This window comes from Propithecus coquereli, unplaced genomic scaffold (genome assembly GCF_000956105.1).
Source record: "Propithecus coquereli isolate 6110/MARCELLA unplaced genomic scaffold, Pcoq_1.0 Scaffold43, whole genome shotgun sequence".
NCBI classification, from domain to species: Eukaryota; Metazoa; Chordata; class Mammalia; order Primates; family Indriidae; genus Propithecus; species Propithecus coquereli.
Window position 1 is genome coordinate 6947553 of NW_012150063.1, and position 144179 is coordinate 7091731.

At 40.7% G+C, this 144179-nt stretch overlaps 1 protein-coding gene and 1 pseudogene across 2 annotated transcripts; one reads left to right on the plus strand and one right to left on the minus strand.

Annotated features, from left to right (window-relative positions):
• Positions 1 to 10144: 10144 nt before the first annotated feature.
• Positions 10145 to 67586, minus strand: TMEM178A (transmembrane protein 178A). Of its 2 annotated transcripts, none has more exons than XM_012653812.1 (4): positions 67015 to 67586; positions 25496 to 25609; positions 22174 to 22311; positions 10145 to 11108 (listed from the first exon to the last, which is right to left on the minus strand). In XM_012653812.1, the coding sequence occupies exons 1-4, from the start codon at positions 67412 to 67414 to the stop codon at positions 10867 to 10869; spliced, it is 894 nt and encodes a 297-aa protein (XP_012509266.1). In that variant the 5' UTR covers positions 67415 to 67586; the 3' UTR covers positions 10145 to 10866. The 2 variants fall into 2 exon arrangements, with proteins under 2 accessions (XP_012509266.1, XP_012509267.1); XM_012653813.1 differs by lacking the exon at positions 67015 to 67586 and adding an exon at positions 32102 to 32267.
• LOC105817938 lies at positions 30666 to 31171 on the plus strand (annotated as a pseudogene).
• Positions 67587 to 144179: the final 76593 nt, after the last annotated feature.

A 144179-nucleotide genomic window follows, 5' to 3' on the forward strand; every position in this document is an offset into this window, starting at 1 on the left:
CCTCCCAGATCAATTTTCTGGTCCCCGTGAGCATCCTAATGTATTTTTCAAACAAACTCTTTTTCTGATGAACTACCTAGAGTAGGTTCTGTGGATTGCAGCCGGGAGCCCTGTGCCCACACCCAGGCCGCTGCAGCACACCCCCACCCTGCAGGCAGCGCGGGTCTCACTCTCAGTGCGGCGCCGCCCCATGCTCTGCGTTTTTTCTTCTACCATATTTTCCAAGTGTCAATGTTATCACCCTTTGCTCCCCCACTCCCCAAAGTCGCTTTTAATGTTTCAGCCTCTCAAAGATTTCGAATAATACCGTCTTTTTCATTGTGTGCCTAAGCTTTACTTGCATTTTTAGGAGAAAAGAAAAAAACTGTGTGGGGGTGGACCATGTGACCGAAATGCAGCAAATGAATGGCAGGTAGAAAAATGCCTTTCTTCATTGACTTGCGTGACAATGGTCTAGATCCTAAGAGGCGGTGGCTCTAACGATCTGGGTGTACTTGGCAGAATTCGATTGTGATTTTAGCTTCTGCTAAAATATCTTTAATATCAAATGCACATGATTACAAAGCTTTTTTGAGAATTTTTGAAAATTCGAGGATATCTTCTAGTTGGAGTACTATTTTATAATATCTTTGTTTCTCCTCCAGCACAGGACGCAGGGTGTGGCACACGTGAACAATTAATATTTTTTTGAACTAAATTGAACTAGCTCCAGGTAGGAGGAAACTAATAAATGCCTGCAGATCTGAGAGTGGTGAGTCAAAAGGACACTCAGAAAACATTCAGGAGACAGACACCTGTCAGGGGAGACACCGACTTCCTGTGTAACCTAGAAAGCTAAGTCTCATTAGGGATTCAAAATAAATTGAAGTTCAAGAGGAACTGCTCACTTAGCTATTAAGTAAATACGACTGTTAAGGGAGCCATGCAAGAAAGCCTTTGGACTAAAATTAGGTAAGATGCAAAGTCTTAACAGAGAAATCCTGCTAATTAAGAAATCTCAAGTGAGTGTTTTTTATGTATGCTTATAATTTCCCATCATGTCTGTATCTTTTTCAAAGCTCCTATTCATTCACTCATTCATTTGGTCCTTCATTCATTCAGCTATCAGGCATTTACTGAGTACTTGCTACCCATCAGGTTCCTCCTTGGTAACCTGGCCCTGCCTGAATGGCTGCTGTGACAGCTCTCTGAAAGAGGTCTGTCCCCCAGATGGGCAGGGGCGGGAGGACGCCAGCCAGAAGCCCCCACTTCTGAGAGATAGGAATGTCCTTGACCTTGGGAAATGGAGGGATGAAACCACTTTCTGGAAAATCTTGACAGAGAGAGAAAGACGAACAGAGTCCAAGAAAACATTTTAGAGTAAAGTTATGGAGTGTTGGGAATTTAAAGAAACAACTAAAAACGTGTCTCAGCACATGGAGAGCTCAGGTTTTTATTTTAGTTAAATTCCATGGATTTATTGCGCTCAAGAGAATCAGGGGATTTGAAGTGTAATTGTGACATCTTAATGCCACAGTCATTTAACACTGTCAGTTTTCATGAAGTTCCGTGGTGAGTACCTGCCTTCTCCAGGATGAAACAAACAGGAGTAGTTATTCCAAGTCCCCCCCATACACCCCCCTCTCACTCACACATTATTTCTACCATTGTTTGGTCGCCCTCTAGCTTCCCTTTTGTGACTCCTGCCCCTGGTATCCCTACCCTTTTGGGGTTGCTTTCACCTTGGAGGAGTGGGTGTCTTTACCACACGCTTTGCCAGGGAGCCCCAAATGCCCAGTACTGGCCTCCAGTATTAACATGGGAACCAAGGAAGACTGGTTCACTAGGCCAAAGGTTTTTCAACTGTTTTTACGTAAGTCAGATTATATCACTCTACTGCTCAAAATCCTCTGATGACTTTCTATTTTACTCAGAATAAAACCCAGAATCTTGATCCAGCCCCTGACACCCCTCTTACTTTATCTGCAACTCTCTCCCTTTCATGCCACCTTCTGCTGACCCTGGAACGTGCCAAGTCCATTCCCATCTCCGGCCTCTGTGCTTGCTGTCCCCTCTCCCTGGACATTTCCCCTGGGTACCTGCAGTGCTCAGGCTCTCTGCGCAAATGTCCCCTTCTCAGAGAGGCCATCCCTGGCCTCGCTCTCCAAACGGGCCACCACCTCACACTTGTCCTTTGTTCTCCGTAGCCCGCATCACCACCACCTATTACATAAGACATGTTTGATTACCGTCTGTCTCTCTACCATTGCAGTGGCCCACTGGAGGGCAGAGGCTTTGATTTGTTCGCTGTTTATCCCCTGCACTTAAATCAGTACTAGGCACCCAATATAGATTTGACACTTGAGTGAGCATGTGAATGAGCAAGTGAACAGAGCTGGTCATTCATTCTATGACCACATGTGTCTTTGTTCCACAGTATTGAGATGTCCCTGTTTTTGCTGAGGCCCCAGAACGATTTTGCTACCGTGGGCCTGCTCTTAAAGAGACCACAAATAGCTCAGCTCTAAAATCCTAAGTGGAGCTTTTGGACAGCCAAAGAAAAGTAACTTTGAGAAATGGAAGCTGGGAGGCAGCACGTCTCCTCTACACAGCAGGGACCATCATCCCGGTGGCACTTCATTCGTTCGCCCCCTCATTCCTTCAGCACACATTTGTTGGCAATTACTCCACACCCCAGTGACCCCCAAACAAGTTCCCTTCCATGGTCATTTGCCAACCAAGTGAACAGAGCCAGAAAGGTCCCGGATGCTAAGCCACCTTTCCCCTCGCATTGGCCAAATCCAAGCCTTCCCATGTCACAGAGGAAAAAAGAAAAAGATGTCTTTCCCTGAAGGAAAGTTTTTTTCTTTTTTTCCTCTGTGACATTGGAATGTATGGAATCGTGCAGCACAGAACCAGCTGCTCAATCGTTACTAGGTAAAAGCTTGACATTTTCCGACACCCTTCATGATTATGTAGGCGTATCACAGACCCACAGGCTGATTGCTTTGAAAAAATAATGAAATTGTACTGAATTTCATTTTAACCCGTTGCATTCCTACTCATCTGGCTCACACGGCAACTGGTATTTCTTCTCTTCTGTTTTTTGGACAGGCTTGTGAGAAGAGGGCTGCTCCCGTGTGGCACCGCGTGTGGCTCCACGTGCCTCTCCCTCCAGCTCCCCCTCGTTCTTTCCTCGCCTTCATGTCATTCCTCTTGCAAACCATCCCCCCACCCCTGTGAACACCATGTAAACCATTCCTTTACGTGGCGAATTCTCTGCTTAAGAACTGGCTCATCCTCTGAGTCAATACTGCGTTAATCACTGGTGTTATCTCCCCAGATTACCTTTCACAGTTGGTTTAGTTTCAATTCCCGAGTCCATTTTATTTGAGAAACGTGTTGGCATGATGGTTATTTACCGTGGTCACAGCAGAGGCCTATACAGCAGAGGCTGATGCTCCATCAACATGTTTGCAGGAATATAGACACCTACTCAGATATGTCAACCCCAGAATCGAGCTAGCTTCTGTCCTAGGGACCTCAGCCTTCCGCCAGGGACTGGCTGAGAGATGTTGGGTTCCTGCTCAGGGTCCTAGTTCCTCCACTATCGGCAAGATGACAACCACAGCTTCACTGTACCTCCAAGGCTGTCTCGGGGTTTGTTTTGTTTTTTGGGTTTTTCCTAAGTTCCTGCACAGCAATCAATCTCTCAAAGAGAAAATATAAAATAAAATACTATACTCTGCTTGATACGTATTAAAAAAAAAAAAAAAACTTGGAAGGTATCCTTATATCTATTTGGCATCAGATGGCTTTATTTTATTGTTTGTGTAATTTAATATGTTATGTTTTTAAAATTAGTTCACATTCAATTTGAATAAAGAAAATAAAAGTTTATAGAGGTATTGAAAGTGTCTTTTGAGTTTCTTAAATATGTGGTTATTGTCAACATCCCTGGAAAATATCAGCTCATCGATGTCTCCAGAGAGGTTCAGAGAGATGACGATTGACTTTCAGGGCCATCCATCAAGACAGCCAGGAAGCAAGGACTAGAATTCACGAGTCTCTCAGTTGCTATCCTGCCTCTAACCACAAGGCTATATAGCCTCCTTTTTTTTTTTGAATAATTGCTTTCATTTAATAATTTAAAAAACACCATCAGGGATGCTTTCACAGGACAAAGTAAGAAGGACCTACCCACTTAAATATTAATCTTTGAGCAGCCCTAGTGACATGGGAATTTCTCATAATGTTTCGTGAGGGAAGTGCCAAGAAGGTAATTAAAATTGCTGTCATACCTTTAGGCTACTGCAGACTACAAGGTCTCTTGAAGGTCAGTCATGTAAGGAGAGGTTCTTATGAAAATAGGTCTGGCATTCTTTACGGAGTTGCAAAGGGCAGTGTGTGCTGTGGTTTAGAAATACAGCGGCTTGATTAAAATCTACAGAGCAGTAACTTCCAAAGGGAAGCACAAAAAAGCAGGGGAATGTGAACCTATCTAGATGTATAAAATTTTGAAGATTGGCTCAGATATGGTTAGAGACGCATTGTGGGTGTGCTGCTGGAGCTTGGACTTTGGTGTGAACAGGCTGGAAAACAAATCTTGGCTCTACCCCTGAATACCTTAGGGAAGGAGGGAAGGTTACTTAACCTCTGAGCCTTAGCTTCCCCACCATGAAGTAAGGGCAGTAACAACAAGATAAGGTGTGTAAAGGGCATGGCCTGAAATAGCCACAAAAGAGATGCTAAATTAGGGACTCAGTATCATCAATGCCAAGAGACAGAACTGGAGGGGACTTTGCAAATCAGAGCTTTCTTTTCCACTTTTCATGCATATCTAACATTTACAAGAATGAAAGAGACCTATGAGTTGACAAGAATGTGACACCAGTGCCATCTTCTTAGAATCAAATTCCTTAAAACAGTGGGTTTTTTTGTTTTTGACTTTTTTTTTTTTTAATGAGCACCCAGCAGAGTCCAGAACTACAAACGGCAAACCTAGGCTTAGGGGGAAAATGAGAAAACCTCAGCAATTTATTCAGATCTTTGGGTTCATTTTAAACTCTTATGATTGACCGATGCAACCAGTGCGATGATGAGAGTAATGTATTTCCTGTGTGGGGAATGAATTTGAAGCCCACCGAAGCCACAGCTGAGTGAAGTTTAGTTCAGGCATGGCCAGGTTTCTAAAGCAAGTATTCACGTGTTCATCACAGTCAGCTTGATTGACATGCAAAGTTGTGAGGATGGAAATGAAAAGTGTTTTATGATTTGAGAATGAATCACCCTGAGCTGTGATTGTGCGAGGTCTATTGTGTTCTGGGAGCGTAGTCAAGGGAGCCTGGGACCTTCCTGTAGGATCCGACAGAGCCTCCCTGAAGCCTTGCCATAGCAAGCCTTGCCCTTTCCGGAACTCCCAGAGGATGCCACTCCACATATATGCAGATATTGAGGGACTTTACCTTTAAGGTCCTGACTTGGATTCAGAACACTTCCTGAAAAGCCTGTCGGTAGAGTTCATCCATCCTCACAAACCACCCTCAAAGGAGTGGTGTGGTCAGTCTTGGCCATCCAAGATGAGCTGATCATGGGGACAATAGTCTGTGTATTTTGTATACGTCAGGAATGTCAGCCCTGATATTCTGGGGGCCTATTCTCCAAATTTCACAGTGAGCTCCAGAAAAGGAAAATGCTTAATTACAGCAGACCAAAATCAAATGGGATTTCAGCTGGGGGTGGTGCTTGCTTCAGCAGCACATATACAAAAAATAAGCTGGGGGTGGCCAGTGTGTGACATCTGCCTTTCCCGTTAGCTCGCAATCACTACATCTTTGTGCCTTGACTGAAATCTTCCCAATCACCCTTAATTGAGCAAGTTCACAATCAAAATGAATCCTAGTTCCAACCCTGGTATAGACAACCTCTGGAGAACAACTAGAAATCAAAGAGGAATCAGCTGGCAGTTGGATCAAGTAGAGAGAGGGAGCACTGGGGCTTTGAACCATATTCTCAATCACAATTTTCAATCCCAGCCTCTATTATATAAATACCAAATAGGTATTTACATAATGGACACTAAGTTTATTATGAAACTTAGCATTGTTTTCTTTTTCCCTTTTTTCCCAAATAATTTTATCCCCTTTTTGGTATAAGAAGTGTAGTTTCCCCAGTAAATAATCTAACTCTAAAAACTCCTTAGGTGTCACCCTTGACGATGTCCCTTCCCTTACCCCCGCATCCAGTTTATCAGCAAATCAATGCTTTCTCTAAAACATGTCCACCAACTACTCTCCAACTTCATTGCCACCTGTTGGCTCAGGCTACCATCTTCTCTCCTGGATTCCTGCAACATCCTCCTTCTTGACTGGCTTCTCCACCTCCAGCCTTGGTCTCCTCCAATCCATTCTCCATCCAGCAGTGACATCGATATTCTTAAAATGGAAGTCAGTTCACATCACTGTCCTTCTTTAAACCCTTTAATTGCTTTCTCTTGCCAAAATAAAACCAGCCTCCTCATAGCAGCCAGCAAGGCTCTGCCTATCTCACCTGCACCGTGGTCTTCTCTGGTTCCTTCTACAAAACATTCAATTAGAGACCCAAGAGAGATCCAGCATAGCCTACAGCCTTACATATAGCAGGCAATATTTTACAGTGAATACCACAGGGGAGAAAAAAATAGGAAATAAAGCCAAAAAAGTATTATCATTTTATAGCCAACCAATTTGTTTTCCTCTTATGGGGGTTCTGGGCAGACATATTGTAATCAGTTTTAGAACAATTAGAAATCTTGCTTTGAAGGCTGGGAAAATATAAGTTGCATATTGAGAAGACATATATTGGATAACCACATGCCCGGTACGCAATTAGGTGCCCTGAGCATCTTCAAACATTTGCAGTTGTCCTGCATGTGGCACAGAGAACTTCCTCTCCTTTCAGTTAAAGAACAAGGCCCCTGAGAAATTCAAATGCAATTTTAAAAGACTTCTTGGCCAGTGTAGCTATTTGCATTCAAAGGTAGTCATTTTTGAAGCATTCCTTTCAGAATTCCAATTAGGATTTAAGACATACCCACACATAAATGGAAAAGCTTTAAATTGAGGTGTAGAACCATATTGAGATTACTAACTTAATAATGTTTGAGCCATCAAATAAATGTTCCATAATACGTAGTTCATAACACATTTCAAGTTATGTCTGGGTTAGTTTGGGTTAATAGTCCCTTTAATTATTCTAATGAGGCTTACTTGCTTGCCAAGCTATCTTCTCTCTCTATTCAGCCTCATCACACTACTGTATATTTTTTATGGGCTCCCTAAAATCGGTGCTAAGTTCTGTCCAGGGAGGAAGAGAGTTTACCTGTGACTCTGAATTCCTTCACTGGGTGGGCTAACCACTGGAGACAAAACACAAACAAGGCACAGTTTCCACCTTGCTAGATGAGCCTATGGTCTGGTTATGGGTTAGCAGGTAATTACCATGTGAAGTGTAAACGGTTAGGAAAGGGTTTAAGGCAGTGTACCATGTTTGTGGGAGGCGCCCGGGAATGCTGTGTTGAAGCTGAGACACAAGAAAGAGTCAGAATAAGCCAGGTAGAGGAGTGGGTTTCCTCAGCAGAGGAAACAACCCGAGCAAAGACCTGGAGGTGGTGACCACACAATGTGAGCATCCCAGATGTACGAGCCTCCACGGAGTGGTTGGTTAGTCTCCAGCTCCTGGGCTTCCATTTACCTGAGTTCCAGGATCCCAGGTTCCTCTTATCCCCTTTAGCTCACCTGTGTAGCACACTTTTATCATTTTGAGATTCAAGTTTTGAATGGGAAATCTTCAAGAGGCAACCCCCCCAAATACTAATAATCTATTTTTTATTTTGCTGAGGATAAATTTAAATAATGAGAATGTTGTGAAGTGAAATGCACAGCTGATGGGAATGCAATTTTAAAGAAGTTTATTTTAATAACTGTCTGAATTACTTTAATCCTGGATTTATAAAACCCTTTAGGCCCAGAAAGGGGGACTTTAATTTTTTATTTGTACTTTACTGCATTTTACTAGAATGTAAGCTTCACAAGGGCAAGAACCTTTGTTTTGCTTCGCTGAAGTTTTCCAAGTGCCTAGAATGGTACTGGGCACACAGGAGGCATTCAATAAATATTTATTGAAAGATATAATAAAGTTTATGGGAAATATTACATCCTATGCAGGTTTCCCACATCCAGAAATATCTTGACTATCAAGAGCCCATGGGGGTCCAAAGAAGGCAGGGATAGGGTTCCTTCAGAGTGGGTGGCAGTGGCTCTAACATTGCAAATAAACCAAGGGCAAAGCTATTAAAAAGAGGAGTGTGTGGGACAGAGACACAACAGAAGGAGAAAAATAAAAGATCTCAATAAATTATTCTGTCCCACACAGTACAGCGCAGCCATTTCAATCATCCTCCATTCACAAGCCAGTTAAGAAAACACGCCTAAGAGAAGCCCAAGGACTGGGGCCCAACATTTGCTCACATTCTGTGACAGTAAATAGAAAGCGAGGAAGCCTGGCTGGGCACATTGCTGCGTGTCCCAAGGCTGCTGCTTGCTCCCAGCTCACTTTGGCTGGAAAGCGTGGAGGCTCAGTCCTCGCCAGCACTCATTTGAATCCTAAGCGAACTCCCCTGGCTTCTGGGCAAATCTTTCTGGTGCGTGAACCCTTCAACCTCCTGCTGCCATGAGGCTTTCTTCCATTCTCACCTCAAACCCCTAGGAAGCTTTCTGAAACTTCAAAAGTTACTCACTCAGACACCGCTTTGGTGGTTGGAATATAAATGTCCAAGAGTCTTGACATCATCTATGGGGATCTTTAAAGAAGACTTCAAAGAAAGAGCTCTCCTGCTTTGAGAATTTCCCATATAAGAAATAAGTGAAAATAATTGCCCCTGTCTGCATGTCTCTGATCTCATCCAGAGGGACCGGTTTATTAAACAGGCCTGCGAGACTGCCAGTGAATCCTGTCCCAGGCCTCCGCTGCACCTGGAACCGCGGGTGACAGCTGGTGTGGTCACTAGCATCACTTAACCTCATCCAAACAGCTTAGGTGATAGCATGTGGACACTGTCACGTGGAAATCTGATTTTATTCCTTGGAGGTGGATTATCATTTTCCTTTTATGAGTACTAAATCAGTTGGTATAAAGAAGAAAGAAAAGTACCTTTTATGAAATTAAAATCTGAAGCAATGTCTTACTTCTGGATATGGCACCTCCCCCCGTTTTACAGAGTGTCTTTATCCTGTGCTGTGTGTAGATTAGGGGATAACAGTGGAGTTAAAAAGAAAAGCTTAGAAGTTGGCCAGCACCTGCCCCAGCCACTGAAGGATAAGGAAACACAATAGAAGGATTTTAACTTTTGTCCTGTACCCACACATAGGAAAAGGATTGAGGGAAAAAAATGAAGCAAAGGCTCTGGGTCTCATCCTCAGCTTCCTTATCAGGAAAATGGGGGTAACAGCACGCACTCACAGAGCCTTGGGAGGATTAAGTGAGTAACACCTGGAGAAAAACATAGCCCAATTCCTGGCATATAGTAAGTGCTAAATAAGGTAGTTAGTTAAGGAGGTAACCACGGCTCTGGCCCAAATAAGTGGCTCTCAATCCATGGCAGCTGCACATCAAAATTATCTGGGATGTTTTTTCAAAAATACTTAAGCCTAGGCCCAGCTGTGGACATTCGGAGTTAATTGGTCTGAGATGGGACCCAATTTAGGTACAGTTGGAAGAATTCACAGAGAGAGAAGAAAATTTTAAATATTATACTAAGGTTTAAAAAGAAGCTTAAAAATGACATCTTGGCCAGGCACAGAGGCGCATGCCTGTAATCCTGCACTTTGGGAGGATTGCTTGAGCCCAGGAGTTCCAGGTTACAGTGAGCTATGATCAGCCACTGCACTCCAGCCTGGGCAAAAGAGCAAGACCCTGTCTTAAAAAAATAAAAAAATAAATAACATCTTTTGTCAAAAGCAAGTGTGTGGTTGCTACAAAAGATAAATAATAATGACCAGCCTAATAGAAATGAAGCAATTAGTGAGTCTCAATAAGAGTCTTATGAAAACAACAGAGTTCCCATCTGTCCGGTATGGCCAGGGAGACTTGTTGACACAGCCAAAAGACATAGGAAAACACACCGAGATTAACAAGGGGGCAGTCATTTAATGCAGAAATCCAGTTAACATAAAGAGATGGAGGTTGAACAACAGATAGGACTTCAAACACTACTGCATAGTGTCACGGATTAGCTCTTAAACATGGTTGATCCGGTTTTCTTATGATTTTGAGTCCAGTACAAAGACAGAGAAGAGACTTCAATTAAAAAAAATAATAATAAGGCAACAGAAGAATCTTCCTGTGACAAGGAACATCCACAAATAATGCACGAATATTTGGTGCTGACACAACAAGACACCGTTAGGACAAGTTCTGAAGATGTCGCATTGAAATTGAACAAGCATGGTACAATGACAAGAAAATTATACTCGCTTTGTTACGAATCCTTTTGCAAATAGAAATGACTCTCGGGTAATTGTTATATACAAACCTTCTGAAATAAATGGAAATCATACAAATTTTTCCATTGCAGTTTCCTCTTTTTCTACACCTAGAAATGTTCCATGGCACTGCTCTCTATTTCTCACAGTCAAAGCATAAATAGTCATTAAAGCACTTGAATCCACAGTAGTCTTGTCCTTAGAAAGGTTGGGAGGTTTTGCATGACTTTCTATCAGTCATCCAGAAAGGGCTGGCAGGCAACAGGTTGGAATGTAAAAGACCGCTTTGTGCTTCGAATCCTGACGTGAACTCGGCGCCGCTCCCCTCAGGGGTCGCCGCACTGTGGACGGGCCCGAGCGGGGACAGTCATACCGTGGAGTCTCTGCCAGACTTTAGATGTGCGATCTTGGTCCGGCTAATAAACGGATAAGCGATGCAGAGACCTCCAGCTGTCACAATAAAGCCTAAACTGCACCAGGCGCAAAAGATGGACCAGCTGTAGCCATGTTCCACATCAGCAGGCAGGCTATAAATTAGCTTCGGGAGCCGGTTCAAATCATAAGAGACACTGGCGGCGTAAGTACAGAGGGAAATGGTGCAAAATATCCCTATAAATAATACAAAGAGAACAGAATGATTAGTTACAGTTTGGTCTGCTACAAGGCAAATGCCAGACAGGCCTTTATGAAAAGCAGATCAACCAGTGAGGCAATCACTCCAAATTCATAAAGGCTCTATAATTCTTTTACTTCAATTAATTCACTCACCAAACACTGACGAAACTTCTGTGTGCCAGACCCTACGCTGGGCATTGGAGATACAGGAATAAAAAGACAGGCAGGCGAATTCTGATAACTTGAAGTATTCAGAATTACCTAGTTTGAATGGTTATGTATATTTGAAATTAGTTTTGCTTTTTAGTCTTAAAAACAATTTAATAAAATTCTAAATATTCTTAAGAAAAAAATCTTCTAGAATCACTCAAATCTAATACAAAATAGTTTTCATTTCCCTTTGTTCTATACCTGATTTGACACATTTTTAGATAGCTGCAATCATTAGACAAAGTCTGCTTTTTCAGTTATTATCATAAATATTTATCATGTTGCCTGTAAATAAAATTTTAAATTAATTCATATAAGTGGCTAAACCTTTTTTTTTAAGGTCTGGCATATACTAGGGCCTCAACAAATGGGTTTTTTTTTTTTTTGAATGAATGAATGCTTTTAAATATTATAAAATAAGACCAGCAATTTGGAATTGATGTAAAATAGCTAAGGAGGTTATATATTTCAACCATTCAAAATGTAGGCTATTGGAGTGACATAAGGAAAATGGACAGACCTCAAATTTTACTTTTTTATACCAATACATGTATGTATAATTGTCCTTCTAGAATATTAAAATCAGGACTCTGATACAAATGCTTCATAAGCCCAAAACACAGGATATTTAGTACTCAAGTGACGCTCTAAAGATGTAGATGCTTCTATTTCCCCACAAGGGACCTCCAAAGATGCTTCTTTCGGACGGGCCTGGGATCAGAATGAGGCAGTTGCTAAGTCAAAAGCAGGTAATCAACACAGAAGCTGGCACCCAAGCAAGGGTCAGGATGTCCAGTTCTGTTCTGAACCCTACACATCTCTTCCTGTGTACAAGGCAGACAGTATCTATTTGCTAGAAAATTGCTTTGGTATCTTTAGGGATATACGCAGCATCTCCACTGGAAACAGAGACAGATTTTGGAACTGAAAAGAGACAGCTAAAAGTAGCAAATTCCCCCCTCTTTTTAACCTAAAGCTTTGGAGATCAGAAATGCTAGCAGAAAAACAAATTCACAGCAGGCAGCAATTTGGAGGAAATAAAGATCACCTTAATGCCGTTTTTAAAGTGTGAGAATTCTGCCTCCATTCAAGTCACGCAAGGGCACATTGCCTGAATCCTTTTCTAAATGTGAGTTTAGAAAATAAATGTTCTAAATTAAAAGGACACTTGATCTGAGATAATTTGATATTTCCCACTCTTTGCCTAATTCTGTTTTTCTAAAAAGGATAAAATCTTATTCCCACTGTTTGCCTAATTCTGTAATTCTGTTTTTCTAAAAAGGATAAAATATTATCTTCTGACTTCTTGCTTCAATTCACTACAACAAACATATCACTCTGAGTTCTCCAAAAAAAAAAGATCAAGATGAAAATAATTCCTTCCTAAAGGAATAGACTATTCAAAAAAGAATACTCCACTGCTTTTTTCAAACCTTGTGAAAAGCAAATGTTCTTACATCTACATGAATGTTTTCACTAGAACTAAAACAAAAATGGTGTTTATGTATAACAAGGCCCTTTTAATGAATGCTGGTAATAGAACAATATTAGGCATTTAAAAAAAACTGATCATTCTGGAGTATCAGCAGGTGAAATATAACAGTAGAACAAGGACCTATTCACAGGAAAAACAACTCTTCTGCATTTAGCTTTCTGCATACAGCTGAATGCCTAAAAGCAAGCATTTTTACAAGTAACATAGTTTCAATGACCTCTGAAAGCTTGAGTTCAAACTTAGACTTTTAAGCATCCTTTGATGTCTAAATGCATTGGGTTGGGAAGCAAAAAATAGGTATTCTAGTTTCCAGCTCTACTAATCACTGTACAACCTTGAAATTATTATACCTAACCTTTCTGAGCCTTAGTTTCTTTAGCTAGAAAAAAAAATGGGAGACTTGGTTACTAAAGTCCCTAAAAGTGTCAAATTTCTGTGATTTTGTAATCCCAAAGTAAGACATGGAACAAGAATACTGCCTAAAACTTCCTAGTGAATCTAGTACTCAGTATTATGCAATCAAATAAAAATGGAATGTCCTATGTATTAATATTTATCTTTATGCATACACTCCCTCTGATTTTATATGAAACATTGATTTTATTAGCACCTCTCCCCTGCCAACCCCACAAAATCACTTTTGGTGAAATGAATTTTAGCATTACACCACTGGTTCATGCTGAATAGGAAAGGATCATAAGAAACGATTTAATCTGAGAATTTAACCAAGATGAAGATTTCCCTCTGTCCTCAATGTCATAGACGGTTGTGCTTTATCTGGGTAACTGGTTTTTGCTTACCTCATGGACACTGTGAATGATGTCACTAATAGAATTTCTTTCTTTATCCAAGCTGCCGGAGAACTGTAGTTCCCTAAAGCTAGATCTGCAGCCCACCATGAGCAAAAGTATGGGATTTCATGGCATGCTTTTTGTGTCTAATCTTACTCTTGGATCCATCTTGCCTCACAAACCTGATTGTCCCTTTGTCTTACTTTCATTATTTATTTGTATCTATCTTACTGTGAAATTTTATATGCATCCTGTATCAATGAAGTCCTTCTTGGAATAGGGTACTCATCATTTCGTTTAATGAAAACTTGCTTAATTTCCTGTTTCCTTTATTCACTTACCTGAGAGTGGGGGAGAGCAGGCCCATTGGCCCCCAAAGACATCCCCTCTCTGCCCTTCCCCCTTCCCACAAATGCCCCCACAGTCTGTCCTTCTGAAACATCTTTTCTCTTTCCAAGATGCTCTGGAAGTTGTTCTTAGTAAGAGGAAAGAAGAGAAGGAGAGATTAACAAGAAAAGCATATCTAAGAGCTCCTCCTTTTCAGACTCTCACATCTCTAAGAAAGTTTGCAAATAGATAGCTGCCATGCCACAGCTGTTATCTGTGGGATGGGCAGGAGCGTTTGTGATGATTACAAGGAAATGTACTGACAGGAGACAAAGCATTGTCCTAACTTTTCCAACTAGCTTTTGAAAAAGAAGCCTAACTCGTTCAAGAAATTTTAAAAAGGAAAAAATCCTTCTAAATTTGAAGACATCAAGAAAAGGTATTGCTTTAAGTGATGAAAGCACACTTAATTGTAGCTGGATCAATAGTTTTAGGTCAGTTTTGAGACTGTGGAATTATATTTTAGGTTCCACATGCACATCTTACAGTACTCCTGTGTATGAGTTTGCTAGGCCTGCCGTAACAAACCACCACAGACTGGGTGGCTTAAACAACACAAATTTATTTTCTCACAATTCCGGAGACCACGGTCTGAGATCAAGGGGTCAGCAGGACTGGTTCCTTCTAAGAGGCCCCTCTCTTTGGCTTATAGATGGTCGTCTTCTCCTTGTGTCTTCACACAATCTTTCCTCTGTAACTGTGTCCAAATTTCCTCTTGTTATGACAACACTGGTCATATTGGGTTAGGGCCCCCCATAATCACTTCATTTTATTAATGACTTCATTTTCTCTTTAAAGACCCTATTTCCAAATATGGTCACGTTCTGAGATACTGGGGGTTAAGATTTCAACAAATGAATCTAGATGGAGACAGAACTCAGCCCATAACATCATGTGCATTTATGTGTGTGCAAGTGTGTGTAGTCATGAATAAAGTATATTTCTATGTCTTTTTTTGATAATTCTTACTTTATTGGATTGTTGTATTAGAGATAATACATGAGAAAATCCCAGGTACATAGTAATCACATCATAAATATTGGCTATCACCATTATTATTTTGTAGTTTTTACAGTTCTTTTACACACACTTGTTTCTTTAAATCTTCACAACATCCTGTTAGGTAACTGTGATAGATTTTATTATCTTTGTTTTATGGATGAGAAACTTGGACTTAGGAGGCGTTGCCCAAAGCCTAAAGCATGGTGTTCTTCCAAATCCCATACTCTTCCTTCTGTGGAGTACAGCCTGTCACTACAATATCATCAGTTTGGGGAAAAAAACAAGAAACAATGCTTGCGACAAAATTCTCTTTGTATAGGTCTTAGCAAGACCGTACTATTTTCATTGTTATTTAATCAGTTATTCAACAATTCTGTATGAAGTATGCCCCAGACCTAGTTCTGATTATATTAGGAGTAGTTTAGTTTCACATGTTCTTGTGGGTCACAGCCAAACTCGGTTTGACATTGCTGCGGTCAGGAACCTGACGTGTTCTTTCCACTCCACTTTCCAGAATGCATCTCAGGGAAAGGTATTAATAGTAGGGACCCCTTAGACTCCCTGTAAGTTCCGCACAGAGTCTGACAGAGCTGGGCACATGGAGTCAAGAAGACCTGCTGAGCAAAACTGAATTCTGCAATACACTGAGTTCTACCAACCTAAGAGCCAGCTCATCCCAAATGACCCCAAGTAGGACTTACTACCTATGTAGCAAGTTATTTCAGATAATGCTGCATTTTCATCAGTAGCAATCTAATCAATGCGAGGTATGTGAAGCAAGTGTAGAAAGATTAATAAGGTACCACCCCTGCATTGAAAAAGTTCAAAATCCAACAGTGCTTCCTGGAGATCCCTGAAGAGAAAGGCTGCTTCTCCTCCATTCTTCTCCGAAGCTCCCCAGTCCCATCCACTTCTCCCCTAACTGATGCTCTCCAGCCCAGCTGGAGGCCCCAGGAGACAGAGAGATTTCTAAGGTCCAAGTTTGGTCCTGGCTACTGCTGGTAGCATCTTCAAAAGACTGAATAATTACTGGCTCCCTGACAAACCCTGTATGCAACTACTTTTCTCATAAAATATTAAAAGGTTTCCTGCCAATATTCTTAATTAGAAGATACCATGATATCACAGAATTACAGGGCTGGAAGGGATATTTTCAGATCAGGACAGAAATAAATTTATGCTACTGTCCCACGACATCAACCTAATTTCCTACCCTAAAATCTTTGTGGTGCCTGTGGCCAGCTGGTGAGATATAATTCTTTTGACCACCCTTTTTTTGATGTGCTTAAAAGGCTGAAAGGAGTGGACGTTGCTTCGCCCTGGTTAGCTTGCTTGATAAATAACATAACAACATCACCCAAAGGCATAAACATTGATTTTTCCTCACTCCTTGAAAAGATGACCTGCCCATCATTCTTCCCTCTCTGCTGTCCCATCCAAAATGCCTCACGCTACTTTTCATACATATTACTCAAAAAGCCATTCCTATGCTGTCTTAATTAAATGAACTGGGAGGACTAATTGAGACAGACAAAACCTCAAACCACACAAACAAGAGAACCACAATATGCAATTCCTAAATCCAATCATTTTTTGAAAGATTGCAGCAACCTCATTTAGTGGCAAAGCCTGGCCTGATCTGACACAGGCTATTATAGTCTCTGCTGATACTGCTTAGTGTGAATATTCATATGTTTCACTGCAGAAATGTTAATGTATTTGATTTCAAGATGCTACCCCAGACCTTGCTGAAGCTGTTAAATAATGTAGCATATATGCACCATATTACTTTTCTAAAATAAAATTTTAAAAGCCTGAATTCCAAAACATATCTGGCTCTAAGAGTTTTAGTTAAGGTTATTATTGAGCTGTAGTTTTAGGTCATAATCAATGGATATCCTAGACAGTTCAATATACCTACCACGGTGGAGTCTTTTTTCATTTGGATGCATTGAAACAAAGGAATGAATAACCCAGTGTGGGTGTTAACTGTCCCTGAAGCTTTGCTAGGGCTGCCTGGGCTCTGTCTCCTCTTTCTCTGCTGTCAGGACCAGAATGTTACGTGCTGTATGTGATCTTCCAAAATGGAAATAGCTGCTCAGGGCACAGCCTGTGAGGGAGAATGAATCCAGTAGGCAGTGAGAATCCACCAGGGCAGGCCCCAAGCTTTATCCAATTTTTGAGACTTTTTGTATTAAAAGATAATCAAAATCCCACAACTGTAAAAATTGTATTTAAAAATGTTTGCATTGAATAATTAACCCTTTAAAATACTTACATTAATAATTTAAATTATAATAATTATAATTATATTACTATAGCAATCTAATAGAATGCATCACTTAATGTTGACGGAAATATTCACTCACAGTGCACTGATAGCAGTATGGTCTGGTAATGGGCAGAAGCGTACAGCTGCAAGATGAGAGTCTTATTCCCTCAATCCTCTGTGTATGCCTCAGAGCCTGTGTGTGTGTAACCTCAGAGGACATGATGTCAAGAGTCTGAATTTGAGGGTCCTGGGGGATGTGCGGCCTGCCGCTGGCCCTGCGGGAGGACCCCTTGCATGGCTCCAGGAAAGAGGAAAGGGGGTGAGATCTGCCTCCCAGATGTGCATCGACATGTGTGGGTAATCAAGACCTGTCTGTGTGCAATAAGGCAGAAGGAGAAAGATTGTTCCAAAGTTTCCATTTGAACACTCAAACTGGCACATCACTGATGTTCTTCATTGAAGATCTGGCTAATAAGTTCAGGCAGAGAATGAAGATGGCAGCGCATCAGAAGGGGCTAAGTTTAGCATCAAAAGTCTGCGGGAAGGATGCTGCCTTGAGCTGCTGAAGACATTCTGCTTAATTAAAATCAATTCTTTTAACCCTTTTTTGCTCCCATTTCCAGCTACTGCATGTCAACGTTCTATGGATGATTTGTCTCATGCTATGGATTGATGTGGTTATCTTGGTGTTTACGAAGGAAATTTCAAGGCATTAATTGTAGTAACAAAAACAAAACAAACCTCCCTAAATCTCACAGCAAGAGAACAGATGAATCCAGAACAGCATTCCATGGAAGACCATGCAACTATTTAAAAACTGTGAAGTCTGGTAAATTGATGCCCCCCAATTTGTTCTTTTTGATTAAGATTGCTTTTGCCATATGGGGTCTTCTCTGGTTCCATACGAAATGTAGAATTATTTTTTCTATGTCTGTGAAAAATGATGTTGGTATTTTAATAGGGATTATATTGAATCTGTAGATCACTTTGGGTAGTATAGACATTTTAACAGTGTTGATTCTGCCGACCCATGAGCATGGTATGGTTTTCCACCTGTTTACGTCCTCTACTATTTCCTTCCTCAGTGTTTCATAGTTCTCCCTGTAGAGGTCATTTACCTCCTTAGTTAAATATATTCCTAGGTACTTTATTTTCTTTGTTGCTGTTGTGAAGGGTATTGAGTCTTCGATTTGGTTCTTGGTTTGACTGTTGTTGGCATATAGGAATGCTATTTATTTGTGTATATTGATTTTGTAACCTGAGACTTTGCTGAATTTGTTGGCATGGATGCGGAGAGATAGAAACACTCATACACTGCTGGTGGGACTGCAAACTAGTACAATCTTTGTGGAAAGTAATATGGAGATACCTCAAAGAGCTACAAGTAGAACTGCCATTTGATCCAGCAATTCCATTACTGGGCATCTACCCAAAGGAAAAAAAGACATTCTGTAAAAAAGACATCTGCACTCGAATGCTTATAGCAGCACAATTCACAATTGCAAAGATGTGGAAACAACCCAAGTGCCCATCAACACATGAATGGATTAATAAAATGTGGTTATGTATACCATGGAGTTCTACTCAGCCACAAAAAACAATGGTGATCTAGTACCTCTTGTATTATCCTGGATAGAGCTCAAGCCCAATCACTAAGTGAAGTATCGCAAGAATGGAAAAACAAGCACCACATGTACTCACCATCAAGTTGGTATTAACTGATCAACACTTATGTGCACATATAGTAACATTCATCAGGCGTTGGGAAGGTGGGAGGGGAAGGAGGTGATGGGTAAATGCACACCTAATGGGTGTGGTGCGCACCGTCTGGGGGATGGACATGCTTGAAGCTCTGACTCGGGTGGGGCAAAGGCAATATATGTAACCTAAACATCTGTACCACGATAAAATAATAAAAAATAGTAAAGTTTACTTAGAGAGGTGGAAAAAAATAAAATAAAACAGGAAGCAAGCTGGATTTAGCCACAGCTGTTGTTTGTTGACCCCGGTCTTGAGGATTCAATGTTATATTCATAATGTCCCATTTACAGAAAGAAGTAATGGTCTGTTGTAAGTGTGTGTCATGGATTTTATAAATAGAAAATGATGCAAAAGAAAAAAAAAAACGTGAGTACAACAACAATGTAGCAGCACGGGGAATGCTTATAGTATAATGTTAAGTGGACACAGAAGATTAAATAGTTCCCATTGGCGGATCTGCGGTCCCAAACATATTTTTTTCCTTTTCCTCTTCTTTCTTTCTTTTTTCTTTTTGAAGCAAATGTATGGTAAGAGTTGGTCCAGACTAAGGAAGATATTTAAACAAGGTCATTTTATTTTTAGGTGGTGGTTCTGTAAGTAGATTTTCCCTTTATTCCAACAATGTTTGTGCAACCAGAACAAACCAAAAGAGAACAATGTTAACAATGTTAGGTTGTGTCTGTTAGTCCTTCAGGACTGGTCATCAAACTTCAAGTTTATAAGTTTGGGGATTTTGTGTTTTTTTTTGATTTAGTTGTTGTGGGTTGGCTGTGGGTTTTGGTTGTTGTGGCTATTGTTTCCCTTGTTTGTTTTTATTTAACAATTACATAAAAGCTTTCGATGATCAATCCTGAGCACTGCTGAGCCAGTCTGTCCTGAGGTACAGTCCACATATGGATCAGAAATAAGGGCCGAGAGCAGGGAGAGGCGGAACTGCCCTGGGAAACTCCTGGCTCTCCTCTGTGCGCCTCCATACTGAACTTCCACCTTCCTTTCATTTAAAACCAGACCAGCCCCTGGGCCTCCCAAGGAGCACTCACTGGGCTTTCATGGTCTTGTGATTTATTTTAACGCTAACAATTGTTTTATATGCTGAGAGTATCCTAAATTATTCATGCACTGCCTATATTAAAAGTGTCCTTTAAAAACTACTCCTACTGAGGCTTTTGTCCAATACAGAGCTTCTCTCATTTTCCTGACAAGGAGGTGTGATGTAGGGCCTTTCCAGGGTTGGAAGACAATGAACCTGCATTTCTTTGAGGTATATGGGGATACGAGTCAGGGAAATGGGGACTCAACTAATACAGGGAGGGAAGAAAATGGGGGAGATTTTTCATGACCATTAGATTAAAGGAAGCCTCTAGGCAACTCAGTCCTCTCCGAGTCCTGCTGCCCTGGCCTGCTTACTCTATAATTTGGATGTTAAGTGCATCCCTTGGGCAGAGACCCAGTAGCTGGTTTTGAGAGCCTAAATCTTCCTCCAAAACCCCGGAAACTAGAATTTTAGCCTCGATGTGTTACAGTCCTGGTAGCCACCGCGTATGTACAAAAATCTAGAAAACCTAAATTGGTTTTCTGCTTAGAACTATGCGGGATCCACATGACTTCTGGATGTTCTGTGAGGATGCCTGTGGTGATGGCCCATATTCCGGATGGCTCCGTGTTACAGTGTCACTTCATGGAGCGGGAAAGGGGACCCTGCTTGTGCGGTGGGTCCCCTAAGGCCCCTGGGCGGTTGACCACACCAGAGAGCAGAGCACCCCCTACCTGCCGGCCCGAGAGACAGCCAGACAGAAAATGGCATCGGCCCTAGAGGGGTGCTGCTGCCTCCTGCTGCTGTTCACACAGGCTCGACTAAGTGGCCCGTGCGGTGACAAGAGCTGGCGAGTCTGGCCATGGGCGCTTGAGCAACAGAACTCCAGGCAAGTGGAAATAAGCTTATGAAAAATGGCCAGCTAGGGTAGTATTAGTTCTGATGCTGGATAGACTTTGTGAAACTGTTCATTTGGCATTCGCTAATCATTCATACAGTAATTTTTTTGTGAAGGGGGAAAAGGAAGGAAAGATTTCTTCCCCAGGACATCAGACATAGACTCAGTTCCTGACTCCTTTTTTAGACAAAAATATCCTTCACCTGCTAATCAAAGAAGTCCTAGCCATGTCTCGACACTCCTGTCCTAGTCTCTTGCTTTAAGATCAAGTCACTCCTCTGCTTAAAAATCTTCTAGTGGCTTCCGTCATCCTTAGCTTCAAATCCAAGCTCTCTACCATGGCCAGGAAAGCCCCGAAGATTTGGCCATTGCCTGCTTCTCCCACGTCATGTAGTGCTGTCCTTTCCTTCACTGCCCTCCAGCCACACTGGTCTTTCTGTGGCTCTAACACACATGGACCCCGCCTGGGGTTTGGCGCTGGCGGCCCTGTCAGCCTGCAGCGCACTGCCGTCCACCCGCTGCTTCTCCCCACTTAGCTCAGAAGTCGCCGCCTCAGCAAGGCCTTTCCGGAGTCTCTATTTCACCCTGTTTAGTTTCTTCACAGCTTTTACCACTATTGCAAAACACTTATATGTCTCCACACAAGAAAAATGGACAAGGACTTTGCCTGCCTTATTCGCTGTGTGTCTTTAGTACCTGTAGCAGTGCCTGGTATGTGGTAAGTCCTCAAAAAATATCTGTGGAGTGAAATGAATGAATGTTTTGTGCGTAAAAGTGACACCAATGACACCATCACTAAGGCATGAACTCTGAGTTGACTTTGCAGGGGGATGGGTTGCTCTGATCCATCACCATCTCTCTCTCCTTCAGGGCTCCTGATAAGCAAATGGCCCACGTTTACCGAGAGTCCATGCCAGGATTTGGGGCACAGTAGGAAAGAATGGGACAGAAAAAGACAGACCCGCCTCCTATGGAAATTAAACCCAAGACACTTCCATCTAACCTACTAACAGGCCACAGGGGGACATCGGGCTGCATTTGTAACACTGTCGTTTTCCTTAAATTCTGTATTCCCCACCAAAGCCAAATGACCTTCTGGTTGCTTTTCTCACAGTGAAAACAAAATTGACAAGCAGATAAAATGAAGCTAGCTGCACGCAGAGCAGCATTCACCTTGGCCCGGCGAGGAGGCCTGGGGTGCACAGCATACCTGTCATGAGGAACAGGAGCCCCGCCACGTGCTGGGTCAGGCTTTCCTCCCAGAAGAAACTGACGGTGGCCACAATGCAGCCGCACAGAAGGACAGCTACAGCCATGCCCAGGAAGCCGGCAGTGATTCTTCTTAAATCTGATCTCAAATAGAAACAGACATTCAAAATCAGAAGAAGAGGCAGGAGGGTTATTGAAAATTTGAGAATGAAGAGCTTTGAATACATTGTGAAAATTAAGAAGTTGGAATTCTTTTCCCAGGTATTCCATGAGGGGCAAATGGGGTGTGAGTAGTGGAGGAGTCAGAGGCTACCCTCTCTGAGTCCACGAAGAGAAGTCCATGCCAAGTGGAGAACAAACTAGAGGGCAACCTCAGGGTAAATCTGAATAACAGATGGCAAGTTATTTAGTAAACAGAGACTGAGGAAGGTTTGAGAAATATCTTTGATAGCCTTAAGAGAGCAATGAAAATGTAGGTGACTACCACAGTGGCTGTAATTAATCTGGCTTTGGAGAAAGAGCCTAAAAAGTGAGCTCTAGTGAAACAGGGTTTTATCTGAGCACTATGGATGCCAATTATGTTATCTTTCATTTACATCTACTCCTGTCTATTTTCAAAAAGGATTTGAGAAACTGTAGGCAACTGTGGTGACTGAAATAGCAGGCCAAAGTGCACACGTGAGACATCCGCTCATAAACACCCTCTCCTCTAAAACATCTGCTGCTAAAGGCCCTCTCCCCTAAAGCACAGGTCCCACAACCCGAGCACCCATTTACCCAGGTTAAGGAGGGACTGTTCCCATGGCACAAGTCTCCACTGTATGCCCAAATGTCAAGTTTCATCTATTGCAAAAACACAATTGTGATCACCGAGGCAGGAATCTAGCTCTTTCCCCATCTCCTTGGGAAAACCAAGAGTTGGATGGGCTACATGTACCTGCATATGCTTTGCCTCCAACTGCTAACGCAGCACTCTCATTGCCCACCTTCTGGCTATTTTACCTTTTCTTTCCATTTCCTTCCTTCCTTTTTGTTGTTTTGGACCAAAGCTAACTTTAAAAATTAATAACTAAGGCTGGGCATGGTGGCTCATGCCTGTAATCCCAGCACTTTGGGAAGCCATGGTGAGAGAATCACTTGAGGCCAGGAGTTTAAGACGAGTCTGGGCAACATGGCAAGACCCCCATCTCTACAAAAATGAAAAAACTTAGTCAGGGGTGCTGGCACATGCCTATAGTCCCAGCTACTCAGGAGGCTAAGGCAGGTGGATTGCTTGAGCCGAAGAGTTTAGGGTTGCAGTGATGATACATACCACTGCACTCTAGCCTGGGCAACAGAGCAAGACCCTGTCCAAAAAAAAAAAAAACAACAAAAAAAACATGGTTAGCTAAATTTCTGTGATCCTTCTTAAAACAACAGATCCCAAACATACATCTGCTTCCTCTGAGGCCAGGCAACAGGTCTCGAAAAATGCACATGGATTACACATAGCCACGCACATATGGAGCCAAGCAAGGTGCACACTGCACTGTTTGGAGTGTGGGCTGCTCTGCTAAGGTGGCAGTACCCAGGCAGCGGCCACCTCGTTGTATGTTTGTGCAGCCCCTAGGCATCTTAGGGGTGCTGCATGGAGGATGGATTATGGTAGCTTCCAGTCTTGCTTTTAGTATCTTAGCCACATAGAGCCCACCCCCTTTTTTAAAAGAGGATTTCTCATTTCCTGCTCAGAGAAACCAAATTAAAACAGGGCATTTCTGCCTAGAAGAGGAAGTATAGACAGCACAAAGCAAGGGGAGGGGAAGCAATAATTTAAAGATGCTGAGTTTAAAGTTAAGTGTGTAAGTAGTTTGGAGACATCCATATCTGAGCAGGGGAAATGTAATAATAGTTCAGCTACCATTATCTTACAGCCTCCCAAATTCCCTGTGGTTTGAGTGATGGTCTATTTTCGATGGCTATGAAAATGCACAAGGTTCAGTTATAATCCACACAGAATGTGCATTAGTATCATACATATTCAGCTCATCCAGGAAACGTGGTACAGATCACCAACTGTGACTTTCTTGGAAAGCGCCATGCATGAGACTGCTAAAAGCATCTTTCCATGAGAATCCCAAAAATGGATTAAGAGGAGAATGCTCAAATATTGCCTTGCTGGACAGGAACAGGGTACAAACTCTTAGAGTAAAGAGCTAAGGTTCTTTTTCAGGATCTTGTGATGACGTTTTCTCACCTGACCAAACCACGGTAACTACATGGTAACTCTGGACAGATGACTAAGGCAAAGAACTCCAAACATGCTCATAAAGAATTAAGACATAAGGACACTTAGATAAGACTTGAATTTGGATCTGCTGAGAAATGACTGTTAAAATCTGCCAGCAAGAAAAAACTTTCAGGAAATCATACTATTAAGAAATAAACTACATTTTATCCAGTGGCTTTCAAGACCTAAAGTTACCAATCATATTTATTATATTAGACCACTGCTGTGGCAATATCATAAAAGTGTCCATTTATGTGTTTGAGAGTCAAAACAGAGCCTTTACTATTCAGAGGGATTTACTTAGAGAATGAGACTTTACTTAGTTTCCTGCAGTGACTTTGGTCACCAAACAAGGTCCTGAAGTCCTTGTTGCTTATTTCCCTAGAAAACAACAATGTCAATCTCTAACGAGGGTAAACACCAAAAAGAATTCACTGTAGTTCTTTGGTTTGATGAGCTATCTATTGGGGGGGGGGCTTGAATCAACAGTTTTCAGATACATATCAGCCCTCTTTAGTTTTACACTGGATGATCCTTTGTAGAGTTTCACATTTTCCTGACAGTGAAAAAGAGTAGTTCCTTCCATTGAGATGTAGACACCCTCTGAGAAAATTATGACATATACTCATAAAGATATTTTAGCAGAAATACTAAGATCTGAGATAAACATAGTAGCCAAAGTACATATTGTATAAACAAAACAAAAAATAAGAGCACCTAAGGGATAATCTCCTTAGTTTACTAAGACAAGGGGTAGAGCAAGTCCTTATACCCAACAGATCAAAGAAAAGATTCAGTAGGCTGCTATGTACAGATGCCACCAGGGCAGACAGGCACACTGCATTATCTCACAAAGACTCAGACCTGGTTTTCACACATTTTATTTGTAATCAAGCTGTGTCCACAGCATAGTGAAATGATCTTCCAAGTCTCTGAGCAAGCCCGATACAGAGCATAAGGACAACATCTTTTGGTCCAAATCTGAGAGGAGTGGTGGGAATACTTTGTGTTCAGAAAGATACCATTTCCTCTCTGAATCTTTCCCAGAAATACTTACGAAGCAGGTGCCATTCATCTTGCTGTATCGTCTTGGTTAAATTGAAAGGAATGTTTCGTAAGCGGATTGGCTGAGAAAAGTGGTACTTGATAGCTGTGCATCGCTGCGCAATACCTTGAAGGAAATAAGAAATGCGATTTACGAGTCTGCTCATTTGTAACAGAATTTGGAGACCTGAGGCAGAATGATGTATCCTAAGCTGGGTTGAACGGAAGAGAGGATAGGACTCTCTTGATTACTCTCATTGACAGGCCAGTCAGAGCAGTAAAAACCTAAAACATGAAATCATCTTAAAATCATGTTTCATTTTTCAATGCATTACATTTTATAAGGATCTATACTCCCCTAATTGTTTTTTAATGCTGAGTTTGTTTTACCTAAACACAAAACTCCTTAAAGAGAAATGGCCTAAAATTATACAGATGGTTGGGAGAAATCAGCTTAAAATTTTAAATTAACACAGATAAATTACACATCTGAATCTGATACAGTCTCAAACTCTCAAATGGGTAGCATCAAAAGGTTCATTGGGAAGTACATTATTTGCAAACCAGCAGACATTTTTCTTCCATAAAGAGAAACTTCCACATGGTTTAGGTGATGATTATGTCTCTAGATGACCCACAAAAGCCTATTTAACTCTAGGGCAGCTGATGCCATTCCTTAATGACCTTATTGACCTGAATTCTGGATCTGGAGAAAAAAGATAATATAGAAAGTAGAATGGAGAAAGGAAAAAATATTTCCTCTCCTTACCTGGTTGTATTGCCAGCTTTAAGCACAATATTTTGATATGGACAAGTGTACCCACTGGTTTATCTAGTACATTCTGCCCCTCCCACACTCCCAACCCATGCTTTTATTGCATAAATTAACACAGGCCTATTCTTCTCTTCTTCTAAAGACTTCTGAATCCCATTAAAAGTACCTACCCTCTCTTAAAATTAAAAAACATACAAAACTTTCTTCTCTCAGTGTAAATCATCTTGGCCAATTGTTTGGATAAATGTAATCTGATTAAACTGATTTTTAAAAAGATGTGAGCAAATATTAGTCCCTTAATCCTGATAGCTGTTTTTAAAAAATCCTCATCAATGCAAATAAATCTCCAATCGGTAAAAATCTGAGTAAATATAAAAGTAAAGTGAAATTTTTAAAAAATCAGACAGTAAAGGGAGGAGATTAATATTTGAGCACAGTTTGCATCATAAGTGAGTCAGTCTGTCCTGTGAAAATACCTATAGGATCATCTTCCCTAAGGAGTTTCTCAAATATTAGTGTACATAAAAATCACCTGGGTGGGGTGTGTTAAAATGTAAACTCTAGGACCCTACCCCAGATATTCTCAATCAAAAGTTTTGGGATGGAACCAGGAACCTGAATTTTAACATCCTAAGTAATTCTGATGCAGGTCCCTGAATCTCACTTTGAGAGACACTACCCAAACTATCTCTGATTTTTGGAAGCTTTTTTAAAAAATGAAACCACAAATTCTAGCTGTTTACATATAAATTAGATGTTTATAAATCAAGAAATGCCTGTGCTTGCAAATGTCAAACAATCTGGTAGAAGAACAATGACAGATAAAGGACCACAAATGTAGTAATAGCTTACATTTGTATTTTTCAAAACTATCATTCCACTTGATATGCATCCTAAGACCGACCTTGAAGTTCTGTGTAAGCAGGAAGTAAGGGCTACAACCGAGTTGAAGGCATGCCCCAACATAAACACGGAGCCTATTGGCAAAGACTGGAACACTTACTGGTTCCAAGAGGTTAAGGACATTTCTGTGTAATCATTAGTTTACCACCAAGCTGACCAAGCAGAGATTCAGGGACCTCACATAGCAAAGAATACAGATTTTATAGAATTAGTTCAGGAAAGTCATCAAATAAGCAAACAGCAACAATCACAAAAACACTAACAAAGTCTGAGAAGGGGGAAGAATCTAACTTCAGAGTTCCATGTTATTGTATTTAAAATGCGCCCATTTTCAACAAAAAAAGTATAAAACAAGCAAAGAAATAAGAAAAAAAAAGTAGTCACTAGAAACTATCACTGAGGAATGCCAGATATTGAACCAGCCTGACAAAGACTTTAAACAAGCTGGTTTAAATATGATACAAGAAAAGGAAACCATATCCAAAGAACTAAAAGAAATTATGAGAGTGGATGTCTCACCAAATAGAGAATTCAGTAAAATGACAGAACTATTAGAAAAAAAGAAAGAAAAACCAAATAGGAATTTTGGAGTTGAAAAGTACAATAACTGGAAAGAAAAATTCACTAGAAAGGCTCAAAAGAAGTTTTGAGCAGGTAGGAAAAGAAAACAGGAAATTTGAAGATGGGTCAATTGAGATTATTCTATTTGAGAAAAATAAAGGAAAAAAGTGATAAAAATTGAACAAAGTCTCAGTCACCTGTGAGGCACCATCAATCATACCAACACTAGCATAATCAGAGTTCCAGAAAAGAAGAGAGAACAAAAAAAGAATATTTGAAGACATAATTGTTCAAAACTTCCCAAATTTGATGAAAAACATGAATCTGCATAACTAAGAAGTTCAAGGAACTACAAATAGCACAAATCCAAAGATACCCACACCCAGACACATCAGAATCAAACTGTTGAAAGCCAAAGGCAGAGAGAGCATCTTGAAAGCAGGAAGAAAAAAGCAACTTATCACATAAGAGAAATCTTCAAAAGATCAGCAGCTGATTTCTCATCAGAAACCAGGGAGGCCAGAAGGGAGTGGGATGACTTACTGAAAGCACAGAAAGAAAAAGATTGTCAACCAAAAATCCTATATGCATCAAAGTTATCCTTCAGAAATGAAGAAAAATTAAGATCTTTCTGGATAAACAAAAACTGGGGGAATTTGTCACTAGCAGACCTGCCCTATAAAAAATATTAAAGGGAGTCCTTCAGGCTGAAATGAAAAGACAGTAACTGAATCCACATGAAGAATTAAAGAATACATGTAAAGGTCACGACATAGGTAAACATAAAAGACAATATAAATGTATTTTTGTTTATAACTCTTTTTTTCTCCTCTCTGATTTAAAATACTTAAAGCATAAAGCAATAATTATAAATCTCTGCTGATGGACATACAAAGTATAAGGACGTAATTTGTATGACAATAACAATACAAAGGAGAAGGAACAGGATGGGGCTATAAAGGAGCAAAGTTTTTATATACTATTGAAATCCAGTTGGTATTAATCCAAACTAGATGGTTATAAATTAAGATGTCAGTTGTAATCCACAGGGTGATCACTAAGAAAATAACAAAAAAAATTATATAGTAAATGAAACAAAAAGAGAATTAAAAAGCTACATTGAAAAACATCTATTTAACACAAAAGAAGACATAATGGAGGAAGAGAGGAACAAAAAGGCATATGGCATATAGAAAACAAATAGCAAAATAGGAGCTGTAAATCTTACCTTATCAGGAATTATATTAACTATAAATAGATTATACACTCCAATAGAAATACAGAGATTGGCATTGTAGATAAAATAACATGATCCAACTATATAATGTTCACAAGAAACACACCTTAGATTCAAAGACACAAATAAGTTGAAATTAAAAGGATGGGAGAAAATATATCATGAAAACAGTAACCAAAAGAGAGGTGGAATGGCTATACTAATAGCAGACAAAACAGACTTTAAGACAAAAATTGTTACTAGAGACAAAAATATTTTATAATGATAAAAAGGTAAATCCATTAAGAAGATATAACAATTATAAATATATATGCACCTACCAATAAAGCCCCCAAATATATGAAAATATAGCAAAAACAGACAGAATTAAAGGGAGAAATAGACAATTCAACAATAATAGTTGAAAATGTCAATACCCAACTTTCAAAAATAGTAAAACAACTAGACATAAGATCAATAAGGAAACAGAGGACTTGAACAACATTATAAACCAATTAGACACAAGAAACATCTATAGAACACTCTATCCAACAACAGCAGAATACACATTCTTCTCAAATGCACATAGACTATTCTCTAGGATAGGCCATAGGCAAGCAAACAAGTGTTAATAAATTAAAAGTATTAAAGTCACACAAAGTAAGTTCTCTTACCATAATGCAATAAAATTAGAAAGTAATAATAGAAGAAAATTTGGGAAATTCACAAATTTGTGGAAATTAGGCAATATACTCCTAAGTAACCAATGGGTCAAGGAAGAAATCACAAAAATAAATTAGAAAACACTTGAGATTAATGAAAACAAAATCACAACATACCAAAATTTTGGGGATGCAGCTAAAGCAATCTTTACAGGGAAATTTATAGCTGTAAATGCCTACATTTAAAAAAAAAAGATCTTAAATCAGTAACTTAACTTTCTACCTTAAGAAACTAGGGGAAAAAAAGAGCACACTAAACTCAGAGTATAAGGAAAGAAATTGTAAAATTAGAGCGGAATTATATGAAATAGAGAATAGAAAAAAAATAAACAAAACCAAAAACTGGTTATTTGAAAAGATTAACAAAACTGACAAATCTTTAGCTAGACTTTCCAAGATAAAAAGACAGAAGATTCAAGTTACTAAAAGCAGGAATGAAACAGAGGCTATTACTAATGATCTTGGAGAAATAAAAAAAAAAATAAGTGAAAACATGTGAAAAGTTACATGCCAACAAATTAGATAATACAGATAAAATGGGAAATTCTTAGAAATATACAAACTCCAAGATTGACTCAAGAAGAAACAGAAAATCTGAACGCATGTATAACAAGTACAGAGATTGAGTTAGTAATTAACTTAGCAAAAAACGTCCCACAAAGAAAAGTCCAGGACCAGATGGCTTTGCTGGTAAATTTTACCAAATGTTTGAAGAAGAATTAACAATCATGGATAGATTCTTCCAGAAAAAAAATAAAATAGAAGAGGAGGAAGAAACACTTCCTAACTCACTCTATGAAGCCAGTATTATTACCCTGATACAAAAACCAAAGATATCACAAAAAAAGGAAATTATATAATATTCCTTACACATATATACGCAAAAATCCTCAACAAAATATTAGAAAACTGAATTTAACAACATTTGAAAAGGGTTATACAGGTTACAAGAGGTTCTGAGAGTGAGAGGCACCCAGACTGAGCTGTTCATGCCCTGGTCAGCGCGATGCCCAAGGCCAAGTGCCAGACTCGGAGGCAGAAATTGGGTTACAAAGTCAACCGAAAGCGTCTGAACCAGAAAGCTCGACGACAACGGAAGGTGGCGCCGCAGATCTAGGGCTCACACCTACGACATTCCTGGGACCGCGCCAAATCCGTGTGGCAGCACCTGGCCGAGATGGGGTTGGCTATGGACCTCAACAAGGCGGTGCCCCTCTGAAAGAGAAAGGTGAAGGCCATGGAGGGGGATGTAGAGGAGAGGCCAAGGAAGCTTGTGCTGAAGCCCTCTGTGCTGAATGACCTGGAGTCAGAAGCCAGATTTCCAGAAAAGAAAGGAAATGCCCTGTCTGGGGACCGCACTGACTATAAACCCATGTACCAGGATGAAAAGAAGTACTGCCAAGATACCCCGAAACAGATTCAGAATAAGATCAAAGTCTACAAACGTTTTACCCAGTGGAAAGGCAAGCCTTCACCGATTCTTTGCAGAGGAGTAAGATGGAGAACAAGTGACTGGTTTACATCACACCTGCCCCAGGCAGAGCCTCCTGCCGGACCAGTGAAGCTGAAGCCAGGGTTTAAAGCAAGGAGGAGTGTGTAGCTTCAGAGGGGCTGGCCAAATCCCATGGAATCAGGTCTCTCTCTCTCTCTCTCTCTCTCTCTCTCTCTCTCTCTCTCTAACACACACACACACACACACACACACACACACACACACACACACACACATTTATTTCCCCCGCCCAGGGAAGGAAGTGTCTCTCAGAGGCTCCAATTTATATTCTTCTGGGAGCTCATGGAAAAGCCAGAATCTGCTGTTTTCAGATTGGGTAGTTTATTTGAATATAGTCTGTACATAATAAAACAAAGATATTTAAAAAAAAAAAAAAAGAAAGAAAAGGGTATACATCAAGATCAAGTGGGATTTATTGCCAGAATGCAAAATTTGTTCAATATATGAAAATCAATTAATGCAATATACCATATCAATAGAATAAAGGGCTGAAACCACCTGATCATCTCAAAGACTCAAAAAAAAAAAAGCATTTGACAAAGTGTATTTGATATTCGTCAACAACCCTATGAGCCAGATATAAAAGATATTACTAACTCCACTAAATAGGCAGAAAAATCTGAAGCTTGGGGAGGTTAAGTTACTAGCCTGAGGCCACGGTGCAAGGTTGTAACGGAGCTTCAACGTATACACTGTTACTCAAACTCTGTACACTACTTACTCAGGAAAATTAGAAATTCTTAGACTTTCAGAAATGCATCTTAATTCTGTGGGTAGTTCAAGCTGTAGCTATTACATGTACTGTCAGTTTGAAGTAAAAAACAATTTTTCTAATTTAGCGCCGGCATATGTTCTTTTGGAAGCAAAGCTGACTCCTAATCGAGGGAGATTGGGTTGGCTATGTGGCTGACTCCGTGGCTTCATCCTACCTGCATCTCAGGGCTGGAGGTGGGGTGTGGACTGGGGAGAAACCGTTCTCTCAGACTCAAAGCAGCTGGCCTTGGAACAGCATCTGTGCTAGGGAAATACGTGGTCGCTTTTAAATCACTGCAAACATTTCCAGGGCCCATCTCCTCCTCTGCCCCTTGCTGGTAACGGGCAGGATCCCAGCGGGCAGGGAGAGTAACAGGAAGGAGGTGGGCAGCTGGCCCAGCGCTCTCCTCCTTCCCCAGGGGAGTCTGCATGTGCCAGGAATGAGGTAAGTAGTGCACACATCACCAAATTGCCTGTCCTTCCCCACTGAGCTCTCAGGCTAAATTTAAAGTGCCAAGAATTCTGAAATGAGAAGAGAAAGGAGGTAGGGAGAATGATCAGGTCTGGATTGACAATAACAAGCAGTACTCAAGGATCCCAAAGATTGGGAGTCTTTGGGATGTGGTGAGCCCAGAGCTCCTTAGCTGAGTTCATAAGAAAATGTTCCATGGTCCTGATGCTCCACTCCCTCGGAGGATGATTAGAGACTTCAGGCAGAATTGGAAGAGAGAGTGGGAATGAAAGACAGATCAGCAGCAGTGTCAGAGACCTGCTATTAGCTGTTTTATGTCCTTCTTATCAAACCCTTGTTCCTCTGTCATAGCAGAAAGTCAAATAGATTCGAAGAATAAAGCTTGTTATTAAGATTTGGCTCCCTACAGCACACACATTAAACTGACAACATGAAACTTGACAAAATCATACAGGAAAAGACCTGTGGTTGATTGATGGCTTTCCAAAGACAAATTAGGTCCTTTAAAAACAAAAAGATAAGCATACACACACACACGCGCGCGCACACACACACACACACACACATACACACACACACACATATATACACGCCCACATAGATGGTGGTAGACAGAAGTTACATGCAATGTTCTGTTAAGGAATGATTCTGTGAAAATCCACAAGGAGGCATTAGATTCCAATTTTTTCAAAGCCATGCATGCAAACTTTGAAATTAACTGGCTTTCCAGGTTTAGAGAGCAATGAATCTGGCTCTCTGAAAAGGAACACAAAAAGCATGAGCTCATAGCACCAGATGGCATCACACAATGGGGGGAAGAAACATGCAGAGGATTGAAAAGAACAAGTTGTGGTCTATATTTAGTGATTAATTAGCTTCTTAAAGGGCCAAGTAGAGCCACTTTAATGATGACATAAACCATAAAAGAAGATATATAAATATGTTGTACGGCGATTAGAAATGGAGCTTTTGGTCTGATGAATTGCTGTTGTATCCAATGCTAAGAGAGATGATATAGTTCCAAGCTAAGTCATAGAAACCCACATTCAAGGTTAAATGAGGGAGAAACATGAGAAGCAGCAAAAAAAATGCTATAAAAAGTCATTATTATCAATCAATGATGAGGCCATTTATATGATAGCTCAAGGCCTTGAAGTCAGACAGACTTGGGTTTGAATCCAAGCTGTGTGACTTTCGGCAAATTACTAAACCCCTGTGAGGCTGGATTCCCTCATCTATAAAAGGGAGACTATGGCGGATACCTCATGAGGTTATTGTGAAGGAAGAAAGAGGTAATTCAGGACTTAGCATAGGATATGGCTCCTTACAAGTACTGCATAACATCCAGTGAGCACTGGATGTTGAGTTATCTCTTGGCACCTGCCCAATTCACCACACAGAACCACGGCCACACACCAGAGTCTGCACCCTAAAAGGGCATCACAGTTTAACCCAAGTGTCCGGAGAGACAGATGCATGCAACCACTGCCTGAACAATGGCCCAGCCACTGGCTCTCATGTTTCCTCTCCATTCTCGCAAGTCTCCCATCACTCACTCCTGAAGAATCTGCTAACTGATCTCCTTGCCACTATTCACTCAACCTTCAACCCACCCTGCATGCCACTGCTAGAGAAGTCTGCTGTGTGGATTTTGGGGGCCTCTGGAGCCTCATCTGCCCATCAGTAAATGAAATATGGAAACCTTTAAGATTTTTGTGGCATCTACCTGCCTTTTACAGTATCATTAACTTAATTGTTGCTTTAAACTGATTACTGTGAGAAATGGTTTTACTTGCCATGATATAATTATGTATTTATTTTTAATTATGTATTTATTTAAAAATAAAGTGGCTATGAGTACTATATCATTGTTTATTTAAAAGCTTCAGTGCTTTGCTGATGTGCCAGTTGCTACACTTTGACAAACAGAAGATGAGAAAATCTCTTGCAGTCCCTCAGAACGTAAGACTAGGGTTTTCACTGCCTGGCTCTGTCATGCCCCGTTCAAGAACAGACAGTTGGCTTCCCCCTGAATCAAGCCCACACTCTAGACCCCTATCATCTCTACCCACTCCCCACCTCACTTACACTTACCTGTGAGTGATCCCCAGGGGCTACCTCTGCCCCTCCCAGAAGTGTCCCCTGGCAATGTCATGCCCATTCCTGTGACCTTCCTACACCTACAGCTCTCACCTTAAAACAAACCAAAACCTACGAAGCCCTCCAGACCCACTGCCTTCCAAAAGCCTTCCCCAAACACTGCAGCCCATACAGCTCACCCTCTTCTCTGGCTTTATGTTCAAGTTCAGAGCCGAGCCTCACAATCTGGCTCTTGATTACTCAGTCCCTGTCATTTCCTAATAGATCAGAAAGTCTGCTTCCCTATCAACATCCCAAGTTCCTTATGAGTGGAGGCTATGACTTCTTTCTGGGCATAGAACATCTAAGATATGTCTGAAATAGTTGACGGCAAAGCAGTACAAGTGACGCCACTCGAGGTTCCCTAGTAGAAAGGGTCAGTGACAGTCTGTACTGTTTCCTGAAACATTTCAGAGGCAACTCGTAATTCTATAACTGGCCCATGGGCAGAAAGATAAATAACTATTTTTCCCAGCACACATCCCAGTTTGAAAGGAAAGATCAGTCCCAGGGTCACAGGACAGGGTAGCAGCCATGTTCTTGTGAGAGAGATTTAATTTCAGAGCAAATCAGGTGCTAAACAGACAAAAGAAAATGTTTTCCTTATCACCTCCTGTACTGGGTATGAATAACCCTCACTTACATAAATAAACAAAGTACAAAAAGTTTAGCAGCTGAACTTTTAGAGAGAGTCTCAAATGGCCAAAAACCAGTCCCTAAGTTAAAGCTCTAGAGGGCAAACCCATCGTCGAGTTTGCAGAATTGAAAGGAGAGAGATAACAAAATTTGTAAATCTAAGCAGCCACCGTCCAGCAGAAATACAATGTGAGTCATATAGAATTTTAAATTTTCTAATAATCACATTAAAAAATAAATAGGTGAGATTAATGTTCATACTTTCTAATCTAACATGCAATAAATACTTTGAAAATTGCCAATGAGATATTTCATATACTTTTTTTCATACTAAGTCTTCAAAATCTGCATCTGGTGTGTTTTCTAATTACAGCGCATCTCTTTTTGGACAAGCCTCATTTCGATACTAGTTTCACGTGGCTGGTGACTACCATCCTGGAGAGAGGAGATTTCTAGATGAAGATGAATAAGACTCCAATGAAAGTAACACAACTGAAAGCAAAAATGCTTGATGTAGGAAGTGCCTGAAAGGTGTGAAGGTTATTCTTTGTTGATGTCCTCTCTCTACAGCATACTATCTTGTTCTGCCATAAGTGTTTCTTATTATTAATGGAGAGTCAACTTCTTAGTGGTTATGGAATTATGTCTGTGTTCATTCTTTGGAGCAGGACAGCCTGGATTTCACCATCCACTCTCTGTGTGCCCTTGGGCAGTTACTTAATCTCTCTGAGCAGGTTTCCGTGGCTGGAATATGTAGACGATGATAGTCCTTCTATCTCATAGGATGATTAAATGAAATAATTAGGATCCAAGTCACAGCATCAAAAATAAATAAACAAAATAATCATATAATGGTATTCGTGTTAGCTTCCATTGTTGTTATTATCACTACTGCTACTTTATTTATCTGAACAAACCCAACATCTGTACTATTTCTTAAAGGCAAGACTCAGGTAAGTTCCTTGACCTGCAAACACAGGATCTCTAGGGACCAAAGAGGGAGGGTTCAATGACAAGACAGCTTCAACCCATTTCAGAGACAGTAAATATCATCACAGTAAGTTTAAAAAAAAAAAAAAAAAACAGTGCCAGTGGGGCAAACCAGAAATCACAGTGTTCAAATAGGCCTGGTCCTATACAAAAGTGGGAAGTGTCATTGGTTTAGGGTAGTGGATGACCACTGGTTTGCTGCATTAATTTTTAAATCTCCTTTAATGTAATTATTATATTGTATCGATAATAAAAAGTAAAGCGATACATAACATTTTAAAACCAGGATTCTCAGCTTCTCAGAAGCATCATGGCATACATTTGGTGACTTAACTGGTGGGGTAGGAACAGTATTTATGACTTGAGGCTAACAGAAGATATGACTTTATGTGGCTTTGGAGGATATCCACCCCAGGTGAGCACTCTCTGCTTCTCTCTCCCTCCCTGTTCTCTTCTCCTTTCCTTTGTCTTCCCTCACTAGCAGGAGACCAGAGACCACAGTGTGGAGACAGTTCCTATTCTTTCTTCTCCATCTCAGAGTTACCAAGGTGTGGAAAAGGGACATGATTGTGCCATTGGAGAGAAGATAGACCCAGGTAAGATCTAACACCCCATCCCATACCTTGTTCCCTGAGCCAATGTCTCATGCGAAACTGAATACAGCCATCAACTCAGCGGATATTCAAGCGGAACACACTGTGGTATTTTCCTTTCCACAGGGGATACCATGTTACAGAAACAGGCCAACAGTCATTGCTGGTTACTCTTGCTCTGGTCACAACATACCGACCCCAGAGAGATCAATACAGTCAGAACAAAAGCTATCTTAATAGTATACAGGTCTAACGCTGTTGTTAATATGCCCTGAACTTAAAATCTCCTGGATTCAGGAAAGCATCCAGTGTGGGAAGCAAACCTAGGCTTTCTTCCCTCTCCAGTATGACTTTTTGAATTAGTATAAACATCAGCAAATATAATTTTTTTAAATCATAAGGTTAAGCCTGTGTGCTCCCAAATATTGGGAGAAACTTCAGAATGTATTTTTGTCTGCATTTAATATGTGTGTGTAAGAAGCAGTATGCAAAAGTGTAAACTAGAATATTGGCTTCGGAACCAGTTGTGTGACTTAGAGCAACAAACTCGACCTCTCTGAGCCTGTATTTCTTCATTTGTAAAATAAGTGATCACAGAGTCTTAGAAATGTCATAAGGATTAAATGAGATTCTTATGACACATAAATACACATAAACTGTCCTAACACAGTGCCTAGCACATAGTTGATGCTTAGTAAAAGTTAGTGTCCATCCACTCCCACTCTTCTCCCTCTTTATAAGCATATAATAAAGTGTGACCTAGGGACTGTAGTACTTGTAATTTCATCCTCATCTCCAGCAGTTAGGGGGAAGTAAGTGGCCAACTATCAATCACTGCCTTCTCTCCCCCAACTCCAATGTTTCTTATTGTGGTAAAACACACATAACATAAAAGTCATTATCTTAATCATTTCTTCTTGTATATATTTAAAGTGTACAACTTAATGATTTGCTATAAATATACATTGTGAAATAATCCCCACAATCAAGCTAATTAACATATCCATCACCTCACATAGTTACCTTTTGTGTGTGTGTGTGTGTGTGCGTGTGCGTGTGTGTGTGTGTGGTGAGAACACTTAGGATCTATCTTCCTAGCAAATTTCAAGTATACAATACAGTATTGTTACCTACCAATAGTCACCACGCTGTACACAAATCTCCAGAATCTATTCATCTTGCATATCTGAAACTTTGTACCCTTGACCAACGTCTATCTGCCTGTTCCTCCTGCCCCTGGTAACACCATTCTACTCTCTACTTCTATAAGTTTCACTGTTTTAGAATCCACATATACATGAGATCATGCAGTATTTGTCTTTCTATATCTGGCTATTTCACTTAAGCATAATGTCCTCCCAGTCCTTTTTTGTTGTCACAAATGGCAGAATTTGTACTCTTTTAAGGCTGAATAATATTCCATTTTATGTATATCTGATGTTTTCTCTATCAATTCACCTGTAGATGGACATTTAGGTTTTTCCATCCATTGGCTATTGTGAATAATGCTACAGAGAACATGGAGGTGTAGATATTTCTTTCAATTCCTTTGGATAAATACCCAGATGTGAGATTGCTACCATACAGTAGTTTTCTTTTTACTATTTTAAGGAATTTCCATATTGTTTTCTATAATGTTTGTACCAATTTACATCCCACCAACAGGTGATATGGTTTGGATGTTTGGCCCGTCCAAATCTCATGTGTAAATTTGATCCCCAGTGTTGGAGGTGGAGGTGTTTGGGTCATGGGGGTAGATCCCTCATGAATGGCTTGGTGCCCTCCCTGAGACAATGAGTGAGTTCTCGCTTTATCAGTTCACACAAGAGCTGGTTGTTTAAAGGAGCCTGGCACCTCCTCTTTCTCTTGCTCCTTCTCTTGCTGTGTGACACACCTGCTCTTCCTTTGCCTTCCGATTTGATTGGAAGCTCCCCGAAGCCCTCAGCAGGAACAGATACTGGTGTGATGCTTCTTATACAGGTTACAAAACCATGAGCCAAATAAACCTCTTTTCTTTATAAATTGCCCAACCTCAGGTATTTTCTTTATAACAATGCAAAATGGCTAACATGAATGGTGTACCAGGGTTTCCTTTCTTCACATTCTTGTCAACACTTATCTTGTTTTTTTAATAATGTCACCCTGACAGGTATGAGGTGATACCTCATTGTATTATAGTTTTGATTTGCATTTCCCTGATGATTAGTGATGTTGAACACCTTTTCAAATACGTTTGCATTTCTATACCTTGTTTGGAAAAATGTTTGTTCAGGTTCTTTCTTACTTTTTATTCAGTTATTTGTTTTATTTTGTTTTGTTTTGCTATTGAATTGTATGAGTTCCTTATTTATTTTGGATATTAATCCCTTATCAGATATATGGTTTGCAAACATTTTCTACCATTTCACAGATTGCCTTTTCATTTTGTTGATTGTTTCCTTTGCTTTTCAGAAGTATTTTAGTTTGATGTAGGCAGACTCTTATTATTTTTGCTTTTGTCATTCATGCTTTTGGTATCATATCCAAAAAACACATTGCAAAGACCAATATCAAGAAGCTTTTCTCTCATGTTTCCTTCTAAAGTTTTACAGCTTCAGGTCTTACCTTTAAGTCTTTAATCTATTTAGAGTTGATTTTTGTGTATGGTAGAATTGTTCAATTTCATTCTTTTGCATGTAGATATCCAGTTTTCCCAGTATCATTTTTTGAAAAGACTGTCCTTTCCCCATTATGTGTTCCTGGCATCTTTGTCAAAAATCAATTGACTATAAATGTGTGGATTTATTCCTGGGCTCTCTCTTCTGTTCCATTGGTCTATGTGAATGTTTTTATGCCAGTACCATACTGTTTTGGTTACTATAGATTTGCAATATAATTTGAAATCAAGGAATTGTGATGCCTCCACCTTTGTTCTTCTTTCTCAGGATTGCCGTGGCTTTTCAGGGTCTTTTGTGGTTTTATAAGAATTTTAGAATTGCTTTTTCTATTTCTGTGAAAAATGCTATTGTAATTTTGATAGGGATTACATTGAATATGCAAATTGCTTTGGGTAAAATGGATATTTTAACAATATTAATTCTTCCAATCCATGAACATGGGATATCTTCCCATTTATTTGTGTCTCCTTTAATTTCTTTCATCATTGTTTATAGTTTTCAGTGTACAGATCTTTCATCTCTTTAGTTAAATTTATTCCTAAGTACTTTATTCTTTTTGATGCTATTATTTAATATAAATGGGATTGTTTTCTTAATTTCTGTTTTGAGTAGTTTATTATTAGTATATAGAAATGCAACTGATTTTTGTATGTTGATTTTGTATCCTGAAACTTTTTTGGTGAAATTTCCAATTTTCCTCATGTTATTGATTTCTAGTTTCATTTCTAATTTCATACTATTGTAGTCAAAAAAGATACTTGATATTATTTCAATCTTCTTAAATTTGTTAAGACTCATTTGGGGCCCTAACATATGATATGTCCTGGAGAATGTTCTGTGAGCACTTGAAAAGAATGTGTATTCTGCTACCATTGGATGGAATGTTATTTAGATGTTTGTTAGAGCCATTTGCTCTATAGTGTCCATTGTTTTCTGTCTGGATGATCTATTCAATGTTAAAAGTGGGGTATTGAAGTTCCCTACTATTATTGTATTGCTGTTAATTTTTCCCTTCAGTTCTATTAATATTTGCTTTATATATTTAGGTATTCTGATGTTAGGTGCATATATATTTACAACTGTTGTATCCTCTTGATGAAGTGATCTCTCTATCATTCTATAGAAGAGACCTTCTTTGTCTCTTGTGACAGTTTTTGACTTGAAGTCTATTTTGTCTGATATAAGTACAGCCACACTTGCTCTGTTTTTGTTACCATTTGCATAGACTATCTTTTTCCATCTCTTCACTTTCAGCCTGTGTGGACCCTTAAGCTAAAGTGAGTCTCTTGTAGGTAGCATATAATTGGACCTTGTATGTTGGGCATGGTGGCTCATGCCTGTAATCCTAACACTCTGGGAGGCCAAGGCAAGAGGATTCCTTGAAGTCAAGAGTTTGAGACCAGCCTAAGCAAAAGCAAGACCCTGTCTCTACAAAAAAAAATAGAAAAATTAGCTGGGCATGGTGATGCATGCCTGTAATCCCAGCTACTCAGGAGGCTGAGGTAGGAGGATCACTTGATCCCGTAAGTTGGAGAATGCAGTGAGCTATGATCACAACACTGCACTCTAGCCAGGACAACAGAGTGAGACTCTGTCTCAAAAAATTAATTAATTAATTTAAAAAATTTGATCTTGTTTTCTGACTATTTTATAGTTCTTTAGTTCCTTTCTCTCTTATGGTCTTCCTTTGTGATTCGATGACTTCTTGTGGTGTTATGCTTTGATTCCTTTCTCAGTATCTTTTGTACCTCTACTACAGATTTTCTCTTTCTAATTGCCATGAGGCTTACATAAAACATCTTATAGAAATAGCAGACTATTTTAAGCTTATAACAACCTGACCTTGGATACAAAACTTTTATTTCTCCCTCCCACATACATATTATGTTATCGATGTCAGAATTTACAATTTTTATAATATATATCCACTAACAAATTATTATAGCTATGGTTATTTTTAGTATTTTGTCTTTCAGCTTTTATTCTAGTGTTGTAAGTGATGTGATTTACACACTGCCATTTCAGAATTCTGAATTTGACTAAAGACTTACCTTTACTAGTCAGTTTTCTACTTTGGATATGTTTCCATATCCAAAGTTGCTATTTAGCATCTTTTCATTTAAATTTTGTGAACTCTTTTTAGCATATTGTGTAAGGCAGTTCTAGTGGCGATGAAGTCCCTCAGTTAGTTTTTTTTTTTTTTTTTTTTTTTGGTCTGGGAAAGCCTTTATCTCCCTTTCATTGTGAAAGATAGTTTTGCCAAGTAAAGTATTCTTGGTTTTTCTTTCAGCACTTCAAATATATCATCCCACTCTTGCCTGGTCTGTAAGATTCTGCTGAGAAATCAGCTGATAGTCTTACAAGGTTTCCCTTATATGTGAGGAGTTGCTTTCCTCTGGCTGCTTTCAAAATGCTCTCTGTCTTTGACTATCAACAATTTGATTATAATGTGTCTCAGTTAAGATCTCTTGATGTTCAGCCTATTTGGGGTTCTTTGAGCATTGTGGATCTGGATGTTCATTTGCCTCCCCAGATTTGGGGAGTTTTCTGTCATTATTTCTTTTAAAAATCTTTCCATGCATTTCTTTCTTTGCTCCTTCTGGAATTTCCACAATGCATATATTGTTTTGTTTGATGGTGCCCTTTAAGTTATACAAGTATTCTTCACTCTTTTTCATTCTTTTGTTTGTTTGTTCCTCTGACTGGAAAATTTCAAATGATCTGTTTTTCTAGTTCACTGATTTTTTTCTTCTGCTTGATTGAATCTGCTGTTGAAGCTCTTGAATTTTTCATTTCAGTCATTATATTTTTCAGCTCCAGATTTCTGTTTGGTTCTTTTTTATGATTTCTCTTTGTTGAACTTATAATTTTGTTCAGTATTGTATTCCTGGTTTCATTTAGTTGTCTGTGTTCTCTTATAGTTCACTGAGCTTCTTTAAGACAATTATTTTGAATTATTTGTCAGGCAATTCATGGATCTCCATTTCTTTGGGGTCCGCCACTGGAACATTATTTTGTTCTTTTGGTGGTGTTATGTTTCTTTCATTTTTCATGTTCTTTGAAGCTTTGCATTGCTATATTTGCATTTAAAGAAGAAGTCCCTCCCCTAGTATTTACTAACTGGCTTCAGGAGTTAATGACCCTTGCCAGTCAGCCCAGCTAGAAATTTTGAAGGTCTCTCAGGCTTTTTCTATAGATTCACCTGCCCTACTCCTCTCATTCCCTTTTGGAGGTGGGAGTCTTAGGATTCTTGGCCCTCTCTCAATCCCACAAAGTCAGGCAAGGTGCTGAGAGGTGCTGAGTCAGGCAAGGTGCTGAGAGACCCATCATCAGCAATGCTGATCCCCTCAGTGATCTGGGTGGGGCAAGGCAGAAGTGGGATTCTTAGGCAACATCCTAGGAAGTTGTGGAAGCCAAATACTCACTACATTCTCCCTTTTCCCCATGGGAAAATTGGGAGAAATTGCAGGCCAAGGTGGTCTCTCTTTGCATGGAGCTGTGCCTCCTGGGAAAGAAGTGACTTCACAGGTAAAGTGAAACTGTTCTTACTACCCTCTTCAAGGCACCTATTTTCAGATTTTTGGCTCAAATGGGGTGCTGGAATCTCTTCACTGGATTCCTGAGTTCCCAGAGTAGTATTCCCATCCATGGATGATTGTCAAAATCAATGTTTTTGTGGGGATATGAGGGCTGGAATCTCCTATCCTGCCATTTGTTGACATCACTCTCTCTTCACCATTTTTAAGTGCACAGTACAATGGTGTTGAGCACATTTATATTGTTGTGGAACCACTATCCATCTCCAGAGCTCTTTTCATTTTGCAAAACTGAAACTCTGTACCCATTAAATAAAAACTCCTTATTTGCTCCTCTCCCCAGCTCCTGGAAACCACCATTCTGTCTCCATGTCAATCGTTACATTTTGCATTCAAAAGTCAACTATCTTATTTATTTTTTCTTTCACTCATTCATTGAACAAACATTTAGCAAGTACCTTTTAGACTGAGGACCTACTACTTTCTGAATCTAGAATATGGTACCATGAAAAAACTAACAAAGTGAAACTGAACTAGAACTCTGAAATGGGGAAGGAGAGAGGCAGGAAGAGAGAGAGATTGATCTCTCACTTGCCGCAATATGATCCAGAAACACTGACGGCTTTAGCAATTTCCCAAATACTCAGAGAACAGAGACTTACTGGAGAAACTCTGCACATTTTAGAATGGGTTGGCAGTGTTCCAGGGTAATTTATCCTTAAAAACAATGTATTGTTGGTCCCTTCCAGGTGTCTTGATAGAATCCTTCTAATTACACTACACTTTCAAAAGTTTGTTTCCTTTATGAAAATGAATGATGGATCAAGCTGAATTGACTAATTAACACTGTATAAGATGATTAGGAAAGCAATGTTTGGTACAGCTAATTTATGAAAATATAGACAAGGGCAATAGCTCTGCTCAGAGTGTGACAAAAATTTAAACATATTTGCTACCATGAACAATGTTCTTGTGTCCTCTACACCAGATGGGCTGCTGGATTTATGATGGGATATGTCATAAATACATATCAAGATAAATCGAAACTAGGAGTCCCTTTAAAGCCAAACTTCAGGATCTAAAGAGAGAGTCTTTTCTATAACTGGCTTGATAATTGATAGAGTTGTACTCCTGAGCTTTTATGGATTATTGAAATCAATCTCAAAAAGCAATATGAACTGATTAGAAACAATATTTTCAACTTTTTCTAAGCAATAATCAAGGCAATGATTATGAGCAATCTAAGTAATGATCAAGCAAAACTACCATGTCTGAATTTTATTTCCTTTTACTTCTTTAGCCTATCCTTTCACAGTTAAATGTCCTGGTAGGCGCCAGATTCAAAGCAGTGAAGGGGCAATGAAATCTACAAATTGGATGCATTGTCAAGGATGTACTTTAACAAGAGCTGAGGGTGGTACTCACTACTTTGCAGTGGCAAGAGCCTATGGTAGGAAGAAGCCAAATCCCAAAGCCATTAGTGGCAGCAGCAGGAAGTGACAGCCAGGGTAGGGTCCTCTGTCTTTGGCTTCCTTTATCACTATTTCCCATGTGTTCTGGTTCCTCCAACAGCTCCACAGGCATCTCTAAATCACTACATAAATCTGCAGCCAGATAAGCATACTTTTGAGACCACCAGAATTGCTTTAGTGTGGTAACAGGAAAATGATAATCATGCTTTTATTTACTATATAGCATGTTACGCTTTGTTCAAAGTGCCTTCTCACACATGCCTCTTAGTTACATAAGGCAGACATCTCCTTTTGCAAATAAAGAGAACAAGACACAGAGCACTTAAGTGGCCTGCCCAAGGCCACATAACTAAACAGTGATGACGCTAATTTACTATGGGTTTACTATATGCCAGGCTCTATGCCGAGAGCTCTACTCATATTTCTCTCATGTGATAGGTTCTATCATTACCTCTCTTTTCTAGGGGGAAACTGAGGCTCAGAGAAGTTAAATAATCTGTCTGCAGTCCCACAGCTAACAAGTGGCATAGCTGGGATTAAATTTATATCTATCTCCAAAACCAGCTCTTAGACATCTAAACAGATGTTGTGAGGTAAGAATCACTGTGGCTACATCTGATCATACCCAGTTAATCCTTTTAAGAGGACAAGGACAGAGCAGACAGGCCTGCCTTGACACATAGCATTGCGTTTATCATAATATTAATCTGAATATTTCCATCTCCTTTGCTTTTACACTCACACCTTGAGGCTGCCCTCTACCCACACTGAAGCAGAAACAGAGACTCAAGGAAACTGCTGTCCAATGTTCTGCATAGAAAGACTTCTTTCCCTGCTTGCCAAGCAGGTTTCCAGGTGCCTAAACACCTGGCAGGGACAGAGGAAAAACAAGGGAAGGGGCACACAATTGATTAGGAAATGAGAAGGTGTGGGAACAGGGGGAGGGGGTAAGCTGGAAAGGGGTTCCACCTCTGTGAAACCCCAGAGCCCCAGATACACATGAGCCCCAGATCAGGGGTGGGAGTGAGATGTCCAACATCCAATGTGATGATGGAAGGGAAAACCTCTCCTTGACCAAGTAGAGCTGACATCTTCAGATGGGACTCTATGTGTGGGGACAGGGGGCCCTACCCCCACAGCTGTACCCTCTAAACTGAATTCCCCATTCTTCCTCCTACCAGAACTTACCCACCTACCCCACATAGTTCAAACAGTCCAAATAACCATCAGGTACTTGAGCCTGAAATATAAATGGACTTCTGGCCCAGTTCCAACGACAGTGGGAAGGGTAGCTATCGTTCTCTTTCTGCTTACCACCTGTCCTTGTCACATCTAGTCCTAACAGGGCACACAGACTGCCTAGTTGAAGGACAAGGAGAGGACAGGATAACTTGCAAATAGTCCAGACCTGTACCTTACTATCCCTCTCATTGCATTTCGTAACACACATATGGCCACGTTTTGGCTGACATCTCATCAGAATATGCCCACAGAATGTTTCCAGCCCTGATTTTACGTCAAGCAGCATGGGTGACATAGCCAACCAGGCAGGGGGAAAAAATAGTGCCAACAGGCAGTTTTATTATGTATCCCTTAAATCAGCCACTTGCGGATTCATTGCAGTGAGGAGGCAGAGTTGACAGGATCACAAACATTAAAGGTTAGCACCCGCCCACCCTCACCAGTCTTCAGCAGCTCCGTCCCCTCATCCACTCCACACCCTGTCCCCAGGTGCTGCTGTGCTCACTTAGGCTTCCCTTCCGCCACCACCTCAGCCCAGAGCTGCAGCACATCAGCATTCTTATCACTCCCCTCAACCCAAGGGGAAAAATTTCCAGCTGCCTTGTACTTAAGCATCACCCCCGGCACCATAAGCCTGCGCCTGTGCATAATTGACAAGGAATATGTTGATAAGGAATGGGACTGTTCCAAGTTTCTGAAGGATAAGTAGGTAATTAAAAGAAAAACCTAATTTAAGAAAATTCTGAAGACATTTTTTAAAACTCTCTGGCAACATCCTTTATGGATTATTCTCTTTTACCAGAAGATTTCCATAGTGCCTTTGTTTGGTTTCCAAAGTCTCAGGCTAGAGACTCAATGTTCTAGGGCCTCCCAGAGTCCTCAGGGTTCCTTTGGGGTAACTTAAGAGCCCTGGGCTGGGAGCAGAAAGCCTGTCTCTGTTTTCCCATAGGGCTCTGAAGCACCTGAGTCTGAGTTTTCTGAGCACTTGGTGACTTCCTGCTGGGGCTCTGCACAGCGCTCCCAGAGGACTCTGGCACCCTGGCTAGCAGCTGCCCCCACTTGTGTAGGGCAATCCAAAGGTCTGAGAGAGCACCATTAATCGTCACCAGCTCACAAGCCCACAGAGGTGAGGTCGGCCTCTGCAGCAGTCCCTGCTTCTGGCTGTACCACTCCCCTGCCTGGCTGGTTTAAGAGCCCTGGTGAACCAGCCAGCTGCCAAAACACTTCCTGAGATACCTGAACAAACACAAGCTCTACAAACTGCACGCCAGGAGGTCTGTCACTTCCCAAGCCTAGCATGTTGTTCATTCCACATTGCCTCCCCATCCTGGAGGTTGGCTTAACATGGAATTATTACCCGCTAGATTTATGACCTTCAGCAAAATAATTCTCTCAGTCTTGGTTATCTGTAAAATGGGGCTGATAATATTTATCTCACAGGGTATTGCAAGGACTATAAGAGACCAGACACTTCTAATGCATGATCACCGTTAATCCATGCTTCCTGCCTTACCTCACTCAGCCACATCTAGCTTAACTAGTCTCATCCAGCCCAGTTTGTTAAAGAGCTCCTCTAATCTCAGCTAGTGGACCCTGTGATTTTCCCTCCATCCAATTCTGCCTGTAAACTGAATAAGAACAAATACAAGCCCTACCCTCCCAGAGCTCAGAGTCTTGTGAAGGACACAGGCATTATTGAAATAATAGCACAAAGAAATATAAAATGACAACTCTGACATAAAGGAGAAGTACAGTGTTCTGAGATCATAGAACAGGGTGCCTGAGCCATAAGGGAAGAAGGAGGCAGGAGGAGAAGGCTGAGGTCCCCAGATGAGCAGAAGGAAGAGGGTGTCCGGGGCACTATGGTGAGAGTCTAGCTCATTCTGGGGACAGGAGGGCTGCAGCCCCAGGGTGCAGAGAAGAAGGGCACGTAGTGGAAGAGATTGCTTAGAAAGGAAGGTGGGGGCTAGACCACAGAGGTCTGAAGGCCAGGTTGAGACTATCGGGAACCTCAGTAGAAGCTTCCACAGATTATACACTAGAAGAAGACACGCTCAGAATTGATGTTTTAAAACAAACATACAAAAAACATTTCACTCTGATCCGGGTGTGAATAGAGGGTGGAGCTTGTAGTAATTTAAGTGATGGAGACACAAACAGGCCATTACAGAACTGCCAAGAGAAGCCCAGTAGTGGGATTGCTGGATCAAATGGTAGTTCTACTTTTAGCTCTTTGGGGCATCTCATATTACTTTCCACAGAGGTTGTACTAGTTTGCAGTCCCATCAGCAGTGCATGAGTGTTCCTATCTCTCTGCATCCACGCCAACACTTATTGTTTTGGGACTTTTTGATAAAGGCCATTCTCACTGAAGTTATGTGATATCTCATCGTGGACATTCTATAAAAAAGATATCTGCACTCAAATGTTTATAGCAGCACAATTCACAATTCCAAAGATGTGGAAACAACCCAAGTGCGCAACAATACATGAGTAGATTAATAAAATGTGGTATATGAATACCATGGAGTACTACTCAGCCACAAAAAACAATGGAGATCTAGCACCTCTTGTATTATCCTGGATAGAGCTCAAGCCCAATCTACTAAATGAAGTATCACAAGAATGGAAAAACAAGCACCACATGTACTCACCATCAAATTGGTATTAATTGATCAACACTATGTGCACATATAGTAGTAACATACATTGGGTATCGGGCAGGTGGGAGGAGGGGATGGGTATACTCACACCTAATGGATGCGGTGCGCACCATCTGGGGGATGGACACACTTGAAGCTCTGACTTGGGCAGGGCAAAGGCAATATATGTAACCTAAACATTTGTACCCCCATAATATGCTGAAACAAAAAAAAAAGAACTGCCAAGAGAAAAGGGTCAGTGAATGGAGGTCAGAGAAGCCCTCCTGAGTCAGAGTCAGCCAGGGGTCCAGGTAGGGTTGGGAGAAGGAATGAGCATTTTAGACAGAGGTCCAGCAAAAGCAGAGGTGTGGAGGAAAGGTGTGTTTACAGGAACCAAGAGAGGTTCCACACTGCTGTAGCAAAGAGTGTGAGAGGGAGAGTGATGAGAAATAAAGAGCTAAGAGGGAAGGTTGGCAGAGACCCGACAGGAAGAGCTCCCTCCCCCACACAACAAGGCCCTCTCCAGTAAGTTATCAGGAGCTGCAGAAGGATTTAAGCAGGGAAGTGATATGATCAAGTTTATTTTAGATAGATGGCTCTGTCGGTTGGATAAATAAGGGATATGAGAAGATATGGGAATCAGAAAGATTAGTTAACTAGATGGCTATGCATCCACATGTTAAAATAGTACACAGATATTAAAATTAATTAAAATTAGAAAATTATTGCACCTTGATGCTAGATACAAAGCAGTATCCTTCTTTACAGTTTTCTGCATTTACCACAGGAGCATGTATTTATGAAAGTTCATAATCAGAAAAAAATTAAGATTTAAACCACGTAAAGTCAGCATGGATGGCCCTATCAAACTGATAGCAACAATTTATATTTTGATAGCACCTGATATTTAGTGACCCTAAATCTTAAGCCACAAGATAACTATCATTCTCTCCCTGTTCACAGAGGAGAAAATGAAAAACAGGGAAGCAAAATGATTCATTTAACATGACACAAAGGGCTAGAGGCAGAAGCAAACAGAAACGAGGTAGCTGGATGCACTCCTCAGCTGCTTTGATTCTTTTTGCTGAGAAGTTATTTGGACAGAACAGATCATGCACAATCCAATAATTAAGATAACCAAAATAATTAGAAACAGCCCAACAGACTGCATGATTATCAGCCCAAATCAATAAAGAAGAAGTCGATCCAAAGCCATGAGTAAATAAGGCAGGCTACACTGCCATAGGGACTGTAATTCCAGAATCCTGAACTCAAGTGTGTCAGTATTTTTCTAGCAGTGAGGAAGGGGCCAGTATTAGAAGAGAAGAAAGCAGAAGTTGCTTCCACACTGGGCCCACCCTCGTCCATACTGATTGTGTTAAAAGAAAGGAAAAGCTAACGTAAATGGTACACAATTGTGGCATCCACAATTCCCATGCCGAAATGGGTGGTATATACGGTCCTATTTCTCAACTGCTGACCACCTCGTGGCTTTTTCCCACGCTTCCCCATCACCCTCAGGAGCTACAAAAACACAATCCCAGATAAAACTACAGCTGCAGATAGTAGACCCTCCAGGCTCTCCCCTGCCCAGAAGGAGCTCCCGCCCACCTCCTGGACAGGGAAGCTGTGGCCCCAGAACAGCACCAGGTCTGACTGCAGGGCACGTGGCTTCTCTTCCACAGATGCCCAGAAAATGCAGCAAAGGAGATCCTCGTGTGAGACTGGCCTTATTTTTATTTAATCCTTTTAAAACTTCAGAAAAAGCTTAAAGAAACCCAGTGGTATTTTTAATATGGCTTCCATAGCCTAAAATAACATTCCTGGCTTTGTTGGATGAGTGAGGTGAGACTACGGGGAGGGAAGATGGAGAAGGTAGGAGGCTTCCCAAAATTGCCAGGCTTGCAGATTAAACAAGTGCAAATTAGTCAGTGTCCAAATTTATGCTGAAATGGACGATACCTATTTTGCAAGCTAATAAAGCAGCATTTAACTGTAAATGCAGAGAAAATGAATAACCAGTTTAAATTTTCTTAATCTACTGTAAGTAGCCCTGAAGATCAATAGAATTATAATTAACTAGAAGTTCTGCATCCACAGGTCCTAATTCAACCTTTGCCACTATAATCCCCCGTATCTGCTTTATCTTAAGTAGGTGGTAATGGGCTGTCACGGTAGAGAATGGCTGGCAAACCAAGGCTGTGAACAGGATGATTGTGTGGGATGGCCCACAAATGAGATCTGCCCATGCCTGTCAATCATCTGGACACTCTCACAGACCCTGCCGATCTGCCCTCTCCGTGACCCCTATATTTCTGAGCCTTCCTGAGGTCCCGTGGGCTCTGTCATTCTTGCCCTGCTCTCATCCTCATATTCTCCTCTAGGAAGGATATCCCCAAAATTTACATCACTCTATAAATAGGAAGTGCCATATACTTTGATCCTGCACATATTAAGGGCCACTTATTACAACATAGAAAAACATCTTAAGGGCCTCAGGCAGTGGCAATAAAGTCCCAAAGTATTCGCTGGCAGGAGCACCTCCTGAAACCTCACTTAGGGACTATTTGTCCTAACTTCAGACCGATATATCAAGCTAACATTAACTTGCTTCATCTATGGCCCCCTATTCCTAGCCCATTAGAAACAGCAAAGTGTGATATATTTAATACAAAAGGACAGCTACAGGCAGACAACAGAAGCAGAAAGAAATGATATTTAGCAAAGCAACAAGTATAAAAACAACCAGAACAAGCACAATAGTTTTTTAAAAGGATAGTAAACAGTGTCATTTAGTTTTAAGGCAAATAGTTCTACACACCTCTGCATTCCCTAAGGGTGCCTAGATATTCCATCATAGTTCATATTGATACCTTTGAGTCATTAAGAAGTTAAATTTGGTGCTGTTTCAAAAGGCAGAGATGTGCACAATTAACTGGAAATAAAAACAAGTTTTGACACACAGAAAGGTCGGTTTTAGCTATTTGGAAAACTCACCCTTTACTTCCTGATGTTCTAAATAAATCATAAAATGTAATAATCTGATAAAGGCTTAGCATGAAGTCTGACCCTTCACTTTAAAAATGAGAAACTGAGGTCTAGAGAGGTTTAAATGACTTGCCAATGTCCCACAGGGAGCAGGAAGAGCCATGACCAGGCCTATAGCTCCTGGTTCCCAGGGTTCCTGATCTCCTCCACCCCCACCCTCCCACATGGACACAGTCTCTCCTATATATGAATGATAATGACCAGCAGTTCCAATGTCATTCTCTCGATTACACATGCTTAGTCAAGGAACATGTCTCCTCTCTTCGTAAAAACTACTTTGAGTTATGTGAAAGAAAGTTGCTGTGTAAGTTTAAGGTGTTTTTCTTACATTCCATGAGTCCTATGGCTACTACACAGTAATTCCAGTTTCCTAATTCAGAATCTCCCGTGGATTTTGTAAGACTCTTCCCTAGTGTTACTGTTTGTAAAAGGTAACAAACAAATGAACAAAAATCCTAACAGAATGAAATAAAATCCAAAGAAACATATTTTCAAGTCAAGAGAGCAAAGTGAAGACCAAGACATGATGGCTCTCCTCATCACCCTTCCACGGAGGTGCCTCTCTCCCTCCCATCTTCCCCATCACTGTCCAGTAGAGTTTCGTTAACCTGTTTTGAACAGGTTTACTTTTCTCCTCTTAGATCATCTTCTAAATAAGTCTTCCAAATGACCCAGATGCTTACGACAGGGCAGAGGTGAGGCAGTATGCTCAATATATTAGATCATATACACTCTGTCTTCTGGGAGTCACACTCTGGCTGTCTCAATAAGAACCAGCCTAACCCTGATAGAGATGACGGAGACGATTGGCGTGTCTACCGAATGTCTGCTTTGTGTGGAAAGATTTAAGTAAAAACAGGGCCTATCAAACGTCAGAGGTTAAGCAGCAGATCTGCCATTATAATCATTGCCCTGTATGACTAAAGAGGTCTACCTAGGTATGTCCTTTTGTCTGCATAAAAGAGGAAATTTGGGGTCAAAGAAAGTCACATCATGTTCAAAGTTTTGAATAAGGCTTTCAATGAAATTAACTATTATGCCAATTACGATATGTGGCAAACTACCCAGAAATATCATTCGAGGAAAAAAAGGAAGACGCTAAAATGAATAATTAAGATTTATAATATAAAGTGATCAAATACAATTTCCAGGTATTTAACACAGAGGACTATTAAATTCAGAAAGCACATCTCTAAAACTTTTGAACAAAATGAAGCATAATTTAGACTTCTCTGACTTCACATGGATTATGAGTATTAAATATTCTCATGAAGTAAAGAAGGAATAAACCTAGGCTTTTTTCCTGTAGTAACAAAAAAAGTACATGAATTTTTTCTTTCATCAAAATCTTTTCAAAACTTCTCCAAAGAAAGTTAAAATGGGCAAGTAAGGCACCACTTAAATTATACTATGCAGTTTTCTAAAGAGTATCTCCTTTCTTGCTCTCCACTATCAACTCTAATTCCATTTCTTAAAATCAGGTATAACTTATTACCAACTCCCTATGAAATCATCTAAGAAGAAAAAAATTATACAGTTGAGTCTTTCCAACCAAATAGCAAATCTTCACACAGAACAGAATTCCTGGAACAAAATAAAAGTTCTGACTTCTCCTTTGAAACCCTCAGGAAATGGAAAACAAAATTAGCAATAAGAAAGCATGCCACATTCAAAAAAGCAAAGGAAAGCTATGTGAGTGACCAATTTGAAAACAGGAAAAGACCCTTACATTTGGGTTGTCCTAATGCTTACCTACTTCTAGAAAGAACTGACCTTTTCCCATCCTGACACTTTGCTGAGTTAATTAAGCTGCTATTTTCTAAGCATTCTATAATTGCAGCCAGCTAAAACAGCAAGAAACCCAGCAGGTTACACTAATCCAACCTCTCAGGAAAGAGAAAATCAAGATCCAGAGAGGTGAGGTGACTTGCCTAAGGTCACAGTTAAAAGCAGAGTGAGGAAGATACCCCAATCTCCCAACTCCTGTCACCTCAACAAACTGCAAAATAAACTTGCCAGGAAGAAGATCACTTCAGGACACCAGTAAAGCCACTGGTCTCTTGAAGAGCCTGAAGAGCCCTCGTGCCCCCCAACGTGAGCCTCCCCACTCTAACGAGGCTCACACAGCAGCACAAGAGTTCGGTGAAGAGCCTGGTGAGGGCAGGAACCAAGAGTCTCTCTTGCAGCAAAGCATCCAGACATTCTGCTTTCCGGTCAAGGGAAGTATATAACTAGAGTTGCGACAATTTTACTGAACTAAGAATACTTAATAAACCGAAACTACCAAAGGACATACATAGAATGAACTTGGCAAAGCACTACCAATATAGTGAGTACTAGGTCCTGTGAGGAAACAGTGAAAAAGGGAAAGTTCCTCAAAGGTAGGGACTTCCTATGAAGATAAGCAGAAAGACAACAATACTAATAATGATAATAATAATAATAATAATGATATAATCCTTCAGTTAAGGATTAAGAACATTGTATGCGGAAAATCCCCATAAAGGAGCACTCTTTGTTAATTTTACACTGATTTTTTTAAATACTCCAAAATAAAAGCATACCATAAATGTTGGCTGCTTTTTTCTACATCTACTACTATTATATATTTTTTAATGCCAAGCACTTTATCTTCTCTGAATTAATAAGTAGTGTCTTAGTCTTTGAAAGCGGAGAGTAAGTCTCACTTCTTCTTGTCCTTGAATTGAACAAAAAACCCTGGAGTTAGTGAGGAGAGAATGGATCAGATATGACTGTGATTTGCATCAATACAAGGCAAATTTTTCATTAACCATTTTATGGAAAGATCGCCATATGCCCAATTCTGAGCTGGGTGGCATCTGTCTCTGGCCTTAAGGGAAGGAGTAAAAGGAAAAAGGAAACAACTTCAGTGTAATGTAGAAAGTACTGTCATAGAGGTATGTACAATGCATACGGGAGTCCCAGTCAATAAAGCAATTAATTCTGCAGGGAATGAGGGAGGGGCTGAGGGCAGAGGCAAGGGAAGCTAGAGAGGAAATAACACCGGCACTAAGCTTTCAAGGAAAAGAAGACACTGCCCAGATGGACGAGAGAGGATGTTATTTCAGGCAGAGTAAACAGGATATGCAATGACACAGAGATGTGGAAGCGCGTGTGTATTGAGGCACCAGCAAATGGTCTCATGTAGCCTGATCCCTGATTTCATGGAGAAGTGGCTGGTTACACAACCAGAGAGGTAGCTGGAACCACAGGACAAAGCTTTTTTGTGACCTTCTAAGAAGTTTAGACATATAGCTGTGGGCAGTAGGAAACCATCAGAGATTTTGTCATATTTTGTTTTGTTTACCATTTTAACCATTTTAAAGTATACAATTCAGTGGCATTTAGTACATTGTGCAATCACTACCACTATTTCCAGAACATTTTCGTTAACCCAGAAGAAAATACCCATACCTAAGCAGTCACTCCCCCATTTCCCTCTCCCTGTTTTCTGTCTCTGTGCATTTGCCTATTCTGGATATTTCATATAAATGGAATCATACAATATGTGGCCTTTTGTGTCTGGCTTCTTTCACTGATTATAATGTTTTCAAGGTTAATTTATGCCGTAGCATGTATCAGTACTGCATTCCTTTTTATGGCTGAATAATGTTCCATTGTATCGACATACGACATTTTCTTAATCAGTTCATCAGTTGATGGACATTTGGGTTGTTTCCACCTTTTGGCTATTGTGAATAGCACTGCTGTGAACATTTATGTACGGTATAAGTTTATGAGTACCTGTTTTCAATTTTGGAGGGTATAGGCCTCCCAGTGGAATTGCTGGGTTATTTGGTAATTCTACGTTTAACTTATTGAGGAATCCATCAGATATTTATAGTCAAAGGAAAGACATAAAATTGCATTTTAGAAAGTTAAATGTACCTAATGGATATTTAAGGAAACAAGATCCTATAGGGATGGTTCCCCAAAGATCTACCAAATAGTTGTTCATCTGCTTCTTCCTGCCTTCCTTCCTGGCCTTCCTACCTCCTTTCCTTTCTTTCCTGCCTGCTCTCTTCCTTTTTTTTTTCTTTTTGAACCTACAAGTTGGCATGCAATCTGGTAGTCCAAATATATGCCCACCCACATACCTTGTGGCTTTACACCATCTTCTGAGGCTTCTGTGCTAAAATCCTGCTAGCTCAGCCCATCTGCAATAGTTCAGATTGTTTGCTTGCTTCACAACTCCTGCTCTGAGGAAGTATCAAGCTTTAATAAATAGGCCTCTTGGTGTTGAATGAGAGGTCCAAGAGGGGTACAGCAGTTCCATCAGGAAACATGAGGTTCACTGGAGTGTGCTGACTTCAACATTCCTGCCTTCGTATACTCCTCCTCCAACCACCTCCTCCAAGCACAAAAACCTACACTGCTAAACAACTGCTTCTCCAGTGGGCCTTCCAGGTTTGTAATTTCTAAAGCAAACAATTCTTCACAGGACTTCCAAGGATTATGAAAGCCCAATGCAGACACCAGTAAAGTGGCTTTCCTTGGAATTAAAATGGGTTAGTTTCTCAAATTTTGAACATGTGCCACCATCAACACACCAGGTCACAAGCAATAGCAAAGAGTGATTTACTAATTTTCTTTCTCAAAGTTATGAGATAGTTATGGATGTACTCAGAAGTTGTAATGATGGTCACTCAGTTACCAGTCAAAGGATGGGAATGAAATATGTTGTTGTTGTTTTGTTGTTGTTGTTTTCCTCCCAGAAATCAAGAAATTAAAACAAGTCATATCATGGCTTGAACAGATTTTATAAATGAAACTGGTTTGAGGGGCTGCAGTGGGGTGGCATGTCCATGAAGCTCTTCTCTGGAGGGCACTGAACTTCTGTTTGCGGGGAGGGGGTGGGTGGGGACAAAGGCTGTGCATCTAAGCAGTGCTGAAGCACTGACCTCACCAATCCAGTGTGTATTAAATTTACAGCAACTGTACCATCTAATCTTAGAGTACATTAATATCCCCTAAAATGCACAAATGTGAACATTTTAACATTCCATTTTAAAAGTGCAATTATAAATAAAACTCCTTAGCAACAACCATGCAATCTCTGGGTCACTGGGGATTAAAGAGACTTAAACAGCTCTTCAAAAAGAAAAGTATCGGGCTTTCAGGGCACTTCCATGTGCCCACCAGAAAGTAGTAAATCCCAGAGCTAAAAGGAAATTGGGGTTCTCCTCTCAGTTTTGTCCTACTATGGAATGATCATAGGAAGGATGGGACAGCCATTTCCATGTCCCTGCTGCAGTAGGCGCTATGGTTGTGTTGCGCACTCTGCAGCCGCTCTTCCTTGGTTACGGAAGCCAGATTTTGTTCAGGTGTCAGGCAGCCCTTCCCCAGCCCCTAAAGACGAAGCTTGACTGGTCTAACAGAATCATGGCAATTCCATTCCACTTGCCAGGGGTTGGGTTAGAAATTATCACGTCACATAATTCTGACCGAGACCTTGGGAAGTCTTCTAGAAGACTTCTGGGAAGTTACATTTATTGTAAAAAAGGGATCAAAATGGGGCACGTGCTCTCCTATTTTCTAGCCTTTGAACTGTGCTGTGTGAGGAAGTGACTCACAAAACTCCAATGACCAGGAAGAGACAAGGCTCAAGGCAAAATTGCCTGTGTTGGGTCTGCTAAGCCACAAAGCATTGAATCTCTTTAATTAACTAGCCTGGGTGCAGGTTTTCTCCAGACTTCTTGTTATGCAGATAATACATTTTCCTTGTTGGTTAACCCATTTTTATTTGGCTATTCTGTTATTCAGCATTAAAAGATCCTAACTACTAAACCCACCTAAGTGAGTGGATAAATGTTTATCAAGTACTTTATTAGTTACATTTCTAAAAATTATACTTGCAACCCAAATTATAATGTTTTATACCTAATTAGAAATGCTGCTGTATCTGACCTTTTTAGAAATAAAAACAACTCCAGGAAACTACACATATGGGAGAATACTTGACCAGGAAAAAAAAAATCGGTCTGCCATGTTAACCTGCAAACAGCACTGGAACAGTGTGAAAACAAGAACTGTGTGATAATTTAGAGATAAAAACATGCTCTAAAAAACACTCATGCCACAAATTTCCAAAAGGAAAATCTGGAACCTATTAGTAAGAAGCACTCAATTTCCCCCACGGCATAATCAAAATACTGCTGCAGAATCATCTGTATAGGTGGTTAAGAGAATAGGGAACTACTCTGTTTAACACCTCTCAGTGGCCCTCAAACCTATGTATTTCAATAACTCTGTCACAAGGCCGGGTGCGGTGGCTCACACCTGTAATCCTAGCTATCTGGGAGGTCGAGGCGAGCGGATTGTTTGAGCTCAGGAGTTCGAAACCAGCCTGAGCAAGAGCGAGACCTCGTCTCTACTAAAAATTAGAAAGAAATTAATTGGACAACTAAAAATATATAAAAAAAATTAGCCGGGCATGGTGGCGCATGCCTGTAGTCCCAGCTACTCGGCCCAGGAGTTTGAGGTTGCTGTGAGCTAGGATGACGCCACGGCACTCTAGCCCGGGCAACACAGTGAGACTCTGTCTCAAAAAAAAAAATAAAAATAAAAAAAATAACTGTCACATTTGGAGGGCATACAAAACTGTGCCCTTTTAAGATTTCTCCTGTCATTTTTTTTTAACTTCCCCAAATCAGGTGTGTTGGGACCTGTTCAGAAGACTAACAGGTAATGAGTTATATAGCCACCAACTTTCCGAATCAGTGGTGGTGCGAGGGATGACTTTAGGGACTGAAGCACCCATGCCCAAAATATCCATCAGCTCCCTGCACAACCCCCACCCCTAAAAAAATGCACAATCTGGATAAAGCCCCCACCTTCACCTCTTCTATCCAAAAGTCAAAGGACTTTCCCCCTCCAAACAATATACTCTGTTTTATAAATTAAAACCCATTACTGATAATAACATCCCCCTTACTCACAGGCATTCTGATAACAGGCTTTCAGAGAGAAATGGAAGCAGCGCTAATATGCTAGGACTGGCAAGTAATTGACAAAAGTTTGTATCACAAGTGCAAATTACCTATCAGAGGCATTATAGTGTAAAACTCAGGTGAGGATCACTGCTTGAAGCTCCTTTCAACTCTATGCCTCCGATTCTACATGTGCTTACCCATTTTCTCCCTACCAATTCGCGTTTCTTTCAGAAAGAAAGGTGACCCTTGAGAAAGAAAGGAAGGAAATACATGACTTTGATGCTTCTTCAGCGGACATCTTCTGGCTGGATTTTATCTTTTACTGCTGAATAGTAAACAGTCTCCTTGTGTCTTTTGTTTTGTTTGTTTCAAACACCTGAGGGAAAAGACAGTATTTTTCAGAACCATTCATGTTGGCAGTCACCGTTGCTTTTCCTGCCACTCTTTAGTTCGGCCTATCTCTTTATTTTTCCAATACTTGGGAGTTTTATCTTCCTTCAACCAACACTTCCATTGTCTGAAAACCAAGCAAAGTTTTCCTAGAATATGTTAGATGTTAAGGACTAAATCACCTGGAATAAATTACTTAAGTGTAAGTGGCATAAAACAAACACTGAGTTCCAAATGTCAGAGGCTCAATTATTCCAATTGGCCATTATAATTTTTGTTTTCCCCCATTCAGTTTATCTTCTGTTATGTCAAATTGTTGTTCTGATGATCTGTTTCATAATTTTTCAGTCACATGACAAGTGATCAATTTTGTTGTTTTTGCTGGATAACCTCATTGAGTAGTATTTAACAGGATGCACATACTTAAAATTCCATGACAATTGCAAACATTACTGTAAGCAGTTTTCAAATTGCAAAAGAGTAAAAAAGGCATTCAAACTCAACTTAACCAACAGCCCACTCCCAAGACTCAGACCCCCTTCCTCACTAGTCTGGGGTCGGTTAGGGAAAGCACAGTCCCATGGAACCTAGAGGATTTAACACTTGGGTTTTTCACTAAGCAGCCTCCTATTTAAAAAAAAAAAACATTTCTTTTCTAACACTTAGTAACATTTGTTGACTGATTTTTGAGTGAAGCAAATGTTCACACCCCCCACACCAAATAAAAATTCCTTGAAACACACACAAAAAAGTTCCAAGCCTAATACAGCCTCCCACCCACCACTGCCCCCATCCAGCTTGTTCTGCTGTTACAGACCCTAAGTATGCAAGTTAATGCTTATTTGCATGGCAGATGGAGGCATCGGTGTTGATTTGCAGTTGAGTGACCTGTCATAAAGAGACAATTAAGCCTTCTAGAATTATCTGTACACTCAGAAATTTCTTACTTGTATTTCTGGAGTCTCTTCCCTGTCTACATATATAATGTCAAATAACTTGGTGAAACCAAAAGGGAACATATTACATCCTTTAGGTTCTTAGGGAAGAAATGAGTTGATTGATTTTTACCTATGAACAAAATATTAAAAAGTCTGAACACTTGGGGACATGAAGCAAGTTATAGAAAATAATTCAGTGTGTCTCAGTAATTCAAGATAACAGAAACTAAAATACAGTGTGTATTTTTCGCCTTTTTTCACTTGCTAATGCATTCCCTGATGGGTGTCCCCACGACATTATTGTTTGGTCTGCAATCAGCTATCTGGCTGAGTTACAAGAAAGATGGAGTGCAGCATGTAGTTTCCCCATTACTCTGCAGCAAACAAAGGCTGTCAGCTTCATGACGGTGGATGCTGACTCTCTTATGCTCCAAGAAGTTCAGTTACATCCTTTTAGTTAAAACTTGCAATAAAACAGATTAATCACTGCAACCACTTTTAACCAGAGGGAAACACTATGAGAGAGCAAAAAATAAACTATCATAAATTTTGCCTCATTGGGAAGATAAGGTCCATTTTCTATTTACAAATGCCTTTGTTTTGATTAACATCTTTACAATCAGCTATGCAAAGCTTTCGACAATATCAATAGTGTTTTTTAAAAATAGGAACTATGGAAAAAACAAAAATTCTAAAACCTAAAGCAGTGATCTTATCTGAATTAACCCAGAATACTGAGTTGTATTATGCCAAAGGAAACATATTTGCTATTTGTATTATTGACCAATCCTCCAGTTTGGTTGTTTTCAACTTTTTCCTTCATTCCACCATTGCTATCAGGGGAGGAGGAGAGGGACTGAAGAGGATGATCAGACAAAATCTGATTATTTTTATTCTTTTAACCAGCAAATAACACAGAAAAAGGACCCCAGTTGTTCACACAATTGAAAATCGAAGGAAAGTGGAATTTCCCTGAAAGATAAGGTGGACACAAGAAAGGTGTGCTCAGGGAATGAGGAGATAGCTAATCTAAGGTCATGGTTCGCTTGGTATTCATAATCTATGATTATAATATGATCATCTGTAATTATATAATCTGTGATTATAATCTGATAGCCTGGCATACATAGCACTGAGGTGTCCACAGACATGAAAGGAGAGTTCATTCTTGGTAACTGTTCGGGAAACCCTGTGACCTGCCTAAATTCCTTCAATGTTCCCACTCCCCAGGATCTCACACTTCGCACTGACATCCCCTCAATGGAATGGAATGTCCAGATGCTCCCCCAACAAAAGCTTATCTTTCATGGCAATCAAGAACCCTTGCAATTATGAGCAGTCTGCCTGATGGGATTTGAGGGCTTTTTTTGAGCTCTGAAGAAGAAAAATCAGTGGCTAAGGAAAAAAATCACAGCGACTGGGGTATAATTGGATGTGAACTTTCTATGACATAGCAAAAACTTCCTTTTTTTCCCCTCAAGACCACTGCTAAATGTTATCCATGAGATATGGTAAATGAAAATGGCATTGATTCTGGCAATTTTGATCACGGACCTCGTAAACACCATTTATTTTTGTGTTTATAAATTACTTTTAAAAGATAGTTCCTGTGTGCAGATGGTAAAAATGGAAGCAAGTATCTTCTATTGATGGCAGAGTGGCAAGAATTTAATGTCTGTTCAAGATAACCCGCATGAGTGTTAGCAAAAGAATGTGTAGAAACATAGAATATCACACTTGGGGATGTTCAGCCTTGACACACTGTGAGACAAGCCAAAACTACAAATCTAGTCATTAAGAGTTGTGTAGAATTAGCTAGCAGTTGTTTAATCAAAAAGGGCTCATTTAATACTGTGCCTTATGTCAGAATTGATACAGAAATAAAATGCATCTTCTTTTCCCTGTGGAAGATAAATGTGTGTGATGTAACAGTGCACTGGGATACCCACCATAAATTTTAGCCATGATAGAAAAAAGCCCTCCTTCCTTTGCCCAGATGAGACTTGGCTCTGCTAATGAACAGTGAGAGAAGCATTCTTGAGAGGGGGGTGTGTGCAGCCAGGGTGCACAAGCAATTCTTTGGAAGGTAGGATGAAAAACTTCTAATTATGTCTGTTTACTACCACATCCCTTCAAAATTTGCTCTGGTCTACATTGTATGATGTATATGTTAGTACAGTCCTTGCACATAATATAAATGAATAAACATAAATCGTATAGAGGGATGCTCCAAAGAATTTCAGAGACCACTTGCCTTGAGAAATAAAGAAAGAAAGACAAAGGAAGTCTTAATCACATGCCCAGCACCCCCAAAATTGAGGAATCCCTTTGCCAGCAGCATCTCCTAGCCCAGGAGGCGGTCTGAGAACAATCTGTGAACTACTACTGGGTCAAGGAGGATAAACAGTGCTGGCTTCTTGGCTTCCCTAGATATATCTGCTCCTGGGAGATAATTATTCAAACACAAGTGATACTCTGGTCTACAAATGAGCTGAAGAAAATCATCAATCTATTTCTGTGTCAGGTAGAACTTGGTGGGTCCTGTGCTGACTATTAATTTCGTGGGAAATAAGCAACAGGGGAAGCAGATAAATCATTAGCAGAGTGAAGAACAGATCCAATGAATTCCTACCAAATCTCTTACTTTCCTTTCTTACAGAGAGCAAAATGACAAAGTATTTATGTCCCACTGTCTTTGATATCTGTTTATCCCATTAGAGGAAAAATGCCTCTGAAACCACAAGGACATGTTTTATTTCAAGTTTCAAGAATTCAATCCCCAATGATTTATACAAGTCTACATTATGTGTACAGTATTGTAATCTTCACATTTCTGAAATCCTATCATTTTTAATTTCATCAAAACAAAACACTACAGTTAATTTTCCTTTTGTTTATTGCAGGCAATATATAATAATTTGATTTACATGCACAAAGTACATATATTTGAAAAGTAATGTTAATTGTTAGTGATAAATTTTTAATTAAAAATTTTAAAAATTAAAGTTAAGGCTAAAAGAACAGTTAGAACTTCTAGTATAATTTCAATGACAATGGTTTCTATTCAAAATTGATTTTGCCAAAGTTCTACATAATGTATTCACAAGTCTCATCAATGTTTATTTATTAAAGTCAGTGTTTTCAGTAACTGAAAGAAGCATTATCTGTTTCCAACTGAGTCTCCTTCCATCTGTCTTCCTATCTTACTATTCACCCAGTTGTTGAAACATATGTACTGCGCTTGGGACAGAATGGCTGGGAGTCCCCCAAAGGGCACAGCACTCCATCACTCAGCGCTGTATTTCCTGTCATTTACTCACTAGAGCTATCGGCCTTCCCAAATTGCTCTCAGGTAATCTTCCCATAACCTACTAAGAGTAGTTGCAATGTAATCCACTAGAAAATACAAACTCCACTACTTGAAATAACCTCTATGAAGGCAGAGACTTTTATCCATTTTGTTCACTCCAGTATTTTCTACACCTAGAACAATACCTGACACTCCAATACCTATTTGTTGAGTAAATAAATGGATGAAGGAAGGAAGAACCTATCTTTAGGGCACTCCTTCTCATTTCCTGGGATCCTTATATAATCCATGCTACACTCACTTGCCTTACAGACTTTTACACATAAAGGCTTCTTTCTAACTCCCAAATTCCCAGTGACCTGAAGCCCTCAGTTTTAAATCCATTCTGTTCAACTGCTCCAGCATCCAGGTTGTTGGGTGGAGGATGACTTTATCTGCATACTTCCCAGAGCAAGTCCTTACTTTGACCAGCAAGTTTTCTTGGCATCAAAAGTTAGCCAGTGCTGCAAGAAGGGCACACGTGGAAGAATAACTCAGAGTCAATGTTCAACTCCAACACAAAAGAACCCCCATGTGTGTTGCCAAAATCTTCCTAGTATTACCTAGCACATAATAGGATTTCAATGAGCATTTATTGAATTGGATACTAAACTAAGGAAATACAGTGTTAACCTAATACCTCTAAAGCATTTGATAAGTTCTCATGCTATCCTGGTGAGCAAGATAGCAAAATGTGGATTGGTCAATATAGTCCTATTAAGAAAACCTGTGGCTGGAAATGCAACTGTGTTCAAACTATGCTGGTGAATGCTTCTTGTCAGCCTGGTAGAAGAGTATAGGTTTCTAGTGTCAGTTCTTAATGGGCTTATCAACAAATTTACCTCCATTTTTTTGAAGGTCCAGTTGGAGGTCCAATCAAGACCCTTCCAGGGTCTGGGCTACATAGAGGTGAACTAGAATCATAATGAGAGGGTGAAAATCAGAATTTGATGACCCTCCCAAATATTTGTTCCATTGACATCAATGCTTTTCTGGTTCATGTGATTTCTCTTAAGTAGATTGATACTATGGAATCTATACATACTTCTAAACTAACCTGTCTTTGCCTGCCTTGTATGTTTCTATCTCCTCTACATCTCTCAGAAATACTTGCTTTTCCTCCAGTGATAGAAAATATAAACAATTCTGATTGTGAGCATGTTTTCCATATTATCAAGTCTACATTTTTGTCTCTACAACCTTCATCCACCTCTAGGTCCACAGGAGAAAAAGGCTGACCTCTTTTCCTCTCAAAAGCTCACTAAACATGCCAGGCCACTCTTGTGCCTTTCTCACCCCTCTCCACTCTCCCATCTGAATCCACTTTTCTCCAACTCCTATAATTAAAATTTCCAAATGATGTTAGGACTCATGAACAAGGTAATTCAGAGAAGAAAGTAAGAATAGGACTTGGGACTCTAGTTGCACACATTTTAAAATCAGATGTAATGTCAATTTCTAGTTTTATATGGCTCATTTAAGAAATTCATACCATTAATGTCATACCACATAGCCACTAATGTCAGATGCCAAAACAAAGGTAATGTTTACCTAATATGGTGCCAAAATCATCTGATACAAGAAAATGTTGGTGACATTTTTCTTTCTCAAATTATTCATAGAATCAGAATTTTAAAGCTATTCATGTCATCCATTCATTTCACAGATGATGAAACTGAGATCCAGAACCGTTATGTAACTAGCCCAAGGTAGGTTAGTAGCAATGTTGAAAGGCACTTCTAGCTATCTCCCAAACAACAAATTATGACCCTATAATGTACCGGTGCTCATCTTTTCCTCCAAACTCTTCATTTCTTAATAGTGTCAGCTCATTAACTTCCCAGGGCACTAAATTTACATTAATTACAACAATGATAGATTGTAGAACTAGGAAATTCGCTAAAGAATAGTCAGCCTTCCTAACACTACAGACAAGAAAACTGCAGGCCAAAGAGGCCTGGATGCTTGTTGGAGAACACACTGCAATTTAGCAACAGAGCCCGCAAAGGAGCCCCTATCTTCTGCTTATGACCTAGAACTCCTCGGTGTTCTACACAAAGGATCGGCTAAACACTGTCAATATTATCAGTCTAAGATTGTTTTCATCTAAAATATGCATTCGTCACTACAAAAATCTAGTTCTTTTAAGTGATACGTGAGTTCTGTCCTATGGCAGTACTGGGCTGGACAACCATTTGTCGGATTGTAGAAGGGAGTTTGAACAATGAATGGAGGTTTGGTTTCAGTGACCTCTAAAGTCCTTCCACCTCTATGATTATTTGATTCTGGACTGCCCAGGAACTCGGCACCTCAGCTAATCAGGGCATTTCCAGAGGCATTGTACAATATTCTGTGAGGGTCCCTCTCCAACCGGTGGATTGGACTTTGCTGTTTCAGGCATTACTCTATACCCAATTTACATGCAATCAAATACTCTAGGCATAGAAAGAGTGTAAGGAAATGCAGTTCTGTCATTTCCAAAGACAGACTACACTGCTTAGCTTTCAAAATTGCCTTGCCTAAATGAGAATTCCATAACTGAGCCTCCAAATTCAGATTTTACAGTTTGTTCATGTACTGTCTACTATCAGTATTAATTATGCAGCATCTTCATGAGGAGAAACCAGATGTGGATGTGAGTTAGGAAAGGAAAGAAAAGGGTGCACTTCCCAAAGAAAGATTACTGTGATTCCCCCAAAAGTGCTGGAGCCCTTCCATGCACAGACAGATTTTGGATGGCAGTCCCTAGCTGAGCTAGCCATGGGAAGGAGGAAGTTGACATGTTTGAGAAATGTAGAATACGCCAACCAACAAGACGCTGAAGGCCAACACATTATTAACCCCCTCCTTTCTATGTAATTCCATTCCGAGTTGTAATTCAGCACAAATCTGTCGGTCTGCCTTCCTGAATGGCTAAATACTAAAATGTACTGATTTTAGACTTTTTTCTTTTTTGGAATAATGAGTCCAAGGGAAGAGATGTTTATTATTTTTTTTTTTATCTCAGAGGGGAAAAAAATTATAATAAGGATTGAGTTCTGCAAGTTAAAGGAAGCTTACCAAATAGAATTGCCACATTGACTATTTTTACACGAATGGGATTACCAAAAAAAAAAAAAAAAATTCAAAATATCTGATTACATGCATGGAAACCAGGTGTTGCACAGATTCCCAAAAAGCAAAATGATGCTCTACAACTCAGTGCCAAATACAAAACAACAAAAACAACCTTTCAAGGTATCACAAACATGACAGAGAGAGATCTGTAGAGACTCCATGCCCAGATCTGGAAAGCTCTACTTTAAAGGGCTAGGGCATTTTCTCTCCTCAGCTCCCCCTGGGGAGCTTAGACACTGAGGGGACATCAGGAAGACTGAGAAAAGCAGGTGTCCTACCTGCCTTCGCCCGCCTCCAGCAGCGGAGGACTGGCCCCTGAAGTCCGATCCACACAAACCCTGCCCTTGGGTGTTTGGGGAAGGTTCCTCCGGCCTCTGCAGCTCCCCATCAGCCCGCCAGGCTGGGATGACCCCATCAGTCCCGTCTGACACCAGCATCAGCACAATACAAGAGAGAGCCCTTCCCCGCCCCTTTCTGAGGTGTGCACCCCTTTCCTCCCAAAGGGTATTTCTAAAAGGAAAGCACAACTTGGGGGAAGGAGCCTGACTGGGCAAAGTCGAGTCTTTTGACTGTTACCCTCATGGGGAGTAGCGTCAAGAAAACACACACATGCATCCAAGTCTGGCAGGTGTACAAAGACGAGGACGAGAGGAGAGGAAAAGAAGAGGGGAGAGGGAAGCAAAGGCAGGAAAGGAGGAGGCAGAGGTGGGGAAAGCGCAGACTTGAGGGAAGGGGAAGGAAGCGCAGGATGAGGACGGAAGAAGAGTCGTGGAGAGAAAGAAGAGGGAGAGCGAGAGAAGGGAGGAACGGGAGGAGGAGAAAGAAAGGCTGCGGGGAAGGAGGAGAGAAGGCGCCGGGCAGCGGAGCGCGGGCCGCGGCGGGGAGGGGGCCGCGCGGGGCGCGCCCGCCGCTCACCTTTCAGGATGAGGGTGTCGATGTCCCGGTCGATGCCCAGGAAGTAGCACTTCCTCCAGAGGCCCGCGTAGGTGGCGAAGAGCGGCCGGCCGCACTCCGCGTCCAGCCCGCCCAGCCCGAGCAGCGAGCGCCAGGACTCGGGGTCGGCGCGCCCCGGGCCGCCCGGGAGCAGCCGGCGCCCCAGCGGGGGCGAGTCCCGCAGCGGCAGGTGCGACAGCGGCATCAGGCGGTTCTTCTGGTCCGGGGGGTCGGCGCCCGCGCGGCTGCGCTCGCAGCTCTCCTTGTGGCGCCGGGGGTCGGTCTCGTACCAGTGGTCGGTGAAGATGGCCGTGACGAGCAGCCCCAGGGAGCAGAGGCTGAGGCCGAGGCTGAGCGCCGTGACGAGCGCCCGCGGCTCCATGGCTTCCCGCCCGCCGCAGCCGCCGGTGGGCTCGCGCCAGACACAATGCGCTTGGCCTCGGCTGCGCTCGCGCTCCCTCCCGCTTCCCCCGCCGGCCCCGCACCTCCCTCCCGCGGCCTCCGCGCCCTCCGCTCCGGCCCGCTCGCTCGCTCGCTCGCCCGGGCCCTGGCTCTCCTGCCCGCCGCCCGCCGCCGCCTCCCGGCCGGCTCCGAGCCCTCCCCGCGCCGCGCTCACTTTCCTGCCCTCCTCCCCGCGCAGCCCCTCTCCGCACCCCGCTCGCTCCCCTCGCCCCTCGCCCTACCTCTGCGTCCGACAGTGCGCCCTTCTTTCCAGCGATCCCTCTTCCCCTTTTAATCTCTCCTCACCGCCTTCATCTTCCTCTCTCCCCTTAACCCATCCCTACTTTCCCCTGACTTTGCTTCAACTCTTCCCCTCGCTCTTCTCCCCACTTATTTTGTCCCTCTGCTTCCCGGCTCCTGCGCCTTTATATCCCTGCTCTGCACCCAGCGCCTCTCCCCACCTCCTCCACAGCACACCCCTCGCGTCGTCTCCCCTCCAACGACCTTAAAACACATCCACCAACATCAGACTCACTCTTGTCACCTGTCCAAGTTGATTTTGATCAGTGTCCCGTTTTGTACCCGGGAGCAAATCCCATCCAGGCCGGGCTGCGTGGTAGCACTTAACTCTTCGGAATGTCGGTCTGGAGCTGAAGACCCTTTGTCCTGCCGCCAGAAGGATAGAGCCCCCTGGACCCCCTGTAGCTATCCCTGTCGTCGCTCTCTCTCCCTCTCACTCGCCCCTGCAACCTCTAAGCGTTCTCTCTGCCCCAGCCCTTCTTCTTAAAGAAAACACACCGAGTGTCACTGGAGCGATAGAGCGATGGCCAGAGATGTCCCCGAACTTCATTTCAGCCTGCACTGAGATGGACTTCTTTTTTCGTTGACTACCTCCATCTCTTCCAGATTGACAGCCTCCTGGAGTTTCTAGAAGAGCCTAGGATCAATAAACCCTTGCCTCGGCACCTGTTCTGTGAGATGATTATTGCCTTTGCATAAAGAAAGCCCCCAGTAATAAATCAAAGTAATGATTTTCTCCTGTGCAAGTTTCTCGCCTGGGCTGGGAGGGTCAACAACAAAGCAGAGCTACACACTGAAGACAACATCTGAGCCTGGTTCTGTTCTTCCAGGGCCCTCAGCAGTCACGGATGTGACTTCCAAGAATGGCAGGCAGATCCACATTTTCTAAAACGAGGAGATGTTAGGAGCCAGGGTACTAAGAGTTAATTGCTTATATGGTACATAGTCAGTACAGGGCTGCAATACACTTGTGCCCCTTAATACCCTTGTGATCATGTTAGAGACAGAAAACCATGTCGCATGAGCCCAGGGATGGAAATTCTTGTGTTCTTATGCTATGAAATATTAATGATCAAGAGATTATGAAGCATTCATTAGATACTAAATGTCATTACTCCATGATTTAATGGGACTTATTAATTAGTGTCCCGCATCAACTGGTATTAATATGATTTATATACTTCCTCTGGAATGACATCTGTACAAGTGGTTTACGAATCTTGCTGGGATTTATTTTCATTTTGTTTTCATTGCTGTTTGTACCCAGCATCTTCAAAGGGTACATGTCCAATGAAGATCATGTACCTATTCTGAGCCTCATTTAAGCAAATCATATCAGATCCCCCATGCCTATTTCTGCTGACCTGACAATGTGAATTATTGCCTGGATTTTCTCACTGCTTTGGCAAGATCTATGATGAGCTCTAGTCTAATTAAGGAAGACAAAGAATTATAATTTTAGTATATCTCTCACCTATAAGTTTTTCCTTAACAGGAAATGCTAAGCTCATCAAAGGAGTCTTATCTGGATTTGCACAAAAATGATGAGACTTAGAAGCTTTCTTTTATTTATACTCTATAATATGTGTGAAATCCTAGATCTTTATGGATACACAGAGAGAATACTTTTAACCATGCATCCACAGTTGACATCTGAAATTCACTCTTGTTATGCGTCCTTTTATTTTTTTTAAAAAAATGCCTCTTTAGATAAAGTTATTACAAACCGTGCAAGTCCCAGGGGTTGTCAAGCCTTTAGCAAGTGCTCGTCTCCTTTTCAAGTCCTCACCTGATGTACTACAAGAAATAAATATTCAGCAGCATTTCAGAGTCACCTAATCATCTTCGCCCAATAATCCCGTCCCCAACTGGAGCTAGACAGAAGAAAACTTTTTGAAGCACTTCTGTTTAACTTAAAAGAACATACTGTTCTGTCTCGTTCTCCTAGCCAGAACTCTTTGATCATACTCTGCTTAGAAAATAGCATTATCCTTGCAGTTCATTTATGTCTATGTTTAAGACCAGTCTCAGCATATAATCCAAAGGTTACTATGTGATGGATTGCCCTTGACGGTATTTCATAAAAAATGTCACACATTACAAATACAGGCCAGCAGCATGTAATGAGAGCACTGCCTCTGCTGGTGCAGCATTAACGGCACCAGCAGGGATGTGACATATGATGTGTACACAGGCTCTGCTACAGCGACTGCACATTGTTCCACCCATGTTTTAAATTTTCCCTCTTGGATATTTCCAACAATGAACTATCACCCACTAACCCCCATTCTGTTAGGGGAGTAAGAAATACGAAGACGAATAAACAGTTCCCATCTTCAAGATGCTCCCAGTCTAGTGGCAAGAAAGAGACATACAGACAGAACAAGAGGCAAGCCTGTAAGTAGAAATAACAAAGTGTTGTGGGAACATGAACAATGAAGAGACTAAATGCCTTGGGGAGTCAGGCGGGCTATGTAGAGACAGTAACTTTTGAGTGAGTTCTTAAAGGATGAGTTAAACTTTGCCAGATATTGGCATTGCAGTTAGAATGTACCTCTTTGATTTTGTGCCTACCTAATACATTTGGAGACTTCAGTGTTTGGGGCCATGGTAAAATAAGTATTTTTCTCTACATTTTAAAATCATAACGTCAACATGTTCTAACGATGACTGCAAGCTAATCCCTGCAGATGAATGGAAGCAAAAATCTAAGCCAGAATATAGACAGTGTATGAGGGCATTTAGCTTGGCATAGAGTCAAGATGATGGAAGATCAAATATCCAGCCAGAACACATGGCATGTCTTAGTTTTCATTCTGCTATGACCTCGATGTTTTCAAACTTTGCTTGTTCTTCACTTATCTTCAATTTCTCTTTGCCATCTCCAGATCTGATATCCCCAGTGCATCCTTCAGAGAGCAACAGTGTCCTAACGTGACAGGATGGAGCCAGAGAATTTTCGCCTGGGTGTGTTACTGTATTAACGGGCTCACCATGTTCAAAACCAAACGCCTATAATTCCCAATGGTCCAGCTGCCCCTCTCAACTTCTCTTTCTCTGGTGTTGACAAGTCTCTCGAGTCATTCAGTAGTTTAGAATTATCCATCACATTCACAGAGACATAGGGGTTTTTCGTTTGAAATGTCTTTTATATTCACTCCTTTCTCTACATTTCTACCATGTGCTATTGCTGTGCATCTGCCACCTCACATCTGTATCATTACTGCAGCTTCCTCCTTGGTCCCCGTGATTCCAGGATCAACCCTTCCTGCAGTTATCCTGGGCACTGTTGCCAAATGCATCTCCCTCAAATGTTACTTTGATTATGTCATCTTTCAGCTTCCAGTTCTCCGTCTAGGTTAGAGAGAATTTTCCACTCTGCTACTTTAGAATCTTTCTTTGTTACTATGAGTATTCCCATCACATTTAAACATCACAACTGATGTGTTGGCCATCTTTAAATATTTAGAAAACAAAGTCGTTTTGTATCCTCCAAACATACTTACCATACTATCTAGGTGCTTTGTAACATTCATTGTATCTCTTCTTACAGTTAGAAAGTTCATTAAATAAATACTTCCTTAGAAAGAGGTCTACACGCACACACATACACACACACACACACACAGATCTCAAATTATCACAGAGCTACGGCAATGTTTATTGACATACCTATGCTAAGCTAACCACGCTAAACATGAATATTCTAAAAGACTTTCATCCTTTGCCCCAGCCCCAAGACTAAAAGCTACATCCTTCCTCATTTCAAACATTACACAATTTAGACTATGCAGTTTAAGCAAACCACACACTAGCGTTCATAAATAGCGTGAAGTTTATTTTTCTTGGTAATATCAGGATTTTTTCACCATTTAATATAAGGATATAGTCATTATATTGTTAATCTACAATATATCATTTCTGCATATTAGTAAGGTATCTTATGTTAATGTCATCACTCTAAATTGTTCTCCTAAACAATTTTATTTTAATTCAACAACATATGTTGAGCACCTCTAATGTAAGCTTTTGTGTTAGGTCTCACTGGTTTATGTGAAGATGAGCGAAACATGGCCCATGCCCTCAGGGAGCTTTAGGTTAGTGAGGGGAGGAAGATAGAAATGCAACAGCTGCAAAGAGGCCAGCCTGGGAGGAGTGCTGGCACAGAAGTACAAGCACTATGCAATGGGGAAGACTAGACAAAGGGATTCATTTCTCCATGGGGAAGAACATGGGTGAGCCAAGTGGAATAGATGCTATCTCAGCTAGGCCTTGGAGGAAAATGAGTATTTTCTGTATGTGTGTCAACTCAGTCCAGGGCAAAGTCAGAAGTAAATCTTAGAAGCAGCACCTACCATAATGCTCTTCTATACCCCACGCATGTGGTAAGTCATCTTGGCAGTGCCATTTTGTCACTGACTAGAAGCCTGGAACCATAAAATACCACAAAACCCCCAAAATAGATGGTGCCTGATAAGTTTCTCATTTCACTGACACACCGCAGAATGTCATCATTCTTTTTCACATTCCTGGATTAAGCTGTTTCCTTTTTGGAGCCTTTAAGCACATATGGTAGAGGAAAAAAAAAAAACATTCAAAGAAACCCATAACCATGTTAAGTCCCACTCGAAGTGTGATGTTTTAGCAGATGGTGGCTCATTAATTGCCATACCTAACTGTATTTTCCACCTTATCTGTATGTATGGATACTGGGTTTTGAAGTTGGGGCCTAATTCAGCTCATTCAGGCCATGTTTGACGACCAGGGTAGAATTGGATATAACTAAGATAGCCAATGTCTCTGATTCACAGCTGCCTGTACTGCTGCCCAGATGAACAAAAAAGCTGATATTTCTAGGTGTCTTCCCCTTGTCTTACTGTCAAAGCTTCTCTCTCTACTGTTCGACTCAAAGGCATAAGGATCTGGGGAATGTACATGGGCCCTGGGGTCACCACCACCTGTAAATTCCAGATCCACTACTTTCTACCTTTGCACCCTTAGCCAGCTACCTGACCTCCCAAACCACCTAAGTTCTGAAAAACAGGGATATTAAAATTGACCTCACAGGATTCAAGATTCATGATTATCACATGCTGAATACATTCCTCCCACTCCCTTCTCCTCCCTACAGCATCCATGTAAACACATACCCACGCTTCAGAAAATCTGTAGGTCTATCATATTAAGAGCACATAACTTAAATGTCATAAATACAAATGTCTAGCAGATGGTAGCTCATTAATTGCCATACCTAACTGTATTTCCCACCTTATCTGTATGTATGGATACTGGGTTTTGAAGTTGGGGCCTAATTCGGCTCATTCAGGCCATGTTTGATGACCAGGGTAGAGTTGGATATAACTAAGATAGCCAATGTCTCTGATTCACAGCTGCCTGTACTGCTGAGATTGCTTAGGGGAAAGTTGTAGACAGAAAAACTAAGAGGTCTAGGTCCAGGCTCTGAGGCTCGCAAACATTGAGAGCTTCATTAGAGAAGGAGGTGCCACAAAGGAGACCGGGAAGCAAAAAAAGAAGGGAAACCAAGAAAGTATGTAGTGCATCCCAAAGCCAAGACAGGGAAGTCTAATAATATACTATGACGACACAGAGACAGGACAATATAGAGTCTGGGATGTGGACTCAGAGAGACTTGGATTTAAACTCTAGTGTGATTTGGGGGACTTGGGGTGGGTACTCAGGCTCTCTAAGCCTCTGTTTCTGCATCTGTGAAATGGGGATAAGAATATTTTTCTTAAGTGCTCTAGGAGACTCCAAACACATAAAGAATATAAAGCATTTATCAGCATAATTAATGCAAAGGCTGACATTTAAGAAGGACTCAATATATAAATGACAGCTATTGTTATTGTTGTCATTTATCATCCCCAACAATAATATTTAGTGACTGCTCACATTCTCAGGCCGTAGTCCTGGATGTGGCACAGCACATTACTCTCCCAAGGATTGCGCCCTAATGAAAGGCATAAAGACCTACCATAAGGCCCCTAAAAACATAAATCGCCTATAATATTGGTGAAATGATGAGCATTCAAAAGTACTAGGACCGTTATGTTCTTTCAATAGGCTATTTTGTTAGGAGCCCATAAAAGGGGTTTAATGCTGTTTTGTGAATAGCAGAAATAAGCTGCCAGAGTATGATAAGGTATCTCCATTTCTCAAGGTCTTTAAAATGGACTAGATAGAAAGGCACTGTAGAAAATGACCCCCCACAGCTAATGCATTTTGTGGGTATGAATCATGTTAGGGGAATAAAGGCAGTGCCTGGACCTCCCCCTCCCCAAACAAGGAACAGGGAAAGCCCTGAGAGGACAAGGGGACATTAAGCCAGCTGGGGACAACATCTGGAAGAGAGGAGAAAAAGAGACAGGCTCCCTCTAAGAAGGGCAGAGAGAATAGAGCAAAAACTCAAGAAGGATGCAAGACTCAGCAAAGACACAACTGCTAGAAGCAAGATGACAGGTCTCCACAAATGATTAAAAATACAAACTTTGCCCACATGAGCTAGGTCAACATTCCAGATTCTCACTGTCAAGACCAGGAGACAAAGATTGAGTCAGATGTCCCGGAAAATGGTGAATTCAACACAAATGCATAGGCATTTGCTCCCACCTCAGAAAGCAAGGTCACTACTCCGGACAACTCTGTTTTTGTCTTCAAGTCTTGATTTGGATAAACCCCTTGAAAAATTATTTGAATCCAGGTAATCATTAGCTACTATGTGAATAGCTATTATGAACCAGATACTCAGAAGAATATCTAGCAATGTGTCGTGTTCTTTACCGCTCTCGGCATGCCAGGATTTCATCAGGCACTGTGGAGTGTAATCATCTGATGTGCACAGTGCTTGGAGAACCATCCTGTCATTTGGAAGGAGTAACCAGTTTGGTAGGACTTGGCGCACACCTCCCATGGCCACACCTGAGCCCCTGCAATGAATGGGTGCCGTGGGGCATTGATGGTCAGTCAAGTGGAGAAGCAAATGAAAGCTTGGGGGCAAATTACCATCTCACCTGTGAGATGGGATGGAGAGGCAGGAACTTGTCAGGGTCAGATTTATGAGGCTGATTAAAAAAGAAAGAGAGGAAATACACGAATGGCCAAAAAGGAATCCAAGTAGGTGGCTTTGATGTATGAGTTCCATCTGCCTAATTTATTTGGTGTCTACAAACTGCATGTGATCAAGAGCCTCAGATTATATGAGTGGCAAGTCAGGGAGGGGGTTGGCAGCGGGGGAGACGTCTCTTAGTGTTTTCCAGCCAAGTTATCACATGCCCTTATGAACCCCGCTGAAACCAAAACACAACAGAAAGGGATTCTCTCCTAAGAATCCTCATATTTGCCAAAAGAAATTCCTAGAGTTTCAAGCACTGAAGTTTAATCCCAAATATAAAAGGTTACTTTCTGGGTATTTAGGGGAATTCTTTAATTTCTCAATTTCCTTTCCTGAAAGATGTCTGGCTGTTTTGGTCCTGAATTTCATGGGTGTAGTTTTAATTACTTGCATTTTCTATTCTCACTCAGCAGTTTACGGTTTTCCATATCAACCACTTTGCCAAGAATCCCAGGTTCTTTCTTTCTTTCTTTCTTTTTTTAATGAAACTCATGTTCTTTGTGTCAATAAAATGAAAACTTTAAATGGCTTTCACGGCACTCTATTACCTGGGTTCATAGGGCCCCTTTTAAAATGATATAATAGGTAGGAGTGACAGAAAACTAGATATAGAATCCTGAAAGGGAGAGATCAACTCAGAATATAGCCAGGATCAGGACTAAGGATCAGAAAGGAGATTTTGAAAAGAAGAGCTATAGAAATTATTTTTAAGACAAAGGAAAAAGAAGTGACAATAGCAAATACTACATAATCAAGAAATGTTAGCTATGGAATATTATTCTACAAATCCATAGGCAAAATCTGCATAAAATAAGCAACATACCAAGCAGTAGGCATAGGTCAGAATGGGTTGGTACAACAGTTTCCCAGCCCAGCTCAGTGTGGGTTTGTGTATTTAAATATTTGGACTGTTCGTGCTTAGGAGAATGGCCATTTCCACGATTTCTCTGATCTTCTTGCTTACTACTTTTGACTTATTGCCATGGAGTGTTTATAGATTTATAGAATAATAGTATGTAGCAAACATATGTTAATCACATCTATTTGCAAGGCACTTTAAGCACTTTACGTGTTTTTCTCATTTAATCCTCGTACAAATTATTAGGAGAAATAACATTGTTATTGTTATCCTCGTTTTACAAATGAGGAAACCAAAGCACAGAGAAGGCAAATAACTTGCTTTAGGTCATACTCTTAGTGAGGGGCAGAGCCAGGATTCAAATGTGCAGGCTGTGGCTCTTTGGCTTGCACTCTTAACTGTTATTTGTATATTTAATAGAGAGATGACAGTGTTTTAGACCAGCTGATAAAAGCAGACTGGAGAGAAGTGATTGGTTTCTGGGTAGATATTGAAAGTAGAATCAATAGGATTTGCTGATGTGTACAATGTATGATGAAAGAGAAAGAAAGGGAGTGGGTGCAGTCATCATCAACAGACATGGAGAAGGCTATGGAAAGTACAGTTTGGGGTAGGGACAGTATCAGGAACTCAGTTTGCAGTGCACTACATTTGAGATGCCTATTAGCTATCCAAGTGGAGATGTTGAACGAGCAATTGGATATATTAATACAAGTCTAGAGTTGATAGGAGAGGTTCAGACCACAGATATAAATTCAAGAGCCAAGAGGGCCTATGTACAGATGGAGCTTAAACCATGAGACTGGATGATGTCACCCAGGCAATGGGAGATGATAGAATAGAGAAGAGTGACATGGAAAACTGCTATATGTTGAGATCTAGATCAGTGGAAACCAGCAAAAGAGACTGAACAAGAGTGGACAGAAAGGCAAGAGAGTGTGAAGTCCTGGGAGCCAAGTGAAGAAAGTATTTCAAACAAGAGATAATCATCAAGTCAAAGTTGCATACCAGTCAAGGGAGATGAGAATTGATAATTGAGCACGGATTTAGCAACCTAGAGGTCTTTGATGACTTTAATAAAAAGCAGTTTCAGCAGAGTGTTGGAGATACATGTTTGAATGGAATGGATTCAAAAGAAAATGGAAATAGACAAATTATAGCAGTGGGTATAGATAATTGTTTCAAGGAGTTTTGTCATAAAGTGAAGGAGAAAAAAAGAGTAATAGCTAGACGTGGAAGTGGGATTAAAAGAGGATTTGTTTATTTTATTGAGGATGGGAGGATAGCAATATGTTTGTATGCTAATGAAACAATTAATGAGAGATGGAAAAATTGATACAGTAAAGAGAAAGAGGCTCCTGGAGCAAAATCCATGAGTGGGCAAGAAAAGCGGGGATCTGGGAGATAAGTGCAGAGATTGTCTTAGGTAGGCACAGGTACAGTTCATCCATAGTCACAATGGAAAGAATTGAGGACATAGTTACAGTTGCAGGAAGATGGGTGCGTGTGATGATTGGACATTATGTAAGTTGTCTACTGATCTATAACATGCTTAGTAAATGTTAATGTGCTCAGAGGAGGGAGATATTTTATAAATAGAGATGGCCAAAGTATTAATGGGATTTAAGCTTTTGAAGATCTAAAACAGTAAGTTGGTAGATAGGAAGAATATTTTGAGAATGGAAAACCATGTGAACTGAGAGATAGTAATGAACAAGCTATGTACACAAAACAGTGAGCATCCCGGTTCTGCCAGAATGGAGGGTTTGTGATGAAAAGTTCAGGATAAGTTTGGAAATGTTGATTAGATTCAGACTGTAGAGGATTTAAACAACACAAGATCTTTGGCAACGGAGAAAAGGGTAATGACGTGATGGAAGAAGGGAGATTAAGAATCGATCTAGCAATGGTGGCGAAATAAAGGAAATGAGAAGGACCCTCAGCTCTAATAGGATATGCACAGATTTTTTTTTAATTCTCTACTTTGATATCAAATCAGTTGTGACAAATGAAATTTTATTATAGGTAAGCAATAATGTTATTAATGGTATAATTTTTCTTTATTCAAATTATAACCTTAATTTCAGCTGTAGAGGTAACTTTGGTCTCTTCTTCATGCCTCTCTGTCAAACATACATGAGTTTTCTCTACCTTCAAAAACAGGTGTGCCGTGGCTCACACCTGTAATCCTAGGACTCTAGGAGGCCAGAGCTGGAAGATTGCTTGAGCTCAGGGGTTCAAGACCAGCCTGAGCAAGAGTGAGACCCCATCTCTACTGAAAATAGGAAAATTATCCAGGCATCATGGAGCACACCTGTAGTCCCAGCAACTAGGGAAGCTGAGGCAGAAAAAAGACCTTTAATCCTTTAATCTTCTTGTCCTCTCCAGCTACAGAATGATTCCTCTCCCTCCTTTGACTGCCAAAGTTCTCCAAAAATTAATGAACATGTATTATTCCTCCCCTTCTATTTACCCCGCAGATCTGAGAAGTTGGTTCCTGCGTTAAGCTCTCTATTGACACTGATCTGCCACACGCCCCAGGGATCATGTCATTGGAGCCCTTTCTCTTCTACAGGTTGCTGGACGTTCCTGTAATTCTCCACACCATTAACCAGGTACTCCTGGAAACTCAGCATCCTTGGCTGGTGTGGCCCTTCTGATTCACTCACAACACCAGGGTCCCAAGGAGAAGTTTCCTTTTCCTATCTCAGTGAAAATAGCAACTTCGTGGTTATGGTGGAATAGAATAATTGTCCCTCCCATCCCCGTCATGACTTATGAATATGTCTCCTTACGTGGCAAAGGGGATTTTGCTGCTGTGATCAACTTAAGAATCTTAAAATGGGAAGATTATCCTTGAATATCCAGGTCAGTTCAATCTAATCACATTCTTAAAGTCGGGGAAACTTTTCCAGCTTTATAGTCTGGGAAACAGAGAAGTGTGGCAATAGAAAAAGAGTCAGAGAGATGCAACCCTGCTGGCTTTGAAGATGGAGGAGGAGGCCAAGGATGTGGGTGGCCTCTAGGGGGTGGGAAAGACAGGGAAATGAAGTCTCCCCTGGAGCCTCCAGAAAAAACACGGCCCTGCTGACACATCAGCATTTACCCAGTGAGACCAGTTTTGGACTTCTGACTACAGAATTGTAAGATAATAAATTGTCTTGTTTTAAGTCATTAACTTGGTAGTAATTTGATATAGCAGCAATCGGAAACTAACACAGTGGCTAAGCTACTTCCTTTTTCAGACAACCTGAAGCTCACCACCGCCTCCCCTCCTCCCTGACTCTGCTTCCTCTTTGATCATGCTCCAAGGGTCTACTGAATTCCAAAAGATAGGACAATTAAAATTCTTAACAGCTGGAGAGTGCATCTCTGAGCCGGTCCTCCTGAGCTCCTGACTTCCTTTTTCTTCAGGCATTTATCTTACCGGAGTCCTCGCTCCCTCGCCCAAGGGGCTGCTCTATCTGCCATCCAGGAACAGGAAATGTTTGAGAATTACTCTCATGGATGCTCCAGAAAGGAACAGAGAAGCCCAAGTACAAATTATCGTGTCACAGGAAAGATATGATCAGTGAGTTCTTTGGGTTTGTGCAGAACCATGAGCTGTTTCCATATCAAACAAGATTTTTTTTTCTTTCAACTTCACTTTGAATTCAGTCAGAATGGTTTTTGACCTGGCGTTTAAGAGAATAAAGCATATGTAGCTATTGCTCTTATTACCTGAACCCAAGCTATCAGACCCCTGAGGTTGCCTTTGGACTCTGAAAAAGGACCCAAGTCTTTTAAGAGTTACTTATAAGGCAGGTATATACTGTGTGAGTGGTATCGATCCAGAGGAAGACTGTATTGTACAGGAGGAAGGAAAGACGTCGAGGCTTACTAGAAAAAATAAAAGGAGCTAAATTATCAAATACGAGGAAATGTGGACCAATAATGAAGACTTTATGGAGAAAAGAAAAAAAAGGCAAGGAGAAACTGAAGAATGTTTATATTCTTGGTGCCATAAAAGCGGAAGGTGTTAAGAACACAGTTGAGGTTTAGGCGTATAGAGCAGAGGGTTCAAGAGATGCTGAATTGTGCCTGTTTGAGTCTCTGTTGCTCTGGCCTTGGGCCTTTTTCCCTTTGTTAATGAGGTTGTGACAAGAAGAAAGTACATTCATGAGTTATTAGAAATTGGACTATATGTGACTAATTAGCACCATTTGGGGAGGAGATCTAAGTATAGGTTTAGAGAAAGGGTGATTGCAGCAGTGAATGAGGTCATGAAGGAAATGGCTATGTCTGAAGGATTACCTTGGACCCTTCCAGCAGAGAGAACTTTTGTCCCTAAGACCTGTTGCTTCTCTGGCTGAATTGGCAAAGGGGTACAGATGTTAAAAACATGTTTATATGTAAGCATGGTCTTGCCAGTCCTACATGAAAGCAAATTCTCAGCTCATGGGCCAAACAGTGCGACCCCCTGGTACCCCATGTCAGCTGACCTGAGAAGAAAACATGGGTGGCACCTGTCACTTGCCCTGCCTCACTGGGCTCAGGAGGGTCATGCCATTCTGTAAATGGTAAGTCCATAAAGACATGACCAATGCTAAATCATGTATGTGAGCTCATTTTGCCCAGAGACTCACTTAAGGATACCATAAGTTACAGCAAAGAAATCTTTTGATCTTGATAATGTCTTGATGTAAGTCATTCCTGAAAAAAACGAAAGATGTGTGCTTATTTGTGTGTTTTTCAGGAACCAGTTCTATCTAACTAGACAGGGAAGGGTCAGGTGTTGGGGGGGTGGTTGGAAGGGCAATAATGTGATAAACCTTTTTCAGCTTTAAAATATATTTTGTTGATATTCCATGATATTTATATCAAGTTTGCGTTTATGTTTTTATATTAGGTTTACGTCTTCCCATACCTTGATAAAAGGTAGGTAATGAAAGGAGTGTTTATCTGTCAACTTGCATACACTCACACACATTTGTAAAATATGCTACCACTCAACAAATGAGAATATATATGTGTGTATATATATGGGGGTGGGGTAGGAGGGGCTGGAAAAACTCATGATTATGAACCACTGCCACCTGGTAATAGTATTGCTCAATTGCAGGAAAACTATCTAAAGAAATAAACTATCTCAAATGACAAAGTAACCTAGTGGTTTTGGAAGAATGCTCACTAATGCCAAACCAGTGACCCATGATGAAAGTGTATTATGTTGGTACACATACTATTAATATTATACAGAGTGATAGGTTCTATATCCAATTTTTGTTAGCACTCCTGCTTGCCCGTCCTTTGCTTCCCTTTAAGGCTAACCTAATTTATATTAGCCAGTATTAAGGATGCTTTTTATCCTGATGCTTGGCCAGCTGGGGCCTTGCTGGTCCTAGAGAGACTGCCTCTCCCAGGCTAGCCAATTTGCAGAGGTAGTAATGGGCTTGTCTGTGAGCATACCTTTCATATGCAACCCAACCAATCCAGATCCCATGCTCCAATCACCTCTTTTATTTGGCTGTCACAAGTCAAGCCAATATCCCGCTGTCCTAACCACTGAGGGCCAGGTATCAGACACTTAGAGATAGCCCTTGTGCCCCGGAGCCCACTAGAAGTGTTCAGATGAGACAGTTTACCTGTCCTCACCCATGGAAACTACAATAAATGTTCTGGCCCATGGTTTCCATTGCTCCCTCTGCTCCTGACCAAGCCCGTTACTCCCTGCAAGGTCCTGCATTATGCGCCCCCTCCTCTTGGAAACTGGGCTAAACAAATTATCTTTTCAATGGCAGCCATCTCCTGATTTATTGGCCTCACTATACCTGAATAACAGTAAAACCTACACCTTAAAGCATAGCCCTTTGTGTGTAGGCTCATGAAAATTTAGTTGATTAGTGAAAGATTAGGATTCATTTGTTTGGGACATAGTAAGATTGAGGTAATGGTTCAGTCATAAGAGAGGTCAATTTGTTTCACTCTGATCCATTGCCACGCAGTCACCCAGCAAATTCAATTGTTTAATAAATATTTATTTAGAGCTACCATGTACCAAGTAGATCTGTACAAATCCATCTCTCTACTCTAAATTCCAGTGAAATCCTTATTCAAGCAGTTGAAATTACCAAAGCCAGGAGAAGCAGCACAATTCACCTCTGGTGGTCCATGACCACCTGGTTAGTGCAGGTGCACACTGTCCAGGAGCTTCCTGATTTCCCATCTGTCCCACCTGGGAAGGGACCACATGCCCACGCCACCTTGGGCTCTTTCCAACCTCTACAAGAATAGCCTCTTTCCTTAAAATCACTTCACAATATGCAGCTGTTTACCTCATACCTAAATAAGCTACTAGAAACGATACTTGCCCTGTCTACACAACATAAACATCTTCAAACACATCCAGGGAATTGTCCCCAAGTTAACTGAGGGGAGAGGAGGTGTGTAGGAAGGGACTACTTTGTTTCATTTACACAATTGCATGCTTTTATACATAGAACACTTCCCCATCCCTGTTTTATAGTTGAGGAACCTGAGACCTAGAAAAAGGGTGATTTACCTGGAATCGAAGGCCTAGTGGGGGGTTGAATGACTATTTGATTCCTTCTGCAGTACTGTTCTAACTGCTCGTGTCATTTAGGGCATGTAAACTAACTTCCCTCAACCGCAATTACTTTTTCTGAAAGTGGAGATAACGATACCCCTTCACATGTTTGTTGTATTATTTGAGACATTAAAAGTGTTTTGTAAGCTGCAAAATAGGAAAAGAATAATAGTATATTATTAGTATCATTAAGCTGATGGAAGAAAAGGGCCAGTCCAGACCAATGAACAGTTCGGACTTACAGTCCCTCAGAAGATAGAACACATATTGTAGAAATACAGTAATGCACCATATAACAATGTTTCAGTCAACAATGGACCACATAAAGGTGGGCCCATAAGATTATAATGGAGCTGAAAAATTCCTATCACCTAGTGACATCATAGTCATCATAACATTTACTCATATGTTTGTGGTGATGCTGGTGTAAACAAGTTCTATGCCAGTCATGTTAAAATATAGCACGTACAATTACAGAACATAACACTTGATAATACACTACTATTATTGGTTTATGTATTTACTATACTATACTTTTCATTGTGATTTTAGAGTACTATTTCTACTTACTTTTTTGAAAAAAAAGTTAACTGTGAAACAGCCACAGGCAGGTCCTTCAGGAGGTATCCAGAAGAAGGCACTGTTATCATTGGAGATGACAGCTCCATGCTTGTTATTGCCCCTGAAGACCTTCAAGTGGGACAAGATGAGGAGGTGGAAGACAGTGATACTGATGATCCTGACCCTGTATAGGCCTAGGTTAATATGTGTGTTTGTGTCTCAGTTTTTAACAAAAAACTTTAAAATGTAAAAAAAAGAAATTAATAGAAAAATACTTATGGATTACAATATAAAGAAAGAAAATATTTTTATAAATTTGTACAATGTGTTTTAAGATAAATGTGATTACAAAAGAGTCAAAAAGTTTTTAAAAATTAACAAATTGATAAAGTAAAAAAGTTACAGTAAGCTAAGGTTAATTTATTATTGAAGAAAGAAAAAAATTTTAATAAAGTTAGTATAGCCAAAGTGTACAGTGTTTATAAAGTTTATAGCAGTGTACAGTAATCTCTTAGGCCTTCACATTCACTAACCACACACTCACTGACTCACCCAGAGCAACTTCCAGTCCTGCAAGTCCCATTCATGCTAAGTGCCCTATACAGGTACCATTTTTTATCTTTTCTGCCATATTTTTACTGTACCTTTTCTATGTTTAGATATTCCTAGATATACAAATACTTATCATTGTGTTACAATTGGCTACAGTATTCAGTACAGTAACATGCTGTACAGGTTTGTAGCCTAGGAGCAACAGGCTACCATATAGCCTAGGTTTGTAGTAAGCTATCCCATCTAGTTGTGTGTAAGTACGCTCTATGACGTTTGCACAATGAAAGCGCCTAACGACCCATTGCTCAGAACATGCCTCCATTATTAAGCAATGAATGACTGTATACTCTTTGGTGAAATGGTTTCACCCAATAGCCTAGAGCTACCATAGAACCTCTGTTTGTAATGATGGGTTTGTCCTTTTTGACTACTATGTAATCCCAGGATTACTCTGGGAATCTTAATTAAAACTTTTTAATTATTTAATCTGCTTTTTCAAATGTGTATTTAGTTACAGAAATAATACATGTTAATTGCAAACTTTCTAGTAATACAGAAATGTAGAAAGCCAAAGCAATGGTTCTTCCCTCACCTCCCCCAACTCCACTCCCCAAGGGTAACACTGGTCTACACACATGGCTTTTTAAAACACAGAAATGGGAATGTATGTATGTATGTATACACACACACAGACACACACACACACACATTTATATATATGCCATCTTATGTTTTTCGTTAGCAATCTATGGCAGACGTTTTTATCTGCATAAAGCTGTCTAGCTGTTTTTCACAGCTACATAATACTCCATTGTATAAACGTATCATAGTTTGCAGCCCCCCTCCCATTTACGTTGTTCCCAATTTGTCATTCTTGTACATGATGCTGCAATTAACTTCATTGTGTATGTATTCAAGGACACTTATTTATTTCTGTGGAATCTATTCCTAAATGTCAAAGAGAAAACACCTTTGGGAGGGCTCAGACAGCCCAGACTTTCGTGTTTTCGCTTGATGTAACTGTTCGGAATTTCATCATTCCTTTATCACCAACTACGCCTTCATGCAGACAATTACACACAAGGGCAAGTCAGATAGAGTCTAGATCGTGCAGAGTTGGGAATGATGCTGGAAGAGAACCCATTGCATAAGTTGGGAAGTGTTATCTGGTGTGCTCTGCAGGGTGACTCAGCCCTCCCATCCTTCTCCTCTCACCCTGCCAAACTCCGCATTCCTGCTGACAAGCCTCATCTGTGTGTACAATGAAACTTTTGACAACACTAGCCTAGGGTTGCTTTAAATATACCAATGAGGTCATGTCACAGTTAGTGAGCATTCATAAATAACTTCATAATGAATAAAATCAAGGGGAAACCCAAACTCCCACTCTGCAAAAAAGTCAAACAGTCTCCATTTGGAGCCAGCAAACATCGATCCCTCACCAGACAGGCCAAGGTCTACCCAGAGGGCAGCTCGCAACTCCAGCCTCTCTCAGCTCCCACAATCCCAGCCTGTGCATCTGAACTCCAACTCCTGGGAAAATGCTGGAGCAAATCCCAGCTTTCAGAGTTGCCTTCTTTAGCTTCCAGAAAAGTATTTTCAGGGATCTAGTTGTATTTACTGAACATTCATGGACCAATTCCTGATGCATCCACTTTTCTAGACCAACTGTAATTCACCTGTTCCATTTGGACTTTTGGCTGTGCTATGGTTTCCCAAATTGAAATATTTCTTATGCTCAAAGATTTCCCTGGTGTTCAAAAGCAAAATTTGTCTCCTATAAAAACTTGGCATCACTATCATTAATTAATAGAGCAAAATGCCTCTGTATGTTTACCTTCACAAAGTGTATCCATGCAGTTCATCTCTTTCCCAGAGGTATAATTTATTACTATAGATGAAAAATTAAGAATGTGTTAAAAAACAAAGGCATGCCTTTCACCAGCAGGAAAGTTTTGAGAAGCAGACTACTGTAATTCACGGAAGGACACCAGACCCAGGGGTGTGAAAATTAAATAGAGCATCTCACTATGAGAAAGTAAATTACATTAAGTGGTTCATTTTGTTTAAGGCTACCTTTCTGTGTTTTGATCCAATTTGCCAAACAATACATGGGCTGATCATTCAGCCAGTCATTAGCTATTCATTGGCCAGCTCTATAGCTGATCTGACTTGGTAGTAATGCAAGGGAGAAGTATGTGCACGTGTGTGTGTGTGTGTGTGTGTGTGTGTGTGTATGTGTGTGATTTTATTACTACCTACAACTCCAAGGATTCATAGAAAGGTAGAGCTTAAAGTTAGAATTCTTTTAAAATATTCTCTCTCTCTCTCTCTCTCTCTCTCTCTATATATATATATATATATATATACATATTACACACACACATACACACACACACACAATAGAATATTATTCATTCTTTAAAAAGAAGAAAGTCCTGCCATTTGAGACAACATGGATGAACCTAGGGGACATTATGCTAAGTGAAATAAGCCAGACACAGAAAGACCAATAATGCACAATCTCGTGTGTATAGGAATGTAAAATAAAACTCGGAAGCAGAGGGTAGAATGGTGGTTGCCAAGGGCACAGGGGTGGGGGCAGGGTAGGAGGAAGAAATGGGAAGATGTTGGTCAAAGAGTACAAAGTTTCAGTCAGGTGGGATGCATGAGTTCTGGAGATCTAATGTGCAGCATGGTGACTGCGGTTACTACTTTACCATATCCTTCAAATTTGCTAAAAATGTAGATCTTAAATATCCTCACCACTAAGAAAAAGAAAATGGTAACTACGTGAGGGGATGGATATGCTAACAATTTGATTGTGGTGATCATTTCACAATGTATACATATATCAAAATGTCAAGTTGTACACCTTAAACATGTACAATTGCAAATTGTCAAATATTCGTCAATAAAGCTGAAAGAAAGGTTATAATTTTTTAAAAGACTGGTGCTGTAAAGTGGGACTAAAACAAGTGTTCTCTGTGTGGTTTACTTCAGTCGGGCATGATTTGAGTCAAGGTATATCTAAACCCATAAACCATATTGTAATAGCAGTTACATTTCTATTATATATGCATTAGATGATCTTAAGTCATGATAAATTCTGGGTATGCCCTTAAAGTCTAGAACTGCATTTTATACTATTTTTGTCTCTGTGACTTTTATATTAATAACAAAGTGAGGGATGCAAGTAATACTGATAAATACTGGACATTTGATAAACACTTGCTGACTTTAATTAGAGATGATCTCTTCTCCCCACTATTTATGTTCTATAGTAGAAAACGTAAAGTGTTTTCATTTAAAAATCCTACCCAGAATCTTCAGGCTCGTCACTCATAAGAAGCAGCAGGCGCAGTAGGACTGCCGTTGAAGGAAATGGCCTTATTGGCATCCTCTTTTCTTCCCCCTTCTGTTGAAAGCAGGTCCGGAGCCAAATAGAGCAATGCCATGTGTCCTGGGAGCACTGAGGAACATCAGTTCTATTAAACTGAAAATGGGACCGAGCCCAGACTCCAGCAGGCGGGAGGCTTGCTGGGGCCTTGTCAGCAAAGGGCAGGCGGGAATGGGCACGGGGAACCAGAGCGTATGCCAGGCCAGCTACAAACTTTAGGGTCCTGCATCGAGTCTGGCAGGTGCTACTCACCGTCCTGAAAAAGCTCACAAGACCTGCAAGATTCGCTCCCCCCACCTTCCCCCTGCTCCATCCCTGCCTGCTCCCTGTGCTCGACAGCCATTCATTTCAGCCCCAGTGTCAACCTGACACTTATGACTACCTGTTCTTTTGGATAGCAACCTACCACTTCACCTCTAGGTTCCTGGTGTTTCTTCTCCTTCTTCATTCAGTAACGCTTAAACTGCTTGCCTAGAATTGTGAGCATCACGGCCCCTCTGGGCAGTCTTGAGGACTCACTCCTGTACCTGTCCCATAGGCAGCCTGAGCATTCAGCCCAACATTCCCAGCTTACAGTTTGCCCATGGCTCTGGGCACAGAGACAGTCAGACTCAGTCTGAAGACACAATCCTCAAAGAGCATAGTGAAATCAGGCGCAGGTCAGAGTTTGTGGGTACCTGGAGCTCCAGCCTAAAGGGAGAAACACAGTGGCAAGAGATTCTTCGGGCAGGCTGGATTATGGTATCTGGTAAGCGGGTGCTGGTTGGCAGTGGATAATGACCATTTCTAGTGCAGTAGAGTCAGACAGACAGAAAAAGGTATTTTATTTCCACTGCAAGAATTATGTCTGGGAGAATTTTTAGGAAGAAAAACAGTTAGAGTAGTTAGCAATTTAAGGTTTTCCAAACTAAACAAAATAGTTACGGCAGCAGCTATAAATTTACTTACAAACCAAGAGCATTTATTTACGGTAGGTGTGCACCTTGCTGAAGGGTAAAGAATAAATTTCCCCTTTGGAACTCACAAGTTCCAAGTTAGATGACAACTTTTTCAATAGAGTAGGTAGTTCAAAGGAAATACTTACTCGGGCTGGGAAGAAGTCCTGCTGCTTATGAGGTAACATCTGAACTCACACACCAGGATCAAAAGGTGTCCTCCCAAAAGTGTGTGTCAGTAATTTAATTCTCCTCACTGTGTAATCTGATTTGCCACTGTAAGTGAATGCAATAATCACAGCATCGAATACTTAAATATGTGCTTCAAACCTGGATAATTGCCCAGAAGTAAAATGCATCCAAGGATCTGACATTCTGACATTTAATAAAAGTTTGAATTATATTTGCAGCCTGCTGTGATTTAATTTTCTTGAATTCAATATTAAATAAAACAATAGAAAACTATTACACGTATCTTTTGCCATTCAGAAGCTACTGGTTATAAGCCTGGTCTGGGGTCACACTGCAAGACTTCAAATTCCAATTTAGCATTTACTAGTTGTCTGACTAACAAATTACTCAATCTATCTGTCCTTCACTTTTCACATCAGTTAAACAGGGATTATAATAGAATCTACTTAACATGGCTGGTGTGAGGATTAGTGAATTATTACACACAAAGACCTTAGGTCACTGCCTGGCACATAGTGAATACTCAGTATAAGTCAGCTGTGTTTATTATTTTTTAAAGTGCAACTGGCTGCCTCCTCTCCTTGTTTGGTTTGTTTGCTTATTTCAAATAACCACACAAAAATCTACATATTTTCCCAGTTTGTTTCAAATATTCTTTCAAATAAACTCTTTTTAAGAAGAGACTAATTCTACCAATTGCAGACTTCAAGAAGGAAAATCTGAAATTGTGTGGACTTAGGATATTAGCAGTGATGTACCTGAACCAAATACCATTGCGGAGAGAGCTGACTTTAGGGAAAACTTCAAAACTGGCGCAGGCTTTTGAGTTCCAAATCTGATAGCATTTCTGCAAAGCACAAGGTGAGAGAGATCCGATAACACGATGCAACCATATTGCTTACGTCTACTTCTGCCCTCTCTACTGTAAGCCCTGTAATAGCAAGAGAGATGTCACATTTGCCCTTTTATCCTCAGAGGCTAGTAGAATGTCAAGAACCTAGAAGGCATTCAGTGATGCTGGCTGGTTGTTTAAATGAATGAAATTGGAAATGAACCATAGACTCGGCACAGAGCTAATAATGCGTCCTTTCTTCCTGCATGCTAGCGCTGTAACAGAGCAATGCACTTGTGAAAATAATGCTAGCGGAAGACAGATGGTTTGCTTAATTTTTCTGCAAAACTTTGTTGAGGGCTTTGCTTTTCTTCCTGGATCTCTGATTACTTAGGTAGAATATGGTAGAAAGGGAATAAGGACACCTAATGATAATAGTTCCCATTTATTGAGCGTTTAAGTGTGCCAGGTACTGTGCTAAGCAGAGTATTAATACATTTACTCTTTATGACAAATCTGGGCTGCAGCTACTACTATTGCACCAGTTTTATAGATGATGAAAATGGAGAACATAAAGGTTGGGTGAGTTTTTCCAAGACCACGCAGCTAACAAGCAGCAGACTTAGGCCTGAAACCCAGTTTTATCTGACTCCAAAAGGCCACTACGTTACTTTTAAACACTACACTGCCTTAAAGTCACAAAATAACAGAGACTAAGAGGATCTTTCATAGTTTACAGGTAAGGAAAATGAGGCTCAGAGACATGAAGTGCCTTGCCAAATACCACCTGGCTCATCAAAGGCAGAGCCTGGAACTTGAACTTGTGATTTCTGCCCAACAATCCAAAATGCTTTCTCCTGTACCTAATCACATCCTTTTTAACAAAAGCAGCACTCTTCTAACTTTGGTAAACCTCAGTCAGTCTCTTTACCGAATGCTAAAAAGGATTTTCCTTCCAGAAATGACTTAGTCTTGTTTCACAAGCTCAATCAATTCTTTTGTAATTCCTCCTCCCACCCTCCCAAAAAAGCACCACAAATTAAATTCCATGGGTTAGTAGTCTAAGCGCTGGGTTTTTTTCTCTGCCTTTGAAATTGCCACTCAGGGCATGCTGCCTGACACAGACTCCTTTCCAAGGTCTGGGGCTGATGGAGAAAAAGAGGAAAAAAGACAAATTCAAATCTGTTTTCACAGTCAGGTCTACCATTCACCAGATGATTGCTAAGTAATAGATGTGGGAGACAACAGTTACTGATAAATTCAGCATCCTAAGATGCCCATTGTGTCCAATCCATTTGTTAAAGATGCCCATACTACACTGGTCATGTGATAATTAAGTCACTGTTCATGCTGGTATGAAAAAAAGGCCATATTGCAGAATGCAAATCTGATTACAGCAACAGCAACACTGTCTCAGATTTAACAGGAGGCTGCTACTCCAGCACGTGTGTGAGGCTGTCTTACTCCAGCAGTGATGGAGGCCGGAACACAGGCCCCACAACCCTCCCTTGTTAGAACCAAGGGTGCCCTCGCAAAGGAGAGGATCCAGTTTATGAAAGGGAGAAATGGACTTGTGATCTATCCAGTCCCTTTAGAACCACCAATAGAGCCTGCTGCAGAATCACCCCATTAAAAATGTCCTTTTCACACAGCTTGTGTGGCAAAATGTTGATTATTGCCATATCTAGGGGATGAGTATATGGGCTCTATTATTCTATTCTTTCTGTTTGCCTTGTCTTAGTGATAATGTCCATCCAGGAACTAGAGGGCATTGACTTGAACTCAGAAGCCCACGACTTCCAGCATCTCAGTAATCTCTCTGGCCACACAGCCTTGTGGTTCCATTCTTTCCCAATTCCCAGTCTGTTTTATACTCCCCTACCCGGTTGCTCCCATCATACCCTGGCTGGCCCTTGTCATGCTGTATTTCCTTTGTCTTCTTTCCCATCCCCCTAAGATTATGAGAATTTCTTGACAGAAGGGATCACAACCTATCTGATGTTGAATCATCAGCACCTAATGCAATGTCTACACATAACCAGCACTCAGTAAATACTTGCTCAAACAATAAAGCAACTGACATTGATTCAGTATACATTCATTAGTGGTACCCATCTACTAGGGTTCTTGTAAAAATTAGATGAGGTCACTTAGTACAGTGATTGGTGAAATCACTTAGCACAGTAAGCACTCATTTCATGGTAGCAACTCTAATAATTATCATTATTACAGCTATCATTATTATTACCCACCTATAATATGCTGCTCAGTCATCATCTGAAAGATAATACTCAGGGAGCTCCCAATCACATTACTAAGTGGTACAATTCGAACCTAAGACCATTTGTCTCTAAAGCGCACGCTCTTACCTCTACATCACTCTGCTTCATTTCTAACGTCCCTGCCAACTCTAACATAAATCAGCCTGTAGAAGGATCTAAAAAGAGCCAAAAGCTTTCTCAGGACTACGGATGGTGTATCGTTATCCTCACTGATAGGATGTCAGATTCTAGATGAAGCACACCTGGCACCTTCCGTGGCTGAAAGGAGGAGTCATCAAGCTGTTCCAGGCTGCTTGAGCTCAATTTAATTTCTGAGTGGACAGAAAGAAACAAATAGCAGTCATTGTAGCTCAGGGGCTTGAAATAAATGTAGAATTCTCTGGAGTCTGCAGTTTTCTCCCCAAATATGCATTTGGGTTAGTATACTGTGCATATACTTTTTTTTAGACTTAGTTTAATCGTGATTACATTAAATCATGTGGGTGCTGCTACTCCAAGGGCTCAGGTTTGGGTTAAATGTTAAGAGAATGCTAAACTGAAATAATTTCCCTTCTCTTCATTTGCACTTGAATTTCCCCTTTTTCCCAAAAGGACTACAGCTGCCTCAGAAGACAGGGTGTGAGGGAGGCTGGCTGAGCAACAGGTGCAGTGAGGGATAATCAGTCTGTTAGCTCTGCCTGCTTCACTTACTCGGTAATCTCGGGCAAGTCAGTGCATCTCTTTATCTTCTTATTTGCCCAGCCATAAATAAGAGAAATAATACACAGATCTGGTGAGAGTTTGCAGTTCATATTTACAAAGTATGTGAAAATCTATTTAAGGGATAATAAAAAGGAGTTTGCTAGACGTGCAAATACTGCATTATGTTATATCTCATGTCAAGAAAGCACAGGTTTTCTAAGCTTCATTCTCATCTGCCTTCCCAGCCCACAGCTGAAGAACTGGCATCAGAAGGCCACCGCCTCAGAGTCCATTTGGCTCAAGAGGTCAGATACATCCTCCTTGCAATGTGTTTTCACCTGTGAACTCAGCCAGGGATCCAGAATTGGGTTTCCAGGACTAGCCCTCAGACACTCCTTTTCTAAATGTATCACCAAGATAAAAGTTTTAATTACATCAAACAACCTACACTAATCCTACACTTTTAGATTTCTGAGGACCTTTGAGTAAAATTTGAAGTAACTTCCCTGGCAAAGGAATGGAATCCCTTAAAACAACGAAATGAATCATTGGTGCGGCAATAAAAGGTTAAAGGTAGGGGTGCATCCGATCCTAAAAGGTTTGCCAACATCTTCAGTGTTCAGTGGTTTCACCCCCTTCTCAGTGGTCGGGGCTTCCTTTAAAGAACAGCAACAGGAAAAACCTTAAAGAGACCATGGGATGTCAGATATTTCCCTGTTCAACAGCAAGCCTTTCTGACAGATAATAGTCACCCCTTCCACATATTATACATGAAATAAGAAACAGATAAGGAGTGGGAGAAACAGGAGACAGTGGAATCAAAGAGGACTGGGAATGTGATGTTTTTACTAAATGTTCGGAAAGCAAAAGAAATTTTGGGAACCAGAAGGTTAGCTTTTAAGAACTTACTAACTCCATAGAAGAGTCTAGAAATTGTGTTGAGAAGTGTTATAACAGAGCACTGAGATAACTTCCAAGGGTGTCCATAAGCTCTTGAAACATGAACAAAAGGAAACAATAGATCAAGATACCCAGAAGAGACATGCACTCAGCCCTAAGAGTTAGACAACCATTGCCAATTCTATTGCAGAAGAATTTGTCTCACCCTCATGTGATGAGCAAGGGCTAAACATAATTAGTCTTGCCATGAATCGACTGGTTGAATGAACACTGAATCAACTCTACTGAGCACACTGAGTTATCTTCAAATAACCCATTCATGTGGTTAAGCTTTGATTCAAGACCCTAACCAGGTATGGTTTATACCAACCAAAACTGAATCTGACATCCTAAATGCCATCTGACGTCTGTGCTATGTCACAGATGGTGGACAAGTCAGCCATTGGAAATACCCACACAATTCCTAGCACAAGGAGAAAATGTGCAATGACCACATCCAGTCTTCATGCTGCCTTGTTGGTCTCTAACACCCCTGCTGTGTGACTCTTTACCTAGCTGGCCCTTCCCCATGTCAACTTCATTGCCCACTCCCCACCCTTTTCCCTACAAATAACACTATTTTCCCTCAGTATGCAGTAATCTAGTTAAAGTAATTCACTAAAAACAGTCTTAATCTTTCTAGAATAATTTGCATTTTAAAATAGAAGACCTATTAACCTCAGTTGATCTTTAACTTGAAGGTTTCAGCAATGTGCAGGTGATTTTTTTTTTTTTTTAAGTATTAGAGTGTCTTTGTCTTGGGTTGCAAGTTATTGAAGGCATCAAGCAAAAAGGGAATCTATGTCTCATTCTTCTGTCTCCCTGTAGACCATTCTAACTACGTGTTCATCCACATGGCAGAATAAGGCTTCCTATGCTGTTGAGATCCCATGTTAAAGTTTTAGAGAGACTGGCTGTCTCTAAATACCATTTCTGATTTGCAGAGAGAGAATCTAACTGGACAGCCTGGCTCCCTGCGTGGCCAGGGATGTGGGGACGACAGCTCAAATATGAATGCCAGAGACTTCTTATGAGTAGAGAGCTTTGTTAGTGGGTATCTCATAGGATGGATGGACATCCTAAAAGCTATCTCTTACAAGGGGCCCTCCCTCAGACCCTTTAAATTTGCATTTTCTAAACATCCTGATGGTAGATTCATCAGACTGTCACCTAAAGAGTCTGAATCAGTGAGTCTGGCATGAGGCCTCAGAATGTCTATTTTTTGTAAATGCATCTGGTGGCTTTTATCATGAAGGAAGCTGGGGAAACTCTGTTGAATCAAACCACAGTGGCTACTGCCCGCACAGGAGGACATTTCTGACTAAAGTAACCAAGCTCCATGATCCTGCACTCCTCAAAATGTCTTGGCTGTGATTCTCAACGAGCCTCCCCTCTCCTCCACCCAATGTCTTGGGAGTTTTCTATCCTGAATCATTTGAAGGTCGTGGAAAGTAATTGAGGGAAGACTCAAAATTATCTGTGCTTCAACTTTAATGGGAGTTGGGACTCCACCTTTCAATGTTGGATATAAAGCAGAGATTAAAACAAACGGTGAACTTCCCATAAAAATTTCTCTCCCCTTCCTTAGAAATCAGGATGGTAAGAAAAACTCTCTTCCATTAACAACTGCCGTGTGAGTAGACGAGTTGGATATCACCCACAATCTCCCCAACCCCATCTTTCCAACCCGGCTGGGTATTCTGGTCTCAGACATTTTACCACACAACTTGGAAGATCAATTCACCTCTCCTAGAACATCTCCACGCAGGGTTGATAGGACGGTGACACGTAATAAACTAAAGGCTTAGTTTTACATATTATTTTATGACTCAACATCATCCTAAGGAAGACAATGTGATACTGCTTTATTTTTAGGTGGGGATAATCAAATAAAGGAAGCCACAAGATGCAATTAGGGCAAGGATCAAGCAGACAACTAATGACAGCCGCTGAAATTATTTTTTCCCCTTGTATAAAGTACAGTTGAGTTTTAAAAATAAATGTTTCACAAAGTGAGAAATACAAAAGGCCAACGAACATATGAAAAATTGTTCCACCTCAATAAGAATACAAATTAGGAGAACAATGAGCTCAGTTTTTGCCTATCAAATTGGCAAAGATAAGAGAGAATAATCCCCAGCACTGGGGGAGGGTGTGGGGAAGGCAGGCACTTTTCCACGTGGCTGGTGGGAGTATGAACTGTGCAGCTTTCCGGAAGGGAGTTTGGGTATGTATTTCTAAAGCCTTAAAAATATTTTTTTTTTTTTTTGAGACAGAATCTCACTCTCTTGCCTAGGCTAGAGTGCTGTGGTGTCAGCGTAGCTCACGGCAACCTCAAACTCCTGGGCTCAAGAGATCCTCTTGCCTCAGCCTCCCAAGTAGCTGGGACTACAGGCACGCGTCACCATGCCCAGCTAATTTTTTCTATTTTTAGTTGTTTGGCCAATTTCTTTCTATTTTTTGTAGAGACCGGGTCTCGCTCTTGCTCAGACTGGTCTCGAACTCCTGAGCTCAAACGATCCGCCCACCTCGGCCTTTCGGAGTGCTAGGATTACAGGTGTGAGCCACCACGCCCGGCTCCCTTAAAAATATTCATGCTTATTAACCTAGCAATTTTGCTTTTAAGAATTTATCCTAAAAACATAATTAAGGCTGGGCACGAAGATTTAGGGTGATTGTTCATAACAACATTGAATATAGTGGCAAATACCTGGAGGAAAGAGTATTCAGCAACAAGTCATTGAGCAAACTGAGGCAGGTGAGTACAAGGGATACCACACTGTCACTAAAAATGATGAGGTACGATTACATTTATAGACAGGAAGTATGTTGGCCAAATATTAAGCTAAAATAGTTACAAAAAGTATAATTTCATTTTCATATTTAAAAAAAATTGTAGTAGACATATTTGAGCATGCCTGCCTAACCCACAGTCCGTTATTTGGAATTACTCCTGACACACAGTCCCTACCAAAAGGGGTGGCTTCCTGGCTCTATTTTAATAACAATTTGACGTTGGTGGATTGGTGTGAGGAGCCAATTAATAGCCTGGGATTCCCTTTCTGGAGAATTGGAAATAAAGATACAAATTGCAGGCTCACGTGCTTGTTGAGATGTGAACTGAAGGATATTGTCAAATCAGGGATGGAGTGGTCGTTTTCATCCACCTGCAAGCCAAGGAGTAAGTAGAGTGGATCTTGTTTGCAGAGAGAGAGGAAGAGAGCAAAGAAATGGAATGGGTGCCATCTGAGACTTTGATGGGTAGAAGGAGGGGTGTTCCTGTCTCCCTCCACTCCCAACTTTAAAAAAAAACTTTTTTTAGAGATGGGGTCTCACTATGTTGCCCAGGCTGGTCTTGAATTCCTGGCCTCTAGCAATCCTCCTCCCTCAGCCTCCCAAAGTGCTGGGACAGGTGTGAGCCACCGCACCCAGCCTTCTCCCCATTTTTAAATAAGTCCCCCTCAATTGAGCTACCTTGAGTCACATAAGAGTAAACCTCCATGAAAAAATTCTGGAGATCTAATTACAGCACGGTAACTGTAGTTAATAATACTCTACTGTGTACTTGAAATTTGCTAAGAGGGTAGATTTTAAGTGTTCTCACCACACACACAAAAAAGATAACTAAGTGAGGTGATAGATGTGCTAATTAGCTTGATAGTGGTAATTGTTTCACAGTGTATACGTATATCAAACCACCACGTTGTACATCTTAAATATATATTATTTTTACTTGTCAATTGTACTTCAGTAAAGCTGGAGGAAAATAAAGAGTAAACCTCTAAGTTTAACAGATACTATTTCTGAAAGATAAGATTTCAGATCAATTTTATGATCTTAGTTCTGCTCTTCTTGTCTTTTCTGATTGCAATATATGAGGCCAAATGTCAGAATGCACTCCCCACAGGCCCCTGACATGAATTGAGCAACTTTGGGAAGTCATTCCACCATCTAGATTGTGTGGGAATCTCAAGCCTGAAATTCCAGGCTTTCTGGGGATAAAGAAAACTCATGGGGGTGAGACCCACAGGACTCCTTATCTGCCCCCCTGTAGATGGCTTAACAACTGAGGAAGAGAGACCCAACAGATATGTCCTGCCAACAGGTGGCAGCCTAGATGGAAATCCTGGTTCTAGTGCTAGCGTGTAGGGGGTTGGGCAAATTGCTTGACCAGTTTGTATCTCAATTTCCTTATCTGTACAATGGGATTAACTTTAATACTGATTCCATAGGACTGTCATAAGGGTTAAAATAAGTCATGTAGAGTTCTTAGCATAGTGCCTAGAACATAAAATAAGCACTGGAGAAATAGTTGTATCCCCAAAAGCCTTGTTCAAGGAAAAGGGGTTTCTTCCTAAGAGGCTGATTACTACCCTACTCCTACTCCAGTGCTTCTTAAACTTCAGTGTACATATGCATCCCCTGGAGACGTTGCTAAAATGCAGTTCTATTCAGTAGGTGTTTTGGGGTGCAGCAGGCGAGGCTGAGAATTTACATTTCTAACTAGTCCCAGGTGACACGAGGGCAGCTGGTCTGCCAGGCTGATGGTGTTAACAATTTTGCCTCAAAGAATACCTGACATGTAGGGCCTTTTTATCCATTATCAATATGAAAAAGAATCAACTGGAAAGTTTTAATTTGCAGGCTTTTGGGTTACTTAGATGTTCTAGTTAAGTTGGGGTTAAACACTACCATGTTTTCAGTTTCAGCTCCTGAAGCAATAGTTTCTAAGGTATGTTATTAGTTCACTTTTTGGTTTTGGTAAGTACAGGACATAATTTAATCTTTCTTTGATAATTTGTGGGACACTTCAGACCCTTGCAATGCCTCGGGACATTATTTAGAATATTCATTTTCATTGCCCTGTCCCAAAGATACAGGAGTTACAGGGTAAGAATTGAACTGAATTTGTTCAGATCCAGAGCATACACTGAACTCTGTTGATGGGCTTTATGTGTTTCTACTAACTCTTTGGAATGAGTGTCTTCTTAATAGGAAACTTAATAGGAAACAAAGGACACTGTTCTGGTTAACTGAAGGGCCCAGTTGTGCTCTGGACAGTTGAGTTATACACGATGCAGCATAATCATGCCATGTAGGGATGCAGCCAGGGACACCCTCCGATAAGCCACAGCAAGCTTCGGCGGAGAGTGCTAAGGACACATCCAGGAACAGCGTTACAGACCTCGGGGACCCCTGGAGCCATTTTACCTCATCATTTATGTAAATGCTCCTTTCTCCCCAGTCCTGTCTGGATGAAGACTTAGGGCCACTCAAAGCCATTTCTCGAATAAATAAACTCAAGACTGCTGCCACTGAGCACTTAGGAAATCTGTGTTTTGCTTTAGCTTGCAGTGGTTTTACAGAGGATCTCTGCTCCCTGGAGTGGTCGTTCCTGAAGCTGTTTCAAGCTCACAAGATCTATTAGAAACCACATGAACCATGTCTCATCTTGCTCCACTTTCTTCATTCAGCTGTGTCTGGTTCCTCCCCTCTCTTCCAGTCTCCTCCCCCTTTCTTTTCCTCTTTCTCCTCCCTCTCAGGCATTCTCACAGAGAGAAGACCCAGGATGGTTACACTCACAGAGAGGACCATGACTTCTCTCCATCCCTTACTCGGACACCCACTTTGTTTCCTAATCCTAGCCCCCAGAGTTTTCTCTGTTAACACAAGTTCTAGACTTACAGGGGAACTTGGTCTCTTTTTGATGTATTTAAGGGTAGGCACCATTTCTCCCAGATTCCACATCTTTCTGAACATCTGCAGGTCTCTGCACATATATATAATTACCAAAGGCTGCAAATAAGGGCTTCTTCAGGGGCCTGAGATTTATTAAATCTGACCCCCCCCTCCATTTTGGCCATCAGTAGACGTGGGTGTAGGTGTTTGCTTGTACAAACCTGTGGCACCACCACCATCGATCCAAGACAAACACAAATCTGACTCCAGAAGCTTTGAAGAAGGTACAGCAATGCTGTCCAATAGAAATATAATGTGAGCAACATATGTAATGTAAAATTTTCTAGTAGCCACATTTTTCAAAAAAGTAAAAAGAAGCAGATAAAATTAACTTTAACAATATACTTTATTTAGCCCAACATATTAAAAATACCATTTCAACATATATTCAGTGTAAAAAAAGTTATCGATGAGATAGATATTTTATATTCTTTTTTTTTCACTAAGTTTTCAAAATCCAGTGTGTATATTATGCTTACTGCACGTGTCGGTTGGGACCAGCCTCAATGCCAGGGCTCAGTAGCCACACGTGGTTACTGGCTCTCACCACTGGGCAGACCAGAATGCAGAATCTGTAGTGACTTTTTCTTAAAGGAGCATGGCGAGAGGTTTTACACAGCATATCATAAAGCATACATCCTTAAAATCCTTCTTGGACAACTGTCTCCAAAGTTTCTCACCCAAGACAACTGCTAAGAATCTCACACTCCTTTAGCTCGAGTTGCCTCACTGCTTTGTCACGGCTTTGTCCCTCCCTCCCTTTTCCCTCCTCCCTCTCCTCAACTTGCCATTCCTGCTGTAGCCCCCAGCCCCAGATCTCTTCTCCAACCACTTTTCCTCCCGGCATCAGTCCTCCTAGAAGTGTAATGAATAAAACAGTCTTATTTGCTTATTCTTAAAGGTTCACAGTTCAGCTGGCACCAGCTCGCCCAGCCTTCCAGGTTTCTTGTGGGGGCCAAGCCTGGGCGAGCACAAGTGATCCCCAGCCGGGAACAGATGAGCCACTCTTCAGATGCACAGGGACTTCACCAAGGCAACCGAGTCTGCCTGCAGTGAAAATGCTACAGTTAACCAGCCCACTCTTCAGAGCCTGCTTAGGACGGCTGCCAGCTCCACGGCATTCTGGCGTTCTCCAGAGAGGTAATGGAAAGAGAAAGGATTTCTGTTCTGCGGTAAACACCCTTCCTTCCCTGCGACTTCTGAGAGTCTTGGGAATGAGAGGGTAGGGAAACCCAGATGAAAAGCAGCACTCTCTGCACCCCAGTTTTATTATCATATTTAGCTGTAGGGGCTACAGAATTCACTGGGGTCTGTTGGCTTAGCTTTTCTGTCAACACCAATTATGTATCTACTCTTTGCTGCTCTAAGACTCAGGTATGCTGTCCCCCAAAGACCACACGGGTTGAGTTACATCTTCTGGTGGTGGGAATGGATTTGTGTGTGTCTGACCCTACCCTCCCTAAGATTCCTTATGAAATTCATAGTTTCTAATTTGGTTGGGGTGAAAATTGCAAACTGTGTTTATAAGATAGATCCTCTATCCATGGAAAGTAGATACTCAATGTCTAGATAAGTAGCCTTGACCTTCTTAAGACACTATTGGATCTAATCGAATGAATCCTCAAGATTAAAATATCCACATGACAGATCTGATCAGATTACCCAGGGTCTACCCCAAAATGACCCAAATTTTTATGGGACTCAGAATCAACCCAGAATCTCCAGCATCATCCAGATTAAGAGAAGCCTAAAGCTGATCTATTGAACCCCTTAAATTTTCTGAACCGATGTAGTACTGGAGGGAATGGCTCATCCAGGGAGACCATGAATTTGATCAGCATTCAGTTTAGCATCTTTAACCTCGGATCAATCACTCAGAGAAATCCTGGCTGGAGACCGGGCTACTGTTGAGACACTCACTTGTATCTAAACATTAAAAAATATCCAAGAAATATCAATTGTTCTTTTCATCTTTCCCCGACTAAATCGAGTCATTCTAATCCTGAATGGCTTTTTAATATCTTTAACACACTCCTCCTCCTCCTATGTCTGCCAATATTATAATATATTATTTGGCTGGTGATTTTTCTCATTTCTTTTCTCAACTTGGCAGCCAGAACTGCTTCTCCTGACTTGGCAGAAGCTGAAGATGTCCATTCTTGCTGACTTTTGTGCCTGTTCATTGCCAAAAGTCCATAATATTTAAGGTTTTTAAAAATTTCTCTAATTTTGTGTGTGTGTGTGTTGGAGGGAGTTATTATCAGTGGCCAGAAATTTAATACAGTATTTCCAAATTTACTCTGTGGTTTAAAAAAGTACCTAACACAGGTCTCTGCCTCCTTGAAATCCTCAAGAAATATTGAATTGTCAAGTGGGACAAGTTATGTAAGAATTCTATTCACAATCTAATTAACCGAAAGGTTTTTGTTGTTGTTGCTGTTAAATATAGGAGCATATCCTCCCAGATGTGGTATGTACGTCATAGTTTCCTCTGAGCTAGTTCATTTATGATACTTCTCTCTGTTGATCTGGATGAATAATAATTTCAGAAAAGTTTAAGACAGCTATGGTACAGTGGAAAAGATGTCAATGACTTGGACTCTGCCACCAGCAAGTTGTGTCCTTGGAAAATCACTTAACATCCATGAGCCACATTTAATTCATCTGTTAAAACATAGGATTAGACTAGATCAGTCATTCCCAAGGTAAAGGTCCCTGGGGGCCTCTAAATCCATGGGATTTCCAAATCCATAAGTACGCCTAGTAGGCTAATTGAAATAAATGGCATGTCTCGCTCATGTAGGAGTAGCTATTTATTTCAAATATACGTAATGGCTATTCTAATTATTAAAGTTTAAATTCATCTCAAATGATTATTGAATTCATAGTAACATATGGTTATTATACACCTTCTCGATCCCTGGATGCTTAAGTTTTAGTGTGACTATGTGGGAATCCAAGAAATACTGGTGTTGAAAAGGGATTCTTATACTTGAAAAGGCTTGGGAATCTCTGTGGTATAATGATCTGTAACATCCCTTTCAGCAATAAATTTCTGTTATTAAACATTTCTATTTTGACAATATCAATGCCCTGACACAAAGGCCAGGAAGGGAAAAAACTGAGCATGGGGCAGATTTAGAGTAACCATCAAATGGCCACATGCAGACCAGAGTTCCTTCTGGTCCTGCTGCACTCTAATTAACTACAGTAGCTCCTGCAAAAGAGAGGAAAATTACAGATGGGCGCTATTACTGTCTTAGAAGATTTCTTGAGATTCTTTGTTTTCTCTTCTCTGTTCCATTTAACTGTCAACTCACTTGTGGCTGTGTGTTTCTGGAATAAACAATCTATAGCAATTATGATAGCCAAACGTGAAGTATGTAGTCCACTCTCATTTGTAGCCATAGTGTTTTAACTCAAAAGAAGACATCTTTTTAAAACAGGCTCATGTAAATGTTATACTCAAACCACAAACCACTTCTTTTGGGAATCATCTAATTTTTTTCACCTTAAATATATAGGTCTTTGGGGTGGGCAACCTGGGGCCTTGGGGCCACATGTGGCCTTCTGGATACTTGAGTGTGGCCTTTTGACTGAATCCAAACTTTACAGAACAAATCATTTTTTGTTAAAAGGGGTACAGCAGATAAAGAAGAAGCTTTTCTTCCCTCCTTTGGTGCTTAATAAAGAACAATCTTGAAATCAGAAGGCCGCAGGTTCCCAAGTTTCATGATTATAAAAATAAAAAGATATAAATATGTTATAAAGAAGTAAGGAAGGGGTGACTTACTTATTGTGAGTTCCTTGAAGAATGGACAGTCTTTTATTTACCTTTGTGTCCCTGAATCCTAGAATTTGTTTATGGTTGTTGTTTTCAATAAATATTCACTAAGTGGTGAATTTCCTGAGTATAAAAAGAAGCTTTAGAACTGGAAGAGGATCTTGACTACCCCTCAACTAAGTAGGTAAGACTGGAAGTAATAAATCACAGCTTTTGAGTTAATAGGAATAATACGAAATTGAAGAATATTTATTTGAATATATTTTCTAAAAGCTTAGAAAAAATGGAAAATGAGGCAATAGAACTACCAGAACATATCACTGTAAAGTGACAGATACCAATTTTGCCACAGTCTTAACAAAAATGTATTCCTTGGGAGTCGGTTTATCAGATTACATGTGGCGTTACCAAATTACTGTGAGAATAGGAAGTGACTAAAAATGTCAGAGGAATGGCCCAGAGGGGCCATCTGCTCCAATCTAAAGATGCCTGAGATTAGCAGGCCCTGAAAACTCCTAAGGAAAAGAATGAGCAAAAACATTTTTTGAAAGGTAAGTGAATCAAGGTGCTCAAGAAATACAAAGTTTAGGCAAAAACAAACAAAACAGCTGGCTTAGAATGTTTCAAAAGAGAGAGGGCATTGGTGACTTTATGGCATCCACCTGGATGGTTAGCATGGCAACAAAGAGAAACTTCAGCCAAAGAGTAATTTATAGCAATAATAAATATGGAAATTAACATTTTTTTCTAGTAACCATTATATGTTTGGCACTATTCTAGGCAATTTATTCTCTCATCTAATTCCATCTTCTTAATTCTTCCAGGTAGGTATATACAATGTGGTCCCATTTTACAGATGTGGCTCAGAGAAGTTTGCCCAAGATGATCCAACCAGGAAGTGGCAGGGCTGGGATTTGAAAACAGGACTTAGGGCCAGGCGTGGTGGCTCACGCCTGTAATCCTAGCACTCTGGGAGGCCAAGGCGGGCGGATTGTTTGAGCTCAGGAATTCGAAACCAGCCTGAGCAAGAGCAAGAGCCTGTCTCTACTAAAAATAGAAAGAAATTAATCGGACAACTAAAAATATATAGAAAAAATTAGCTGGGCATGGTGGCACATGCCTGTAGTCCCAGCTACTCGGGAGGCTGAGGCAGAAGGATTGCTTGAGCCCAGAAGTTTGAGGTTGTTGTGAGCTAGGCTGATGCCACGGGCACTCTAGCCGGAGCAACAGAGTGAGACTCTGTCTCAAAAAAAAAAAAAAAAAAGACTCGGACTATGCTACTCCCATTAGGGACCCTAATGGGAACCAAAGGGGCAAGGGATTTAGGGAGCAACAGGATGAAGTTGCTGAAGAGGGAAGTGCCTTTGACTATAATAAGTTCAGGGTCTGTTTCAACTAAATCCGTGGGAAGAGCCTGGTTACACATGGAGAAAAGTGAAATGGTCCACTTCATAAAACAAGAGGTCAAAGCATTATTTTAAAAGAATGAGAAGGAAGGCATTAGTAGCAGAAACCACTAACATTGAAACACACTGTTTATAAGATTTTTTGCAAAAATTCTGCTGCAATGGCTGACAAGAACAGCCAAAGGCATGATAAATGAAATCTGGCAGCCTGCCAGAGAAAGGCAGGAAAGAGCTGACAGTTTGGTGAACTCAAGAGAAGTCACAAACGGGGTGAGAAAGAAATTTACTAGATTTTGAGCAGGGAAAAAACTTTTTGCTCGGCCAACACAAATCACATAAACACAAAACAGACAATAACACAGAGTGGTGTATTATAGGAAGTATTACTTGTGAAACGGACTATAAGAAATATAGAAAATCAAGTATTTGGTGCTAAATAGCATATGAGTACTTTCTCATAAACTAAGAAAAAAAAAGATAATCCTTATTTGGAAAGTATTTTTAACTAGAGTTTAATTAAACAAACAAAAACCAGTGAAGTTTCATTGAATTATAGGGAAATTACTGGACTAAAGTCTAGAGATTTAATATAATATTTTTAAACAAATACATTGGCATTGCTAAAATTCAATTTCCTCACAAGTGAACGGCACAATACTAATATCAGGCTCAGAGTATTTTTGTGAACATTAAATGCCATGATGCTTGTGAGAAAGTCTTATAAATCACCTGTACTACTCAACCTTCATCATCATTTTTATTATCCCTGCTCAATTTCTACTTAGTGGTGTGACCTTACCAGCCATAACATGGTAGTTGAGATGAGGAGGTTAAACTAGGTTATTCTTTTAAACTTCACATTCTCTTTTTATATTAATATAAATCATTCCTTTCTCTTCCAAATTACCTAAATATATATTGTAGTAGATAAGCAATTAAAATGTGAAGAATATAGCATGCCCATTCCCAGTGAGTAAAGAGAAAGACAAAAGCTAACAAAGAGAAAGGCAAAGGTGCCTATGTAATCCCATACATTGTGCATGGCATGCAAATCTATAGCTCATAAGAGAATACTATGAAATTTAAAAGCAATGGAATAAAATTTTGAAAAGAAATATCAATATGCAGACTGAGCCCTTATTTCATCCCATTGAAGGGACACAGGCCAATGAGGACAGAATAACACACCAATGCTACTTCTCCAGGTATTTGTCAAGCTCCTGCTGATTCTGCAAAGCCCAATACCAACATCTGTTACCTCCCCTGTGGAGCTTCCCCAAATTGCTCTCAGAGCACTGTGTGTATCATGCGCTCACCAGCCATTGGTTGTTTTACACATCTACCTCCCCACTAGACTCCTAGATCCTTAAGAATTAGAATAACATCTTAATCAACGTTAGAGCCTAGCAAGCATGGGTCTGGCACATAAAAGGTGCTCAATGATGCTGATTTGTGAATTAATTAATTAGGTGAATGTTGAAAACACAAATTACATGATACTTCGGCTAGCTCTGAAGTCAACAGACGACTTCCAACTTTAAATGGCATCTGACAGTCTCTCTAAAATTTCTCTTAAAATATCTATGACTGTAAAAGGGGAAAAATAAAAACACACCTCCCTGAAAGCTGAGTAATGTTCCTTAAACACCATGAGAAAGAGCTGACAGGGTACAACTGGTAAACTGCTGCGTTATTCTGCCTGAAGAGAAAGACAGCCCATCTGAGCAAATGTACAAAGACCATTCATTTCTTTCAAACAGTCTAGCTCCCTGGAATAAGAATGCAAAACCTGTCCCAACCCAGACACTGGATAGTTGACCTTTATTGGCTAGCCACTGCTTTCTGAGACTCACAGAATATTGTGTTTCCCACTTTCCCCAACTTATGAGGATCCAACTTATGAATTATAGGTAAAAGAAACCAAAGCAAATGGAATGGAAACCATAATCAAAGACATAATTGAAAAAAATTTTTACTTGAATTGGAAAAAGCCTCAAGTATGCGGATTTAAAGAATTCACTGTGTTTTAGATAAAATATATATTTTTTATATATTCAGATAAAAATATATATATTTCATATATATGAAAAATATACCTAAGTGCAACTGAGTGCATTCTTGGAAAAGACTTTAATATGAGTATAAAGAAAAAACTCTTTAAGCAGTCAGACAAGAATAATAAATTGCATATAAAGAGAGAAAAATCAGGCTGATCCCAGACTTTTCCTTTGTATTATGTCAGAAGGAAATTAAACATAGTATACAGAATTTTGAGGGCCAAAATTTGTCATTCAGATTTTACACCTAGCTCTTATGATTCTTTTAGTTGCAAGTGAAAGGAAAACCAGTTCAAGCTAGTTTAATCCTAGCACTCTGGGAGGCCATGGCAGAGGAGCGCTTGAAGTCAGGAATCAGCCTGAGTGATATAGTAAGCAACATAGTGTCTCTACTAAAAAATAGAAAAAATTAGCCAGGCGTGCACCTGTAGTCTCAGCTACTTGGGAGGCTGAGGTAGGAGGATCACTTGAGCCCAGAAGTTTGAGGTTGCAATGAACTAGGATGATGCCACGGCACTCTAGCCTGGGCGACAGAGAGGGACTCTGTCTCAAAAAAAAAAAAAAGAAGAGAGAGGAAACGAATGAATATACTGGCTTTCAAAACTTCCAAGCTAAATTTAGGCATAGCTGGACCAAGGGACTCAAATAATGTCATTCTCCCTCTCTCTCTTCCTCCCCACTATCAACTCCACTGTCTCTTACTTCATCCTGTCTCTGCTTTTCTTTCTATACTGACTTCATTCTTTTCCACTTAAAGTACACTTGACCCTTGAACAATGCAGGGGTTAGGAGAACTGACCTCTTTGCAGTCGAAAGCCTTATCGATAACATAAACAGTAGATTAGCACGTATTTTTTATGTTATATGTATTATATATAACATATATGTTATATGTATTATATACTGTATTCTTACAATAAAGTAAGCTAGAAGAAAGAAAATTTTATTAAGAAAACCATAAGGAAGAGAAAATATATTTATTATTCATTAAGTGGAAGTGGATCGTCATAAAGGTCTTCATCTTTATCATCACACGAGTAGGCTGAGGAGGAGGAAGAAGAGGAGGGGTTGGTCTTGCTGTCTCAGGAGTGGCAGAGGCAGAAGAAAATTTGTGTGTAGGTGGACCCACACAGTTCAAACTTGTGTCATTCAAGGGTCAACTGTACGGTGTTGCCAGATGATTTTGCCCAACTCTAGGCTAATCAGCATCAGTGTTTAAGGTAGTCTGGGCTAAGCTATGATGTTCAACAGGTTTTGATGGACAAGGGTGTACTCTCTTTCCCAATCCCAAAAAACATAGCCAGAAAATAATTACAAGCTCACATTGTTTTAGCTCATAATTCAAATGGAAGACAGACTCCCTGTATCCATGAGATTTAGTCTCATGAAAGTCTTCTGGTTGCCTGTACTCGGATCATGTCCGGTCACCATGGACAAGGGGTTAGACCATTATTGGTCAGGCCTCAGTCACTCAACGCTCCTGCAACCAAGGGATACACTGTGATGAACAGTTCCACAAGAACCTAATGAGATGGGAGAGAAGCAGTTCCTTCCCAGAAAAAAAGGGTGGACAGACACTAAGAGCAATTGTCTTATTTCCCCCCATGCCTGCTGAGCACATGGGCATACACATCTCTGCACATATAATTTCAAAAGTGCCTCCACCTGATGTTTGTCCAACTAATGTATGACCCAAACCATATTTGTCCAAATGAGACAACCACCCAGAACTACATCCAGTCACCAACCCATCTCAGCATCCAGGATCTCTGCATAATACACACAGTTCTCACAGCCAGATATGGTTCCTCTTGATCCAACAACCTGCAATTTAGATGATCAATGGCAGAATCTCCTACACTTCCATTACTCAGCAGAGAAGAGGCAACAGGATATCTTCAATTAAAACTCCATTTAGAAAGGCAGACATGACGTATGCCACAACATGTAGCATACTCTGCAGATTAGCATAGCAAGGATTTACATCTCACAGTGGAATCAATCTGATTCCTAGGGCTTTAACCTGTGGACAGATCATCCATATTCATTATTCTCCCAGGCTGTGGCTGAAATAAGTACTAGGAGGGAGTCCCTTCTGGAGGTCCTGCCCCTTAGTCCCCCTCTTACTTTTGGTTTTGTTGCCTTAGAAATGTAGCATCCCCAAGCTCTTTTGGGTTGGCATTTCTCTGACAATTCTACACCTAGCTACTGTTTGAGCCTGCTTCTGTGAGTGAACAACACCAGAAATCTTGTCTTATGTCCTTGAATATGGACCAGACTCTTTTGCTTATCTGTCCCTTAGCAACAGATCTTAGCCCTCAGCTAAATGACTCCTAATGACTCAGGCTGAGGTGTTGAGGCAGGACTAATCTAGCCAGGTTCCCAGGCTGAATCCCATTGGTTGGCTGTTTACTATGGAATGAATTGCTAACTTCACCACCAGCAAGTTCTCAGCAGGATATTTTGGGAAAGGGCTTAAAGGATCAGGCTTCTAGATTTCTCAGATTCCTCCTAAGTCCCAGTTATATACCCCACTGTGTCTCCCACCTCCCAGCCTCTAACTTCAGCTTGGGGCAAGGATAATGTCTTTTGCAGTTCCATGAGGTGCATGATTATCTGACCCACCGCAGTCTAAGAGTACTGCTCACATCCATATGGGGGAAAGGCATCTCTTACTAGTTATATACTATTTCCTTCCTGCTTTCAGAGGGACCAATTTATATTGAACCTTTTTCTTTCCTTGAAAGACATGCAATAAGCTGATATCCGGAAATTTTAACGATTCCCCTAAAGCTCTAGCCTCAGCAGGCACATGATCTGTGCCCAAAGAAACAACAGGTGATCATTTAACCATATGTTTCAGAACAACATGACAAGATTTATCAACTTTCCTGCCCTTGGTAGAGGAGTCCTCACCGCCCTGTGCCACATTTGTACTCAACCAATTCTTCATTGTAGAATCCATCTCTAGCAATGGCCCATTCCTACTACCAATTCTATACTTTTTTTCAGTTCTAAAGTACACAAAACCAAACTCAAGCTATCTTAAGGGGGAATAAAAGGAAGTTTCTTGGTTTACATGCCTAAGAAATCCAAAAGTAAGACTTCAGGTACCGGATCAAGGATCTCAAACAATTCATCAGGGCTCACTCTCCCTTACTCATTCCCTCTCCCTCCGGGTATCTATCATCTATCTGTTTATTTATACTTCTGTTTCTCTTCATCTCTCAGATCTGCTTTTTTCTGTCTTTTGTTTAATTTTCTTTATGTTGGCCTCATTCTTTCCCACCGTAGACGGACTCTGTTCATATGACAGGAAAGACGGCCCCTGGCAGCCCAAGCCTACATCCAAATGGCCCACAACCCATACATTTAATTCAAGGTCCATGATTGGCCCTATTTGGATTGTATGCCCACGCTGTAATAAATCATTGTGAACAGATCATCACAATGAACCAGGTCTGGGTATGTGTACATTCTGAAATTATAATTGCACCAAAAATACATGAGTTGGGAGAGAAAATGTTCCTGAGCCAAAAAACCAGAATACTGGGCAGAAAAGCGCAAGAGATGTTCCATCACTCTGACAAACTTGTCTTCTGAACTTGAGGGTATTCCTAAATATTCATGGATCAGAAAATATACTACCCATTTGTCTTTTCAAAAGGATATTTGAAGAATTTCAGCAAACCAACAAATGAACCAAAATTACTGTTAAGAAAGGAGATGTCCAGACACTTGAAGATACTGGTGTACTTTTTTTTCTCAGGTTTGACCTTAAATTTGAGAGTCAAGTTTCATATGTGTTTTCAGGTAGATCTTGCCATCCTGGGGTGAGATTTGCCCCCCCTCCTTTTTTGTTCAACATTGCTTCTGTTTAGTCTCCTTTCCCAATTCCAGGAAATCTGTCAGCACACATCCTTCATAACACGGTCAGATAGCATCTCCTATTGGATTTCACCAGCTAAACAACATAGTTGCTACATAGCTCCTAGGATGACTAAAATCCAAAATACTGACAACACCAAATGTTGACAAGGATGTGAAGCAACAAGAATTCTCTTTCATTGCTAGTGGGAACGGTATAGCCACCTTGGGAGACAGTTTGGCAATTTCTTACCAAACTAAATCTAGTCTTACCATATCACCCAGCAATCATACCCCTAGGTATTTACCCAGATGAACTGGAAAGTTATGTCCACACAAAAACCAGCACACAAATGTTTATAGCAACTTTATTCATAATTGCCAAAACATGGAAACAACTGAGAAGTCCTTCAATAGGTGAATGGGTATATCCCAGGGGGGGAACCTGTGGCCTTCTAGGTCCTTAAGTATGGTCTTTTGACTGAACCCAAATTTTACAGAACAAATCCTTTTATTTTATTAATACATTTTTGTTCATCTTTTATATTTTTATTTTATTTTTAAAATGAAGGTATTTAAAGTACCAAAGAATAAAATAGGTTTCAACAAAATAATCCTCCCAGATTGACCAGCACAATTAGAACATTAGTAAGCCATAAGGGCTAAATTGACAGCTGCTACACTCACGATTTAATTCTAACTTCCCCCACCTGACTGGTGACACTACCTCACAAGGCTGGTTGGCAACAGTTTATGGAGGTCGAGTACGCCAGTCTGTTATCAGCTTTTGACAACAGTGCACTGTGTTTCTGTTTGAAGTGGAATTTGTGAATAGTTGCACAGCTCGACAGTATTTTTTAATTCTGTCTGCTTAACAGCCCATCATGTCAACAAAGACCAAGAGAAAGCTGAAGAAAGAATACAGATTTTTTTCATGAGGATTGGGAACTACACTATTATCTTGTTTCTGCTAAAGATAAGATGATTTGCTTGCTTTGTGATACTGCAATATCAACATTAAAGAAATTCAGTGCTCATCAGCCTTATAACACTCATAAGGACCACAAAGATTTTAAATTAGAAGGAGAAGGTCGTATTGCAGAAATTAAAAGATGAAAAGCCAAAGCAAAGACAATTCTTTCAAGCAGCAATAAGACCTGGAAATAATTCCACCGAAGCTTATAAAGTTTATAAAGTAGCTTATATACTTGGGAAAAAAAGGAAGCTGTTCAGTGATGTAGAAATTGTGAAAGAATGCATTGTCGAAGTTTTAGGATGCTTAGACTCTGATAACATTTCAAAGTATAAACAACTGCCTCTTTTGAGAAGAGCCATAACTGATGGGCAGAATGAATTAGCCATCAACTTAACAGAACAACTTCACACAATACTTCAAAAGGAAAATATACATTATTCAATTGCTTTGGATGAATCAACAGATACAACTCATTTGGCACAGACTTCAACAACTTTCAAGTCATGAAGTTGTACTGAATTTGGTACATTTAGTGAGTGTATGTACAGATGGTGCACCTTCCATGACAGGAAAACAGGAAGGGTTTATTGCACAGATAAAAAATGTATTAACAGATTCAGATGCTTTCATGTCTTTTCATTGTATCTTGCATCAGCAAAATCTCTGTGCTAAAGCTACTATTTTAAGTGACACTTAGGAACAAGTTATAAGTATTGTTAACTATATTCCTGCAAATGCAACACAGGCATTATCAGTTTCATAACATGCTCATTAACGATGAGGTATTCAGAGTGGATTTGCCCTATCACTCTAAAGTGCATTGGCTATCACAGGGACAGATGTTAGTCAAAATTTTATCTCTGTGAGAAGAGATAGTTAAATTTCATGAAGAACAGAGTCAGCAATGTGAATTATTGAAAGAAGATTTCTATAGGAATGCAGCCTTTCTGTGTGATATCATGTCAAATCAAAACAACCTGAATATTTCTTTGCAAGGTAAAACTAAGTCTATACATGATAAGTGGCAAAAAAAATCCAAATATTTCAAAAAAATCTCTTTTTTCAAAACATTTCTTCTTCAAAAGGAAATTTCGGATGAACATTTTCCCCTGTTAGCAAAGGTCACTGATGATCAGGATGATACATGCGAATCATTTGAAGAATACGCAGCTGTTATAGACCCATTAATTGGAGAATACAATGACAGGTTCACTGACTTTGAGAATCATGACACCACATCTCAAAAGGGAAAACTAGCAAAGTATATACAAAGAAATATTGGTTGGAGTTCAAAAAAAGAAATTGGTGGTGGGTTCATCACTGAAGACATTTTTAAGCTCTTTAAAAGTCTGTAAGAATGTAGAATGTATCACAGAAATTATTAATTAAAATAAGCATAGATCTGGGGTTTCATGGAGTTTGTGTATGCATTACCCCTACCCACCCCCAATTCCTCATCCCAACCCCCCATACCCTGAATTGAAACCCTCTTCATTAACTCTCCTTTGTTTACACCCAGGGGTCTGTTCTGGCTGCTGTAGTCAAAATGCAGGGGCAGAATTTCTAAGTGATGGGGATATGTTATGGAGAAGATAAAAGGAGAGGCGAGTTTAGAAAAAATAAGGGAAGAGTTGATGACAAAGTAGCCCCTACATATACCAGGGAGGTGGTAGATGTTCTTTTATCCCCTCGGGATGTAAACAAGAAAGTGGAGGCATCGAATTTCTGCTTTCTTGGTCAGTTGCATTTTCTCCCTTTCTTATGGAGGTCACCCCAAGAGCTAGGGTGATTAACCATTCCAGAACTGAGGGCTTTCCCAAGGTAAGAGATTTTCAGTACTAAACCCAGGATAGTCCCAGGCAGCTGAGACAGTTGGTCCCCCTATCTATGGTTTTGGTTTTGTTTGTTTGTTTGTTTTTTAAAGTGTATCTGAGATCCACGTTCACCTTTGAGCTCCTACCTTTTTCCTCCATTTAAATAACAAGTATTCCTGGCAGAATGGACAGATCAATCCTCATGAAATTGAAGAATTGAAAAGAAATATACTTAAGGGAACTTTTTTGAGAAAAGACAAATCTACATCTAAACTCTAAATAAACCATGACAAAAATGTTTCTGGAAGTTATAAATTAATATTTGGAAGGATAAAAAAATGTGGGCAAAATGAATATTATGGGTAAAAGACAGTGGGATTATTATTTTTTTAAGAACAAAAATAAAGCACTAAAAGTAAAGGTCCTGGATATCAAGACTCTGGTGCAGCTGAAATACAGTTGCCAACACACATGCAAAAACGCTAGAGAAGCTAAATTAAAAAAAAAAAAAAACACTCAAAAACCCACACACATTATAGAAAAAGAAAAGGGAGAAATAAGGGAGGGGAAAATAATATTAGCATATTCTGTTGAATAAAATTAATATGCAATTGTAAGCATTCATACTATGTAAATGCCTTTTCCAAATGAGATTATAGATTTGCTTGCAAATAATAAGTGTGCTCAACAAATGTAAGGTGGCTATTATTTAAAAAAAACACATACAACTAGTGGGTGATACTGGCAACAGTCCCCACAGAAATGCCAAGCTTCCAGTAAGATACTACATATAAAGAAACATGCAGTGCCCACAGCATCCCCACAGCTAGAGGGGGTTAGCAAAAGCAAAATAAACATTTCTCTCTGAGTTCTCCCGTGAATTGAAAGAGACAGGCTTGCTGCACAGTAACGTGGCGAGTTGCAGGATAAATGTTCAGGGGACAGAGTTTTGGGGCATATGGTTGCTCTACAAAGTTTCTCTGGGGAACCAGGGCCAATTTAAACACAGCCTTATCTCGAGTCAATGGCCCTCCAGCTCTGGTACTTGTCACTGAGGCGTATATATGGTGCGGCTGTCCACCCAACTCCCCCCAACCTCCCTCCAAAGAGCTGACGAAGCACAAGGACTGCAGGGGAAGTTGAAGTCGCTGTGTGTTTAGATCAGTTCTGCAGGACACAGCAGAATTCAAAATGGATTGTGACCTGCGGATAATCTTTCACAGCTAACCAAGTGATCATTGATTAAAAATAGCTTTGAACATGTATCGCACATCTATTTCAGGCCTCGTTTTATTTGGAATGCAAATACTGCTGGAAGCCAGAGCTCCATGAGCAGCAGCTGGAAATCTACTCAGACATTCCAGCCAATTCACATCAAGCCCAGTTGGCAAAATTAATGCCATTCTGTGGTCTCAGTGAAGGAGAGATCGTTAATTATGCCCCACTGCCCAGCGGTTTCTATTATGGACACATCTGGATGGAGAGGCTCATGTGAAATCCCCCATTTCACTGTTTCCCAGAGTCCAAACCAAGTTGAAAAATTGATTTGTGAGCAGAGTGTCGTGCATGCAAACCGCCTCCCCGCAGAGTCCAGGTAGGATCTAATGAAAGGCTGTCCTAGTTTCAAAGGCTCTTTTATGCCTCCGGTGCTCACTTTTTCACCAGTGTTTCTCACCAGTTTCTAAAATGCAGTGCTTGGACAGATTTCTCAGTAAATAATAAATAAAACACACATGCCATCCCCGCACCTCAGGGCTAAGAAGTTTGGTTTCCACAGCACCCTCAACCACTGCAGGCTGTGATGTTATCAACTCTCTTAAAGGAAGGCAAACTGGGACCTTGTCTGTTTTGAACAGAAGAGCTTTCAAGGAATGTCTACGCCCTACATCAAGAAACATGGCTGTTTGTTCCCAGGAAAACTTCCCTCTCATGACAGCTGACTCCTGTTTTGGCAGCAGGAACCGTCCAGTGGAGACTGCGCTGTTGGAAGTGCCATCTTTGAGAAGAAAATTAAAACAAATTATCAGTCAAACCCAGGGTGGCCATTCAAATCCTACAGGGCTTTAATTTCAGCAAATCAGCCACTTTCTATTGCACTTAGACTTCAAATAATTCAGGTATCTAACCTCCCTATCCTCCACTCCAACAGCTTCCCATGAGACCACCAGTGCTCAGAGCAGAAGCAGCATGGGACCAGGCAGCGGTCTCCAGATAGGGACTGGGGCCCAGGCTCACCTAGGGGTGTCAGGTGTCCCTACGGGAGGTGATGTGGGCAGCACTGGGAAGCCATGTTGCCCTACCCCCACCCTTCCTGAGACTGCCTGATGACTACGATTCATTTCAAATTTGTTCCTTCATGCCAAACTTTTCAAGGCTTCATCCTTAATAAAGTGTAAATGCTCTTGGATGGGGGAAGTCATGCTTTATCGGTCACCTGTAGCTGATAGTGGCTGAGTTTCCAAACTTTTTCTGACAGCAGGAATTCTGATAGAGGAAGAAAAGTTAGAGTGGAGGAGGTGAGAAGCAGCTGGCCCTAAACGAAGGCAGTGTGATTAAGGATACTAAAGATAAACTACACTGGAGACCTTATTAATAATTTTGCCCGGAACTAACCTTGCTTAGTCCACCCTAATTTGCATAAACTACTTGGTTGATGGACCAGCTTCACAGAAATCAGTCTTTGATAAGATTTAGGAAAATTAATCGGCTGAGAAACTTGAAAATTATAAGGAGCAATATATAAGCTTAATTTTAAAAGAGCTTGTGAGTTGCTAGGGCCACCCAGCAATGTGTCAATTAATGCAGGAGATCATGCATTTCCATCCCTGGGAAGCATTTAAAAAGACTCTGAATTCCTTTCTGAAAATGGTGGTAGGAGAGTATTTTTGCCCTAGGTAGGCGTTGGAATTAGATTAAGATGGAGGTCCATTCCAACTCTAAAGTTCCGATAGTTTGCTCAATTAGCTCATGGACACTCAAGATTCTGATCAAAGGAGCTAAAATCAGTGTAGTATCACAACAGCCAAAGCAGGAACACAAGTGCCCACAGTTCACAGGATCAGGAAGCCAGGCCAACAGCTCCTTTGTATCTCTTCGAACTGCCTGGGGACTAAAGAGAGGACCCCAGATTTATGTGGTCTAGACACGACATCTTTCACAGGCAAGGTCACTGTTCAGGACATGTGTCTCCAGAAACAGCCTCACCCTGAGCTGCCCAAATTCCACAAGATAAATGGTAGTAACTTTAGGAAGCACCTCTTGCATTTCTCTCCCAGGAAACCAAATGCTAAGACTATGAATGATGCTTCCAGCCCAAGCTAGAGAAACAAATCAAGAAAGGAAATGACACGTTGGGGTCAGATTTGGAAACCAGGTGGAATCCAGAATCACTCAACACTAAGGTTAAGGTTGGAGCTTGGGCTCAGAAACCTAATGGAAGAAGCACGGTGTCGTGGAAAGAGCAAGTGCTTTGGAACCAAATAGATTTGCATTCAAATCCCAGTTCCATTGAATGATCTTCGGCAATGTGTTTATGTTTTCTGAGCCTCAGTTTTCCCTCACAGGTAAATGCATCCTTCAAGGCATTGTGTGAAAATTAAATTAGATAGGATATAGAAAAAGAGAAAAAAAGAAAAAGCTAGGCTCAGCTAGGCATTCTGTAAATGTGAAGCTTGGTGCAGTGGTTCTCAGCCCCAACTGCAGATTAGAATCTCCTGGGGATTTTTAAAACCATTCTTATGCCTGAGCTTCCCTTTCCTGGAGATTTTGATATAATTATCTGGGATGACATACAGTCATCAGTATTTTATATATTTTTTTTAATTTTCCCAAGATTGAGAACCACTGCCCAAGTGTATCAGAATGAGTATCATCCTTGGAATTGAAATTTTCCTTTGTGGTTTAGGCAAATATTTTACTTCTCTTAGCCTTGATTTCTTTGTTATTAAAAAGAGGAGTAATATTCTGATTTTGTAGGTTTGTTTTGAATATTCAATGGGATACATCTTGTAAAGCTCCTAAAAGTATAACTGACAATAAATTTTCACTTCTCTCCCTTTCTTTTCTTTAGTCAAGGAGCACACATACACCAAAATATTAATAATATAAATAAGGGCAACAGACAAGAGATATCGCCAATCAGACAGCCTTGAAAATTAGGATAATTACTGAAGACCTCAGGCAAATTGTCTTGTCTGTCTTCTGCTAGAACATGAGGCTAAATCCTAGGATAGGGATGGCAAAAAGGTACGTTTACTGCAATCTTCCTTCCCTGCTCATGGCAGACATCACTGATCAATTACAGCACTCCATCCTATTGTGCCCAGATGAGGCTTCATCAAAGGCCTATACCACACAGCTCTCTCAGGCCTCCACTAACAGTCACTCAGAGCCAGCAAATGTATTGAAGCAAATTTGCCTGTCACAGGTCATGGGCTGCCTTAAGCCTACAAATGAGGCTTATTTCAGGGATGATTTCTTAGGTTCCCTGGTGAATGGGGAGTGTGTAGCCAGAGACAAAGGCAGAGTCCCAGGGTACTCTCCCTGTGTGCAATCTGATCTATACTAAGCCAAGAATCTGTGCTTTCTGGTGAGTGCAGGGAGCGGAGTGAGTAAACGTCAAGCTAGAAACGAAAGAGCAGGTGCCTGCATGATGCTTGGTGCAGTCAAAGTATGTCTACCACCTACAATTTCTGGAAAGTGTTATCGCATTGTTCCCGAAAGCCAGGTTATTCCTCTGATTTAAGGAACGTGAAACTAACTATTGCAAAGTTTCTCCCCTAAGGCAATAGGCAAAGGCCGTAATAAGAAAACCCCCAGGAAGCTCAAGTCAGTGGGTGAGAAGCTGACATTGGTGCCAAGTGGCTTGTCATAGCTGAGACCTTGTGAATGCCAAGGTCAGAGGACTGGTGCGGGTGACTAGGATCCTCACCTGCCAAAGGACAGCCAACACTTCTGCAAGTGGAGGCTTCTGCTAGAACTCCTTATTATTGATTAACCCCTTTGCAAGCCTTAAGCCTGTTCACTTGTTACAGAGTAGCATTAGCCCCTGCTGGGCAAAGTCGTGATGGGTTTGAGCTGATTGCACAGCAGGAACGGGTTATAATTCTCATAACCTTTTTCAAGAAGCCTTTTTATTTGGGACCTTAAATAAAATTATAACTCACTATACTCAATCTCCCCCCATCCCTCCCACCTTTTTTTTTTTTTTTTTAATCACTGAAAGACTGTATTTTCTTTGCAGAGAGTCAAGAACAGGAGCTGGGAAATAGGACTGCAAATAGAACATAGGGTTGGTTTTGTTCAGTTTGCTTTTTTGCCACTAAGACCTGCTACATGGTCCCTTTACTTCCCTTCCCAGCATGGAGAAGTCAGCACAGCAGCTGAACTCACAGGGAGGTGAGGAGATGTGGAGCCATGCAGAGGCATGGACAGGCAGCCCAGAGACCAAGGATGCAGGGCAGGGGGCCAGTGAGACATAGGTCAGGAAGGAGGTAGGATGTGGAGGTGGTGGGAGAAAGAGACAGATTAAGGAAATAAATATATATACTGAAGGCAACAGGAGCCAAAAGACTCACTGCCAAAGCAAGTATTTACAAACATTGACAGGGGGAAGTCTAGAAAAAACCCTGAGGGGCTGGATTGAAATAGAGGTAACCACGGAAATACATGATTTTATTACATGGGTGTATATACATACAGACAGATATAGGAATCATTATAGATGTATATATGTGTATATATACACATACATATGTAGACGGACATGAAAAATGTACATATTTCCTTGCTCTGTCCACCGAATGAGCCTAAAACAATGACTAGCAATTAACGCACCAATTACCCAGATCTTGGTTTCTAAATACTATCCTTTATTAGAAGAAACCAGGGACATTTTGTATCATTCCATTTATGTGAAGTTCTAGAACATGTATCTATGGTGGAAAAAAAAATTAGAACAGTAGTTGCCTGGGGGGAATTGGTACAGAGGTAGAGAGGTGCCCCAGGGAAGGGGCACGAGGGTCCTCTCAGGTCTGGTAATGTTCTCTCTTGGTAGAGGTTTGAGTTGCACGAACAGAAGCATTAGTCAAAACTCATCAAATGCACACTTAAGATTTGCACATTTCCTTGTGCATAAATTTTACCTGAAAAGGAAAGAAAAATAACGATAAACAAATATTGAACTATAGTTATTGATATACATACTGAGATGTATAGGGGAAAGTGTACTGATGTCAGCAACTTGCTCTGAAATGTATCCCAAAAGTGAGAGGGATCAATGGATGCATAGAGAGATAAATAGATACAAGGTAAAGCAAGTTTGGTAAAATGTGAACTGTAGAATCTAGCCGACGCAGACATGAGTGCTCCCTGTAAATTTCTTTTATCTTTTCTGTATGTTTGAAAATTCCATAATAAAGTTTTGGGGAAAATATATTTTAAAAATAAAACAAAACAAAACCTTACTGTGGACTAGAAGTGAGGGAGGTATAGAGCCAGTGAGGTGAAAACATCATAATGCAAAGAGGTTGGATCAAGTGAAAAGCCCGGACAAATTGCACGGAAGCATTTCCCCCAGGGCATGTCCTAGGAGAAATGAGACGTAGGAACACCTATGGGTCAGTTCTTCCCGTCAACACTAATGTTAGAGATCACTCAGGATGACCACCCTTTCCACCACTGATCAATAGAATACTCTAAACCACCAAACTGACCTAATCATTTTCACTTTGTCTTCTTCTGAAAGTGTTACCAGTTAACTAAATTGCACAAAAACAGTTCGTTTGATGTAACTGAATGTCCTTTTATTTCTATACTAAATCAGTAGTTATCTACTGAAGATTGTGCGTCGGAATCAAATGTATTACATTTTGTTGTCAGTGTTTTATGATGGTAATACATAATGTTCTGCTACTTGTTCTTTGCTTATTCTATCCTTCAACATCTTCCCATGTTGATACCTATAAATTACATCATCGGTAAAATGGAAATACGATAGTTGTGAAAGCAAATTAAGTTAATACTTATAAATAAAGTAAACAATGATACATAGTAATGGCTTAATTAAGATTAGCTATTGTTATTCCTTTGTAAAAGTGTAACATAATTTGTGCAATCTATTGATGGGCATGTAAATTGTCCTGCTATAAATAACATGAAATTGAACATATTTAAATGTAATCTTGATACGTATAATATTACGACGATAAATTTTTAGAAGTGGAACTACTGGATCACAGAGAACGCACCTTGTGCCAGTTATGTGTCTTTTGTCTCTCGGCCAAAGCCCATCCTCTTACACACCGTGTTGTGACCCTTGGGTGGGAATCGGTAATCTGCCTTTCCCATGCTGCCCTGCCAGCTGGCTTGTTTTTTATTTATTCTATGAAAATATTGCCAAATCAAGCTCAGAAATGGCTGCACGAATTTGTACTCCCATCAACAATATATGAAGGGGCCTCTTTCCCAACCTGTGGAATTTTTTAAAAAACAAATAAAACAACTATAGGACCTTATTCCAAACCTACCGAGTACTGAATGGGGCCTGGGCATAATGTGTTTTCTAAAAGCACTACAAGTGATGCCAATGCACAGCCAGGTAAGAACCATCTTTGATTCTCAAATGCGGTCCCGAGACCAACAGTGTCTCCCATCACCCGGGAGTTTGTCAGAGATGCAGACTCTCAGAAGCTACATTTTAACAAGATCCCCAGAGGATTTAAATGCACATTAAAGTTCAAGAAACACTACTCTATAAAGGATACAGCAACAGATGAGCACCAACGGATCCAGATTTTGTGGGGCCTAAAGCTTATATAATTTAGGGAGTCCTTTTTACCAAAAAGAGAATACAAAATTACAAACAAAATTTGAGTACAAATTGAATATTTATTTACAATGAAGTAATAAGTCCTAGTAAAATACAAATTTTTAGTACCCAAAAAGTACCATAAACATCACAAAATCCGGGGGAAAAAAAATGACAAAACATGTTCACTAATGAGCCCCTAACATATTTCTATATTTTTCTAAATTTTTAGCTTTCTCTTTGTATAATAAAAATTTTTTCTATAATCTTTCTATACAGAGATGAGAAAGATAATTCAGTTGGCTAGAAATTTATTTTTTATAATTGATACTTTAGACAGGTTTTTTTTTTCAACTTCCAACTCATTATAATGTCATGTAAAATTTTTAGAGTTTTATCAAATTTGGGATAAACTGTATCCAGTTTCTTTCATAAGAGCTCTAAGAGTCATGGCATTTCAAGGTTCTTGTCCAGTGGTTAATTTTAAGTGCCCTTGGAATCAAGGACACTCATTAACCATCTGTATGTAGTTCATGACCTTGGGCAACCATTACTTTCATCTTTCTTTTGCAGAGTGTCCCAATTCTCATAAATTTCTTTACCTCTTCTGTTATTGTTTTATCTACATTTTCTTTGTTATCATGATTCTGTTTCTTGTCTTTATGATTTTGACCACCAGTTTTTAGCTTCTGTTGTGATAAAAGAGAGTTTTCAACATTTTGAACTTTGTGCTGGTTTTCTTCTGTTTAGTTTAGGTCTTCAGTTTCCAATAGGATATTTCCTTCCCTTCACTATTGAATTTTAGTATGATCATTTAGAAAAGAGGTACAAAATTAATCTGAAATTAAGGTATACACAAGAGCAATTCAAATACGTTTTAAAATTGTGACTACCATATACTGAGCCACGTAATAGTATAATCGAATTACTCTTATCCTACATCTATTGCTGCCTTACTGAGAAATATGAGAGTTCTGTCACTAGAACCCTTGTTTCTTCAGGGCTTTCTAGTGCATGTGTCAATATTGTAGGCCACTTCATCTGCAACCATCAGAATTTATCAAGACAAGATACATCGAATGTACTAAGACATTTTGAAATACATAAAACCTGAAACATCACACACAGATCTATTCTTCATGGTACAATTAAAAGTTTTTGTCCTCACAAACACAGGAATGCTGGTGGATTCTATGTTGAGCAATTACCATCAAAAAAAATTCTAAAGTGTATTTATAATTGTACACGCTGCATTATTGAGCATATTCCTGACAGGAGAACATTGCCATTTTGTTTAGTCATCATTGCAAACCGAATCATTCATTTACAACTTTCCATGTCTGATGATTGGAAGAATTTTCCACAGAGTAGCTTCTGGCTCTGTACATTTCAAATCTTGTTTCTCTTCCACTCCCTACATGCTTCTAGTGCCAGGAGTTGTAGGACAAGTTCGTTCCATGATACTAAGTGTGGCCCTGTACCTTCATGTCACAATGCTGGGTGAGCCAGCACAGTGGGTAGTAGAAATATTCCTGGTAGTCACAGCAGTACCAGGAAGACTAGCCACAGTGTAACTACATACAGAGTAACTATAAACTACATAAAGATATACCAATAAGCCCCAAATCAACATAGCCCCAATTCAATCTCCATTCCAAAATCAGCATATCCCAACTCAATCCCAAAAATACCTGCACTCACTTTAAAGCCGCCCCATACCTGAGGATTTGTGTTAGGGAAGGGGTGGGGAGTAGAAAGAGTCGGCTATCTTGACCAATTTCAGTTAAAATATCTTACTTTTGAAGCTTCACAAAAATATATGACCATGTAAAAGACATTGATGGGGCGCCTCTTGGGGCTTTTGGAAGGAGGTGTGCAAGCAAGGAGCCCTGAGGCTTAAGCTTCATTAAATTCACAGTCAATCTGTCTCTGCAGAGAGCACAGAGAATCAAAGTGATAGCACAGAGAAATATCTTCAGAGATCACATAGTACAAGCCTCTGATATAAAGACAGGGAATCTGAGGCCCTCAAAGGTTGTATAACTTCCTCAGGATCACACAGCTGGTTAGTAAGAGTTGAGACTAAAATCTTGACTGCAAGTTCAGTGTTCTCTCACTAGAGTTCTTCTAGCTTTGTGATTTTCCCTTTAGATCCTTAGACTTTGAGAGCTACATTCATGCCCCAATGTGTATTGAAGAAAATAAAATATTAGACGAGATGTCACTCCAGATTTCATTTAGGCAAAGTACCAAATAAGTATCCTTTATCCCTGCAATCAGTCTCACAGCCTCTCACAAAGTACTTGCCAGCAGAGATATTTTGCTGATCCATTCAATCTTACATGACAAGGAAAAAAAAATCCCTTCCATAAATCATAATGCATATGTTGATGAGATGAAGTTTGATACCAAAATAGGCATTCTGTACCCCAAAGAAGGAAGGATTACTGAATGCTAGTACTAATGCTAATGTTAGCCTATTACAAGTGTTTCATGCTGTGGCTCTATTCTGATTTGTTCCTTGAGATAAAGATTTAATATCCCTCTCTTAAATTACAGTATCTATTTGGTTTTTATGGGCTGCAGTATGTTCCTACACTAATATTTCAATTTAATCATTTCCACCCTGAAGATTTATTTTATCTGACAATTCACACATTCCACATAATTAAAACAACTTAAATATCAGATATCTGGGCCATATTCTGTTGTCTTCATTCATGCAGCAATCACTTATTGAATGTTCCTGCTGTGCCAGGCCCTGCGACAGAGGAATGGCAGAGGGATGTGACATTATAGAGGGGATACAAAGATGAAGTGAGACAAGCTGTTTGCTCTCAGGGAGCTCTTAGATCAACAGGAGAAATAGTAATAGATACCTGGCCCAATCACCGCAATGCAATATGGTGGAGACTGAAAGCCCAGACGAGGGGAACAGTAATTCTCCCAGGGAGAGGGAAATTCAACAAGGCTTTGGAGGGCTGACACTTGAGTTAATTCTCAAAAGAAAACATTCACCAAAGAGAGAAGAGGAAGGACATTAGAAGCAGAAGTACCAGAATATACAAAGCTTTGGAGACGTGAAGGAGAACTTTTGGGTGATAGCTAAAAGTTTATTAGGGTAGAACCTAGAGTGCCCAGGAACGGGGAGGGTGGTAGCAGAAGAAAAGCTTAAGTGCAAGGAATGTCATCTTAGCCTGGCAAGGCTTCATGTGCCATGCTGAGGAGTTCAGACTTGCTTCTGTAGGAAAGGGTAAGCTTTCAGGCCATGCAGTGACACAATCAGAACTGTGTTTAGGAAAGCCAAGTACAAGAGATGTAGAGTTACAATGCTGTGTGTGGCAAAGTTACCAGACAAGCAATAAAGGCCTGAGCTATGAAAACCCCAGTGACTATGATGACAGAAGCCACTGTCAAAGGTATCAAGAGGTAGCTTCTGATAACTGCCTTATTGCCAAAGTCTGTAACTGCAAATGCCAGGGCTGGATAGCAAGCCTAGAACTCTCCCCATCTTCATTCATACAGCAAGCAGTTATGTACAACACAAAGTCCCCAGATCATTTCTATAAGTAAACAACACATGTCCCAGGATTACCTACATTTGATCCTTTCCTCCCACTCCAGTCTAATGACTTCACATGCTGTTCACTTTTTTTTTTTCTTTTTTGCAATGAATGAGGCTGGATGTAGATGGGTCAATAAGTCCGATTTGTAGAGACAACAATGATGTAAGAGGTTTGGGACCTAAGTCTCAAAGCTCCTCCCTTATAGGCCAAACAGGAAAATGTGGGAAGCCACTGGCCCAGTTGGAACCACAATTCAACTTATTATTAGGCCAGCAAGCATCCTATAATCCCCCAAATTCAGAGTTCACTGGTAAAAGCTAGATTGGAGAAAAAAAGATTAAACCTTAGGATAAATGGGCCTCTGTTTCCCATCCCAATCTATACATTGGGATCTACACCCTCGGGTAAGCCTATGATGAATGGCCCTGCAGAGCAAGCTGCAAGTCCATCCACTCAGCCATTGGAATGGATGGGGTCTGCAGGGCAGCAGGACAAAAGGAGAATTTCCTACCTTTTCCCCATGAGCAGCCCTGCTCTTAGGGGCTCTCCCACGAGAGACAGAGGGGAAAGAGCCCGTAGCTTCTGCGTCTGGGCTGCAAAAGCCAAAGTGGAAGCCAAGAGCCTTGCCTCAGACACAGTTATCCCTTACAGACAAATGTGGCCAAGGAATGTTGCAGATTCTGACCAACCAGATTGATCAGCTCCCCTCCATCAGGACATGCCAGTTAGAGCTGCGGTCCCCAACCCCTGGTACTGATCTGCAGCCTGTTAGGGACCGGCCATGGAGCTTCATCTGTATTCACAGCTGCTTCCCTCCCCATCGCTTGCATCACCGCCTGAGCTCTGCCTCCCCGCAACCCCTGTCCATAGAAAAATTGTCTTCCATGAAACTGGTCCCTGGTGCTGAAAAGGCTGGGGATCACTGAGTTAGAGGACACAGAGGGGCAGAAATGCCCTCCCCAGCACCTTCATGTGGGGCAGACATGTTTGGTGGAAGGCAGGCATGGCCAGATAAAATATAGAAGGCTAGTTAAATTTGGATTTCAGAAAAACAATAAATCATCTTATACTATAAGTATATCCCTAATATTCCATGGGACATACTTACCCTAAAAAAATGACTCCTTGTTTATCTCAAATCCAAATTAAACTGGGCACCCTGTACTTTTATTTGATAAATCTGGTAACCCTAGTGAAAGAATCTTCCTCTGAGGCATAATGTGGCATTCCCACATCTGAATTAGAATCTCAGAGTTCTAGAAATGGAAGAGAACTTCAAAATCAGTCCATCAGTTTAAATTTATCCACGATGAGAGTGAGGAGACCCAAAGAATTGCAGTAACCCAAAGGCACACTGCAAATTACTGGCAGACCAGGGAATAAGATGCATCTCTAGATTCCTATTATAGTGTCTTTACCCTCTGCCACCTTAAGACTCTTTTGTCCCTTGGCTCACTAGCTCCGAAATTACTCTAAAATTCCCTAAAGACAAAATGAATGATCATTTAGTATCTTCTCCTGATTCCTAACACGAGGCTCTGTGAGCCCTGGCAGACAACCTTGCTGCGGAGTGGCCAACCACGTGGCTAAACTACTTGGACAACAGCCACCACCCTCCCCTTCACTCGCACCTTCTGCGTTTTGTGCCTGTGGACCTGGGTTTTTAGGTCGCCGGGAGGCTGGCACAGCCTTTAGCCAGGTGCGAAAATTGTCCTCACCTCCCCGAGAGGCCGTGAAGTGTGACTTTCTGAATAACACACAGCCTTTGGGAAGAATCCTCTCACCCAAGGTAATGGATTCAAGGAAAACACAGCTGAGACCTGGGAGCTTGTGTGAAAGACAGTGTTTTTTTAAAATTAGGACTGTCAGCTTCCTCCACAGCAAACCCTTGACCAGAGCTGCCAGCAAAGAACCAGCTGGTCTTTTCACATTCCTTTCTCTCCTTTCCCTTGCCTCCCTCTGGTGGACAAGAGGCGAGCGGTTAGGGCACTGGATGTGAGGAGGTGAGGCGCTCCCAAGAGCCACACAGACTGACTGACTGATGTCTTCGCCACACGCGGCATTTGTCAGGCCAGCCCTTGATAAATTCGTGAGACGGAGCGATCTTCACAGCTCTCCATCACTTCTCACAGCTCACACCACTTCATCTCCTCCCTGTTCCCCAGGGCTCTGATCATCTTCCCTCCACCCCAACCTCTCCCCACCTCCATCCCCACAATCCCAACTTACTTCCACTATAACCCAACCAAGACTTGGGCTTCTTAGAGTCCCAGGGCCCCAGGCAAGGAATTCCTTAATCTTCCAGGGAATAAATTGCATCATTCCAATTAGAGGAGACTGCACAGTCTGAAGCAGATGCTAGGATGCTTAATGCTGATAATAACTTTTATTTAATGCTTAATAAGTGTAAGGTTCTTTTGCTAAGTGCTTGATACACATTGTCTCATTTACATCCATAATTTTTACAACAAACCACTGAGGCAGATACCATTTTACAGGCAAAAAAACTGGGGTTTGGGAACATTAAATAACTCACTCAGGCTTTTACTCTAAGTGGTAGAACTGGGATTTAGACTCAGAAAATCTGGCTCTGGACTCCAGCAATGCCTGTCCACTAGGACTTTACAGCGATTGAAACGTCCAGTAGGGTGGCCACGAGCCACAAGTAGCTACTGAGCATTTGAAATGTGACTAATGCAACTGAAGAACTGATTTTTAAATTTTATTTAACTTTAACTAATTTTAGTTTTAATTGCCACAGGTGACTAGCTGCTATCTATTGAATAGCATAGCCTAGATTATAACCCTCATGTTATTCTAGTCACCTGCCCCCTCTTGCCTGCCCCCGCACACTCACACGCACCTGCTGAGTGAGTTAGGAAGATCTGTGGTTCATATTGTTCCTTTGGCCCTCACTCCACATAGATTTAAGGTGGACCCTGACTGGACAATTGATAGTTGACTTATATCCTCTTTGATGCAATAAGGCACAGGAAGGGGAATCAATGATATAAAAGATACGGGCTCTTATCCTTGCTCTGCTAGTGGCGAGTCGCATAATTTCTCTGGATCTCAGTTTCTGCCTTGAACAAGGACAGAGCTGCACTCCCTGATCTCAGAGATCACTTCCAGCTTTAACACTCTGCAGTCGGAAAGTATCCCACAGAAGCCCTCTCTCCCAGCCCCAGGTGATAAGTCTGGCACCAACAGTGATTACCTGGATGAAGAGTCAGCAAGCATGCTTGATTGTACACATCCAACACCCCATGATATATAGGGTTCTTTTTTTAGAACCCCAATCAGAGATTCCATTTGCATAATTAACATCTTTAGGAATAATTGCAAATGACACATCTGTTCACCATCGCCCCCTCCTTAGCAAACTATGTGTTATAAACACAGTTTCTTTAGCTCTGTAAACACTTGGTGCCTGTCCTTTGCTTGTTGCTTCAGTCACTTTCCACCTTGGGGTGATGATGACCCTGTGTGACCTGTCCCTGTGTGTGGTCCTGTCCCTTCTGCCAATGGTGCTCAAACTGGATGGGGACCTGCTTACAACAACTGTCCATTTTGACTGGCCACAGAGCGTGAGTTCTTAATCTTGGCTCCCTAGACCAAGGGTTCAGAGGATTCATGAAATTTTATGCAATTCTGGGTGAAGACATTTATGCATGTATGTTCTGGGAAGCAGGTTCATGGCTTCCATTAGTTTCAATGGGTGTCCATGACCCAAAAGATGGTTAAGAACCACATACTATGTTATTCCATTCATATGAAAGCCCTGAATAGGGAAATCTATAGAGACAGAAAGTAGATTAGTGGTTACTTAAAACTGGGGAGGTCAGGGAGGGGAGCTTGTGGGGTGTGATAGCTAAAGGATATGGGGCTTCTTCTTAAGGTAGTGAAAAGGTTCTAAAATTGACTGTGGTGGTAGTTACACATACCTGTGAATATACTAAGAACCACTGAATTGTACACTGTAAATGGTGAATTGTATACTATGTGACTTATATTTCAATAAAACTGTTTTTTAAAAAAAAAAAATCTGAGAACCCCTGCTTAGGAAAAAGGGCCATGGATGGCAGGTACCTGCAGACAGCAAGGCTGGGCCCTCTCTGTTCAAATATAGTTCTTTTTTGAAAGTAAGGCCAGCGTTATGTGACGTCTCCCACTAGGGTATGATTTAACGGTATCAAGAAGGCTCTCTAGGCCAGTGCTTATCAAATTTTAATGAACATATGAATTGCTTAGCAATCTTATCAAAATGCAGTGGGTCCAAGATTCTCCTGCTGGCCCGGTGAACACACTATGAGTAACAAGACACTAGACCAAAAATGTGTTAGCACCATCTTGCCTTCCAGATCTGCATGCCACCTAGCTACTTAGGGCAATATGTAATTTCCTAAGATATATAGCCCTGATCACACTCTATTCCTGTTAGGCCTTCCTCCCCAACTAACTTATCTGCTCTCCTGCTTTAGGGAACTAAGCAGAATCGCATAGAAACTTCAAGGGCACCCATTATCCTTCTCCCTTCAAGTCTAGACAGAGACAGGTGCAATCAGCTCATTCGTTTGGTTTCCCCTCAGCCCCACACTTCCCGACTCAGCCCTTCAGAATGACATCGCCTTTCAAAACAGGCACACCTAGCACAAATACAAATTAGACAAAATAGGTTATTCCATTTACGTGTTCTAAATTTCCTTATTCATCCCACTACAAGTTTCGTTTCCCCAGTAAAAGATGTGTGAGACCTGGATGCTTATTTTGAACCAAAAGGGCACTTATCTAAAGGGAGAAGGCTGCAGGTGGTCTGTATGAATCAGATTGTCTCAAGAAAGAAAAAGGACTCCTTCTCTAGCCTTCTTCAAACAGAGCAACCATCAGAGAGGCTATCGCAGGGACTGAGTGACCACAGTCTTTTGCAACAGTTCCCATCAAGAGCTGGAGTCTATTTCCCCACCTTGAGTCTGGACCAGCCTTGTGACTTGTTGTGGCCAATTGAATGTGACAGAAGAGTTGTGTGAGTTTCGGAGCCCAGCTCTCAAGAGACCTTGCAGCTTCCTTTCTCTTTAAATGCTGCCTTGAGACTACCCTGTAAGGAAACCAGTCCAGCTTACTAGAGGGTGAGAGGTCGCATGGAAGAGAACCAAGGCACCCTGGCTGCCAGTCAGTACCATCTGCCAGACCCATCAATGAGACCATCCTGGACCCTCCAATTCAACACAGCCACATACGCGAGTCTAGGTGAAAACAGCAGAGGAACCACTCAGCCAAACTACAGAATTGTGAGAAATAATAAATCACTGTTTTAAAGTCACTAAATTTCAGGGTGGTTTGTTATACAATAGTAAATACCCAAAAGAGATGGGACAACGAGCTAGATAACATCTCAGGTCTCTTCAAACATGATCCTGTTCTTTAAGAAATGTTCAGAGGTTTGGTTTAGCCCCAATCACGCCTTTTCTTGTGTCCACGCACGGCTCTGTTTTCCTTTCAGAACAAGGCTGGTTTCTGCACGTGCTTCTGTTGCTGATCTGCCATGTGAGGAAAACAGTAAATGCCCCGAAAGGGGCTCCTTATGTCTTTAGTGACTATATTTAGCAAGGCAGTATTGCCTAGACTGCAGCAGGGATTTAGATGTGTCTTAAGGCGCTAGGGTCAGGTCCCTTTCTCCCCCTCGTCCCCCGCTGCCATGGAACACCGTGCCTGGGGACAAAGTCAAGACAGTGCCAACAGGGTGCCAGGAAGGAGAACTGGGAACACAGGGCAGCAATGGCGAGGATGGAGAATGTTTTCCCCGCCCTGACTCCAAACTCATGGCAAAGGACTCATTTTGAATCTCCAAGAGAAGAGGAGTTATGCAAGTATTGGAAGGAAGATCTTGAGCAAATCAGGTCTCAGGCATACGGCTCTAGAGTCCAGGAGGCAGAGCTGGAGAAAGGGTCTCTCCCCGCTGCCTCACCCTGCCCCAACTCTGCCACCCATACAAACAGCTCTGGCCTCCTAAGAAGGAAAGAACAAGACATGCTTAGTGCAGGCCCCTTCTCACTGAGGGCCCGACTCAGGGTAAGGTCCCCTGACAAAGAAGCCAAAGCACCACACAAGCAGACTTGTTTCTGAGCATGTGTGATAAGCCAAAACCTTGGGGACCCTATTGCAATAACTGGGGTACCTCTGAGGGGAACATGGTGAAAGTTCAGCATGAGCAGATAGAGCCTAGAACTATTGTAAACCAGAGAATCCACATGTCCAACCTGTACTCACAGCGTGGTTACACGACAAAGTAAGGACCTTTTTCAGTTTCTATTCCTGATGGTCAGAAGTCTCCATGACCTGAACCAGACATTCTGATATCATCTGGGGGATTCGAACATTCTTCCTTTTTCAAGAGCTGGTTTTCTTTGGATTTTATAGATTCCGTGAGGCTAATTTCCCAACCTGGGTATATATTGCAACTAAGCTGGAAGGTAAAGTTATGGAATGAAAGTTTAGAGCTCAGGTGGATAACTTAGTACCTCTTACCCAGCTACTTGCTTTTTGTCTATGTATGGTAAAATAGTATAGAGATGCCAGTGAGACATTATTTTACTTCAAGTGGGATACAGATTGCATTAGAGTCTTATTTCAAGACAGGAAACACAACCATAAATGTCATGGACCAGGTTACAGAAAATAAATTCAATTTGCCTTATTCAACTAGTTTTTTTATTATGAATTATTGCTATTAGTTTCCCACAAGTTATTCCTTTTTAGTCTAAGCTTTAGGGTGATGCTGTATAAACTATTTTTAAGAGCACAGTTTAACAATTTGGTAATAGCTAGTAGAGATATAGAATATATCACATAGGTTAATATTTAAAACTCACCCCAAAGAGTACCACATGTTATTTCTATTATGTATATACATAGTAATTTTAATGAATAAGAAAAACAACTTCTAATGTTACAATAGCAGCTCTTTTTGGAAAGGAAGAGAAAGGAATAAAACAGTGGAATAGAAGGATGGAGATTTAACTATACAGCTATACTATAACATTTTATTTCAAAGGAAGGGAGAGATGGAAGGAGAGAGGGAGAGAGGGAGGGAGGGAGGAAAGAAGGAAGGAAAGAAGAAAGAGAACCAACACTAATACAGCAAAATGGCAACTCTTAAATCTGGGTAGCTGGTACATGAGTGCCAATTATATTCTTTGTTTGCAGTTTTCTTGTATGTTTAAACTATTCTAATTTTTTTAAAGTTAAAAATGTCAAACAGCTCATCAGCAAAGGGATTTCACCCCCGTGCTGTATTGCCTATTCTATAGGAAATTCCTATGTTTATTAATGACTGAGGTACGAGTAAGCATACCCTAGAATCAAATGCTAATACTCACCTCTCCCCACACAAGCTTTTTTTCCTCGCTGTTATATACATGCATCTCCTTGGTCTCCGCCAGATAACATTGACCACAGGAGAGGGGATAACAGGGAAAGGGGGAAAAACATGAAACCAAACCGTTGTAAGACATGGAGAAACACTTACTCTGTTCCAGTCCAGTTTGGAATGCCCTGTGTTTCTGTCACCTCGAGCATTCCGATTCATTCTGAGCATCTCCTCCAGACACAAGTCATTTAGCCAGCCGACAGGAGGAACAATTACTGCTGGCTTAAAAGATTGGTTGATTTCTCTGGCATCTATTTGCCTGCAGTTCTGGCTCTCTGACAAATCAAGTCAGATCAGTTTGTACCCTAAAGAGTAAATGGGAGGATGTGATTATTTTCTGGTTCAATAGAAAAGCATTTCATTTCAAAGGGCGGCTGCACAGCATTTGAGAGTCACTAGGAATGGGTCAGGTCCGTAGAGAACAAATGACGGGTTCTCAGGAGGACAGCTGGCTTTGCTTCTCACCTATGCTTTGAGAACAGAAGCAGGATGTGGGGATAAACAAAAAGCCCTCTCCACTGAGAGGGAAGGCTCTGCATATCCCATGTTTAAGGAATATTTTCTTTGCCTTCTCAGAAGCAGCGAGTCTTCTGAGAGTTAGAATACACACTAACGATTCAGGAAGATGGAAACCTAATTCTACCGTCAACCACATCGAGATCTAGAAAATTACCCCTGAAAAGGAACCAAAAAGCAGAAATAAACTTCTGAACAACAAGAGGGAAACCAAAATGGGAAAACATTAGAACCAGTTTGGTCCTTGACACTCTTCACTTGCCTGCCAACAGATTTGTCTATTGAGAGGCAGTGTTGTGGGAAAGATCACATGAGAAAAGCCTTGGTAGGTTCTAGATTCCTTTTACTAAGGGCTTCCTCTCTAGGATCTGCGTTCTCAGATATGGTCTAACACTTGGACTCAAACTTCAGGGTCAGGTCCAACCCCCACTCCTGCACATTTTCCATTCCCTCACCTCACAGACATTACAGTTGATACGCAGGAGTTGGAGTGATGCAGTGGAAACATGGGCTTTGGGGGCAGGCTGCTTGGGTTCACTTCTTGGCTCTGTGGTTTATTAGTTGTAAGACCTTGACAAACTTCTTAAGCTTCAATTTCCTCATCTGCAAAACAAGAACAATAATATTACCTTCCTCATAGTATTGTTGTTAAAAGACATGATGGATATAAAGCGCTTAACATAGTACCTGGTACAGGTCAAGCACCCTACAGATGTTCATTATGATTATTATTGTCTTCTGCATTAGAAAAGTGATGCTTTGGTTTCCTACGAAAAACCTGGAGATTTTTCAATCCAAATTTTAGCGGCAATATGTCTGTTACATGAGCATTGGATATATGCATTTTAGTGGGCCTCTATCCTTAAAGGTGAGCTAAAGGCTTTCTCTGAGTTATTCCTCTCTATCTTGGAATTGGTGTCCTTTCTTCTACTGATCTCTATGGCAATCACATCACTCTTGTTCCCATCTCTACAACACTCTACATGAGGTAAATTTATTCATGAGCAACATAGTGTAGCAACGGGCAAGAAGTCAGAAGGCAAGAGTTCTTGTTCGTTCTATGGTAACAACCAATTGTGTGAATGTGAGCAATTTATTTGTCATTTCTGCCTTTGATTTCTTCATCTATAAGGTGAGGATCATTTTTCATGCTCTATTTTCTTTGCCAGGTTACGAAAAATTGAAAAAATGAATGCAAAGGCATAGACCATTGGGACAGAATAGAGACCCAAAAATAAATCCAGACATTTACAAAACCAACTCATTTTCAACAAAAGCAGCAAGAACATACATTGGAGATAGTCTCTTTAATACATGGTGCTGGGAAAACTGGACATCCATATGCCAAAGAGTGAAACTAAGTTCCTGTCTTTCACCATATATGAAAATCAACTCAAAATGGATTAAAGATGTAAATGTAAGACCTAAAACTATAAAACTGCTGGAAGAAAACATTGGAAAAATGCTCCAGGACCTTGGTCTGGGCAAAGATTTTTTGGATAAGACCTCAAAATCACAGACAACAAAAGCAAAAATAGACAAATGGGATTATATCAAGCTAAAAAGCTTCTGCACAGCAAACGAACAATGAACAAAGTGAAGAGACAACCAACAGAATGGGAGAAAATATTTGCAAGCTCTCCATCCAACAAGAAATATATAATCAGAATATAATAACCAGAATATATAAGAAACTCAAACAACTCAATAGCAAAATACCCAAATAATCTGATTTTAAAATGGGCAAAAGACTTGAATAGACATTTCTCAAAAGACATAAAAATGGCCAACAGGTATATGAAAAATGCTCAACATCATTAATTATCAGGGAATACAAATCAAAACCACAATATCATTTCACTCTAGTTAGATGGCTATTATCAAAAAACCAAAAAAGTAACAAATGCTGGTGAGGCTATGGAGAAAGGAGAATGCTCATACAGTGTTGGTGGGAATGTAAAGTAGTACAGACATTATGGAAAACAGTATGGAGATCCTCAAAAACCTAAACATAGCACTATCATATGATCCAGAAATCCCCCTGCTAGGTACATATTCAAAAAAAAGGAAGTCACTATATTGAAGAAATATCTCTGCACTACCATGTTTACTGCAGCACAATTCATAATAGTAAAGATAAGGAATCAACCTACATGCCCATCAATGGATGAATGGATAAAGAAAATGTGGTATGCATACACAATGGAATAGTATTCATCCATTAAAAAAAATGAATTCCCGTCATTTGCAGCAACGTGGGTGGAACCAGAGGTTATTATGTTACATGAAATAAGCCAGGCACAGAAAGACAAATATTCATATGTTCTCACTCATATGGGGGAGCTAAAAAAGTGGACCTCATGGAGGTGGAAAGTGGAAAGGTGGTTACTGGAGGCTGAGAAGGGAAAGGAGGAAGAGAGATGAAGAGAAATTGGTTAAGTGGGACAAAAATACAGTTAGATAGAAGGAATAATTTATGGTGTTTAATAGCACAGTAGGGAGAGTATAGTTAAGAATAATTTATCGTATATCTCAGAATAGCTAGAAGAATTGTAATGCTCCCAACAGAAAGAAAAATGTTTGAGGTGATGCGTATCCATTACCCTGATTTGATCATTATACATTGTATACATGTATCAAAATATCACATGTACCTCCAAAAATATGTACAACTATTACATATCAATTAAAAAAATCAGGAAATCAATACTGAAACAATAAGAAAAAAGAATGTGAGGGTATGTTTACTTGAAAAGAGTCAGGAGGAAATGCAAGAGGCCACTGTTGGTTGGTTATCTTTATTCTGACATCTCCAAGTCCTCGAAGTCATGAACTCAGAAGAGTCTGAAGTGATCACACCCAGAATGCAGCAACAATGCCTACATAATACTGCTGTGATAGGCTTCATATTGTACAAGCCACCGCTTGGGACTTCATGAATATTGTTGATAATGGTGGATCTATGAGTTAAAAGTTTAAAAGTTTTCGACATAAACTATAGCAAATTCAAAGCCTCCCATCCTGAAATTATTAATAGAAACTGACCAAATATAGTTTCTTGTTGGTTCATGTACACATCTGTATTTGGCTTTTTAACTTTTCTATTTTCATAAAGGAATGTCAAGGGACAAATAAATTTTTGATTTGTTTCTTTTAATTTTAAAAATACAACAGCGATGTAAATTATGGAATCAATTTAGTGCTTCCTGGCTATACATTAAAGGTCTAATACCATAGCCCAGCCCTCTAAAACTTTGTTGCAATAAGAAGGAGCTTCCACCTATGAACATTTTCTTTGTGTTTCTGTTAAGACTGAGCTAACACCTACTGTTATTGTATCTGCTGCACAGCACAAACAGAAATGATGTTCACAAAGTAAATTGCAAATAGTTTATTTGCAACAAGCATTTCCTGCTGCTAAAGACTTATGAGCACCCTATTTCATATATCCTTGAGCAATCTGGAGATGATTAATCACCACTCCTGCTTAGAGGATGCAAATATAGGCAACTAGAGAAAATGTACTTACTGCTATTAATGGGATTTTTTTTAAGATTTTTAAAAATATGCAATCTCTCTAGTTATAGTAAGACCAGAACTCTCAGATCCCTTTGTTCCAGGAAAATTAGTATGCCCTTATCTTCATGCCTTTGTTCATACTATTTCCTCAGCCTAGATTCCCTCTCCTCTATTTCTATATCTGTCAAAATCCTTTCATATGCCACCTATTCTGTGATGTTGCCTTCCCAACCCGACCCCAATCCAAATGATTCTTCCTCTCCCCACAGTTCTCATGGTATCCATGGGGGATTGGTCCCAGGGCCACCTGCAGACACCCAAGTTCGCAGATGCTTAAGTCTCATATATAAAATGCTATGGTATTTACATATAACCAATGCATATCCTCCTATATACTTATAATAGATAATACAATGTAAATGCTATGTAAATAGTTGTTCTACTATATTGTTTAGGCAGGCAGTGACGAGGAAAAAAGTCTGTGTGTGTTCAGTACAGAAGCAACTATCCATTTTTTTTCCAAATATTTTGGATCTTCAGTTGGTGGAATCCAAGCATGCGGACCTAGGGATATAAAGGGCTAACTGTACCTGTATCTATGCATAATGTTTAGCTTCTGCTTTGCTTTTTAATTTTTTGTCTCCCACAGAATTTTATGTTTCTCGAGGACTGTGACCCATAGTACATCTCTCTCTCTCTCTTTCCCCCTCTCTCAATACCCATGCATACACAGCACCTACATGATGCTTTGCACATAGCAAACACACAATGAATATTAATTGACTTATCATAACAGCTATAATACAGTCATCAATAAGCATCTATTAAGTGCTTCCTATGTGACAGGGTTGTGGCAGTCCCTGAAATTGGAAGAGGACATAACAAGGATGAATAAGACACAGTCTAATGAAGGAGACAGCCATGCCAATAAAATTACAAAGCATTGTGATAAATGTTCTGATAAAAATATGTAAAATAGCATGGAAGCACAAGAGAGGGAGAAACTAACTCTACCAGGGGGAATTCAGACAGGCTTCACAGCAAAGGCAAGCTCCAATCTTCAACTTAAAGGATGAGCAGAATTCACTGGTGGCAGGAAGCATTAAAAGAGAATCATTTATGAAAAAGTCATAGAGGTACCAAAAGAAGGATGGGGCATGGGGCTATGACCGGAGCATTGGCATGCAGTGGTGAGCACAGGGAGGTAAGCTGAAGAAAGGTGGAGCCAGACTGTGAAATGTTTTAAATGTCAAGTCCAGGAGCTTTACCTTGACTCAGCAGGCAGGAGATTCATTTCAGGATTTGCAACAGGAGAGAAAGCGTGTCAGACCTGAGTTTGAGAATGATCATGCTGGTAGCTGGCAGCTCAGTTGGCCACAGCGTTTGGCCCTTGTTTCTATATCCTGCCCCTGGCACTGGTGTTTCACCACCCTCGGGAGAATTTAGAGCAAAGGATGGTGAGTTCTCAGGAACTGTTCCTTCCTTTTACTGCTCAGATCAAAGCAATCACATTCTCAGAATATGAATTTATTTTTGCATACTTTCACTAGGCAATCAGTGAAATAAATGCTATTGGTCTTAAAGACTAACAGCATTTAATTTCTCCCCCCCATAAAATAGTATTGTTTTTATAAGGAGTCAGAGAGGAAGGGAATAGGGATGAGCAAAAATGTATGAATAAAGCAATCAACAGTAGTTGATTAAGTGAATTAAGTGAAACTCTACCAGCTGCTGTGCATGAGACCCCCACAGCCTTATTTTGCTTGTATTTCAAATCATCCTTTCTAAAGAAGTTTCTTCTAGTAGAAATCTTCCTCTACCCTTTACACACACACACACACACACACACACACACACACACACACTCACACTCACACTCTTTTAGGACAGCCAGATGTAAAAGGAATTGTTTTTCAGGCCAACAGTAAGAGGCGGTGGGAACGTGAGCATTGACCCTCTCGACCTTGCTAACAGCACCTAAAGTACTTTACAGATGCTGCAGGGAGTGGGAATAATATCCTCGAGTTAGCCAAAAGGGGAAGGGAGGAGTCGGGTATGCGGGATGCTTTAATTCTCAGTGTGGTCCCACTGCCTTTTTGCTAGTCTTTAAGAACACTAATTTCTCAAATACCATGCTCTGTTTTTTAGGACCATGACCTTTAGCAGCCCAGGATACAAAGATCTCTTTCCAAATAGCTGCTGTTTCCTTTTTCCAGTGCTTTGAGGGAAAACAATTAGTCTGTTCACTTCAACTGTTGACTTATCTCTAGCCAGGGAGAGTAACAGCTCAAGTTTGAACTTGGAAGGCAGACCTCCTAGGTTCTGATCTTTGATTCACAACTTTCTGTGTGATTTGGGGCAAATTATGTAATCTTTCTAGGCCCAAGTTCCTCATCTGTAAATCAAAGTGAAGAAAGCATCTACATCAAAAGTTGTGAGGATGAAGTTAGACAATGTATGCGTCTGGCATAGAATGAGGAGCTTGTAAATTTAGCATCATCAGTAAATGTCAACAAAACCTAATTACCCACTACCTTTTACTTAGGAATACTAATTAGTGTGAATTGGGTGACCATATTGCTTTGTAAATAGAATTTTTGACTTTGGATAATAAAAGAGTCAAATAACACAAAACCCAACATCTGTACTCTTCAGAAGAGGCACCTCCTAAAGACCACGTCTTTTAATACTGTTGCATTGAAGATCAACGTGAGTTTTGGAGGGGACACTATCATTCAAACCGTAGCCAGTTACCTTACTTAAGGCAGACTCTCAATGAGTAGTTACTGAATGAGTGAATGAATGTCTCCTGAATACCAATCAGGTTCTCGGTATGAAGACAGCTGGTTTGTGCTGGGAAAATGAGCTACTTGAGAAGGGAGAAAATAGGGAGGATCTGGCCCTTTCTGTGATGAGAAGTCTGATTTGCAAGAGAACTGTACTTTCTTGGTTAAAAGGGAAGTCTCTCAAAATGGATCCTTATTGAGAAAGAAAAATTGAAAATTAAACGTGAAGCATCACGGACTTTATCTAAAGGAAAAAACCAAAAGGTTAGACCATAAAACAGCCACAGCCAGGTTGCAGGCTTGACCTGGTTCATTTTCCCTGGAGGCCCCATCTGAGCTGAGGAATGGGAATGAGGGCTCTCCCTCCAGCATGAAGAGGAACAACTACACTGTTACCGGACGGACACATGCCCTGTGGCTGTACCTCCAAAGACTGCATGGAACAGGAGACCTTAATAGAAAGGACAGTTTTAACCCTAGAGAAGTGACGCTGATGAGTGGTAGAAATGGAAGGATAGAAGAAAAAATAACAGCCAGCCATTTTCAGAATAATTAAAGGACTCTTATTCTGTGAGTCATGGTTAGCCTAGAAAGACAGTCAGAAAGTACAGAGCTATATTTCAGGGCCGAAGAATTTGTTGTGCATAAATAGCTATCACCGTCCCTCCAAAAGAAAATGCTATTTTCCTGAAATCTAGTGCTGCATTAAACTGGCAAAATAAGTGCCTTCCTGCCACTGTTAATGTAAAATTGTATATTATCAATATGGTCATTGCTCAGTGGGTTAAACCCTGAAGCATCTGGAGGAGATTTGTTTCCTTTTTAATGGCAATAGTGTATTGCACAAACACAGTCTGATGAGGAGAGGTAATAACCATGCCCATAGATAACTTTTCATTCTTTTTGGAAAAGTTTCCACTCCTACCAAAAACTTTTTCAGGTAATCTTGGGCAAATCTCTGGGCCCGACTCTCCTCCTGGGTTTGGGGAACAAAAGTACTCATTCCTCTTTCTCCATTTTATGCTTTGACGATGTATTAGTGGAAATAATTCTCCTGTGCTCTCCACACAGTATTGAGGCTCTGAACAGTCTTGGACTGTTGTTAGAACTCATCATCAGTAACAGACCCAGGGCAAGGTGAATGGGACAGATGCCTTGAGCTCCCAAAAGCTAGATTTAGGAGCCCAGCAGACAGACTTGCCAAAATTAACCAGATCAACCCTCCAAAAACCAGACACATATGAAGGGACAGAGAGGTTGCCGTCTACTTGGTCCTCATCCAATAGCTTTACTATTGTTTCTGTTGCCAATTCATGAACAGTCATTCTTGCAGCTGAGCCAAGACCACTGAACCTCAAAGAATAAGGTCCCCATGATAAAACTTGGCAGCAAGTCTAAGATCTCTTTCCTCAACAGGGCTGTGAGTATGGATACCTTCAGCATGAAATCGACTAGCTAGGAATATGCTTGTCGTGCATTCCCATCACCATCCACAGAATACTTTTTCTGATCTTCCAATACTGCTTCCCCTGCTGCTTGCCTAAGTATGCTAAGCAGGGCCAAGTGTAGGCAAAATTTTACAATAAATGAAGTCTGCCTGAGAGGCTCCTTCCATTTCTCTGTGAGCACCCTGCCATGATTTTAGCTCTGCCACTTACTTCCAGCTGCCCCAGGGTCAACAGGAAACTACAGCCTGGGCATTCCACCTACAATTGCCACTTCCATCATATTATGTTCTACATCCTGTGAGACCATGTTCCCTCTTTAGAATAACCTCTCTCTGTCCTATTCTTTCTGGGCCTTTATGGCCAACAAGCTAATGAATCTTAATTAATGTAGATGCTAGAAAGGGATTCCAGTATATGTGCACTTTAACTGTGCTCTTTATTTTTTGTAAAACAAGAAATTATATAATAATGGAACTAATGTATCACCCAAAATGCTCTTCTAAAAGTAGCAGAGCTGGGATTCAAAGTGGCCTGACTCTAGGTTGAGTTCTCCCACTACTATAAATGGATGAGGCCACATTCAAAGTTATATTTCTTAAAGATACGATAGCCCTTTTGATCTGATGTCATCCAGCTTTCTCCAATAATACCTTATTTTGAGATACACAATTGAGCAAGAAAAGTGTGGTGACTCTCTGAGACATTTTCTGGTGGAAATTTCTGGCTCTCTCTAACATATCCATGATGTAAAACAACACATTTCTTCAGTTGCCTTTATCCTGAGAGTCAGTCACTGCACTGTAACAACTCTGTACACGAATCATCTTTCATATCTGCTTCCGGATACTTCTCTAGATCGCTTGTTCCAGGATACAGACAGGACTAAGAACTTCTGAAGACATTTGGAGCCAACTGAGCAGAACATTTCCACGGCTGTCAGATGAAGGACAATTTGAATAAATAATCACGGACAGATCATTCCTGGTTCCCTGAGCCATGATGGTAGAACAGGATCATGCTTTCTCCCCAGCTCCTCAAGGTGTTCTCTCAGCCCATAGAGTCCCAACAGCTAGAAAACAGGCTGATAATGGTTGAGAATGCTTCCCTTTGTTTTAGTTGGGAAGAAGTTTTGGCAATTTAGCAAGCTCAGTTTGCATGAAAGAAAATGGAGAAGCTGTCTTAAAAGAGTATGGGGAAAATTATCAGTAAGAAAGATGCTAGCTTATTTCTTGGAGCAAGATTTGGTTTTGTTTTAGGTTTGGGGTTTTTTTTCCTTTTGAATACCAAGTCACTGAATTATTTCTTAGGAAGAGGAGTAGAAGACTGGGGTAAGTGATAGGAAAACCATTCTGTCACTGTTGCTTTGTCTATTTTGATCTCCCCTTCAGACTTTCTTCACTTTACTTTCATTAGAGAGAGAAAAGTTATTTTTTAAACCTAAAAGAATAAAAAACTAGACAGAACCAAATATTTCTTATAAGTTCTCCTTCAATAATTATACAAAATATGAGAATGCTGTGTAAGCTGTCCAGAAGTCAGAGCTAGGAGAGAATCCAATTGGTATCAGGATCCATTAGAAAGGAAAAGTTTAAGAGCCAATAAATAAAGAGATGAAGACAAAATGGAGGAGGGTTGTCAATGTGTTCCTGTGGTCATGGGCAAAACAAAGGTCTAGGAATCAAAAGGTCAAACATTACAGGAAGAAGCGACTGGTTTCACGGGTCAGAGTGGACAAGGGTCAGAAGCCAACAGGTCAAATCCATTCAGGGAATGGCAGTAGGAAGTGGAGACTCTTCCAAGTGTCCTCATCCTGGGTCAAAGGCTCTATTCCACTGTTTACGAATCCTAAGTAAAAATCAGGCCGTGGGGTTAAACCAATGAGCAAATGGATTTTTCTGATAAGGGAAAAAGAAAACAGAAAAGTATTGAACTCATAAGCATGCCAAACATGTGACATACTCAGTCTTTACAATTCTTTGAGAGATAATGTATGTCATGTTTTCTGGCTGTCTCGTATCTTTTATGCACTTTGCTATGTTTGGAAAATTTCTCACCTCATGAGTTCTGCCTGCCCAAAGTCAAGTCAGAAAATTTGCTTCCTCAGAGACCTTGGTAGCTAGAACACAGGCATGAAGGTGGGGATCTGCCACTAAGATGTACCCAAGCAAGAGTTTAGTCAGAAATAATGAAGCAGAGGAAGGAAATGATGCTTGGGACCCATTTCCTGAAAAGGTGGTAGCAGACTCATCCAGTTTTCTGGGGTAGCAATTATTGTAAGATCAGTTCCTGGCCCAGAAGTATCAGTGCTGGTGGAGCCGCAGTAGAGTTTGAGTTCCTGGCAGCCATTTGGTGCTCTGGGGGAAAGCAGGGTCAGCAGCTTCTTTACTGGGTCACTTCTGCAGCATAGTTTCAGGCCTCGATCCCAGAAGCTGAGCCTCAAGCCTGCCTCTCCTAACTACTATGTGCAAGCAATAATCTTTTTAATTAACTCCCTATCTGCTTAATCAGCCACAGTCGCTGCTATTGCTTATAAGAACCTTGAGTGTTAGAGATAAGTATTGCTACTGTGCCTTTTTTACTGAAAGGAGACCAAAGTTAAAAAATGAAAAGTTACTGGACCTACCCTGCCCATCACCACCAGCACCCACACACACACCATGGGGGACCCTGAGGACAGGCCTGTCCACACTCAGTGCCATACTTACCAGTTCCCAAACATGTTGTCCAGAATCCTGGGGATGAACCTGTCACAGCTGCTGCCACCAGCATCCACATGCAGCATTGGGAGGCCTGAGGAAAGGCCCACCTCACCCACCCACCACTGCCCAAACACACTGGGACCAGGGACTGGACCACCTCAGCCTGCTGCCACCACCACTACCAGCACCCACCCTCAAGTGCCACCTGGAGGCCTGGGGACTAACTACCCAAGCCACCACTGACACCACTGGTGCCTATGCATGATGCTTGGAGGCTTGAGGGTTGGTCTGTCACCATTACTGCCACTGTTGACACTACATACACGGCCCAGGGGCCTGAGAACCTGCCCACCCAGCCAGCCCACTGCTACCACTGCTGGCACACAAGTAAGCTGCCTGGAGGCCCAATGATCAGCCTTTCTTCCACCACTACCACTAGTGCCCATGTACACTGCCTGGGGGCCCAAGGACCAGCACACCCAGCCCACTACCACCACCACTGGTGCCTGAGGACTGGCACCCCTGGCATCCTCATCCCCTGCAAAGCCTCACCACTGCCTCCACTAACAACTGCAGCCTGAGCCACTGAGGAACTCACAGACACCACTGACACTGATTACAGCCAATGGAATCACATGAAGACTAGACTCTAAAACTGCACCCACTCAGAATCAAAGCCAAAGTGCCCTACCCAATCAATACTGTAGCTATACCTATAGAAAAAAGTCTTTCCCTATGAAAGCCAATCCATAAAATTGGAAGAAGCAACTGTTACACTAAATGGGTAGATATCAATGTAAGGACACAGAAACATGAAAAAGCAAAGAAACATGACACTTCCAAAGGAACACAATAATTCTCTAGGAACAGATCCCAATAAAAAGGAAATCTGTCATCTATTTGAAAAAAATTCAAAATAATGATATTAAAGAAACTCTGAGATAAAAGAGAACACAGATAAACAATACAAAGAAATCAGGAGAAAAATTCATGATCAAATGAGAAATTCAACAAAGAGATAGATATTATAAAAAAAGAATCAAACAAAAATCCTGGAACTGAGGAATTCAATGAATGAAATCAAAAATACAACTTAAAGCTTCAAAAATAGACTATATTAAGAAGAAAGAATCTCTGAACTTGAAGAAAGATCTATTGAAACAATCCAGTCAGAGAAGAAAGAGAAAGAAAGAGAAAGAAAGAAAGAAAGAAAGAAAGAAAGAAAGAAAGAAAGAAAGAAAGAAAGAAAGAAAGAAAGAAGCCTAAATAACATATGGATACCACAAAGCAATCAAACATTTGAATTTTGGGAGTTCCAGAAGGAGAAGAGATGGGCAAAAACATAGAAAACCTATTTAAACAAACAGCTGTAAATGTCCCAAGATATATAAGTATCTTGTAAGAGATATATTAATACAAATACATGAAGCCAAAAGATTTCCAACATCTTCTTAACATTTTGATAGTTCCCCACTCTGTTGAGTCAACCTTATTATCAAAAACAAATAAAAAATTAAAAACTGTACTTCCCAGATCTTCTTGCGCTAAGGTGCCAGCCTGTGATGGAGATTCCATCAAACAGATGCACCCATATAAACTGATTCAGAACTAAGTTATATGGAGAAGAGGCAAGCCATGAGGTACCCATATTTCTAGCATGGACGGGAACCAGCAGTCGTGTTGGCTTCCTGATCACAGCAGATGCCGTAGCTCCCTTGGAAGGCTATTTTAGAATGTGGAAATGTACTCTGGGGTTATTCCTGGAAGCTCACCTCAAGTCTGTTTCTTCAGCCTTCATAATGATTCTTTAATCCCCCATCCCTTAATAAATTCCTTTCTGCTTAAAGTAACCAGAGTATATTCATTAACTGCAACTAAGGAACTCTAAACAATAATTTTTAAAAATGGACTAGAAGTGATTTCAAGCAACAGATTTCAAAAACATGAGAGCTTTAGATTAGCTATCTGATCTGGTTGGGTTTGAAGGAGTGTTTGGGTATCATTCAGTGATGGGATACTAGTAACCAAACAAGGTAATAAAACAG

What these genes read in the sequence shown, in the direction of transcription:
- TMEM178A (XM_012653812.1), bottom strand. Translation starts at nt 67,414, where the DNA reads ATGGAGCCGCGGGCGCTCGTCACGGCGCTCAGCCTCGGCCTCAGCCTC. An exon ending in CGACACCCTCATCCTGAAAG is followed by an intron (nt 25,610 to 67,014) that starts GTGAGCGGCGGG and finishes ATTTCCTTCAAG; the next exon opens with GTATTGCGCAGCGATGCACA. An exon ending in GCTCCTGTTCCTCATGACAG is followed by an intron (nt 11,109 to 22,173) that starts GTATGCTGTGCA and finishes TATTATTTATAG; the next exon opens with GGATATTTTGCACCATTTCC.